Genomic DNA, 129,927 nt, shown 5'->3' with positions numbered 1-129,927 from the left:
ATTCACTACTATAAGTCGCTCTGGATAAGAGTGTCTGCTAAATGACTAAAATGTAAAACGGACAGGGAGTGTGGCTTGAACACTCAACCTTCTGTCCCGAAGCCCACCGGACCATCGACTGTGCCACAAAAGCATGCTGAAGTGGCAGAGTTGATATCTGCGCTTAAAACATAGGGACGCTACAGTACAGTGCACTCGGAAAGTATTCAGACACCTTAACTTTATCCACATTTTGTTACGTTACAGCCTTATTCTAAAATTGGTTAAATTGCTTTTTTTCCCTCCTCAATCAACTACACACAATACCCCATAAAAAATATGACATTTACTTAAGTATTTAGACCCTTCACTCAGTACTTTGAAGCGCCTTTGGCAACGATTACAGCGTTGAGTCTTCTTGGGTATTGCGCTACAAGCTTGGCACACCTTTATTTGGGGAGTTTCTCCCATTTTTCTCTGCAGATCCTCTCAAGCTCTGTCAGGTTGGATGAGGAGTGTTGCTGCACAGCTATTTTCAGCTCTCTCAAGAGATGTTTGATCAGGTTCAAGTCCGGGCTCTGGCTGGGCCACTCCAAGACAGTCAGAGACTTGTCCCAAAGCCACTCCTGCGTTGTCTTGGCTGTGTACTTAGGGTCGTTGTCATGTTGGAAAGTGAGCCTTCGCCCCCAGCCTGAGGCCCTAAGCGCTCTGGAGTCAGTTTTTACCAAGGATCTCTCTGTACTTTGCTCCGTTCATTTTCCCTCAATCCTGACTAGTCTCCCAGTCCCAGCATGATGCTGCCACCACCAGAGAAGGAGGGAGGTAGTATGGTAGTGGGAGGACATGGCATAGATGCCAATAGCTTAAAAGGGACTCCTTTCCTCTGCTTAAGGGCCAGTTATGAGTGAGATAACATATGGGATGTGCTAGGTTTGTCAGGTTTAGTAGTAGCTGGCAATGCACTCCAGATGCCTCAAGGAAGGACTTTAGGTAGCAGCACCACCCCCAAAACAACACGTTTTGTGTGACTGGGGGTAATTTGTGAACATCCTCCAATCATCTTTGTTCCCTTTCCCAATGAATGAGTAGTTGTAGCATCCACTGACACACTTCCACACTCAACCCCCTCCCACTCCTTCTCAAATGAATAACACTGGAACTTTACAGAGATTGTTTGGAGCAGGAGGATGGGTTGGGGTTGTCATAATAAGTATTCTGGGATTTAGCCAGCAGTGGTTTAATCAGAGACGATGCATGCTCATCATGGGAGGGTTGGGAAATAGTGGGCGTGGACAAAAGTTAATGATGTGTGTCTGCGAAGGAAATACCAAAAAGATGAGGTGTGTGTGTGATCTCTGGGATGAAGTCACGCAAGGAAAGACTTCACACCAAAAAAAGAACTGAACCAGGATAAATTTAATCTGGGCTGAATTTCTACTGCAGATGTTTGTCCAGAGGCATACTCGTTGAGTTGTAATAAAGGTTTGTGTTGTCTTTATGGAGGATCATGTTCTAACCCCTACAGTACTAATAAAATGTATATAGGTTTGCACATTCTTTGTAAAAATGCTGTAATTTGTTTCTGTGTGAGGTTTGTGTGTCTGTGGGTGTGCTTGTGCTTATACGTGGATGTGTGTGTTTGTGCAATTATTTAACGTTTGGTTAAGTTGAATGATCCAAAACAGTACAGTGCTGAAGAGGAACATGAAATTAGGAAGCTCAATTCAACTTTATTCTTCACCAGTAAACAATGCAGACAACAACAAACAACATGATAAAGGCACTTTCAACGGTTGAAATTTCAATGTAATATACCGAAACAAAACAACCTGTGCAAGATTTAGTATACATGGAGTAGGATTCTATTGCGTTGACAGGCACAACTCAGGCCCGTATGTGCACCATAACCAATCAGAGTTGCAGTAGGCCTATTTGCAATAACCATTGCCATATATGGATCAGTGCCATTCACTTCGAACTGGACTGTGTTTAGGCTACAGTATGAGGGGTAACAAGTAGATGTGCTTGTTTTGAGATCAAAGTGAGAGCTGCATGTAGCCACGTGTGCACATTTGTTCATATTCTTTGCTTGTTAGTGAGTTATTAGCCCAGTTATAGCTCATTTCTAGTCAACAATGGGGAGTGGTTGCCTCCAACAAGAATACCAAATGTGTGCATTTCTAGCCATCTTTGAAAAGCCAGTCAGGTAAAGAGCTTTTTTTAATGTCTTGAAGGGGAAGTGTATTTTGAGTCTTGAATTAACTAAGTAGCCAATAGGTAAAGCGTGGCATAATTTGTCTGATTTTCTGTAATAATGGTATGGGATTGAGTTTTATTTTGTGAAGTGGTTTCTTGCATCAAACACAACATTTTCAGTCACCCCCCCCCTTGTCTGAAAGGTTAATGTCAAGCCCTGCATGTTTTTTTTTTCAAAAGTTTAATGTATTGTAGGCATTGAACACCACACATTGGCTGCTACTGTGGGCAGAATGATATGTCCATGTTAAAATGTTGTCCACTGTTAAAACTGTGTGGTGTTCACAGTAAACGCCTGCCGGAAGTTGCACAACATTTTCACAATATTCAAGTTTGCACTCAGCAGACCTGAAATTGGCTCAGTGCCAGGAACATTTTGAGGGAACATTACTCACCCCAACTGTTGGGTAAGTACCACCCCCTGCGTCACCCATTGACTCATGCAATGTGAGAGTGTACACACAATGACTCCTGCTCTTCCGGTTTCGTAAGTAATCACAACTTGAAACAGAGGAAAATTGCCGGGTAGAAAAAGACAAAGACATCCCAAGAAGTTTTAGGTCAAAGATTTTATGGTTGAGTGAAATCAGTGTGAACCCAAACCCACACATCACTCTCTCTCTCTCTCTTTAAACATTCTCTGGTGTTGAGGTAGAACTGGAGAGACTGAAACATGTTTCTTTTCATGCCTTTTTTTTTTATTTTATACTTACCAGAGCATTGGAAACGACCTAAAGCTGCAAGCTACCCACCCTTATCTGTTTGTGTGTGAGCGAAAGAGAGAGAGAGAGAGAATAAATGATAAAAGCAAGTACCTAACCACACTGCAACTGAGGAAATGATTTAGCAAAGGGGAGATTATCCAACACATTGTACAACTAATACAGGGAAGATAATTCTTGGTCCTTTAAACAAATAAAACGACCTCGGCACAAGATAATGGGAACTGAGGACAATGAAGAGATTGTAAAACAGAAAACACATAGCTTATAAGATTTTAAGTAAGTCACTTTGGGTAACAGTTTCTGCTTTCACTTTTTAAAAATTGTCAGGAGGACACAGCTGGGTAAATAAATCTAACTTAAATTAACTGGCCACTAGTGACGTAGTGTCATCGCTACTATGTTACCAGAGCATGATGTACACACATGGGGCTGAGGGTTCTTGAGTGCAAAGATAGGATCACTTGTGTATCAGCGCACACTTAGTGGTTGTCAAACACACCTCATCACTGCCAAATGGTCATTAAGTCAGACTGCATTAATGGGCTCACCTCATAAGATCTCATCTTACCTGTCTTGATTCTAACACTTTATTCTCTGATCAAACCAGGCCAATGCTTCATAACATATAGTCATTTCATAATGAAGCCTAACAATGGCTATCCATGTTGCCTTGCTCTGGCTCTTATGTTAAGACTTGTGAAAGAGTGCATGCCTCTTTTCCATTGCAGTCAATAAGTTGATGCTATAGTTGTTGTGACAGCATTCACAGCTCAGACTAATCTTTTTTGGTTTAACAGAGATCGAACTCTTAGCAAGAAGAGAGAGAGAGGGATAGAGAAGGAAAGAAGGAAATGTGGGTCAGTTTGCTTTGTGACCCCGTATCAGCATGTGACACAAAGCCCACCTGTTTACGTCAGAGACTCACAGGAGATCTCCTTGTCATGGACAAACTCAACCCTAAAGATGCACGCAGAACTCAAGCCAGTGTAATTATTCAAAGCACAAGGCACAACAACTGTTTGTGCTTTAACTACTGATTTGGGTTTACTGTTCATGTGAGATGAAGATGAGGATGTATTTTGTGAAATTGGGCCAACATTCACAAGTTATTAAGTTAAACGGTCCACTGAAAATTGCACTTTTTAAAGCTCAATATTCTGTTATCTCATACCCAAATAATGTTGTTGACTCGTCTTATACTCATATTTGTGGCCAAAGCATAAACACTTAAAGAAACCAACTTCAAACTTGTATTTTTAAACAGACCGTTTAAAGAAATGCTTGATATTTCCTCAGAGAGAATGATGTCATGCTGCCTTATTGGCTGAGCTGGCCAATCAGCAGTCTACTTGCGTTAATAATTTTAATTGGGATACGCCCACACCATTCCAACACAGAAAAGCTGCTTTTTAACATACTCAATCACTATTTTTTGGAAGGAAAAGTATTTCACTCATATTGTAATTAATTATAGGTCATATTTCATAGAAATCTGGAAACACTGGACAACTACTTTAACATTCAAAGGCTAAATCCTCTTGAAATCTGTCCATGTAGCTGAGGCACAAACTAAGCATTACATATTGTGTAAGGCTTGTCCCATCATACCATGGCAATTCATACCATCATACCGCAAGAATCTGAAAGTATTTGGTGCAACAGTGTGTGTCTGTGTCCTGCTGTAAATGAGGTAACTATTCTGTGTCCTGTTCAAGATGTACAGAATCATACATACACACACAAACACCATGTGCCCTGACTGTACAGTTGTGTATCTTGTGGGCTGCCCTTGTGCTAAATCATCACTTTTGTGAAAGGCCTAGCTACAGGGTTGGGCCACGACAAACCACTGAAGCGATAACAGAGACTCCATATACCAGGAAGAGAGAGATAGACGGAAAGTAGGCTACATGAGGAAGGGGAAAACACAACGAGAGAGAACCAGAAGGAGAGAGAAAAACAAAGAGTGAGAAATGGAGTGAGGAAGATAAGACGAGGGGACATTCCTTTACCTAAACTCAGGGTCGCAACGGCTGCACACTCGGTATCCCATGACCCTGCCATTTTAAACAAGCAGATACATGTACAGTGCCTTCAAAAAGTATTCATACCCCTGTTTATTCCACATTTTGTTGTGTTACAGCCTGAATTAAAAATGGATAAAAAAAATGTTTTATCACCCATCCACACACAATATCCAATAATGGCAAAGTGAAAACATATTTTTAGACATTTTTGCAAATGTATTGAAAATGAAAAACAGAAATACCTAATTTACATAAGTGTTCACACCCCTGAGCCAATATTTTTTAGAAGCACCTTTGGCAGCAATTACAGCTGTGAGTCTTTCTGGGTAAGTCTCTAAGAGCTTTCCACACCTGGATTGTTGAACAGTTTTGTTCATTATTCTTTTCAAAATTCTTCAAGCTCTGTGAAATTGGTTGTGGATCATTGCTAGACAACCATTTTCAGGTATTGCCATAGATTTTCAAGTAGACTTAAGTCAAAACTATAAATCGGCCACTCAGGAACATTCACTGTCTTCTTGGTAAACAAATCCAGCGTAGATTTGGCATTGTGTTTTAGGTTATTATCCTGCTGAAAGGTGAATTAATCTCCCATTATCTGGTGGAAAGCAGACTGAACAAGTTCTAGGATTTTGCCTGTGCTTAGCTCCATTCCGTTTATTTTTTTATGCTGAAAAACTCCCAAGTCCTTAACGATTACAAGTATACCCATAGCATGATGCAGCCACCACTATGCTTGAAAATATGGAGAGTGGCACTCACTGTTGTGTTGTGTTGGATTTGCCCCAAACATAACGCTTTGTATTCAGGACATAAAGTGAATTGTTTTGCAGTATTACTTTGGTGCCTTGTTGCAAACAGGATGCATGTTTTGGAATATTTTTATTCTGTTCTTTTCATTCTGTTAATTAGGTTAGTATTGTGGAGCAACTACAATGTTGTTGATCCATCCTCAGTTTTCTCTTATCACAGCCATTCAACTCTGTAACTGTTTTAGTCACCATTGGCCTCATGGTGAAATTCCTCTCCAGTAACTGAGTTAGGAAGGACGTCTGTATCTTTGTAGTGACTGGGTGGATTGATACACCATCCAAAGTGTAATTAATAACTTCACCAAGCTCATAGGGATAGTCAATGGCTGCTTTTTTCTTTTACCTATCTACCAATAGGTGCCCTTCTTTGCGAGGCATTGGAAAACCTCCCTGGTCTTTGTGGTTGAATCTGTATTTGAAATTCGCTGCTCGACTGAGGGACCTTACAGATAATTGTATGTGTGGAGTAGAGATGAGTTAGTCATTCAAAAATCATGTTAAACACTAATTTGCTCGGACAATGAGTCCATGCAACTTATTATGTGACTTAAGCACATTTTTACTGCTGAACTTATTTAGGCTTCCCATAACAAAGGGGTTGAATACTTATTGACTCAAGACATTTCAGATTTACATTTTTTATTAATTTGTAAAAAAAAATACAATTCCACTTTTACAGTATGGGGAGATCAGTGACAAAAAAATCTAAATGTAATCAATTTTAAATTCAGGCTGTAGCATAACAAAATGTGGAAAAAGGGTGTGAATAGTTTCTGAAGGCACAGAATATGTGGTAAACAAATTAGCCCCCGAGCTGAGGCCTACTTCCTGCTCAGGAGCCATGTGTGCTTCGGGGTGGTGGGCGTCATCCGCCAGAGCAAAATGAAAAGCAAGGGTAGGGGTGGCAGCAGGGCTTCCTGCCAATGAAGGACGTAAAAAGAGCCGTAAAAAGAGCAGACATTCCCCCACCCCTTCCTCTTTTCCACTTTTTTATTCCATTGAGAAAAACAGTGAGGTTCTTGGGGTTTCAACGCTAGTTTAAAGAATGACTTCATATGCTAGACAGGCGGTAAATCTGAATGTCTGAATGGAAACCAACTCATGGTCATGAAAAGAGAAGATGCCAATTTGATTGTGGCCCATTTTGATCTGGAGAACCCATTTCACAAAACCGCAGATATGTAGTCTTCATGATGCTTGAAGTTTCCCATGAGAGGCTTTGAACCGACACCAGCCTCTTAAAAGTGGAATGCCAATGTTTCCAGAAATGCTATTGGGTCAATAATGACCAAATTCTTAATTTCCCCAAGAATGATGTCTACTCCCAACCCCAAAGTCTCTGAAAGCTAAAATTGGGCTGGTGGCAGCATGGAAAAGTGGTTAATCTGTTCTTTTCAGGAATCTCTAGGACTTTGAAGACAGATCGGGGACAAACAATCAGTCTCTTACTGAAGTTTTTACAGTGTTATTCATACAATTCCCTTGGTGAATTTAGTTTCTGTTCAAGGAAAAGTTACTAGTACAAATCTACAACATAATGTGATCCTTCTAAGCTGAAATAGCAACTAAATCAGTTTTGAACATGTTACACTAAGCTCACTAAGTCAGCATCTTGTGGAAAAAATTACAATGATAAGATAAGTACTTTTGATCCTGATTGGTCACACTGACCCCTAACACTAAGTGACACAGTGACAAAACCAGTGCAGTAAAGGGGTATTTTCAGGGAGAGGGAGAATGGAGAGTTGACGACTCAGTTATTGGGTTAAATGGCCAACTGTCCTCCTGTCCTGACTAGACCTGGTCAGGAAAAGAAGGAGGTAAGTGAGGTTTACTACGGTTTAACTGCGGTTTGCTAGGCTTAATCTCCTGCTGCTTGTGTAGTTTTAGGGGGACCTGCTATCACTGCGGGCAGGATACGGTTGCAGATCACCAACAGGCCAGACTACTAAGTATCAAGGTCACTGTCTACACGTGACTCTGTAGCCTACTCTATCAGCACGTCTGTAGGAATTATTCCGAGAGGCTATCTGCATTTTGCAATTACCGCACTTCCTTACAAAATACATTCGTAGATTAGTCCACCTATTTTGAGTGTGGATTTCCACTCTCCCCTTATTGCTCAACAACAGTGCCTGGGTTAGGCCAGGTTGGTCTTAGTGACCCCTAGACATACTTCCAGAGAGGCCTATCTGGCACAGCACAGAGGCATACTGTCAGCAGATAAAGTTCTACAGCAGACAGCTGATGCATTAGTCTGCAGGGCTGCTTTTACATGTCATGTATAACAATACCACGTCAGTCACTAAATAATGAGATGGATCAATACCAGGGCATTCAAGACTGAGCCAGCATAAGATGCTGCTACTGGGCAAACTCACCAGGCTTCTATGTATAGTAAGCTCAGCTTCAGTGAATTTGCTTTGGAAATGTTTTTCTCTTGGAAAAATCCTGAATTGTTCTTATAGTACGTTGACCAGTATCAGAAACCAGCCCATGTGTCACTTTGACTTTGGATGCTGTCCAGATATGCCAAATCTGACCCACTTTCAAATGAAAGTGTGCAATGACCATCAGGGGTGTGAGGACAAATAGAGGTGATGTCAGAAAATAAGGAATTCCAGAGGCATCAGAAAAAATATGTCACCCCTGAATCATGAAAGGTTGGCCAAATTAGCCATTACACTGCCCTAAAAGCGAATGTAAAAAATAAACAAATAAAAAAAGTTATTCTCACACATCTTCAGAACAAGCATAGGGAAGCTCAGCTATGGAACTGATGCTGACTGGATCATGGCAAGCATTCTTGTTTGCCTGGTGGCTCTCTAGCTCAAGGCACAATAGCAGCCAATTAAATCATCTTCAGAATCTGTTTAAAGTTGTACAATTGAAATACTAAAAACAGCTGTGTTTCAATTTTGTTAGTCTGCAAAGTAGGTAACAATTTGGTTTAGGCTATACATTTCAAAGGCATTGAGTCAGTAAATGAAGAGATTGCTTTATCTGGCCATGGTTAGAAGGGATAAATCTTTTGTTAAATTTACGACAAAAGTTTTTTTTAATGCATTTTAGCAAACCCTAACTGTTTTCCTAACCTTAACCTAATTCTCATAACCTGCTACGAAAAGTCAAATCACAAAAGCTATAGCCTGAGTAGCAGTCTTTTTAGCTAACATTCCACTCCTTGTTATTGCCATGAAGGAGTGGCAGGGAGTGGAATGTTAGCTAAAGAGACTGGTACTCAGGCTACAAAAGCAGTATCCCATCTAGTAAAAACTGGCTTTATCTGCCTCCTCCTACTTCCTCTACGAGCACATGTAGCCGGTGACAAGACTAAACCAGTTCCATCCGACGTCGATGGAGGGCCAGTTCCAGCTGGCGTGTTGTCTTGGAGACGGAAACTCTATAAATACAGTCAGTATCGAAACACAGACTTACACTTGTTCAGACCGAGAGAGTTATTCAGTTCTTTGACAGATTCGTCTGACAAGGGAAAACCAAGTAATTTTTCCAGGATTCGGGTCTAATGGACACACTCTTTGTAAATGCTTTTTAAGGTAAACCTTCATTAATTTATTCTACGTTTTCAAAATAACTTCCAAATTTATTTTAAACTGGTAAGTTAGGTACCGGTATTCATTCATTATGCGCTATCCAATTTGGCGTATTCAAATCGTGTCAATATTTTTTAGCTAGTAAGTTAACGTTAGAGTAATGTTATGGTTATGCAATATTGTACAAGTAGTAACGTTAGCTAGCTTTTACGTAGCGCTATCTTCTAACGTTAATATATGTTGGTGTTTTTGCTTGGTGGAAGTGATGGGTTTGGAGTATGATTTGGACCTCGGGAATGTCATTAGCTAGCTACAGTAACGTTCGCTTGGTAAATGTATTTTATGCTGAAATTCATACTGCCAGTAACTACTGATGGTAGTAGGCTACTTCGCCAAAGATCGTGTCATTTTCCTTTTCCACTCGTTGTTACAACAGTATACAAGTGTGTGTGTGTCGTAAATTCGTGAACATTTGCTTTTTGGTCTTAATTTAAGGTTATGGTTAGTCATAAGGTTAACAGTATGGTTAGGTTTACAATAACGTTTTTAGAAGATACATTGAATGAATAGGCGGGGTTTATGACTTTGTGGCTGTGGTAACTGACCCAGGGTTTCTATCCCGAGGCTGAACATTGCGAGACTTCAAGGGAATGCTTGCGAAACAGGCCAGGGTTTGGAATTTGAGAAATTCTTACATAGTTGTTCATTTTGTCAATCTAAAGGCACAACCTAGATTCGAGCCAATTTCTTAAGTAGTTGAATGTTATTACTCCAACCTCGAAAGTCACACATTGACACGTTTTCATTCAAAGGAGTGCCTTCGACTTGACGGCTTGCGCACGCGCAGTTCGGCTTGAGACGACCGTTGTGCCCTATGACGTGTTTTTGCACACGAGTTAAAAGTAAAAGGCGTCCACATTAAAACAGTTTGGAAGAGTTTGTACATATTATGATTACGTTTTTGTTCGTTTTGGACTTCAGTAATGTTATATTTTTTTTCGGTTGTTGGGCACAGGACATTCTTTTTCTTGAGGCAAGCTGAAGTCTTATGCCCCTTCGTCGTCATACTCCCTTAAAAGCCCTTCGCTTGGAAAATCTGAAAAAAGCGGCAATAGTACTGTTTGTCGATTTGAGACGCTGTAGCCAGTGTATACTTCCTCAAAATAGTCAGTATTAATCTAAGAACGCAATAAATATATCGTGCAATTTTACATCTAACTAAAATGTTTGGTGTAGTATTTTGCGATAAACATTTGTATGACAACGAGTGGTTTCTAATTAAATTACAATCAAGTCATTCTAATCCCTACTGTTGACCAATTACCGACCTCGGCTTGCCTCAACAAAAAATGTGCCTGAACAACCGAAAAAAAAAAACCTAACGAAGTCCAAAACGAACACAAATGTCATCATAATATAGGCACGAACTGTTTCGGCTGGGAAGCATTGGGCGCCTTTAGCTAGCCAACTTCACCATGCCATCGCCTACAAGTGTGATCGGGGATTTTTTTATTGGAGAAGCAGTTTCTGCCTGTCTTCATACTGTACTGTCTTTGTTTTATCGCTTTGAGAGGGCCATGGCTAGAAGGGATCCAGCTTTTGTCAAATTTCAAACTCAATTCTCCTAACCTGCTATGGATGCCGTATAGCACTATCCAAGGGTGTGCTTGTTCAACATAAAGATCCTTCATAGTGACCAATAATGCATTAAAGCAACGTTAAACAAGTATATTGCCTATTAATCTGGATAAGACTGCTGCTAACAGTAACTGCTCCTCCTATAGTATGATCTAAAATGATAATAGGTCTGGTTGACACTGAATGGTTTAATGGCAGGGAATGGCCATTAAACTCAACACAGCAAATTATGCTATGTCCTCTTTATGCTACAAATTGTATTTTACTGTTTGCAGAATAATCGCTTTAGGAAAGTGCAGACTGGCAACTCTGCAGGCCCCGGCCTAGAGTGTTATGTGAAAGGTTTCAACTTCACTGGTGAACCGCCTTGGCTGCTCTGCACCTGATTAAACTACTTTGCCAAATTCCAACTCTTTCTTGTCCAGGTAAGTGTTGCTTTCCAATCCACTGTCATTTCCAACATGCATGTCATAATATTCTAGAATGGGTGTTAACAGCACATGCCTATGAGATACTGGGGTTGGTTGTAATTGGTGTACTGTAGCTCGGAGTAATTATGCTAGTAATTTAGGCACATTCCAGATAATGAGCAGTCTTGTACAAGCATTTGAATGCTACTTTTATGGAATTGTCCTTGTAAATAGTCGTTGAGCCAACAGTGGTAAGGCTATTCCTTGTAGCTGTGCTACCATTTTAACTCAGATCTACCTTTCCCACAGTTTTCTTTTGTGACCAATCTAAAAGTTATTCTGCGACCATGAACACTTTCGCTCCTGCCGATTTTTCCTTCCTGGAGGAGGGATTCTGTGCCCGTGACATTGTTGAGCAGAAGATCAATGAGATGTCCATGTCGGTAAGAAGAACTTCCTGCTGTCCCTGATTTTGCTGCATTTGGTGTGAGAAGTGTGATTTGTTGATGAGGCATTTGTCACTGTAAGATGTATTTCTTATTCGCTTGCATCCGTGTCTTTGCCCCTCCAGGATGATAAGGATGCCTTCTACGTGTGCGACTTGAGTGACGTGCTGAAGAAGCACATGCGATGGGCGCGTGCCATGCCTCGTGTAACGCCCTTCTATGCTGTCAAATGCAACGACAGCCGGACTGTTGTCACGACCTTGGCCTCCTTGGGCGCTGGCTTTGACTGTGCAAGCAAGGTATGTTTCTTTCTAAACATCTCCTGGTTTATTGAAATGGCCTTGACCCCAACCCTGCTGCCCTGTGATTGTGTTTCCTGTTCTGATCCAGTCTGTTTTTGTCCCATCAGACTGAGATCCAGATTGTTCAGTCTCTGGGTGTGGATGCTAGCAGGATCATCTACGCCAACCCTTGCAAGCAGGTATCCCAGATCAAGTATGCCTCTGCCCACGGAGTGCAGATGATGACCTTCGACAGCGACGTGGAGCTCATGAAGGTGGCTCGGTGCCACGACAATGCCAAGTAAGGAACATTTCCACCGCCATTCTTTAGCCACACTGAAAACACTTGGTTTTGTAAGTAACTTATCTGGCTACTCTAGAAAAGTGCACCTCCAACTTTTCTTTCTCCTTGTCCAGACTAGTCCTGCGCATTGCCACAGATGATTCCAAGGCTGTGTGCCAGCTCAGTGTTAAGTTTGGTGCCACCATGAAGGCATGCCGAGGTCTCCTGGAGAGGGCTAAGGAACTGGGCCTGAATGTTATCGGGGTCAGCTTCCACGTGGGGAGCGGCTGCACTGACCCAGACACCTACAGCCAGGCCATCTCCGACGCTCGCTGTGTCTTTGACATGGGGGTGAGTGTCTTTCTGCTTGGAACTTATCACCGAAATTTTTATAAATGGACCCTTAACCTGCAGTTGGCCCTGAAGTCCTCAAGTAGGTCTAACTCATCTTTGTTTGTTTCTCTTTTCTGCAGGCCGAAGTAGGTTTCAACATGACCCTCCTGGACATTGGTGGTGGTTTCCCTGGGTCTGAGGATACCAAGCTCAAGTTTGAGGAGATCACAGCAGTTATCAACCCAGCACTGGACAAGTATTTCCCTGCCGACTCTGGGATCCGGATCATTGCTGAGCCAGGCCGCTACTACGTGGCCTCTGCCTACACCCTAGCTGTTAACGTCATCGCAAAGAAGGTCATCATGAACGAGCAGTCTGCCTCTGACGGTATGAGGAAATTGACTCACTCTGCAAACTTTTGGTTAATGCCTGACATGCCAAATAAAATTGCATTACTCAATCCAAAGTAATAGCGAGCCAAGTTTCATTATAATTTACACAACTCTGCCCCTACAGAGGATGACGATTGGACCAGTGACCGGACTCTGATGTACTATGTGAACGATGGCGTCTATGGCTCCTTCAACTGTATTCTATATGACCATGCTCACCCCTTGCCTACCCTGCACAAGGTAAGTTGATTAACACACTTCATTTCAATCAACCAAACTAACTCAAATTTAGTCCATAAAACCAATAAAATAAGTCTGACAATTGTTTAATCCCTGTTCTCATTATCCATCTACAGAAGCCAAAGCCAGATGAGCGTATGTACCCCTGCAGCATCTGGGGACCAACCTGTGACGGCCTGGATCGCATCGCTGAGGTGTGCACTCTGCCGGACATGCAAGTGGGAGAGTGGCTGCTGTTTGAGAATATGGGGGCCTACACCGTGGCTGCGTCCTCTACCTTCAACGGCTTCCAGAAGCCAGACATCTACTACATCATGTCCCGCACAGCTTGGTAAGTTGTTGGGAATGTAGAGACAAATAGAATGTGATTGTGGCAGCATCTCTCCATACAGTGATGTATCATCAATTCTCAACCTTCTTTCTGATTCTAAATCCGTCTTGGTTTTCTCTTGTCCTGTGTAGGCAGTGCATACAGCAGATCTGTGCCCAGGGGATGCCCACTCCTGTTGAGGATGCATCCTGTGTGACAGCCAGCTGTGGCCATGAGAGCAGCCTGGAGCTGCCCGCCAAGTCTAGCCAGACCTGTGTGCTCTAAACACAACACCAACATAATCTCATACATACCCACTGCCATTCTACCGGCCCAGTAGCTTGTGTTTTTATTAATTTCCTATTTAATGTATTTTATTTTATTTTTTACTCATACCGTTGAAAGGCCAGTTACTTGACGGGAGAATGAGAGGGGCATGTTAGCGCACATTTCTCATTTATCTGTATGAAAGACTGAGATCTAATCCTGAGCTGAGGCTGAATCTCTCTTAACATCACTAAAGGTACATCTCGAAGGGTTGGAGTCATATTGTTACATGGTTCTGATTGGCTAATGCCTACAAAGGTTGTATGTTCAATTCCAGTAGGGGCCACAAAACACCTTAATTTGCATTGACCATAAATCACTTTAGGTGAGAGCATTTACAAAATGACAATGTAAATGTTACATGGCAGTGTTGTAGGGATTTTCTCTTGTAAACTCCAATTCCCAGAAGGCTCCCTGTTTCAATTGAATCCACAACCCAATCTCATGACTCTAAAGGGGCTGTTTGAGGGCGGATTACTTCTCCAGGAAATGGCTGCTACAGATATTTAATTTTCCCTGATCTCCTCTTTCATACAGAACCCTTTGTTCAATGTAGGGATTCAACATGCAGACTGTCCCTCTTCTCCTTTTCTGTATTTTTTGTAATTTTCTTTTGTTGCTAGGTAGTATGTCAGTTAATGATACAAATAATAATTGTTACTATTGACGATGCATTTGAAAAAGGATACGAAGGAGATGGGATTGCACATTTGTATCACTTTCCTATGGAAACTTTTTTTTAATTTTGTATTTTTTTTTTAAAATAAAATGTGTAGGTGCAGAGCTGAATGTTGTGTGGTACTTTCTGGGGTAAGGTCCGTATCCTTTTGGTAGAGATGGGTGGACACTGGATAACACACCGTGAGGATATTACTACTGTAGTTAAGTGATTCACGCTTAATAATATACAGTACCAGTCAAGTTGGGACATACCTACTCATTCAAGTTTTTATTTTTTTTTATTACTATTTTCTACATTGTAGAATAATGGTGAGACATCAAAACTATGAAATAACACATGGAATCATGTATTAACCATCGTAGGATACTGCCGAAGACTAGGGTACGGAGTGTGTCTATCTTGCATCCTGGTCCATGAAGCTTGTTAGAGTTGATCATTTGGAAGACATGAGGGAGCTGCACCGGAACCTGTTTTTGGCATATTCTTTGTGGCAACCTGGAATAAGAATGTTAACATGACTTCATAATACTCAATTAACAATGCTTCTAATGTCATGGGGTATAACTCATTAGTTGAAATCGTACAGACGGTGGGTTGAAGAGCCCTATGGCTAAGTGCACACTGACATGGCCGCGGTAGTTGAAGTGCTTGGATGGAGCTGAACAACAGTGTTTGGCGATAGTACTTGGCCCAGTTGTTCAGGTTCCACATGTGCACACACGCTGGAGAAGTCCACCCCATGGGGGTCCAGGGGCTGCAGGTTCAGATGCTTCATCACATACTTAAAGAAAGCACAGCAGGGATTGTGGTTAAAGCAACACTAAGAAAAGTTCAATGGAGTAGAAGGAAGATAACCCACTAAAGGACAAAGGGCAGCCTGTATAATGCAAAAATTATACTTCCCTGACCTTTACAAAATTATTTACAGAAGCAGATATTTTTGGCTTGATTTAACACTGTCCTTATAACAGAACTTGATGAAATATGAAGGTGACTTAATCTAGGCTACTGTTTATCAATCCAGCCTAATCATGCCAGTAGATAACCCTACCAGTAGATGCTCCCAGTTCTGCATGAGGAAGACGTTGGCCTGGTCCACCACCAGCATCTCAATGGAGGACAGGAAGTCAAAGCCTCGCCCTCCACCTCTGTACGCAGGCAAAGCGGAGACACTATAGTGATGTCAGAGGAGTAGAAGGGTGCGTAGAGCCTAAAAATGCTTCTCAAGATGGACACACCTGGTTTGGAGAATGGGGGGGGGGGGTCAAAGGTTAATAATGGTCAGAGGTAGAGCTGGGCGATATGGACAAAATTCCATATTGCAATAAATGTACATATTTTTTTGCGATAACAAATCAGTGATAAATCATTTTGGGGGGAGGAGCTAGAGCTGGGCAATGTGGACAGAAAGTCAGATTGCGATAATTGTAACTATTTTGCTCAATATCAATACAACAATATTTCTATATATTTTTTTATGAATAGTTACTTTACATTAGCGGCAGGGATACATTACCATCTTTTTTACCCTAGAGAATCAGACAAAAATGTAGGCTACACTCTACCTATTGGCTTCTTTACATATTCAAGCCTGTCTCAAAATACAACACTGCTCCTGGAGGATGGTTGGCCACCCTTGGTAGCCTATAAAATATTGCAACATTACAATTACAAACAAATACTTTTTATGTCTTTTTAATATAATTCCCCCCACGGCTCGAAATAAAAATAAAAAAACGATAAAAAATGAATCTACAGTTCAAAACAGACTCTGGAACGACAGATCCAAAATACATACAACCACTGCACATTCAACAATTAAGCAATGAGACTGATGCAACAGATCAGACATTTAGCTTAAAATGTTGATTAAGATTTATTTCTTACTTTTTTCCCTGCTTGTCTCAGACAAGAGGACAAACGTTAATGTCGAGCCCTGTAATGCATAGGCTATTGCTGTCGACCAGAATTTGGTCACCAAATAATGGTTTTAGAACAATCTACAGAAGCATTGCGTACCAAAACCATCTAAAATTAGATTTAAGCAAAATTCTCTGGTAAGAGGAAGGCAAAGTCGGTCATTTTCGGTTTATCGTCCCAACTCTAGTCAGAGGGAGAAGCGAAAATGGAGTGCAATCTATCTGATGTGTTGGGGGAAGGTGGTGGTGGAGGTGGACATGAGAGGAGGTTAAACAATGTTGGCCTTAAAACTTTAAATAAGCACACATAAAAATGTTATTCATCTCAGATGAATGATGTGGGCTTCCCTTGACCTGAGTCTTGGCATTAGTGCCAGCTGTGATCCTTTTCACAACCTCCTTGCTAATCTCTGTATCAAGGCACAGCTTAAAAGGGTCTAGAAAACACAGGAAGCTCTTTTAAAAATTGAAAACACATTGAAGCATTGTCTTTTCACTTAAAACTCTGCTTCAAGAGTCGGTTGCTGCACTAAGCTATGAAGAATTCCAGGGCTGGATAGTGGATACAAAACCAGAATGAAGGGGGACAATTGAAATCTTTCTCAATGTTTGCTTACCTTCCTTCTCCTCTTGTTCAGCAGTGCTCTCTGCACCCTCCTGTTCTCCCTCTCCAGAGTAGTTGTTTTCCAGACAGAACTGAGACTCATGTTCCTTGTCCTCGAACTCCTCTCCTCCTACTGTTTCATCCTGCATATCATCTTCACCCCTAGCGGACTAAACTCCAATTCATGGTGAAGGAAGTTTATGATGAACTTCTGTTGGTGAAGTTCATCATAAACTTCCTTCACCATGGAGTGAAGTTTAGTCTTCTACCTCACCCCCTTTATTTGATCCTGCTTCCTCCTCATCTGCCTCTTCTGGTGTCGCAGTCAAACCATTTCCTGCTTCTTGATGTTCCTCATCTTCCTCACCATCACTGCCTAATAAAATAAAGCAGAATAGAGAATTCTAATTTTAAATTCTGATTTGATTTGCACACCATTACTGTTCTAAAGTCAAACGACAATCATGACATAACCAATATTCAATATATCTGCAAGCAAAACTATGGTAAAATCAGTGTGCACTTTCACTTGCCTTCACTGAGATGCTCTTCCACCTCTTTATCCTCTACACTCTTCTCATCTTCGCTTTCGTGGTCTGCAGGGCAGCTGAGAGTTGACAACAACTTCTGATATGTCGACTTTTCTCTGGTTCGTCATTCTCGTCACTTTCAGCTCTGGACTGTACCAGGCTGTCTGGCTGTAGCAAAGAGAAAACATTATAAAACACAAGGTTGCTTGGTAGTGTTAGGGTTGAACTGGCTATTTGTATGCATAACTTATATAATATACCGGGGAAGCTATGCTACAAAATTAAGTATATAAACTACGAGTAAATCAACTGTTGAAGACAAGAAGAACTACAACCGGCAACAGGAAGTGCGTCACGACGCTGGGATCAGCCTGCACGCCGACGACAGGAGGAGCAAGTTTAAACCACGCTCCTCCTCCCTCTGACAGGCCAGCATTGAGCAGGAACTATCTCTGTCAGAGTATAAAAGAGAGAACAATAGAATGTGACGCCCTCTTCTCTGTTTTGCCCTGCGAGGTAAAACAGCGAGACCGTATATATGAACAACCCATTTACCACACACGTGTTTGCATTAATTAAAGTACAGCTAAATCAGAAGTTACTATGTGCTGACTATTTTGTTCTGATACCAGAAACGAACTGTCGCAACATTAACAGTAGCTAGGAAACTAGCTAGCTAACTAATTGCAAGTCAGATAAGTAGCTAGCTGACAAGACAGTAGACTTACCAGATCCAATATTTGTGTTTTCTCTGCCTTTTCTGTGACTCTACAATAAATAATTTAAAACATTTGATTTATATTATATGCAGTGTCAAGGGAGTAACATGATTTATATCCAGCCAGCTAGCTATAGAGCCACACGGTGGAGGTGTCATAATATCCTTAAAACCTAGCGGTCAAACAGGGAAAAGGGCCCATCGCTTGAGGCATCACTACAGACCCAGATTCCATGCTATGTCATTGCCGGCCTTGGCCAGGAGACCCATGAGGTGGCGCACACTTGGCCCAGCGGCGTCCGGGTTAGGGGAGGGTTTGGCCGGCCAGGATATCATTGTCCCATCGTGCTCTAGCGTCTCTTTGTGGCGGGCCCGGGCGCCTGCAAGCTGACTTCGGTCGCCAGCTGGACTGTGTTTCGTCCGACATATTGGTGCGACTGGCTTCCGGGTTAAGTGAGCAGTGTGTCAAGAAGGAATGCGGCTTGGCAGGGTCATGTTTCGGAGGACGCATTGGCTCTCGACCTTCGCCTCTCTCGAGTTTGTAGGGGAGTTGCAGCTATTAGACAAGACTGTAACTACCAATTGGATATCATGAAAAAGGGGTAAAAGTACAAAAACAACAACAGGGAAATGGTTCCAATTGTTTTTCCACCATTAATTTCCCATAGGGGATTTTATAAACACTTAATATAAGGGCTGTGTTTTGTGTAGGCTTACCCTGGTGAGTCGGTTTGATAACCATGTAAATCTCAATTGGACAAGGTGACTTTTATCAATATATTCGGCTCTATTTACTCTCAGATTCGAAAATGCTAATTAGCATCAAAGTAGGGGTACTAAGCTAACATATGTAATTGTTTTCAGATGGTCATACCATGGATCATTTAGCTATTTGATTTTGAATTTTAGGACCCCTTTAGGTATTATTTTTTGAATAAACATATTGTTTGTAGAACGAGCAGCGATGCTCCTCTGGGTGTAAACTCTGTGGATTTGAAAAGTAGAAGTGATCAGAGTAGAATGGACCCCCCTTTTACTACGACTTACTGCGACACAACATACAGAATTAAATGGTGTATGGTGCAATATGTATGTCCAATATGAAAAACATACTGAACATCATGCAATACGAATGGGCTAATTAACAATGGGATTTAAAAGTGTTTTCTAAAGTTGATTATTATAATTATATTATTAATATTGTTATTACTATTATTATTAGCAGTAGATAAATAATGTTTTGTTATTTGTATTACTGCTGTTACCATGATAACTATCTAGTAATCTTTACTTTTATTGCTGTTAACAATAATGTCAATGCTATAATATTATTTGTAAAGGCGATTAACTGTTTTCTTTTTTCCATATTGTTAAACAAAATTAATTAGCAAAATACATTTGCTCATAAAATGTTTTATTTATTTATTTTGACTTTTATTTTGAAGTGAAATCGCCGTGTTGACGACCTTATTCCTTCTAGGTCTTGCTTATTCTTGCTGGTAGAATGTAGGCGGGAGACAATGGTAGACACGTGTGTTTGAGTTTTTCAGCAGGACAATAGGGTCACTTCCGTATTCAAATTAAAGGGATAATCTACAATAAATATTCCACAAAAAAGTATATTACTCTACATTCTATTACCAAACTCTGTGCTCTTACTTTGGCTGTAATTGATTCACCCAGACAGACTGTGTGATTTTATGTCAATGACAGCAAAGTTTTAGTTGGGAAATATTTGATCATGGCCTTGAGGAAGGATTCCGCTCTTCCCTTTTTAACGGAACCTGCTCTTGCTACAATAAAGGGATGCTCCTATACAACAGGTGCATGCTTGATAACATTATAATAGGTCCTCAAAGTTGCTGAAGCTTTCATCTGATGAGAGGCTGTGGAGGCATGCCACTGGGCACAAGAACTGGTGGGTTGTTGATCTGCAGTGACCTCTCAACTACGGTTGCCTATTTGGTCATATTTGACCAATCAATTAATTAATTATGCATCATGGGGATATCAGTTTACTGTTTGCCTGTTTTAACTGTTACCATGGCAGAACTTCATTCATTATTAACCATTTTGGTGTCTAGTTTTTTTACTCAGACCATTTTGGACTTAGATTTGACATGTCATTGAGGAAAATGAACAATAGCATAAGGGTATGGCTTAATCTTACAAGAATGCATCTTACTTCACTGAAAGAGAGATGTTGACCATGTAAAACATGTAAAACACCCTCTTGCGTTGCAATGGAGGGCACAACCTCAAGACAAGACAAAGAAAAGGCTCAGAGAACCGTAAGGTTTCGGGTGGCATCTGCAAATAGTGGTCGCATTTTAACTGAGGTTTTCAAGGATGACACATTGACATTGTGTGGCTCAGTGACAGACTCAGTTGACTCGGACTGCACCAGCAACTCGGAGAGCGAGCAGGCGAGCTCCCCACCAACCAGAGAGGCAAATGGGCATCTGTGTGGGTTGGTGGGCACAGCGCCGGATGATTGCGGGAGTGATCCGGATGATCTGCTTATGTACGCTAGCACCAAAAAGGAGCTGCTCTTTAGCAACAAGCGCATTAATATCTGCAGCAAGAATGGGACTGTACGTGGTGTGAAGAATAAAGTCAGTGCAGGTCAAGCGCTGTTCAACAACCTTTCCAACCTCTCCAACGTGTATACAGTGAGTAATTTAACAATGTTATATTCCTCATAGCAATCCTAGCAGGCTTGTGTTTACTTTAGGGAAAAGTCACACAGTGTCAAAACACATCATCATGAGACTTTTGGATCATGCTTGATTTTGGGCATCAGGAGACTTGAAAGCAGTATAAAACTTCAATGTATCAAAAGCGGACTAATGAATAATATATGAGAAAAAGAAAATCTGTAAAATTCCCCTTTAATAACAATTCACCTTTCTAGTCACACTTTACAGTGTGTCCCTAATACCTATGCAATTACAGGGTAACTACAGTGAAGGTACACATTGTTACAGTACTTACAACAGCATTTATCTGTTTCTTTCTCTACCTGCCGTCTTGAAGGGTAACCTGCGTGGCAGCCGACCTCATCTGAAAAAAATACCATGGGAAAAAGATGATGGGAACTGAGACTGGGTCTACTGACTCTGCTGGCTATTATAACACACAACCTTTGGTCTTCAAGATTTGTGTTTATGTATTTACTTCAGGGACAGTCACAATAGGCCCAGTGTCTCAATTACTCCCCCTGGTCCCTTATGGTTTATGACCTGAATGGTTGAGATAATAGGGAATAATCAAGCAATCCTAAATCCAATACAGTAGAGATCCAAACCCTACAGTTATGAACAGACTAATCCTCTAAATACAGAATTATTCTAGAGGCTGTGTAAATCAGCTATGCCAAACCCTGTATTGGACATGTGCTATTGAATGGATGAATTCAAAATAAAAATCTTCATGTCCTACAAATCTGTTTTTGATCAGTAAAAGAAAAACACTTTAACTCAAAGTTACAGTCCTATGACTGTAAGACAACATGTACTTCACCAAGGAAAAGTTATCAGAATGGAGCATCATATTTCTTTGCTGATGTTTAAAAATACTTTCTAAGGTTAAATGTTTTGTAAGTGGGCTGCTTTGTGAGTGTAAATTGGATGAAATCATTTAAGACTGTATTCTTGGAAGAACAATGCATTCTTTATATAGTAAAACCATGCTTAACCATGCTCTTGCACTATTGTATTTTGAAGACTAAGAACCATGTAGGTTTGTAAGTTTATACACTGGTAATAATTCTAGCTTTTTCTTTCATTTCCCAGATGAAATATATATATATTTTTACCTTTATTTAACTAGGCAAGTCAGTTAAGAACAAATTCTTATTTTCAATGACGGCCTAGGAACAGTGGGTTAACTGCCTTGTTCAGGGGAAGAACGACAGATTTGTACCTTGTCAGCTTGGGGATTCAATCTTGTAACCTTTTGGTTACTTGTCCAACGCTCTAACCACCTGCCGCCCCAAATATGTTATACTCAATGTATGTTTTTTCATATCCTGAATGTATGTTTTTTTAAGACAAGATACAGTGAATTATACTGTTAAAATCAATCTTAAATAAAGTTTTATAGCTTTTCAACATGGTGTTCGTTAGTTCCATAATTTCAATTGAAGTCAGTGTTGCCTTTTGACACAATGTAACATTTCAAATTCCATTTATTGGCACATTCCAATGCACAAATGTCAACCAATTACACACCCAGATGACATTTTTCACAATGTAAAGTAACTCCTATGGAAAAACTGTTCCTCATTTTTTTTAAATCTAGGAATTTAACAAACAAAACGCCATATATAACTATAACTCAATACCATACCAGACATGTATTGCCCAATGTAGGGCTTCAGAAATTAGATCTCTGTTGACAGTCAATGACAGTAGTGGCCTTCAGAACACTGTTAGCAAGGCAAAGACTCCATAGAGTCCATAGGGCAGGGCACAGGGGTACACTACCAACAGCTGCTGGCCCTCCATAGCCAGGGTGGAGATGAAGATCTTGGAAGCTGAGAGACTGCACCAGCCAATCACCAGCAAGGCCAGGATCGTTCCGATGATCCCTCTGGGCGTAAATCAAAAGTCAAATTTGACAGAACAAAGGACATGACAGAACAGAAATCAAGATGAGCAAACTGTGTTTTTCTACATAATATTATTTAGGCAACCTTTTAATTGTTTTTGGACTGGAAAGGCCTACTCGCTGTAGGGGAAAGACGACTGCAAATGCAGATAGTGCCACAATTGGGAGGAGGCGGTAGCCCAGCACGCTGGCTACACAGCCATAGGACACAGTCAGGGAACTAATCAGGGTCAACAGGGTGTAGATCGCCATACAGCCGATGGTACTGATCCCATAGACATAGCCAAAGTGGGATTTGCCTGCCTATATAAAGAGTAAATACATTTCGTTACAGTACACTTTCAGTACAGTACATGCACAATTACATACAGCAAAGCTACAAATATGTTTTATCTGAATAGTAAATCATGATGAATTGGGCTGTGAAAACATGCAACACACACACACACACACACACACACACACACACACACACACACACACACACACACACACACACACACACACACACACACACACGAGCTGCTGGGGAGGTTCTTCACCATGAGTAAAGTGACACCCAGAGCAATACAGAACAGAATAGGGTCAGGTCGGTCTCATTCATGATGCTGCCATCTGCTGGGATCATAGGGTTCAGCACTGTCAACGTCTTCTGCCATATGTGCTCAAAATTCATGCCAATCTCTGCACAAATACACAACAGATGAATAAAAACAGATGTGAAGATGAGAAGACCTACAGTTGAAGTCGGAAGTTTACATACACTTAGGTTGGAGTCATTAAAACTCGTTTTTCAACCACTCCACAAATTTCTTGTTAACAAACTATAGTTTTGGCAAGTCGGTTAGGACATCTACTTTCTGCATGACACAAGTAATTTTTCCAAAAATTGTTTACAAATATATTGTATTTCACTGTATCACAATTCCAGTGGGTCAGAAGTTTACATATACTAAGTTGACTGTGCCTTTAAACAGCTTGGAAAATTCCAGAAAATGATGTCATGGCTTTAGAAGCTTCTGATAGGCTAATTGACATAATTTGAGTCAATTGGAGGTGTACCTGTGGATGTAATTCAAGGCCTACCTTCAAACTCAGTGCCTCTTTGCTTGACATCATGGGAAAATCAAAAGAATTCAGCCAAGACCTCAGAAACAAAATTGTAGACCTCCACAAGTCTGGTTCATCCTTGGGAGCAATTTCCAAATGTCTGAAGGTACTGCATTCATCTGTACTAACAATAGTACGCAAGTATAAACACCTTGGGACCACGCAGCCATCATACCGCTCAGGAAGGAGATGCGTTCTGTCTCCTAGAGATGAACGTACTTTGGTGCGAAAAGTGCAAATCAATCCCAGAACAACAGCAAAGGACATTGTGAAGATGCTGGAGGAAACAGGTACAAAAGTATCTATATCCACAGTCAAACGAGTCCTATAGACATAACCTGAAAGGCCACTCAGCAAAGGAGAAATGGAGAAATGTCCTCTGGTCTGATGAAACAAAAATATTACTGTTTGGCCATAATGACCATCGTTAACTGTACTTTAACTGTACTTACTCATCCTCATACTCTGGGTTAAGGTTATAGCCATTGTAGTCATAGGCCACCTGTCCCTGATCATCGATGTAATACCCTGACTGGTAGAAGTCCTGTTCACATTTCTGAAAGTCCCCCATTGCTATGGAGTAGGTGGAAAAGATGAAGACAAAGATCATTACTGTAACAGTAGAGTGAAGTAAGGGGCCCTTTTGAGGAGGGCTGCTCAGTTCTCACACGTTATATCACGAAACAAGTTGCCAACCAAATCACAATTTTATAAGCTACAAATTAAAATACAAATAGACGACCTATTGCGCTTCATTCTTTGGTCAATATTATACTGACACTACAGCAGAAAAGGCATGCCAGATATTCAAACAGCAGGTTTCACTCAAACTGCTAAGGCCAGATCATAATTAGTTACTGGGATTGCCTTATTGTTCAGTTCAGATTTCAAACCTTGAGGTAAATTCTGAGCAAGACCTCCTGTTATGTTGTCAGGGGAGAGTTTTGAAAGAACATTTGAAGGCTGTGTGGGATGTACAAATGTATAAATAGTTTCCTCTATTTGAGCTGGGGGCATGATAACCCCAGAGAAGTAGACTAAGTAGTACCCCACTTTCTATCTAATCTATTTCTTAATTTCCTATTCTCTTTTTTTCTCCTTTTTCTAGGTTTAGTAATATGTCTTATGCAAATTAAGAAAATTGCAGAAATGCAATGGTTTTGGATACTGTGTGCTACTGAACAGAATTAACAATTTCCACTGTTTACATGGCTCTTATTTTGAAGGATTTTCGAACAGCTTAAATCGGATGTTGCTGGCTCAACATGGGTTAAGCCAGTCATATGATTTCCCTGTGGGCAAAACTGCTTACTTAAATAAAAAAATATATAATAATTTAAAATAGGGGTAACAGTGGATTAGCATTCATACATTTACAAGGTAGTAATACATTAAAATTTTGTTCTCCATATGAAAAACAACCAAGTCCAGCTAACTAGCTAGCTACCTTGCTAAACCCAGTATCAGCTGGAGCTAAATTAGCTGTCAACGAAATAGCAAGGAAAGCTAGGAAGAGCACAAAAAACACCTGCTGATATTCTCAACATTTACAGACATTCTTACCATAATTCAGTTCTCTTCTAGCAATTGACGGTGGAATAAAAGACATAACATTTCTATCATGGCTGATGTAAGTATAAATTATTTGAACACAATCATTGATTACATTCATCTCTAGCTAGCTGAAGTCATAGCCAGTTGCTACACCAGTGTAGTATCTACCAGGGATACAACTCACTGGGGGCCCAACTTTACCCCCCACATTCTGAAGTTGCATTTTTGTTTTATCATTGGAATGTGATACAAAATGAGGCAACGGTGTGCTTTAGCACGGCTCCGAGTGGTAGGGTAGGCTTTTTGGAGTGTTTATGTGACAAATAAAAATAATAACTATGCCTCCCCCCACTTCTAAAACCATAGTTGCACCCCTGGTAGCTACCTATCTTGTCTCTATCTTGACACATTTTGTTGCAGGACTTGAAGAGATACTTGTACAAGCTGTTACCAAGGTATGTTTTTTTGTTGTATGATTGTGTTCATTGTGATTCTTCTGTTGCTGAAACCTAATATTGAACTTGTGAATCCCTAATGTGAAAAGTGAAGTTCAGTAGTTTGAATTATAACTAAGGAGTTATGTCATGTGCTGCTCTTTTTCTCCTTATCCACCAGTATTGAGGGTCTTCATGCAATCATAGTGACAGATAGGGATGGTGTCCCAGTTATTAAAGGTAGGTCTCCCTCACAACTGTGTTTTGTTCTAAAAGCTAGGTAATTTAGTTGACCTTTTCTTGTCCTTGTCCAATGTGTTGTGCTCATTGTACCTGATGCATTCTCCTTCAGTGGCGAAAGATAATGCACCAGAATATGCTCTACGGCCAGGCTTCCTCTCCACCTTTGCATTGGCCACCGACCAGGGCAGTAAGCTAAGGCTCTCTAAAAACAAGAGTATCATCTGCTACTATAACACATACCAGGAAAATTCAATCTGGACCTAACATATAAAAGGATGTAGGCCTGGGATGGCTTGATGATTAGTTGAGTCAGGTGTGATAGTGCTGGTCTAGAACAAAAAAAATGTGCATTCCCTGGTGCTCCCCAAGAACAGATGGAAAAACACTGACCCATGTGCCTTGTTATGCTGACAATCTCACCTTTTTCCAGATTGTGCAGTTTAACCGGTTACCATTGGTGATAAGTTTCATCGCAAGCAGTAGTGCCAACACAGGTAAGATGAAGATCTCTACTTATATATCCTCTGCATGAATGAAGACGACAAGTACAGCATTCTGAAGTGTTATCCAAACTGTTGTTATTTGTAGGTTTGATTATCCGTCTGGAGAAGGAGCTTGTACCACTAATCGAAGAGCTACGGCAGGTAGTGGAGGTTGCTTAGGAGTGTATCACCTTGACAGCAATGGGACTATTCTGTGACAGAGTCAGTCATGAAAAAGGATCTATCTGAAACTACATATTTTTAATATCTATATCATGCACATACATACATACAGAGAGCTCTGTTGCTGAAAGACATAGATACAGGACATGTTGTTAGTGTCATGATGCTGTGTTTGTTGCCTTAATTTTCTAATACTTGAATGTAACCCCTTCCTTTCTCGTGTTTGTAATTAATAAACTGACTCTGTTGCTAATTTCTCTATTAAAATAAATATTTATTCACAGTATGAGGGTTACATCTTGTTAAGTAAAATTAAGATCAAGTAAATGTCAACCAGTGAAAGATATGAATCTAGAGAAAATACAATTCCTGGAGGAACTCAAGTCTATCGCAAAAAAATACGATTAGATCCAAAACATTGTCATTGTGCATGTCCTGAAAATTACATGGTCATTTTTCGATGGTCAGAGAGCCTCATTGTCTTTTGTCTTGGGTTGCCAGCCAGTCAGCTGTGGAGCAGAAATGATCTCTGAGGATAACAGGAGTGACAAGCTACCAGACTTAAGATAATTTAGTTCACTGTGAGAATATGCCTCTTTTGGCTCCTCCTCTTCATGTTGTCATCTTCCTTTTCTTATTTGTGACTGAAAACAAACATTCATTTGTTAGGCTATTTTGCTCTGGCACTACTCCCATTAGTTAAGCATTTGGATTAAGGTAGCCAGTTCAAGCTTTGTTTCTGTTTTATACATTTGAATAGTAATAGTGGATTATGGGCTCACCAGTTTCCATCGTATTATCTTGATCCACTCATCTGCCTCCACACCACTCTTGGCACACAGATAAAATGTCCTCTCAGGGAACACCAAACTAAATAAGAGACCGAATGAGTATTAATGCCAGGTTTAATATCAACAGCTACAGAAAGAGACCCAGCAACAAAATAAAGTAGCTGAGTGGAGGTTAGAACTTCTCCTGTCATCACTCTGGTTGCACTTCCTCTTATCTGCCACTGCCATCGGCCACCATGATCCATATTTTATATTCCTCTGTAAGCGGAAGTGAAACCAACAGATATGTTTAAAAATGCCCACTGAGGTTTACCAAATTCAAGACTGAACAATGAAACTAGCACCAGTGGCAAAAAAAACCTGAAGGGAAAGCTGACCTTTAACAGCAGTGTATTGTAGTCAAAACAGTATTATTAATTGTTAGTCAATAGTCTGTAAAGGCCTTAATCACGAGAGTTGGTAGGCCCACTCCTGGCTCAATGGATTGGAGTCTCACCAGAAGCAGTTGACTCTGTCCTTGGAGTAGTCAAACTGGACTGCAGAGCATGCTGTCAGATCCAGGGTGCGAATAGGCTCATCAAACTAAGACAGGAGAGCAAATGAGAGATGGCAACACCATCCTGTCACAAACACAGACAAATAAAATCTAGCCATTCATGATATTACATCTGCATCATAAACCATGATTGCCATCAGAGACATGGTTTCTACTCACCATTTTGTCCTTAAAGTATTTGAGCTCATTTCTGTTTAATGTGAACCACCTCTGCTTCCAGTTCTGAAAATAAATACCATAAATTGAAAGTCTTTCAACCAGAACAACAGTCCACTAAACCTGGTCTGTACAGTTGCCTCTTTCTCTCACCTTTACGACTGCTCCTAACTTTACCAGATAGCCCTCTTTTGTTCCAAACTGTGAACAAAATCATTAGAAAAACAATATCTCATGAGGTTTGTGATACTTGACCTAAGTAATTATGTTGTTATGATTAACCCATGTGTTTGTGGCTCAGTTGGTAGAGCATGGTGTTTGCAACGCCAGGGTTGTGGGTTCGATTCCCACGGGGGACCAGTACGAGGGGAAAAAAAAGGAAAAAAAAGAAATGTATGAACTGTATGCATTCACTACTGTAAGTCGCTCTGGATAAGAGCGTCTGCTAAATGACAAAAAAATGGTTAAAAAAAATGTAATAAATGAGCTTGTGGTCATACCGATGGAGCGTTAGCCACCAGGTCACTCTCTGTTCGTCCTGTCTGCATGGCAGTGTGAACCCGCACAGACTCATAGATGGACGGCTCTTCTACACGCCATGGATATGGGCATTTAAGGACAATGAGGGTACCTGGTTGAGTGAAAGGTAAAAGTTCAGGTTAGGAGTCTTGAGGGTATACCAAGGGATATATTTCAGTCATTGAAAATACACTGCTCAAAAAAATAAAGGGAACACTTAAACAACACAATGTAACTCCAAGTCAATCACACTTCTGTGAAATCAAACTGTCCACTTAGGAAGCAACACTGATTGAGAATAAATTTCACATGCTGTTGTGCAAATGGAATAGACAACAGGTGGAAATTATAGGCAAGTAGCAAGACACCCCCAATAAAGGAGTGGTTCTGCAGGTGGGGACCACAGACCACTTCTCAGTTCCTATGCTTCCTGGCTGATGTTTTGGTCACTTTTGAATGCTGGCGGTGCTTTCACTCTAGTGGTAGCATGAGACAGAGTCCACAACCCACACAAGTGGCTCAGGTAGTGCAGCTCATCCAGGATGGCACATCAATGCGAGCTGTGGCAAGAAGGTTTGCTGTGTCTGTCAGCGTAGTGTCCAGAGCATGGAGGCGCCACCAGGAGACAGGCCAGTACATCAGGAGACGTGGAGGAGGCCGTAGGAGGGCAACAACCCAGCAGCAGGACCGCTACCTCCGCCTTTGTGCAAGGAGGAGCAGGAGGAGCACTGCCAGAGCCCTGCAAAATGACCTCCAGCAGGCCACAAATGTGCATGTGTCTGCTCAAACGGTCAGAAACAGACTCCATGAGGGTGGTATGAGGGCCCGACGTCCACAGGTGGGGGTTGTGCTTACAGCCCAACACCGTGCAGGACGTTTGGCATTTACCAGAGAACACCAAGATTGGCAAATTCGCCACTGGCGCCCTGTGCTCTTCACAGATGAAAGCAGGTTCACACTGAGCACATGTGACAGACGTGACAGTCTGGAGATGCCGTGGAGAATGTTCTGCTGCCTGCAACATCCTCCAGCATGACCGGTTTGGCGGTGGGTCAGTCATGGTGTGGGGTGGCATTTCTTTGGGGGGCCGCACAGCCCTCCATGTGCTCGCCAGAGGTAGCCTGACTGCCATTATGTACCGAGATGAGATCCTCAGACCCCTTGTGAGACCATATGCTGGTGCGGTTGGCCCTGGGTTCCTCCTAATGCAAGACAATGCTAGACCTCATGTGGCTGGAGTGTGTCAGCAGTTCCTGCAAGAGGAAGGCATTGATGCTATGGACTGGCCCGCCCGTTCCCCAGACCTGATTCCAATTGAGCACATCTGGGACATCATGTCTCGCTCCATCCACCAACCCCACGTTGCACCACAGACTGTCCAGGAGTTGGCGGATGCTTTAGTCCAGGTCTGGGAGGAGATCCCTCAGGAGACCATCTGCCACCTCATCAGGAGCATGTCCAGGCGTTGTAGGGAGGTCATACAGGCACGTGGAGGCCACACACACTACTGAGCCTCATTTTGACTTGTTTTAAGGACATTACATCAAAGTTGGATCAGCCTGTAGTGTGGTTTTCCACTTTAATTTTGAGTGTGACTCCAAATCCAGACCGCCATGGGTTGATAAATTGGATTTCCATTGATTATTTTTGTGTGATTTTGTTGTCAGCACATTCAACTATGTAAAGAAAAAAGTATTTAATAAGATTATTTCATTCATTCAGATCTAGGATGTGTTATTTTAGTGTTCCCTTTATTTATTTGAGCAGTGTATAAATAAACAGCATGGAAATGGTTAGGTTTTGACTTTGGATTCAGTAAGGTCTGAATAACTGGTCTCAAGCCAACCTGTCTCACTGCCCAGCAGAGGCTGGTTGGCAAAATGGCTGACAAAGTCCTGGAGGGACGCAAACTCATTGAAGCCAAAAGCGTAGCCACTGCTTTTCCGTGTCACATGGAAATGTTTAACTGAATCCTTGGCTCTGTATAAGGAAAGAAAAAAGCATGTGGTGAATGGGAATCCATCTGAAATGGGGCATGGAAGAGGGAGGGAGACGTTTTACTTTTTAAGAGGGACGGGATAGGTAGGCCCACCTGACAGAGAGGGCAAAGCTGCCAGGACCCTCATGACTGTTTCGGAGGAGATAGCTGCCATCTTTCCCATTGGATAGGAGGATAGCTTCAGCGGCATGGCGGGACAGGTCAAAGTGGTACCATCTGGGAGAGGTGGAAGACAGACAAAGCCAATCACAGTATAGCATCTAACAGACATGCATCACTAATGTGAGTGGTGAGCAGACTCATGAAATCTTTAGGTTACAACCGTAACCCCGGTTCTCTGATAGTATGAGTGAGGTATTTCACTTATGGGATACGCCCCCAGCGTATTCGTCAGAAGCCTTTATTACACTACGCCAGCCATGATTGGCTGGATGTCGAGACATGTGCGTCGGGGAAGATTGTCCCTCCTACCCAATAAAAAAGGCCCAATGCAGCATCTCTGAGTCATTCAAAAATAAGGAACACTTATTCCTCGCTCATGCAAGGAGGGTGGTCTGGTGAAATGCCTCACTCATACAATCAGAGAACCAAGGTTATGGTCGTGACCTAAAGTTCTCTTTCAAGTATTTGTTTTGGTATTATGGAATATACTGACTCCTGTATTGCCAGACAAGCTTATCCTGACGACTAACTGCCCTGTGTGATATTTCACACAAATGGGCTTTGCCCCCAGAAGATCCTACACGTAAAACAGTATGTGCGCTAGGGTCGGTGCAGTGACATCGAGCATATAAAACTTCGCAAATGTATTAGGTGAAGCCCAACTCGCTGCTGAGCAAATATCCTGGCTCGATATGCTCTTAAATAAAGCCCAGGATGTAGCCATTCCTCTAGTAGAATGAGCCCGTAGGCCAGCAGGAGACTGAAGACCCTTACTTCTGTAGGCTAAAGGGATAGCCCCCACAATGCAGTGGGAGAGGGGTTGTTAAGTGAGCGCTTTACCTGTGTGTAAATCCCTTAGTCCTGTCCATGTAGATGTGCAGAGTGCGTACTGGGCACAACATATGCAACTGTTGATATTCCGGAGAGGAAAACGGTGGGGGATAAAAAGCTACCAGCTCAAGGGGAAGACACATCAAAGATGGGTTAATAATCTTAGGGATAAAGGCGGGGTTAGGCCGCAATGATACCCTATTGTTACCAGGTGAAAACTGTGCACATGACGAGTGAGTGAATGTCACTTACACGCTTCGCGGAGGCCAATGCTAGTAATAGCGCGGTCTTAAATGAAAGCCTCTTCAGTTCCACCTGATCCAAGGGCTCAAAAGGTTGTTGGCATAGAGCATCCAAAACAATTGATAAATCCCATGACGGGGCAAGCTGTTTGGATACTGGACGCAAACAACGTGCACCCTTGAGAAAACGGGTGACAAGGGGGTGCTGCTCCACTGTCGTGCTCCCAAAACCCACATGACAAGCCAAAATAGCTGCTAGATATACCTTAATAGTAGAAAAAGCATTTCCTTTTTCTAATAATTCCTGTAGAAACCTCAGGATTACCGGGACAGAGCACTGGAATGGCACTGTCTGTGATTTAGTGCACCATTCCTCAAACATGAGCCATTTACAATTATAAAAGGGACCTGGTAGATGAGGCTCTAGCACTCTGAATAGTTGAAATTACATTTTGGGGAAGCCCGGCAGTGTTCCAAGTTGAACCATTCACAGGCCAGGCCCAGAGTGCCAAACGTTCTGGGTGAGGATGGAAAATCCCCACATACCTGTTGACTGTTCTGCCCTCGTGGGTCGCACCCCAACCCGAGAGAAATGCGTCTGTCGTGACTACTTTTCTGGATAAAACGGTGCCATCTGGACACCCTGTGACAGAAATGTCCGGTGTCTCCAGGAGTGCAGTGCTACCATGCAGTCTATGGAGATCTGTACACGGTGATGGTTGTGACGTATTGGGCTGAGACCTAGAGAAGAGACCCAGTGTTGAAACACTCATATTCAAACGTCCTAATGGGATGACTACTAAAGCTGATGCCATCAAACCTAGTAGCCTCAGGCATGTTTTAAAAGAGACCAGGTTCCCTCTGCGAAACAGTGCTAGGCAATCTTGGAATGTTCTTATATGTTCCACTGAAAGGCGAGCTTTGAATGAATCCGAAACTAGGAAAGAGATTGGAAAGAGGAAAGAGCCTAGGAAACCTAGGAAAGAGATTGTCTGCATGGGAATCAGAACGCTCTTTACTGTGTTCATTCTGAAACCTAGAAATGTCAGGTGTTCCAATAGTAGCTGACTGTGTTCTAAGACCTGGTCTCGGTTGCGTGCACAGCAGCCAGTCGTCTATGTATGTCATCAGCCGAATGCCCCTCTCTCTGGGGCTATGGCTGCCTCCGTACACTTCGTAAAACACGAGGTGACAGTGAGAGGCCAAAAGAGAGTACCAGAAATGTGTAGATTACGCCTTGAAAACCGAATCTGAGAAATTTCCTGTGAAGAGGGTATATTGAGATGTGAAAGTAAACGTCCTTCAGGTCGACGGATACGAACCAATCGCCTGGGCGCACAGAACAGTGTGTGTCAACATTCTGAACGTGTACTTTCTCATGTGCCTGTTCAGAGGACGTAGATCTAGGATCGGACGTATGCCGCCCCCCCCCTTTTTGGAACCAGGAAATATCTTGAGTAAAAAAAAAATGCAGTGGCTTTGCTCTGGAGGAACAATTCTTATTGCCCTTTTCTCTATTAGTGATGTGATTTCCTCCCAGAGTACACACGCTGATTCCCCCTGAGCCTGAGTGTATATAATTCCCTTGAATCGAAGCGGAGTGACAGCGAATTGTAGTCTGTATCCCCTGTCTATCGTGCCCTAATCCAGATTTACATGGCGCATGCCCACCAGTTCTCTCCCTCTCCTGGGATATCATGAGCCAAATCTCTCTTCCTGACGCCTGGACAGTGGCTTTAAGCAGACGCAGGTTGAGGTCTGTGGCAATACAGATCTCATCCCACAGACCAGGCTGCAGTGTGACCGCTAGCTCATCCTGTAGCTCAGCTTGATATGCCGAGAGCATGGATGCGGCGCTGAGAGCCCTCACCGCTGTGATGCCCGACCTGTAGACCTTCTCTGTCACAGAGGACTGGAACGTACTTGGTTGGTAAGGTGGGGCCAGTCGAGGTCATGGAGGACTTCTGGCTGGGGTGTAGATGGGAAGCCACCAGGGGTTCGATGGGGGGTGTGTGGGCAAGCCCAATCCCTGCCATGTCAACACAGTCCAATCCCACCACCTTGGACAGGGTTCTTGAAGGAGAAAGGTGTACTCCAGGTACAGGTAACCTCCTCCAGGCATTCTGGGAAGACTGATAGGAATTGCCTGACTGCCCGTTTGGCTATGGGTAGCCTCTTACCGGGACGTGGTGGTCTCTGCTACTGCATTGGGCCAGGGAATCACCAGTTTATTCGCAGTGTGTTTGCACATGTCCTGCAGGTCCACGCCGAGAACTGCTGGGGATGGCGCCCCGCCTGCGTGTCTAGTTTCGGATCCCCCGGCAGGAGGCTTGGTTTCCTGGCCTGAGGGGTTGAAGGAGTCTTCGTCTCCATTCGATGATTCCGAAAGGAGGCTGTCGGAAAACCCTGTGGAGTCATTATCGTCTCCAATCAGGAAGCCCGGCAGTGAGGCCGTAAGGTCGTTGCTGGAGTCCTCCAACAGTGGGGCAATGGCATTGAGCTGGTCGCCCCAGCTAGCGCTAGCCGTCGCTTTACGATTCCCTGTTTGGATATCCATCACCTCTGGTGAGCAATCGGGGACGCCGGCCCCCCATGTTAGGGTCCTGTTGACTCAGGCTAGCTTGGCGTGCCAGCCTGCGACAGAGGCTCTTCACAGTGAAGAGGCCACAGTGTGGACAGAAGCCAGGGAAGGCTTCCTGGGCATGTGGCAACCTAAGGCAAGCGGAGCACATAGAGTGGGTGTCTTTAGCCGATATCTTGTTTCCACAGGAGCAGATTCGTGCCGGGAGCTTCTCCTTGTTTGGGGTGGGAGATGCTTTTGTCGCCATAGCTTGGATGCTATGTTTTTAGCTGTCAGAAAAAAACTAGCGTGGTAGGCTAGTCCGATAACCCACTAATCGCTAGCTATCTCCATGGCACTTGTTGTGATGGCCGGATACCATTTCCGAAACAGGTTAGAAAAGATAGCTTGGTGTGGCTAGTAAAACTTTTCTTGTCGAAGTAAAACCACAAACGCTAGCTAGCGTGGTGGCTAGCTTGCTAACGACTAGTGACTGTTTGGATACAGCTAACTTGGTCGTGAACGAGTTAGCCTTGTCACAGCTGTACCTATTCCTCCCTCAAAAGGAAAAGGAAAATTGTCACCACCGCACAGTCCCGAGAATAGCACCCAGTGAGCGAGTTGTAAGCTCACGTCTGTGGACAGTTTAGCTAGTTCTGGAAAATGTAGTCGTGTCGAGGTAAGCTTTCTGATGAAAAGCGAGAAGAGGTGTTTGAATAACTCAGAGATGCTGCATTGGACCTTAATAGGATAGGAGGGACATCCTTCCCCGGCGCACGTCTCGAAGTCCAGCCAATCATGGCTGGCGTAGTGTAATAAAGGCTTCTGATGAATATGCTGGGGGCGTATCCCATAAGTGAAATATCAAAACGAATACTTGAGACATGTCACTGGGTGTGAAGAGATATACCGCTAAGGTGCAACAGACTAGCAGGAAGTGCATGTTAAACCCAAATAATTATTGGCAAGAGAAACATGCACACTGTAAGATCTGAAAAGTAAAGTGCCACCATGTAATGAACAGCTGCAGTGTGTGTGTAAGAAACACTGACCAATTGTTCTCAAGTGACTTCACCATGCAAAGGCACTTTAGAGGTCACTTCATGGTTTGACCCAGTTCTGACATTGAGACAAAGCTGTTGATCCTCAAACAAACAAGACAGCTGCAGAAAAAAAATCACTGTAACTAATGTGGATGTGAAAGTTGGTTATTTGCGTTGCAGATGGCAGGGTCTACTTATTTCACACTTCAATAAACTCAACGCCAACGCCTGCACCAGAATAGGTACAACAGAATGTCATGCAGTGAGAACTTGAATATTTATTTGTTCCTTTATTCAAAAGGAGCAGTTTGGAATTCATACAACAATAAAGCGATCACCCCCACTACATTTTGGGTAAAGGATGGGGCTAAAGTTAGAGAAATGTAACCGCTCAAATTCATCTACAAACAATGGAGTAAAACAAGCTCATATATTGGGTTCTGGTTGGGTAGGGTACAGTTGAAGTAGTTTATATTAGGCATTTAAATTATATTATTCAAGATTCAATGGCTTTATATTATGCATTTTTAAATTGAGGTTGAAAACAATACTATGCCTAAAGGGATTTCCTTCTCTAGAACGCCTTTCAGATATTGACCAAGCGTTCCTTCCTGAACAATGCTAAAACGCACTGCCCATGAAGAATACTTTAATTTCCTTTTGATCAGGTAGGCTCTGAAATAAGATTTACGAATAGGCAAAATTATAATTAAGACATTCTTACCCTAACGACTCCAACTCATCGTCGACACTTGGCGTATCACTGTAGTAGCTCATCGTGTAAACAATGGCAGTTCACCTGTGCGCTTCTCAGTCTCCACCTGTCAGGTTACCGAGTCGACTCAACATTCTAAAAGCACAGACCGAAATCGACACACTGACTGACCAAAATAAAACTACCATACGAGGAAGTTGTCTCGGCTGCTGGCTGGGAAGATTAAATTAGACATGCTACGTCATTCCACAACAAAACAGAACATACTGTAAGCCTACGGTATGGCTGTGCCATAGTGATGTGCCCACTGCATCTCAAAGTCCACAGCTTGCTTGTAGGATTACACTGTTCTTTACATTTCAAAATAAATAAAGAGGTAGGGGGAAGGAGCTGGAGGGGTTGACTGAGACCCCTTAACCCTTGTTTAGAATACTAGGCAAATTAAGTCGTTTGCTGGCATATAATAAACCTCATTATTGTACACAAATGAACATGACATTTAACAACACTAAGTTAAAAAAAATGTACATGACACAGAACATGTGATTTGCTCATGTTTTTACAGCAGTACACACATTTGGAAGTAAGTTGATATAAAATAATGAATTTATTATAAACAAGTTCACAACTAATTTATAATCATTGCTTTGACAATTTCACAATAGGTCAAATCAGCTGCCTTTTCCATGTTGCGTAGGATTTGACAAGCAGGATTTTACTGTAAAAACAATTTTAAAAATATGAGTCTAATTTAACCACATAAAATACTGAGGATTAATCGATCAAAAGAAGACTTGCATGTGGTAGAGGCTGTTGCATAGAGGTCACTTCTCAGAAGCAGATATAACTGGCAATGGCATTGTCCAGGCAAACTCAAGAGAACATTTGTAAAGCCTACTTCACATACAGGAGGGCCATATCTGAACCCTCTTCCTGTACTTAAGCCTATTAAGTTGCACTTTTGGTTGTCTTGCTTTTGAAGCCCCAGGATCTCTATCATCTTCCCACATTACATTTTCAATTTCCAGTGTGAAAATGTACATTGCATTTTGGTCCTTGTCTTCTAACTAAACATGTGCTGCCCTTTGGCCAGGTCTCTCTTGAAAAAGAGATTGTACCTCAATGAGAAAATAAAGGTTAAATAAATCAATACATGCCATGTTTAAATGGACTTCAAGGCTCCTTTACCGAACATGACTACAGCTAAGTGCGGGTTGGTAGGTAATAGTGGTGGGAAATGTCAGGTCCATGCCAAATCCATGTAAACTCCTGTCAAAATAGGTTCAAGTGTGATTTATACATTTACATACTGTTATCACCTACCCAAGTCACAGAGATCAGTGGTTAGGAGGGTAAGGCCACTGTACAGCATTCGGATTTTGCCCAACTATAGAGCCCTGCATTGGGGTGTCATAATACCCATAAATCCTAGCGGTGATTTTTTTTTCCACCATTCATTTTTCCCATAGGGAATTTTAGAAACTCTTAAAATAAGGATTGTGTTTGTTTAAGCTTACCTTGGTGTGACGTTTTGATAACCATGTAAATCTCTCCGAAAAGGTGACTTTTATCAATATATTAATCTCTATTTACTCTCAGATTCGAAAATGCTAATTAGCATCAAAGTAGACATTATGCAAAACTACAAATCCCTGCAAGCTCCTGCACGTCATCTCTCGCTGACACCTTTGCTAACAGGTGTTGTGTCAATTTAAAATTTGCACATGACAGTTCACAGAATTGTAAATTTAAAGAAATGTAACCAATTTATTCAATACTAAATTTAGCTAACAGATAGTTAATCCAGATCATCATGGCATTTGTAGTTCTTTATGATAGCCACATTAGCAACTAATTAGCATTTCATTTTTGGGGAGTAAATACATGCAAATATATTGATAAGTCACTTGTTGTCCTAGAGAGATTTACACGGTTATCAAAACGTCACACCAGGGTAGGCCAACACGAAACACAGCTCTTATTTTAAGTGTTCCTATGGGAAAAATGAAGGGCGGAAAAACGATTGGAACCATTTTATGGGTATTATGACTTTGGTACTCTATGTGACCTCCCCGTCTCCACGGTTCATATGCAATAATATGCGTTGTTCACAATTTCATTTTTGGTGTGTTTGTTTAAGAAACACCAACAACAAAGAGATGTGCGTAAACACAAAACGAGTCATAGCTTGATGCTAACTTTACAAAGAAGTGTACGCAGCTCAAGGATTGTAAACACATTACAAACATTGCACGCACTCAAGCATATCATTTCCCCATTGTTCAACCAAGCAGTGTAAATGACAGAAAAAAGAACATTCAAAAATTATTTCACGTTACCTGGGATTGCATAACATGATTCAGTAGAGGAATGTAACCAGTGTAGTACAGTACACATTGTTTTCATGGAACAAACAAAACAATAACATTTTTTAAAAAGCTTGTCAACCTTCTGATATCACGTCACATAACGATCGTTTCACAGCTCCCATTCATAACTTGGTGACAGGATGAGGAGTTAAACATTCGCTAAATCAACCTATAAGCATTCATCTGAGAGTAGCTAGCTACTGGGGACTAGCCTATGATAACTACTAGCATTCTGTGCCCTACATGCTCAGTGCACTCTGAAGAGGGCCAGAGTGGACCACGCCTAGCGGGTGTAGTGCACTATGCCTCACACCTGATTGTGTCAAAGTACTAGCGTACCACAGAGACACATTTATGAATGTCTAATGTGTCTTTACCCTCGACGCACTTGTGTGGATTCAGTATATTCACCTGTAGGCCATCATTGTGAATAAGAATTTGTTCTTAACTGACTTGCCTAGTTAAATAAAGGTTACATAAGAAAAAATACAAAAAGTCCACATCACCAATCTTGTCTCAAGTACCAGGAGAGGCTATACATCCATGACTCCATGTTAATGCAACTCTAGGCACACATGAGAAACATATCCATCTCTTTCCCATGGATAGACAGCATGGTGTTCTTAACCATCATCATCAGTGAGCAACCCATGCAAGACAGCTAGTTTTGAAGGGTGTTAGGGTTGAACCCTGCAGCCTCCCCCTGTAGCCACGACAGGTGGCCGGTGGTACCTTAATTGGGTAAGACAGGCTCATAGTAATGGCTGTAACTTAATTAATGCATGGTATCGAACATATCAAACATGTTTTCCATGTGGTTGATCCCATTCCATTCACTCCATTCCAGCCATTATTATGAGCCGTCCTCCCCTCAGCAGCCCCCTGTAGCCTCTGTGAGGTCAGGAGAGCAAAGAGCATTCCTTCAGCTCTGAAGGGAGTCTGAAGTCAGGGTCAGGGACCTTGATGTCTGAGTCTTCCACGTTGATGACGAGACTCCTGGTTTTACTCTGGGCCTGGGTCTGGTTCCAGCGCTGCATCCTTCTACAGTAGTCATCTGGATTGAGCTGGTCCATCAGAGCAGCCTTCACTGTGTCAGAGGGGCAGATGCTGTTGTGCAGGGCCTGGAACAGGAATCTGAAAGAGTGGCAGTGAGAAAGGGCAGATATAAAACTTGTACTTTAAAAAAAAAAGATTTAAATATGGTTTTATGATGTGGGTCTCAAATCGAGCAGCAATTCTCTCTGAAAAAGGTTGGCACCACTGTGTTTGTGAGTGTATACCTTGGTAGCAGTGCCAGCACGGTGGTGAGGGCACACACTCCGTAGAAGAGTGGTTTGGACATCTGTAGCTTGTCCACACCAAGGGGATTGGTGGGGGGGCTACACGTCACACACACCACACTGAAGACCAGGGTGAAAGAGAAGTAGAAGAGAGCACTACCCATCACCAGTAATGCATGTAGCCATGTCTGTAACACAGGAACATAGCACAGATCAACATAGGAATATATGTATATAAATAGAGTACATAACATGGAATAACAGGAGCCCAGGTGCACTTATAGCTAAATGCCTCACACTAGTGTAGTCCACTAGTTGCCCCCTTCAAAATGCAGTATCATTATCAGCCTATGTTTGGGTCAGGTCAGGTGTGAGTCTCACCAGTGTGCGGCTCTCGATGACCTGGTGCAGTAGGATAATGAGGAGGGACGAGGCATTGATGGGAGAACCAAAGGAGAGCATGTCTGCATCCGACCCTGCGTATGCCTGACCAAAAATAAAGACCAAAACAAAGTTCATTATGAATGAGGAAATCCTTTGATGTCTTTATAGGCAGGGAATGGCATGATGCCCTATTAAATCGAAACTACTCCCAGATTACAGAGAACAACACCACCTCACTGACCCATTCTCAGGGTATAGGATTACACAACGTAGACACAGGACACAAAACACAATACATCAATGGGAATACAACTACTAGTGCAAATCTAGTGTAAACCTACTCACAAAGTAAGGAACAAAGAAACAGACAAGGCTTTGGTAAATAGCGTCCAGCATTGTCAGCCAGAAGGTAGAAGTGAGGTAGGCCTGGAGAGATATATAAACAAAAGATATGAATTAGTGTGTGTGTTAGTGCTGGACTAGAACAGAAATGTACCCAAGGACCGGAGTTGGAAAACTTTGTCCTAATACGACCAGATTCCACCTTCACATACCTTGGAATTCTGTCCAGATTTGTAGAGCTCCGGTAACTTAATGAGGGTGTCTGCAGACACGTCTTTGTCCAGGATCCCGTAGAGAAGGGGAGGGGCGGAGGTGAAGAGGAGGTTGAAGAAGATGAGCACCCAGGAGTTGGTCATAACACTCCCCGAGAATCCACAGAAGAACTGGTACCAGAACAGCAGGTTTACATACATCTACACACACAGGAAGAGAGTGGGAGGGAGGAAGAGAAAATAAAGAGATAGTGAGTGTGTCTGTGTCTTTATGTGTGTGTCTGTGTGTGGGTGAGTGAGATATATTCTTACCACATTCTTGTAGAAGAAGTAGAGAATCATGTTTGCCAGGCGTGTGTAGCACCAGTGTCCATGGACCAACAGCAGCTTGCGGAGGTGTTTAAACCTGGAGATGGCAAAGTCACTGGACATCACAGCCTGCATGCCCTCCTGGCCAGATATCCCAATGCCAACATCTGCTACCTGGATCATACTGACATCATTGGCTCCATCACCTAGACAAAAAGGATGCCCCAGACTTAAGAAATCTACATTTGAAACACTAAGACAGGGCTTTTCCTACCTATAATGCCTACTAAATGTGTATAAATATGTATACAGTAGATCCTGTACTACTCATTTATTAAAGCGTTACCGACTCTTTCACTGACCTATGGCGAGGGTCATGACTCGGAGCTGGTCCTGTACCAGCCGTACCACCTGGCTCTTCTGCAGGGGGGTGGAGCGGCAGCAGATCACGGCCCTGCAGCACCGGCTCAGCTCCAGGAAGTCCCCTTTCAGGTCCTCCTGCAGGGCAAACTCCAGCGTGCGCCCGTCTACAACCAGGGTGAAGCCCGACGTGCCCTCAGCTGCCTCTCCGCACTCCATCTCCGCCCGCAGCGCCAACAACAAAGCCTTGCACGCCTCCTGAAGAGACACACACCAGGATAAGGAAGATACACAGCAGGATGACAGGAAAGCAATTTGAAAGAGTACAAATAATTCAGGCTATCAAGATAACATTCACCTTGCTACCACAATTAGCAGTCAGCAGTTGGTCTGTGGACCTGAGAAGTTTGCAGGCACAGGCAATGTTTATGGCAGTCTCTTGTTTGTCCCCAGTGAGGACCCATACTTTGACCCCTGCTCTCTGTAGTGCCTCAATGGTCTCTGGGACCTCTTCCTGGAGTCTATCCACTATCCCTGTTGCCCCTGGAGACAGAAACAGTAACACTACAATCAGCCATTGCAGTTGGTTGATGCTAGCCCCTAACCAAGTTGCTGCTTGAATTCACCCCCTTCGGGTTATAAACAAGTGTAGGAGCAGCACTTTTGACTATGAAAGTTACAGGCTGTACTTTTAATTGATTGGGACCCTATGACTAGTACATTAGGAATACATTTAATAAATCACCCTTATTCTCCTAATGGTGCAAATAAAGCATGTTTGTGGAGTGGCGGTTTACCCAGTAGAGTCAGGTTGGTCTCCAGTCTTTGTGCGGACTCCAGTAGAAGCTCCTCTCTGTTCTCTATGCTGGTCTCTGCAAACGCATGACGCTTCAACCAAACCTCATACTCCTCCTCCTCCAAAACCTGTTAGCACAATAGAATAAACCCTACAAATAGCACTGTTGGGAGATTTTCAAAGCCATAATCAATCAATCAACAACAATACTTTTAGCAAAAATATTCAACTTTATCTTACAATCTGTGGATACTATGCGAATAGAAAAGTTCAGAATCTTTGTAAAACATCACAGCACAGTTGAAAAATATATGGCACAAGGAAATCAAGCAATGCTGGTCTACGGTGGGATGGACTTAGAGTAGCTGAGGGGTGGGATTAAAAGCTCATGATCTATATGAGTTATCAATGAAAATACTATATAATGTGTCCTGGATCTGTCTGAGTACTATGTATCCAAATGTAATATACATTTAAAAAACTATATTTCTGTTATATAATATTGTGTGTAAAAGCTCTATGTATGTGTTAAAATGTGTAAAATGTGTTAAAAATGTACAGTACCAGTCAAAAGTTTGGACACACCTACTCATTCAAGGGTTTTTCTTAATTTTTTACTATTTTCTACATTGTAGAATAATAGTGAAGACATCAAAAATATTAAATAACACATATGGAATCATGTAGTAACCAAAAAATGTAAAAAAAAAAAATCAAAATATATTTTTGATTTTAGATTCTTCAAAGTAGCCACCCTTTGCCTTGAAGACAGCTTTGCACACTCTTGGCATTCTCTCAATCAGCTTAATGAGGAATGCTTTTCCAACAGTCTTGAGGGACTTCCCACATATGCTGAGCACTTGTTGGCTGCTTTTCCTTCACTCTGCAGTCCAACTCATCCCAAACCATCTTAATAATTGGGTTGAGGTCAGTTGATTGTGGAGGCCAGGTCATCTGATGCAGCACTCCATCTCCTTCTTGGTCAAATACCCCTTACACAGCCTGAAGGTGTGTTTTGGGTCATTGTCCTGTTGAAAAAGAGATGGTAGTCCCCCTAAGCGCATACCAGATGGGGTGGCGTATCGCTGCAGAATACTGTGGTAGCCATGCAGTTTAAGTGTGCCTTGAATTCTAAATAAATCCCTGACAGTGTCACCAGGAAAGCACCCCCACACCATCACATTTCCTCCTCCATGCTTCACGGTGGTAACCACACATGCAGAGATCATCCGTTCACCTACTCTGTGTCTCACAAAGACACGGCGGTTGGAACCAAAAATCTCAAATTAGGACTCTTCAGACTAAAGGACAGATTTCCACCGGTCTCATGTCCATTGCTCGTGTTTCTTGGCCCAAGAAAGTCTCTTCTTCTTATTGGTGTCCTTTAGTAGTGGTTCCTTGCAGCAATTCGACCATGAAGGCCTGATTCACGCAGTCTCCTCTGAACAGTTGATGTTGAGATGTGTCTGTTACTTGAACTCTGTGAAGCATTTATTTGGGCTGCAATCCAAGGTGTAGTTAACTCTAACAAACTTATCATCTGCAGCAGCGGTAACTTTGGGTCTTCCTTTCCTGTGGCGGTCCTCAAAAGAGCCAGTTTCATCATAGCACTTGATGGTTTTTGTGACTGCACTTGAAGAAACATTCAAAGTTCTTGAAGTTTTACGGATTGACTGACCTTCATGTCTTGATGAAACTGTTATTGCCATAATATGGACTTGGTCTTATAGGGCTATCTTCTGTATACCACCCCTACCTTGTCACAGCACAACTGATTGGCTTAAACGCATTAAGAAGGAAATAGATTCCACAAATTAACAAGGCACACCTGTTAATTGAAATTCATTCCCGGTTGACTACCTCATGAAGCTGGTTGAGAGAATGCCAAGAGTGTGCAAATCTGTCATCAAGGCAAAGGGTGGCTATTTTGAAGAATCTCTTATATAAAATATATTTTGATTTGTTTAACACTTTTTTGGTTACCACATGATTCCATATGTGTTATTTCATAGTTATGATATCTTCACTATTATTATACAATGTAGAAATTAGTCAAATTAAAGAAAAACTCTGGAATGAGTAGGTGTGTCCAAATGTTTGACTGGTACTGTATATGTAATAAAACATATGTAACAAAAAAACGTGTATTTTTATTTTGTCCTCTGAAGATGGGTCAATAAAAATCTAATAAAAAATAAAAACACCTGTTTGCACAAGTCACCAGTCAATCACTGACATTTTTGGGTAATATATTCTTGGTTTGTTTGATAAGTTTGTGAAAATAATGTAATCTTCTGAGTACAATAAACTATTGTATTCTAAGCTGGTACAGAAAGCAGAACCACTGTAGACGTCTGTACCCTTTTAGCGATGCAGAGGGTGCGAAGGCCTTCCCTGGCGTAGTTGTCTAGGTGTTTCTGGGTTTGTTCTCTGATGTGACCCTGCCTGCTCTCTGACAGCTCAGCACCTTTAGGTGACTCTGCCAGGTCCATGATGACTGAGTCGGCTCCCTTGGTGTAGACCACCACCTGCTTGGTGAGTGGGTGGCGGACCACCACAGACATCCTCTTGCGGGTGGAATCGAATGGGAGGATGTGGAGCAGGCGCACGGCCAGGCTGCCCATCCCCGGCAGCTCCACCAGAAGGCGCTCCAGCGAGTGTCCCCGCAGGGTGCAGTGGTAGGCCCTTGCCGCGTGGACCAGAGCCGCCTCGTCTGGGCTCTCCGCCTCATAGATCAGTTCGTCTGCCTCAAGTTCACCGGGAGGGTCTTGTGCTCCATTAGAGTTCTCCAGCCCGCTCCAGGCCCCTGGGTTGAGTTGTACAATCTTGTCCTCTTCGCCTTTCCAAGATCCATGTTCTCCCTCCTCATCCCCTTGGTCCCCATCCTCTCCAGGGGCTCCAGCCAGCCCTGGTTTGATAATCAGGATGGAGGCCTCAAAGTTTGGCTCCCTGTCTGGATCTGTACCCCTCTTGGTGGGGATAGAGGAAGGGCTGGGGGTGAAGGACGCTGGCTTGCCCCTGGCAAAGAGCCTGCTGGTGAAGCTGCGAGTACTGTCTGTAGTGTGTGGAGGAGAGAGTGTGGAGAAGCGGGGGAGGCTGAAACGCTGGAACAGCATCTTGATGTCCTCCAGGGATTTAAGGGGGGTACGGGAGACCTCAGGCACCTGGACCTGGGAATGCAATTGAAAAGATCCTTTTAAATGGAATTGGCACCAATCCTGTTCTAACATGTAAATTTTTTGTTATATTCAGTGTGTGCTTTCCCCCTTCGAGGACTACAAATGGACATTGTTTGGAGTTAAAACATTGCAAATATGTACCATTCTTTTTAAATGATTAGGATGAGGCTATGTTACGTACCACATGGCGGGGTTGGTTGGGTGAGGACACCACCACCGTGTTGCAGATGGCCAGAGCCATGAAGAAGTCCACGATGTAGGTGAGCTCCATACTGGCGTCCGTCAAAAGGAAGAGCGGGGAGGACAGACAGTTCAGCTTCTGCACCAGGAGAGGGTCCGGGACTACATCCTTCTCCTAGATGGGAGATAGGAATTAGACAACTCATACCATGCTGTCAGTTGTGTGTGATTCAACTAATCACCAAGTCTTTGATTAGCTGAATCAGGTGTCTTCGTGCTTGGCTAGAACAAAAAACGTTCATCTTCGGGTGGTCTCATTGCGAATGACTAAAGAAACACTGGGTGTATGAGTCTCACCATAGGGCTGCTGAAGGCGCTATGTCGGGGCAGGGTGGGGCTGGGGGTCTCCTCCCCCTCCTCTTCGGAGTGGCCTGTCAGTGTGTGCAGGGACACGGAGCTGCGGTTGCAGCTGAGCGACTTGCAGCTCAGGGACTTGGCGCTGGCACGTGACTTGAGCGTGTGGGAGCGGCCCATCGTCTCGTCCTCCTCCTGCTTGTACACTTCAAGCCTCCGCGCTGCCAGAAAGATAGACACAGAGGGACGAATGCAATGGTTAAATACATTGTACAAAATCCTTAGTTTCAGGGTATCAAACATTCACAATACCATCTCTCATTAGTGCCCCTGGTAGTGGTGTAGCAAAATTAAATTAGACTTCTCACCATTTTCCTCGTGGGGGTACTCCACCCCAGCAATGGTGCAACGCCGGAACACCATCTTGTTCTCCGTCAGTGTGCCAGTCTTGTCTGAGAACACATACTGGATCTGACCCAGGTCCTCTGTGATGTTCAGGGCTCGACACTGGATCCTGGAGTCCAGGTACTCATTGTAGAAGTCCACGTCGTTCTGGATGAAGAAGATTTGACCCAGTTTGACAATCTCGATGGACACGTACAGGGAGACAGGGATGAGCACCTGCCGAGGAGAGAATGGAATATAATTTAGAGCCAGGAAGTTTTCACATTGACTCACGGTGTTATGACATTTAGTGCGCTACCTACCTGTAGTACTATGATCATGGTCCAGAACAGGTAGAAGCCAGACAGGGCAGGAGATGTGGTGTCAGGGATCAAAAAGGAAGCTCCTTCCAGGTTCCTGAGCCAGAGACCATGGCCTGAGGGGCACAAAGAATTATATAGACGTGGTCAAAAGACTTGTTTACAGAAACTATATAGCTATGGTAAAACAGCAAAGACCAATAACTGTGTGGTAGGACACGATAAGCATTGTGTTCATATAGATTTGGTTAGCAACCAAATACAGCTGTACAGACACGTGTTCATATAGATGTGATAAGTTATACTGATCAGTACGGACCTATAGCTGAGGTCAGACACATGATGACCAGCAGGACAACGCTCCACAGTATGTCCATGTTCATCCTGCGCTCCAATTTACTGCGTTTATACCGCGGCCCACTGTTGTTCTTCATGGCTTTGGTCTCGTGACCTGTGTTCAAGATCACACAGCACAAGCATGGCTGTATACATGTATATGTGGTTTTATAGTAGACCTGGGTGAAAATACCCTGTGTTAGTGGATGTCGAATAAACATGAAGAGGTGATAGTACCCTTACAACAGCAGAGAAATTCGTTACAATGAAATTGCATAGGCACTGAAATGCAGCACATAAGATGTCAGAGGTTGATTCTCCACTGTATCACAATAGCCAATGCAGGAAGATGAGATGAATGGCGTGCATAGAAAGCCCTTGCTGTTACCAGAGCTGGTGTAACTGTATACTTGCATGGATTTTGTAGTATAATAATGGAAGCAGAAACCTTATCTGACTGAGCAGAGACAGGTTTAGAAGGCATAAAAGGAGCTGGGGCAGGCTACACTCCTAGCAGCCAACACTAATATAGACTATGGGGGCAGGACAATGTGGTAGTTCTCTTAAATGTAAAGCCCCCATATTTGGGGACCCTATTTGATTTGTTTCATTCAAATCAGTCTGAAATGAGAACGATAGCCCCTATCTGCAAAAGTAGAGTGTCTGTGGAAAGCTGAGTATCTTGGCTATTGATCTGTGCCTTGAAAACCTTGGTGTGACTTACTACCATACATGGGCAGGCCGAGCCGATTACCTAACTTCAATATGTCTGCTACCTACATTCAGCGTTGTGAAGCATAAACGCAATAAACATGGAATACGTTGATTCACACCGAAAGCCAGGACTCCACAGATCATGTGGATATCTTATTTGTCTGCCTGTGACTTACCGTTAATGATCACCAGCCCAGAGTCAAACATTTTATTTTACACAACATTTTCACCAAACATCTTACAAGGTAAACTTCGATTTGTGTTTGAGCTATAGCTACATGGGGGGTATGAAATTAATCCCTAGGTTGGTAGGAACAGATCTAGCCTATTATCAATGTTATCTGATGATGCATGACTTAATGGCAACATCGAATGTCCACCGAGTGACTATCTTTGCGCATGACATGTGTCCTGCTTACGCGCCGTATGCATCTATTACACAGGCGATTCATCTACAGTCTTGTAGCCGATGAGATATGCTTTCCAGGGCTATGTAGTTGACCTGGGTGGGACAAAACAAGGCCTAGAACCTTTTATGCGTAATGCGAACTGTTGCTACCTGCCTCAGAGACGAGCACTCTACATGACATTATATTGCAGCACCGAGCATGCTACATTATATTGTAAACAAATTTTCATTGATTTAAATTTGATCACTTTAGCATAAAATATAGCATAAAAGGCTTCTCAAAAGTCAATAGGTAAAAACTAAAAATATACATCGAACAGGAAACTAAAAAGAAGGAAGCTATAAATAAGTATACCGACATAGAAGCTTTGAATAAAATACTGGAGCCGGACTCGGATTAGGGGAGCGATTTGCTCGTCTCGGCCGACGAAGATTGCTTTCTAGAAGGATTGGATCCACTTTTGACTAGGTATTTCATATTTATACGTTGTCTGCTTTTTGTGCAATACTATATAATTCCAAAGTAGTTGTCTGTTTCTTATTAGTTCACTGTTTGCTGTTCTAAATTTCATCATTGTAATAGTTTGGAGAGACCACTAAGGCGTAGCCTAGTGGTTAGAGTGTTGGACTAGTAACCGAAAGGTTGCAAGATCGAATCCCCGAGCTGACAAGGTACAAATCTGTCGTTCTGCCCCTGAACAAGTTCCACTGTTCCTAGACCGGCATTGAAAATAAGAATTAAGGTATAAAATAAATAAACTCTCATGGCCATTGTTTGTGGTTCTCACACCTGCCTTTGTCTCCAAAGTGTTACTGTTTACATTGTGTCTTTGCTTCACACCCTCTATGTGAATCACTGTACAGATAAAGTTCAGGCTTGGTGTTTTTACTTCCCCGTAATGTTTTGTTAATTTTGTCAACTGTAATTCTGTGTGTCTTACAACAATATATCCCTTTATTTTATTCATCACAGAGTGAAGGATGCAGATTATTTGGATGATGACGTTTGGGAGCCACCCCTCCCCAGCTAGCGCCCCCGCTGGTCAAGGTCTTCACCCCCCACTGCTGTGTCAATCACCCCGTCTGATGGTTCTACATCCCCCACTGCTGTGTCAATCACCCCGTCTGATGGTTCTACATCCCCCACTGCTGTGTCAATCACCCCGTCTGATGGTTCTACATCCCCCACTGCTGTGTCAATCACCCCCGTCTGATGGTTCTACATCCCCCACTGCTGTGTCAATCACCCCGTCTGATGGTTCTACATCCCCCACTGCTGTGTCAATCACCCCGTCTGATGGTTCTACATCCCCCACTGCTGTGTCAATCACCCCGTCTGATGGTTCTACATCCCCCACTGCTGTGTCAATCACCCCGTCTGATGGTTCTACATCCCCCACTGCTGTGTCAATCACCCCGTCTGATGGTTCTACATCCCCCACTGCTGTGTCAATCACCCCGTCTGATGGTTCTACATCCCCCACTGCTGTGTCAATCACCCCGTCTGGTGGTTCTACATCCCCCACTGCTGTGTCAATCACCCCGTCTGGTGGTTCTACATCCCCCACTGCTGTGTCAATCACCCCGTCTGGTGGTTCTACATCCCCCACTGCTGTGTCAATCACCCCGTCTGGTGGTTCTACATCCCCCACTGCTGTGTCAATCACCCCGTCTGGTGGTTCTACATCCCCCACTGCTGTGTCAATCACCCCGTCTGGTGGTTCTACATCCCCCACTGCTGTGTCAATCACCCCGTCTGATGGTTCTACATCAACTTTTCATAGACCTCTTGAAAAATAAAATAGGGACTTGTGGCACCATTCGACCAAGGTAAATGACATGACAAAGACAGCGGAGAGGGGGACCATACGTTCTATCAGGACTAACAAGCTGCTTTTTGTGAAACGGAAGGACACTAGGGAAGTAACCATGCTCACACAGCATAAGGCATTCAATAACAACCATGTCTCAAGGAGGGTGAAAAAGGAAGAATGTCTCTATTCCTGTTTCTATGAAGGACTACAATGCCAGCATGGGGGGTGTCGACCTATCTGATGCTCTGATAGGCTACTTCCAGGTCTTCCATAAGACAAGGAAGTGGTATAATACATTTTTTTTTACCACTTTGTGGACATTGCTACAGTAAATTATTTCATTCTCCACAAGCAGATGGCCAAAGCAAAAGGTCAAACCCCTCTCTCCCAGTTGGCCTTCCGAGAGCAGCTGGTGTTAGAAACGGCTGAATTGGGGGCCCAAAGCAACCTCACAACCATCACAAGACCCCCCCCTCCACTCAAGATGAGCGACACAATCCAACACACATGCCAAAAAGAAGAACAGCAAGCATTGCACAAAACACGGAGGGAATGCCAGATCTTCTGTTCGAAATGGCAGTTCACTTGATTCCTGGCGGAGAGGGACTGCTTCAAAGACTATCACGGCATGTACAAGCTATGGTGAAAGTGAAATCCAATCATCTATACCTGGATTGTAAAACGAATGCCATTTGTAAATAGTTCAGCTTATTTCTATTTTAGTGAAGGACACGTGTGTAACCAAGTTTGTTTGATAAGACATTTGTATATATTTTTGAAAGTATATCGGTTGCTTTTATAAACAGTTAATTTGTATGTGGGACCAATACATTGGATATGCCTAGGCTAAAAGTTCAGGCACTTTGGAGAGGTTGAAAAAAACACTTGGATATACCCTGTATGTCCCCCGACACCACCACAATGTTAGAGGTTGGTGTTGTAGAAACTTTTACTTTTAGGCACATCCAGTGTGCAAAAACAGTGCAATTGCCACATTTGGACACTTTGGAGAGGTTGAAAGGACACTTGAATGTACCCTGGATACCCCTTAACACCACCACAATGTTTGAGTGAGGTTGATATAGTAGAAATTGTGTTTTTATACTGAACAAATAGCATTTAGGGATTGCAAATATGTAATAGCACTGGAATTATCTAATTTACAGACATGCCACTCTGGAGAGGTTTAGGGACACTTGGAAACGTCCCATGACCGCACCTGACACCACCTACTAAAATTTCTGCCCATTTCTAGTTGTTAGGTCTATCAATCCCATTGTTCACATGTTGTGGAAGCCATCTGATGCGTTTCCAGCTCTGGGCATCAATAATTCACTTATAGCTTGTCAATTAAAGATTACTTTCAAAATAAAAAAACTATTTTGTGTGTGCTTGATCGTGTGCATTCTGAACTATGTAACTCCTTCTGATCATTTCCTCAATCTCCCAGATGTCTTTCCAAATATACCAGAATCATGTAATTGCACATGCATAGCAGTTACTTTTGGGTATGTCTATTTAGGCGGCAATCTACATTTTGCCATTACATCTAAGAGGTTAACAGCCATTATCCATAAAGGCAGCATTATATAGGCTTTATGACAGAAGGTTCAAGTACAGGGTTGAGTACACTAGAGGCAGATTATACTCTCACCAGCATAGCCTGTTACATCAGGGCTGCACCACAACTCCAGTGCTCAATGGCCGAAAGTCCTGCTAGTTGCCCAGGTATAACTTGAAATATGTGGACACCTGGGTTGGATAATGGGACACTCCAAACCCTAGCGTGGGGTAGACCTGGGGATAGAGGAGTGTTTCACCCTCTTACCTGCATAGACCACGATGCCTATGATGGTCTCTGTGTTGCGGATGGTGCAGCTTCGCAGGAGGAGGTTGTCGTGGTGTAAGCCCACACGAGTATTACTGGGGTGCTCCCTGTAAAAAACATGAAAGTTACCTTGCCTTTCAAAAGTTTATAAAGTTAAGTCTGTTTCCATACAGTATCTGTAGTCAATTAAACCAGACTAAAATGAGACTCACATGTAACCTCGGAACCGGCTGAGGTCGTTGTTGGGGTTCTCGCATTCAATGCGGCTGTGGAAGTTCTCTGGAGTCAACTCGGAACCCTGAAACAGATGACACACACGCTGTAAATATTTCAAAATTCTACTAGGCATTCTGGTTAGAACTTTTATAGAGTACCTTGTGAAATTCTGCAGTTATTTTCCTGCTAGACCCAAGGACAATATTTTTGTCTCAAATGTTTAGCTTTCTTCTTCTTCATTACACCATACCTTGACAGGAAGTGTACAGCTTTTTACACAGATATACAGTACAGTTGTGTAACGCAGGTATATCACAGCTTCTTGCATCATGTTTTATCAAACGTTTTATTATTGTACCACTCCACCTTCAGCTGTACAATAAACGGCAGTGTTTTGTTTAGGCAGGTGCGAGGCACCCCGTCTCTTGCAAGCATGCTTTAACCTCAATTGTTGAAAAAACTGAAATGCAATCATGACAATGATAACAGCATGTTCAAACCAATGAGAGCGATGTGAGCCACATACTTGTGGCAGGTCTCTGACCACCTGTCTCTGTTTGAGGTTGGTCTCCCCGTCCAGGTTGGCCGTCTCGATGTAGCAGACGCCGTGGAGGTCAGAGGAGTACAGCAGCAGCATGTCTGCAGGGATGATCTCGTTACAGGACAGACGGACAAAGTCCCCCACGCGGACGTCCTGCCAACGCTGGTCCACATACGTCTGCTGTTTCCTATCGTAAAACATACCACAAGATAACCTGTTAACTGCTTGAGGGCACAGAGTGGGACCATGTGGGTACTATCAAATATGACGAAGGCCTGAAGACCCTATGTGGTTGAAACGTTGCTAACAATACCACAGGAGCAGAATTACAACAAAATAAAAGATTTCATACATATGAACAGTATTCACACAAGCAAGGGAGCATGGCTTTAATTAACCAACCATTTAAGCACCTAAACACAGACATGGTTACCTATTTTACACATTTAAAAAAAACTCCAGAAGACAACAATAACCCTGCACTTTTTTTTGGTCGACATTTCAGTCGGTGACCTCACTCAAGACAAGACCGTGAGGTAATCGTGTGTGTTGGAATAATCCTTTACAAATTAACTGAACTATGGGGCTCAGCGCCACAAGAGAGACTTTAAAACAAACATTTATTTCAGACAACCATGAAGTACATGTGCTGCATTTAACCTGCTCATTGTGTGTTATGGTCTGGGTCAAGATTCAATTGTGTGTACAGTCAGTGTGTGTACTCCTTTGAAGCAGGGAGTGTGGTGTGTGTTTGGGTACACAGTAACATGCACATGATGGAACCACACCAACTGGAATGCTACTTGTAGCTGGTAGGGTGGGTGTAACAAACAAGTCTTCAAATCAATCACAGGGCGTGAGTGTAAGGCTTCTCAAACGCACAATGTTCCACTAGGCCAGTGTGTGAATATACTTTAAGGTTAATCATTTATCTCATTGTCCACCACTATCACCTTTTCCTGGCAGGAACTGGGAGTTTTCTGGTTAGAGACAATTACTGTAATAATGTGGTTTGCTTACATTCACCCAACATGAAAGAGTATGTTGAATAAAGTATGTTGGTGTGGATAGGCTATAGGGATTTTCTGGCCTCACTATACCTGAGGCTGTGAGCTATTGCATGGTGGGACATGTAGACCTGGGAGGAAGAACCAACAGGCTACCTCTACCAGTCACTCCTAGACTCTGGAAAAGGGGATAGGTTTCAACAAGTGAGAACTCAGCCATTGAACATTGAATTGTCAAGGCCTTATGTGCAGAGAGCCATCAGAGGAATTGAGTGAGTGATGTGTGTGTCCATCTCTCACATGGCACAATAATTATGTTTTACAATCACAGATCATATGATTTACCTTTTGTAGAGCGGTAGAGATGATGTCAATTTGTCCTACTTTCAGTTCAGCATATACCTGCTCTAGGTTGCATGCTAGTCAGTTTGATGGTAACATATACAGCCCTAGTAAGTATAAAAAAGAAGCTGCAGATCTATAGAGCTGTAGGTTTAGTTTACATGTTAAAGAAGTTGTCACATAACTACCAGTCAGTTTGTTAACCTGTTGTCTCACACTTATCCATGCTTTGCAATATTCCCAGACCACTACGCTTATATAGCTATCAGAATGTTTACCTGTTCCAGAAACATACAGTATCAGTATGTTTACCTGTCATAACAGAGCAGTTTACCTAATAAAAGCACACGTACAGTATGGTGTTTGTTTTCCTAATAACTACAGTATAAACAGATCTTGTGCAATTCAAAACGTTTTCAGTCAGTTAAACCAGTTTCTGAGCAGTAGAAATTCCATTTGCTCCAACTCAGAGATAATGAACAGCACTTTGCTCTATGCAGATCTACCATGAATGTACACCGAGTGTCGAAAAAACATTATGAACACCTGCTCTTCCATGACATAGTTTTACCTGGATTCACCTGGTCAATCTATGATCCCTTATTGATGTCACCTGTTAAATCCACTTGAATCAGTGTAGATGAAGGGAAAGAGACAGGTTAAATCATTTTTAAGCCTTGAGACATGGATTGTGTACGTGTGCCATTCAGAGGGCAAGACAAAAGATTTAAGTGCCTTTGAACCGGGTATGGTAGTAAGTGCCAGGCTCACCAGTTTCAGTGTGTCAAGAACTGCAAAGCTGCTGGGGTTTTCACGCTCAACAGTTTCCAGTGTGTATCAAGAATGGTCCACCATCCGAATTGAAGCTGTTCTGAGAGCAAAAGGGGGTGCAACTAATGTTTTGTACCTGCTGTAAACCTCACAGATGCGTCCATTGACGATCTTGTCTGATTTGTCTCTTCTATAGTCTTCCCAGAGATCCTTCACGGCCGTCACTGACAGCACCAGGAGAATGGGAATAATGCTGGATGAAAGGCATTGACCACTGGGATAAAGTTCAGAGCTGCCAGGAAGAAGAAATAGACATTTACGAAGCGGTGGAGTTGTTCAAACAGGTTCTTGGGGATAAATGACAGGAAGGAGTACTTGGTGGTGTTCACCTTGTTGCTGCTGTATGACTTGAGGACTTCTGTCAGCTCTTCATCCTCTGTGAGGGAGGACACCACCGTCCTTCTCTTCCTCCCCAGTTGGTCATTCGGACTGGAACTTTGTCCTTGGACTGGCCACACCAAGCTGTACATGATTTCTAAGACCAGTGAAAATCTCCACCAGTTCAAATCCAGAGGGTTTACTTACTGGTAAACTTGACTTAAATCCAAGCCGACCTTTGTATCTCTCCAGCATTCCCAGCCACTCACAATTGACCGAGCTCTGCCTCTTGATACCCATGCCCATTCTGTTTTACTGTCGTTGTCTATCCTGATCCAGGATGCGGAGTCTCCAGGGTGAGGTTTAGATAGAGAAAAGATATCTACTTTGCAGGGGAGAGCTTAACTTCTTGAGCTTAACTCCTTGATCACTAACACTACACCTCGCTGCCTTAAGAGACCAAAAGAGCCACTCTTCTACACTCCATCACATCATAAACAACTCAAAGTTGAACTTTTATGACTTCCTAGATGGTCTGTGAAACTCTGGACAGCACAAAGGAATGGATGAATGAGTAACCCCATAGATTATCTGTGCTGTATGTATGGTGCTCCTTAATACCACATACAGTAACACAGACAACTGAATCTACAATAATCAACATCAGATCCAGGATCACCGGTCCTCAGCTTTAGGCTCTGTGAGAAAGGTGTTCATGTTTGGTATGCTAATGTAAATTGCTACTTCACCTTTGATCCTACTGTTACAGGAAGTCCCAGTATGCAACTCACGGTGCTTTGGTGCTGATTAACACAGCGCACTATGGGATATGAAGTTTGTGTTCAAGACGTTTTAAGACCTTCAATTTGAATGCTAGCATCATAAAATCAATAAACCTGTCGTAATGCTGTAATTTCTCTGGTAACTAAGAACATTTTATTAACACAGTAATAATTACTGTTATGTAACACTATTAATTTTTCCGCATGTGTATTGTGTAATAACTAAAAAGGCTCAACTCCATAACTATATATGTAGTAGTATGTAACAACACAGTGACTGTTCCCCTTAAAAAAGATAAACACAGGCCACTATTGTCCAGCCGGCCCACTCACCCGCTGTATACTGTGGCGACGTTGTTGTTGACCTTCTGGTCAAAACGGTAGCGGCGGTAGTCCTCCAGGGCATCCTTGATGGCGATGACGATGAGCACCACTACCAGGGGAATCATAGTGATCTCCTTCTGAAAGGCCTCCACCACCGGGACCCAGTTCAGCATCACCAGGAACAGGAAATATAGGTTGGCCACCCTGATGAGAAGAGGCAAGAGGGGTTTGATAAATTCCACATCGACCCTTTAAGGCAGGGTTTCCCAAAGTAAGGGTTGCGACCACTGTGCTATAATAACAACTGGAGACTGCGTTTAAGATGTCAGACCGTTGTTTTTAAGGTAATCTACCCATGTTCGCATTAGCCAATTCATGGACCGTCTATATCCAGGTTGCGTCGGGTTTATATGGACCGACATCACATGTGCACTCTGTGCGTACAGGGAGCAGCGCGAGCAGTGACGATGAAATCACGTCACCCAAAAACATGGCAGACATTGGTTGAATATAAAATGTTAATATCTTCGGCTGTGAGTGATGGAGAGAAAAAAAACGGCCTCAGCAACAATTATTTGAATAATTCAATGGATGTTTTGTGCACAAAGGTGATGACTAAAGTATTTTATTCTGAATTTTCTAATCTAACTTCTCTATGTGGCAGTCTATGGAAATTTTCTTTCTGGGCCAGGCATCAGTAAAACTGCAGTACCCGAAGCAAAACTGAAGGAGCAGTCGAAACAGTGCTTCTAGACCGGAACACTGGCCCCTTGGTTGGGACCCCATGTCGGGTCACCTGATATAAAAATTGGGTCATGAGGAAAAATGTGCACTTGGTTCATAGAACCAGGGTTACGTCAGTAACCTTCGGTAGCCGCTAGATGCAGTTATAATAAGAAGAGAGGTTTCTGTTTTCTTCCTAGGAATGTGGCTCTTTCTTTTGAATGGTTTAAGCTGCAAAATATAATGACCCCATCACTGAAAGATAAGACTCTCCGGAAAACGTAAATACGTAAGTACTGTTTTCCTCTGCTATGCCCACAAGCCGTTAGAACTGAGTGGACAAGACCAGGCACTAAAACAGACTGGGGGAAAAACAACATAAATGATTTATCAATGACTTTTCTACACAGAAGATCATACAACATTACTGCCTGATGATCTTCTGAATTTCCCAATACATTTCAGTCACATCAAACCATTCTGTCTTCTGATTGAAATACTGTCAAAAATACTGTCAGACTAATTTGCAAAATACATAGCCCAAATAACACAAATAAACATCTCACTGGGCTAGGATGTAATTTCAACGTCTAATTTTGATTTACATTTGGTTGTTATGTCAACTAACGTGAATTCAATGTGAAATCAAGAAAACATTTCACCATGTCATTGGATTTGGGTTAAAAGTTGGGTGAAAAAAATACTAAATTGCCTTACGTTGATGACTTTTTGCAAATCCAATCAGTTTTCTACATCGATTCAATGTCATAAGATTTATATATTTATATTTTGTTGAAATTACGTGGAAACAATGTTAATGCAACCAGTTTTTGCCCAGTGGGATTGTTAGTTGATTATATTGAATTTTTTTACATAGTGGGGTCGCGAAAATGTTTTGATATCAAAATGGGTTCGCGGACCCAAAAAGTTTGGGAACCCCTGCCCTAAGGTTACCTGTACCCTTATGGGTGTACTACAGTCTCCATCTGGAATCTGCTCATTTTGAGTTAATTCACAACGTACATGATTACCAGATTATAATCAAGTGCCTCTAAGGCACTCCTGCTTAATGTGAGTTCATTCCCGACATCGACAAACATGATTGACCGATTATAATCAACTATGATCTACCCCATCCCCTGTGTAAGTCAGCATGTGGTTAGGGATCCCTCTCACCTGTGGAACTGCTGGAACAGGTTCATGGGAATGAAGCTCAGAAGGCTGTACTTGGTGGTGCGGATGCCGTTGCTCTGGCATCCCTTGGAGACGCTGTCGTACTCATGCTGGTGGGGTCCGTGGCGGGCGATGACCGTCCTCCGTTTGCCAGTGAGCCGCTGTGCGTTGTGGAGCTTCGGGGAACTCTTGGTGGGCACGGCGTCAGGGGCCGAGTACCTGCCTCGACCTGACTCTGCGGCCAGCAGCTGCTGCCAGCGGTGTCTCACCCAGTGGATCTGCTCCATAGGCCCAGTGGCCTGGGCACCCTACACCCAGGACCCTGCACCCTCCCTGGGCCTGGGCGGTCAGACCTGGTCCTCTGGTTCCTGAGGGCCGCTCACAGTGCAGTTCTACTAAAAGAGAAAATACAAAACAATCAGAAAGGTTTCAAAAGTAGTGACTTTGTGGGGAAAGAATTAGGACAGATAGTTGGTCAGCTTCTTAGCTATGTACAGGAATCTAGAATTTCGCCTGAAACCCCATCTAAACAGCAGTAAGGTGAAGAAAAAAAAAACTAATTTGAAAAATACACATAAGGAAAGATAAGATAACTTATGAAGAGGCACCCTACACCCTGCACCCTCCCTGGGCCTTGGTGGTCAGACCTGGAGAGATGTTTTTAGCTAATATTTCCAATACTTTTCACTAATCGCTAATTATAACCCAGTACTGTTAACAATGTTGTTGGGAAGATTAGGTTAGCTGTACTTATTAGTAGAGGCTGCTCAGTACATGTGGAAACCCCTAAGCAATTATTAGGGCCCCTTTCAAATACGTGTGCAATCATCACTGATGTACTGTATAGGTTAATATTGACTGTTTGTGTTTCACCAACTGACCTATTTAAGATAACATTTTGTTAACTTTTTCAAGTTTTTCTCTTGAAGTCTGGTCTGCTCCAAGACTGCCAGTGTGTCAATGCTTTGAAAGACTTCCTTTGTCTTAATCATGTTCTGGTCATCTGAATAGGTAAAACTCTATTGTTGCTCTATTTTAAGGCAAGCTAGCTAACACTAGCCTAGATATTCTAAACCAAATGCCTTAATATCAGTGAGAACTAGGGAATAGGATGTAAAGAGGCTTCTGAAATGAGATACCCATAACCCAATGTGACAAGCTGTCCCTTCCCCCACCATTGCAAATGTCTGATTTTATCAGGCTCGGTGAGTCATAAGCATATTCAAGAAAACATGGTGGATTAGGCTGAACTCTTAAAGTGTATGATTACTTATTCTCAGGAATGTGGATTTGCCACACACGAGACCTAAACCACTGAAGTTATATCAGTCTCTAATAATATAACTTAAGAGCACATGATAAAAACGGGTTATTTTAGTAACAGTAATTCTGTGAGTTTAGGCTTACTTGTTCATAATAACATAACAGTGAGACCCAGCCTTAGCATACAACTGGGAAAGCTGTTGAAATACAAAGACTGTCAATTCTGTCAAACTAAAGAAGTAAAACTGAAACAAAAAAGTCAAAAGGAACTGAGAGGAATGGATACACGATCCATATAGCCTAGTACTTCCCAGGCATAGACTACTAAAGCCTTGACTTATTCCACATTTTGTTGTGTTACAGCCTGAATTCAATAGATTTTTTTTCTCACCCACACAATACCCCATAATGACAAAGTGAAAATATGTTTATTTTCTTATTTGAGCAAATGTATTAAAATCAAGTACAGAAATGTCAAATTTTTCATAAGTATTCACACCCGAGTCAATACTTTGTAGAACCACCTTTGGCAGCGATTAGAGCTGTTGGTCTTTCTGGGTAAGTCTGTAAGAGTTTTCCACACCTGGATTATGCAACATTTGCTCATTGTTCTTTTCAAAATGTTTCAAGCTCTGTCACATTGGTTGTTGATCATTGCTAGACAACCATTTTCAGGTCTTGCCATAGATTTTCAAGCAGATTTAAGTCAAAACTGTACCTTGGCCACTCAGGAACATTCACTGTCTTTTTGATAAGCAACTCCAGTGTAGATTTGACCTTGTGTTTTAGGTTTATTGTCCTGCTGAAAGATTAATTAATCTCTCATTGTCTGCTAGAAAGCAGACTGAACCAGGTTTTCCTATAGGATTTTGCCTGTGCTTAGCTCTATTGCGTTTCTTTTTTATCCTGAAAAACTCCCCTGTCCTTGCTGATTACAAGGATACCCATAACCTGGAGCCGCTTCTATGCTTGAAAATATGGAGAGTGGTACTCAGTAATGTGGTGTAGTGGTTAGAGCGTTGGGTCAGTAACCAAAAGGTTGCTGGATCGAATCCCCAAGCTGACAAGGTAAAAATCTGTTGTCCTGCCCCTGAGCAAGGCAGTTAACCCACTATTCCCCGGGCGCCGAAGACGTGGATGTCGATTATGGCAGCCCCTGCACCGCTCTGTTTCAGAGGGGTTGAGTTAAATCCGAAAGACACATTTCAGTTGAATGCATTCAGTTGTACAACTGACTAGGTATCCCCCTTTCCCTTATTGGACTTGTCCCAAACATAACACTTTGTATTCAGGACAAAAAGTAAATTGTTTTGCCACATTTTTTTAGTATTACTTTAGTGCCTTGTTGCAAACAGGATTCATGTTTTTTTTGAATATTTGTTTTTATTCTGTACAAGTTTCTGTCTTTTCACTCTGTCATTTAAGTTAGTATTGTGGAGTAACTACAATGTTATTGAGCCATCCTCAGTTCTATCACAGCCATTAAACTCTGTAACAGTTAACAATTGGCCTCATGGGGAAATCCTTGAGTGGTTTACTTCCTCTCCGGCAACGGAGTTAGGAAGGATGCCTGCATCTTTGTAGTAACTGAGTGTATTGATACACCATCCAAAGTGTAATTAATAACTTTACCATTCTCAAAGAGATATTCAATGTCTGCTTTTTTTTATTTTTACTCATCTACCAATAGGTTCCCTTCATTGCAAGGAATTGGAAAACCTCCCTGGTCTTTGTGGTTGAATCTGTGTTTGAAATTCACTGCTCGACTGAGGGACCTTACAGATAATTGTATGTTTGGAGTACAGAGATGAGGTAGTCATTCAAAAATCATGTTAAACACTATTATTACACGAGTGAGTCAATGCAACTTATGCGACTTGTTAAGCAATCTTTTACTCCTGAACTTGTTTAAGCTTGCCATAACAAAAGGTGTTGTATACTTATTGACTCAAGACATTTCAGCTTTGTATTTTAATAAATTTGTTTACATTTTTTTTAACATAATTCCACTTTGACATTATGCGGTTATTGTGTGTAGGCCATTGAAAAAATCTCTAAATAATCTATTTCAAATTCAGGCTGTAATACAAGAAAATGTGGAAAAGTCAAGGGGTGTGAATACTTTCTGAAGGCCCTGTATATAAACTCAGCAAAAAATAAATGTCCTCTCACTGTCAACTGCGTTTATTTTCAGCAAAAATAACGTGTAAATATTTATATCAACATAACAAGATTCAACAACTGAGACATAAACTGAACAAGTTCCACAGACATGTGACTAACAGAAATGGAATAATGTGTCCCTGAACAAAGGGGGGGAGGGTCAAGATCAAAAGTAACAGTCAGTATCTGGTGTGGCCACCAGCTGCATTAAGTACTGCAGTGCATCTCCTCCAGATTTGCCAGTTCTTGCTGTGAGATGTTACCCCACTCTTCCACCAAGGCACCTGCAAGTTCCCGGACATTTCTAGGGGGAATGGCCCTAGCCCTCCCCCTCCGATCCAACAGGTCCCAGACCCGCTCAATGGGATTGAGATCCGGGCTCTTCGCTGGTTATGGCAGAGCACTGACATTCCTGTCTTGCAGGAAATCACGCACAGAACGAGCACTATGGCTGATGGCATTGTCATGCTGGAGGGTCCTGTCAGGATGAACCTGCAGGAAGGGTACCACATGAGGGAGGAGGATGTCTTCCCTGTAACGCACAGCATTGAGATTGCCTGCAATGACAACAAGCTCAGTCTGATGATGCTGTGACACACCGCCCCAGACCATGACGGAATCTCCACCTCCAAATCAATCCCGCTCCAGAGTACAGGCCTCAGTGTAACGCTCATACATTCGATGATAAATCTGAATCCGACCATCACCCCTGGTGAGACAAAACCGCAACTCGTCAGTGAGGAGCACTTTTTGCCAGTCCTGTCTGGTCCAGCGACGGTGGGTTTGTGCCCATAGGCGACGTTGTTGCTGATAATGTCTGGTTAGGACCTGCCTTACAACTGGCCTACAAGCCCTCAGTCCAGCCTCTCTCAGCCTATTGCGGACAGTCTGAGCACTGATAGAGGGATTGTGCGTTCCTGGTGTAACTTGGGCAGTTGCTGTTGCCATCCTGTACCTGTCCCGCAGGTGTGATGTTTGGATGTACCGATCCTGTGCAGGTGTTGTTACACGTGGTCTGCCATTGCAAGGACGATCAGCTGTCCGTCCAGTCTCCCTGTAGCGCTGTCTTAGGCGTCTCACAGTACGGACATTGCAATTTATTGCCCTGGCCACAACTGCAGTCCTCATGTCTCCTTGCAGCATGCCTAAGGCATGTTCACGCAGATGAGCAGGGACCCTGGGCATCTTTCTTTTGGTGTTTTTCAGAGTCAGTAGAAAGGCCTCTTTAGTGTCCTTAGTTTTCAGAACTGTGACCTTAATTGCCTACCGTCTGTAAGCTGTTAGTGTCTTAACGACCGTTCCACAGGTTCATTGAACAAGCATGGGAAACAGTGTTTAAACCCTTTACAATGAAGATCTGTGAAGTTATTTGGATTTTTACGAATTATCTTTGAAAGACAGGGTCCTGAAAAAGGGACATTTCTTTTTTTGCTGAGTTTAGTTATCCACTAGCAGCCTTGAAACATCACTTATTAACAGTTCAGCACATCAGCATTTCTCATACTGTTACACAAAACCAATTCAGTTCAGGTTTGGTCTTTTCCATTTTGTAGCTTTATTGCAGCAAAATATATTTTAATTAAACTTAGGTTAACTAATCTGGTAACGTTATCTTTCGTTACCATGAGCTCGCTAGCTTGTAGTCCTAAAAATCGGAAATAAATTGCTTCTGGTTTGTCCAGCCAAAAACAATACAGCATGAAGATAGGCAGAAACTGCTTCTCCAATAGAAATCCCGATCACACTTGTTAGCGATGTCACGTAGACGTTGGCTAGCTAAACTCATGCGCAGAAACACGTCATCTGGTCAAATGGTCGTCTCGCGCCAAACTGCGCATGTGCACGGAGTAAAATCAAAGGCACTCTGATATAAAGTTGTTTTTGACAAAAATGAATATGTGTCAGTTTGTCACTTCCACAAGGTTGGAGTAATAACTTGTTCAACAACTGAAAACATTGGTTCGAATCTAGGTTGTGCCTTTAGATTTCGAGAAAATGAACAACTAAGGAATATTTTTTAACTTCTCTCATTGCCTTCTCAAACCCCAAACCACGGCCTCATCTGTTTGAGTATTTCGCAAGCGTTTCCGGAAGTTTCGTGATGTTGAGCCTCTGGATTTGGAAACTCTGTGGTTCAGCCATTCCTCGTGTGAAATTAATTGGGAAAGAATGCGGTTTTGGAATAAACGCCGAAAATAAAGGTCTGAGGATAACACACGTTTAGGAGATATATGTTTTGTTCTAGATAAGGGCAGTTCACTTTAATAATTATGACGTATTTGTGCTTGTTTTGATTACATACATGCTTCAAAGTTATGAAGCTCACACGAAAATAATACTACAGTTTACAATAAAATACTACAATACTTTGTAGTAATTCTGTAGCATATTTTACTACACACTGTAGTATCCCTCGATCATGTGTATCACTTATATAATGTTGTAGTAGAAGTATACTGTAGGCTTTGACCAAAGAGCCATGGCGGAGTTAAGCCATACAAAAAGACGCTAGCATTACTATTGCTCTTTATATCAATTACTCTAGTGCCCCGCGTTACACCCAGTTGCAAAGAAAACAACAGATGCGAAAATGTTTCAGGAACTTACCCAGTAGTATGCATTGTTCCCTGTGCAACAGTAGGCATTTGTGGTTCTTAAAAACAAAACAAAAATCCGTAGTGATTACATTACCGATCTTAAGAATGTAAAGTAGGTCATATTCATACGTGCGCAGATCTTGTTAAAAAATAAACAACTTGCGCAGCAGCACTAACCAGGGTGTGGGTGAAGAATATTGGGTTTCCACAGCCACATAGTCAAACTGGTCTATCTCGTAAAAGTGTATACAAAAAAATGCGCTTTGAAAGCGCCACTCAGCAGTTGAAACAATGACAAAGATAATTCTACATTTGTTGTTAGCCCAGCTAGCATGGGCACTGACAGTTGTGAATCTGATGCAGCCGAAGAGCTACTGCCCCCTTACCCGGGGGAACACCGAACAACATACGTTGGACCATCGAAGAGGCACAAATATGATGAGAACTATATTGATTTGGGGTTCACTTATATTGGGAGTAGTGCCTTTCCTCAGCCACAGTGTGTTATATGTGCAAAAGAACTATCTCACAACTCGATGAAACCTTGACTCTTGAGCAGACATTTAGGAACAAAACATGCCAATTTGTAAAATAAGCCACAGTAGTTTTTTGAGCGAGAATGAAGACGACTTCTGAGTAGTAAGACATGTATAAAAGCAACATATACCATTAATAAGAAGGGGCTACAAGCATCTTATATGGTGAGCTACCGAGTGGCTAGGACAGGCAAGCCCCATACTATTGTGGAGGACGTAATTATTCCAGCTGCTGCGGATATGGCTGGGACAATGCTGGGGGAAAAGGCCAAAAAACTATACAGACAATGTCTTCATCAAACAACACTGTTTCACGACGCATCAGTGACATGGCAGGAGATGTTTTGAAACAATTACTGCTTCGCATACAAGCCAGTGAATTATTTGTGTTACAGCTAGATGAGTCAACAGACGGATGGACTTTGGTGGTCAAGATGTGTTGGTATCTGTACTGATGGTGCAAAAGCCATGACAGGGAGACATAGTGGAGTGGTAACGCGCGTGCACGTAGTTGCTCCCGACGCCACTTGGGTACCTTGCAGCATCCACCGAAAGGCTCTTGCTGCCAAGGGAATGCCTGACAGCTTGAAAGACGTTTTGGACACTACAGTGAAAATGGTTAACTTTGTTAAAGTAAGGCCACTGAACTCATACATTTTCTGCCCTATGCAATGATATGGACAGCGACAATGTAACACTTTTACAGCATAGAGAAGTGTGCTGGTTATCAATGGGCAAAGTATTGACAAAAAAGGTTTAATAGAGATACGAGCTTAAAGTTTTCTTTACTGACCAACTTTACTGACTAATTTTTACTTGTCTGACCGCTTGCATGATAACGAGTTTCTCACACGACTGGCCTATCTGGGTGATGTTTTTTCTCGCCTGAATGATCTGAATCTAGGATTACAGGGACTCCGCAACTATATTCAATGTGCGGGACAAAATTGAGGCTATGATTAAGAACTTGGAGCTCTTCTCTGTCTGCATTAACAAGGACAACACACAGGTCTTTCCATCATTGTATGATTTTTTTGTGTGCAAATGAACTCAAGCTTACGGACAATGTCAAATGTGATATAGCGAAGCACCTGAGTGAGTTGGGTGTGCAATTACGCAGGTACTTTCCTGAAACGGATGACACAAACAACTGGATTCGTTATCCCTTTCATGCCCTGCCTCCAGTCCACTTACCGATATCTGAACAAGAGAGCCTCACCGGAATTGCAACAAGCGGTTCTGTGAAAATAGAATTTAATCAGAAGTCACTGCCAGATTTATGGATTGGGCTGCGCTCAAAGTATCCTGCCTTGGCAAAACGTGCTGTTAAAACACTAATGCCCTTTGCAACCAAGTACCTATGTACTCATGAGGCATTTCTAAGTTATATTCTTCAATAATCAATGTTTACATATAATTCATTTATATGTCAAAAAAATCGATGTAGCAACTACTGCCCCTTTAAGGTTAGGGGTTAGGCATTGGTCGTGTTCGAGAGCATCAAAATGGTTGCAGGCAACTGCCGACTGACTGATTTACAAATCATCTGTCATCGTAAATAAAATAATGACCCATTATTATTTGTAGATCATTCAGTCATTTATGAATCAAACATTCAAGGAAATTACACTAACGATTGCATTTTACTTTGTTTATAAACATTGGAGGATGGCGCACAATTTATTTATATTTTTTATTTAACTAGGCAAGTAAGTTAAAAACAAATTCTTATTTAAAATGACGGCCTACCCCGGAATACTTTTTTTAAAATAAAATGTTTTCCATAGGCTGATAGCTAACAAATACCTTTACCGGTATAAACCTCATTGCAGAGTCCAATGTAGACTACGCCCCACACGTGACCACTATCAGCTGATTCGTGACGTTAAACACGGAAGGCGGAACTTGACAGCAAAACATGGTACATTTACTTGGCAAATTACCTTCTGAAGAATGTCCAAAAGTAAGAATAATTGAAACATGCAATCGTTACTGTAATTTCCTTGAATGTTTGATTCATAAATGTGCTGGATTTTGTCAGCACAGTCCTGGAGCTAGTCAATGCAATATCAGGAGAACCCGTGCATGCGTTCACTTTTTACATAGTAACGGCGATATTTTTATTTTATATAACTCGGCAAGTCGGTTAAGAACAAATTCTTATTTACAATGACGGCCTACCAAAAGGCCTCATGCGGGAACGGGGGCTTGGGATATTTAAAAAAATAAAAATACAATATAAATATAGGACAAAACACAACACTACATAAAGAGAGACCTAAGACAACATAGCAAGGCAGCAACACATGGTAGCGTCACAAAACATGGTACAAACATTTTTGGGCACAGTCAATAGCACAACGGTCAAGAAGGTAGAGACAACAATACATCACACAAAGCAGCCACAACTATCAGTAAGAGTGTCCACGATTGAGTCTTTGAATGAAGAGATTGAGATAAAACTGTCCAGTTTGAGCGTTAGTTGCAGCTCGTTCCAGTCGCTAGCTACAGCAAACTGAAAAGAGTAGCGATATGTGAACGCTTCCGTAGTACAGCTGTTACACCTTAGCCACTAAAGTGTAGCAAGGACTTTTTTAAACTAACCTCTTCTTTAGGATACACTTTCCCACGTCAATAACGAAGACAGTACCATAAATGCCAACAGTGTCCAGTTGCAGGTGGTTTTACAGAAAACATACGTTCATTAAGGTATTAAATACATGTTTTGTACCTAGTGACAAATGCCACTTGCATGTGTGTAGATCAGTGGCGGTCGGTGCCGTTTAAGATGGAGGACGATATATTTTTTAATGAGTATGGCCTTATTTCTATTACCTCATATTGGATGACTGTCATTCATATTCCATTCACTCAGCTCAATATAATATTTTTTTTTGATTTAGGCTACATACTACATGATAATACAATTTTCCCTATACCCATGAACGTTTACAACGTAGGTGCACAGGTCGAGAGAAATTTGAGTAATTAAGGTGACAGACATTGACACATTCAGTACCACCTTGCACACACTTTCCTGCATCTAGCAGATATAGTCAGCAAGCAGTTTAGCAGTTACGGCGGCCCCAGGGGCAATACATTAATAAAACCAAGTTCTAGTGTTGGATAGCCAGCTAGCTAACATAGCATCTTTCTCTGTTTGAGTAAGCCAAACTAGCTTCCAACATTCCCTAGCTAAGCAAGTGAAGAAAATATGAAATATAGCTATCTCTTGCTTCTTCATTTTTTAACAAATTAATTTGTTCAACTATTGTCTTTCTCTTGCTGAATCAACCTCTTATCACATTTTATGCACTACAATGCAAGCTAGCTGTAACTTGTGCTTTCAGTACTACATTCATTCTCCGATCTTTTGATTGGGTGAACAACCTTTCAGTTCATGCTGCAAGAACTGATAGGTTGGAGGACATCCTCTGGAAGTTGTCATAATTACTGTTTAAGTCTATGGAAGGGGATGAGAACCACGAGCCTACTAGAGTTTTGTATCGATGTCAATGTACCCAGAGGAGGATGGAATTTAGCTCCTCCGGCTACACCATAGTGCTACCCTACTGAGTGCTGTTGAGGCTACTGTAGACCTTCATTGCAAAACAGTGTGTTTTAATCAATTATTTGGTGACGTGAAAATATTTAGTATAGTTTTATCTAAAAAGAATAGCTTTTTTAATGTTTCACTATTTTATTTTTGCCATTCACTGAGGAGGATAGTCCTCCGCTGAGGATCCTCCACTGGTGTAGCTCTTTGTTTTGGTCGCACTGTGTGACATGCTGTCATCTACTTCTACATGTGGCCACGTAGCATAGATGCTGGGAAATGATCATAATAAGAAGAATGTGTCCTACTTATATAGCGCTTTTCAAAGAACCTCAAAGCACACAGAAAGACAACTAATTTAGAAAAACAACATGAGATGGACAGTCATTAGCAGTGGTGTAAAATACTTAAGCAAAAATTCTTTAAAGTACTTAAGTAGTTTTGGGGGGGGGGATCTGTAGGCCTACTTTACTATTTGTATTTTTTACAACTTTTACTTTTACTCTAGTACATTCCTAAAGAAAATCATATACTTTTTACTCCATACATTTGTCCTGACACCCAAAGGTACTTGTTACATTTTGAATGCTTAGTATGAAAGGAAAATGGTCCAATTCATGCACTTATCAAGAGAACATCCCTGGTAATCCCTACTGCCTCTGATCTGGCAGACTCAATTAACACAAATTCTTATTTTGTAAAGAAGAGTGTTGGAGTGTGCCCCAAGAAAATTGTGCTGTTTGTTTAGCTTAATATAAGGAATTTGACATTATTTGTTCTTTTACTTTTGATACTTAAGTATATTTAAAACCAAATACTTTTAGACTTTTACTAGAGTTTAATTTTACTGGATGACTTTCACTTTGACTTGTCATTTTTTGTATCTTTACTTTTACTCAAGTATGATAATTGTGTACTTTTTCCACCACAGGTCATTAGAAAGTTCATGGCTTGAGTGATCATCTGAGGGAGGTAAATACTAGATGTGTGGCAGCTAACATGGCGAGGAACCTCTTCGTGTGGTACAGAACATGGATTTTTCTGAATGTGTTCTCTGATTTTTGTAGAACCACATGCAACGAGGCACAGACAATTATATGATACTTTGTACGTTCTCAATTCAGGAAAGAAGTATCACCAAGAACAGGTTAATTGAAATCTTTCATGCTACACTTTACAGTAGCTAAGGTGTAACGGCTGTATGGAACCATTCGCATATCACCTTTACAATGTGTAGCTACATAGCAACAGGCCATTGTAGGGGTAAAATTTTATTAATAAAATACATTTTCCATTAGCTGGCACGCAAGTGTTAGGGGTCGATTTGGCAAAGTGTTTCATTGTTATAAGCACATGCTGAACCAACAATTGAACAGCAGAGGGAGCATGATGCTTGATTGTAAATCCAAAGCCTACAGATAAGTCGGTTACTCAAAAACACTATGACCACCACACAAACATGGGCATGGCATTGTTTACTGACTTGTTTTGGGTAGATAGATTAAATCCCAGCATAGGCTACAAAAGGACCGCGATACATTTTTTCACGAAGATGATGATGATACACACTTTCTCTCCTCCAGCTATTACACTGGGTGGTAGACGGTGTGTGTGGGCGGGAGCCCCCTCGGATGGCAGACTACGGTAATACGTGGACCCTTGTAGAATGGATGGAGCTCCTCGACTCTCTCTCCTCTCTGTTCCGGCTCGCCGTGGGTAAGAAGACCCCAGACGAAGAGGTGAGACCATAGTCAGTGAGTTTGGAGCTGTCTTTTGAGTTTTATCACGAATGTTTGACTTTGAGTCATGTTCCATGCATGACTGGCCCTTGACTTAGATGTGAGGGGAGTTGGGTTTCTAAGATGTGCAATGCAGTGGCTCACTGGTTTGTGAGGGTTCTTTTGACAGTTATATTGTGTTGGGCTCTTCGGTGTGTATTAGGTTTGTGTTGCACCTCTTGACGGCTGCAATGTATTGTGTATACCGGCAGTGTATTGGATTTGTAAGGAGTGTGAAGAGTATTTGGTTTGGTCAATGTTTCTCAATCCATTCCTGAGGGATGCTCAGGGGGTGTACATTTTGATTGAACCATGTGTTTTATTGCTGGGCAATGGGCACCCCCTTTGTGAGGGCTGCAGTGTGTGGTAAGTTGTGTTTTGTTATGCCTGCAGAGTAGACAGTGGATTTGGTGTGTCAGGTGTATACACTGTGTTGGTCTCAGGTTTCAGTGTGTTTGCCACTCCGGTGGAAGGCAGGCGTCAGGTTTCAGACTCTGCTGGGATATCTACTATCTGTTTTCTGACTCTTGACAGGAGGGGCCTTTGAAAGTTCAACCAGGCATCAGACTACTGTGTTCCCCTAGAATGTATCTTTGGCACGGCTTAGTAACATTCAATGCTAACACCCAGGCCTACATTTTCAATTGATAAACGTTACATACAGTGCCAGATCTACACAACCTACTCCACACTTTCAAAGCAGTTTTATTTTTTATATTTTTTACATTTTCAATATTTAAGGGGAGAAAAATAAGATATCTTGATTGCAAAGGTCTACACACCCCTTTGTGGCACATCTAAATAAGTTTTAAAAAATAGCATTTTCAGAAAAAAATCACGCAATTACGCTGAACAAAATAACATATAAAAATGTCAACGATTTTACCGAGTTACAGTTAGGGTTGCACATTTTGGGGAATATTCATAGGTGGAAACTTTCCGTGGGAATTAACTGGAATATATGGGAATTAACGGGAATATATGCAAATTAATATCATTTAAATGTTGATTTTTTTTTGTATTGGATCTATTTACCATATCATATGGAGGCAGAAACATAAACCTTTTACCTTATCATAAGTAGACATAATTGCAAATGATTAAATCCTTCCAATAGAAATGTTAAAAACTATATAGTTATGAATTGAACTTTAATTAAATGAGTTGACTCTTCACATGGGATGATTTCGCTGAATAACCAAAGAAAGGGAATATTGAGTGATCCCCAATGATCCATCGCATCTCCCAAAAACGACATCTCCTCAATGTCCAACTCTTGAACATCAGACTCTGAGGCCTCATCTTCACTGTCACTTTCCAACCTTGTTGAGGATGGCTCTTTGTCAGGCTCAAAAAGCCTCAAAATGGCCCGGGTGGCCACCAATTTTTCAACCCTTGTATTGGTCAGCCTGTTGCGTGCTTTGGTGTGTGTGTTCCCAAACAAGGATGAAGGATGATGGAGGCAACAGGGGAAAGAGCCTCAGATCCACAAAGTCCCTTCCACCAGGTGGCTGATGATATATGTTGGCACGACCGTCATATTTCATCTCAATCCCAAAGCCCTTGCTTGGAAGTGTACTTTGCCAGACTGCCAAGAACCTTGCCCTCATCCAGGCCAAGGTGGCGAGACACAATAATGATGCCACCATAGGCTTTGTTGATCTCTGTACCAGACAGGATGCTCTTGCCAGCATACTTGGGGTCCAACATGTATGCTGCAGCGTGAATGGGCTTCAGGCAGAAGTCTTCATGCTTTTTGATGTATTTCAGAACTGCAATTTTCTCTGCTTGGAGCAACAGTGAAGTGGGCAGGGCAGTACAGATTTCTTCTCAAGCAGAGTCTGAACATCAGACAGGATGGCATTGTCTCCCTCAATCTGTGAAATGGCTACTGTTATAGGTTTCAAGAGTTTCAGGCTGCTTACCACTCTCCCAAAATACATCATCCAGGAGGATCCTCTTGATGGGGCTGTCCATATCAGCAGACTGTGATTTGGCCATTTCTTGGAGAGACTCCTTCCCCTCCAGGAGACTGTCAAACATGACAACACTACCCCAACATGTGTTGCTGGGCAGCTTCAATGTGGTGCTCTTATTCTTCTCACTTTGCTTGGTGAGGTAGATTGCTGCTATAACTTGATGACCCTTCACATACCTAACCATTTCCTTAGCTCTCTTGTAGAGTGTATCCATTGTTTTCAGTGCCATGATGTCCTTGAGGAGCAGATTCAAGGCATGAACAGCACAGCCAATGGGTGTGATGTGAGGGTAGGACTCCTCCACTTTAGACCAAGCAGCCTTCATGTTCGCAGCATTGTCTGTCACCAGTGCAAATACCTTCTGTGGCCCAAGATCATTGACTGCCTTCAGCTTATCTGCAATGTAGAGACCGGTGTGTCTGTTGTCCCTTGTGTCTGTGCTCTTGTAGAATACTGGTTGAGGGGTGGAGATGATGTAGTTAATTATTCCTTGCCCACGAACATTCGACCACCCATCAGAGATGATTGCAATACAGTCTGCTTTCTCTATGATTTGCTTGACCTTCACTTGAACTCTGTTGAACTCTGCATCCAGCAAATGAATAGATAAAGCATGCCTGGTTGGAGGGGTGTATGCTGGGCGAAGAACATTCAGAAATCTCTTCCAATACACATTGCCTGTGAGCATCAGAGGTGAACCAGTTGCATACACAGCTCAAGCATCAGCATTTCTCTGACTACGTTCCTCCATTGACTCAAAAAAACGTTGGATTCCAGGAGGACTATGAGCTGTTGCTATCGATAAGGTGTCTGATTAATAATTTTCACCTCGAATAGAAGTAGAGGGACTTTTGTCAGAGGTTGACTGTTGTGAGCGCTGAGGGAACTTTATGCACTTGGCCAGATGATTCTGTATCTTTGTTGTATTCTTCACATATGATTTGGCACAGTATTTGCAAATGTACACAGCTTTTCCTTCTACATTAGCCACAGTGAAATGTCTCCACACATCAGACAGTGCCCATAGGCATTTTCCTGTAAAGAATAGAAAAGGTATAGCAAAACAAAAATACAATTCCATGTACAGATAGATTAAACAACTCCTTTGTAAGATAAATGTTTTAAAATGAAACATGTATGGAAACAGGTGAATTAACACCCTCAGTTAGCAGGCTCAAGCAAGCTAAAACCCACATGGTAGCAAGAACTAACTAGCAGAAATTGTTAACAAGTTAGAAATGATTTAAACAGAGTTTTCTGTAGGCGACTATTTACTAGTTAACAAAAAAGCATGTATATCATATAAAATATATTCACCCAACCCAGTATTGTAATCAAAACTTACCAGAAAGCATGTAGTCCTTGGCTCAGACAGTGTAGTAGTGTGGGCTCAATAGCTTCTCATTCGTGTGCAAGAATCAGCTGTACATGTGATGGAAGAATGCAATGTGCATGCAGAGGGTTGCAATTCCATTGCATTGGGGATAGTTTAACCAAAATATGCCACAAGACCTAGAATTGCCTTATGTGTATCCCACAAAAAAGGTTCACTGTTATAAGCTAACTTTTTTGATGAATTTAAGCAAAATTCACCAAATTCCCGGGCTTAACTTCCCATGGAAAATTTCCTGAAAAAAATTCTGGAAATTTACCGGAAAGTTTCCGACCCTTTGCAACCATAGTTACAATTCATATAAGGAAATTTGTGAATTGAAATATATTCATTAGGTCCTAATCTATGGATTTCACATGACTGGGAATACAGATATGCATTTTTTGGTCACAGATACCTTTTTTTTATTTTTTTAAGTAGGCCTGTGGATCAGAATCAGTCAGTGTCTGGTGTGACCACCATTTTCCTCAAGCAGCGCGACACATCTCCTTCGCATAGAGTTGATCAGGCTTCTTCACCTGAAGGATCGTCTGAGACCAGCTTCCCGGACAGCTGTCAATTGCACGCTCCCTCAAAACTTGAGACATCTGTGGCTTTCTGTTTTGTGACAACTTCACATTTTAGAGTGGCCTTTTATTGTTTCCAGCACAAGGTGCACCTGTGTAATGATTATGCGGTTTAATCAGCTTTTTGATTAGCCACACCTGTCAGGTGGATGGACCAACACTTTGTGTTGCATTTTATATTTTTGTTCGGTGTAGTTTCGTTTGTGCAAAAGTAATAGTGGGAAAAATAGATGGGATCATTTTTGAATAACTTCCTCTTTCTCAGTAAAATTCAAACAGATTTAACCTCAAAGCCAACAAAGTGCTTTAAAAATGTGTATATAGTTACAGATCAGGTGAAGGTGATGAAACAATTCCAAAATTCCTTAATAACTCTTTGAATATGGACAAGTATGGCAATTAAGCTGTTGATGGTGTTACATATCAACTGGGTACTGAGAGGATCTGTCAGTCCTTCCTAACAGAGCTATGGGAGAGAATGAGAACTGCTCAGAGATATCACTATAAGGCCAATGGTGATTTTAAAACAGACACTGAGTTCATTTCCTGAGCTGTGAGAACTGTGGATGAATTAGCAACATTGCGTTCATTTCCCATTACTGACAGTGGAAAGAAGAAAGCATGTGCTGAAAAAAAACATTCCAAATCATCCTTCCTGTTTGCAAAATGGTCATTTATGAAATAATAACAGAACATAGCAAATAAATTAACTTTTTTGCAAAAACTTTCGGTTTAGGGCAAATCCAACACGACACATCACAGAGTGAACCTTCCATATTTTCAAGAATTGTGGCGGCATCATCATGTTATGTTATTATTGTCACCGGCAGGGACTGGGGAGTTTTGTCAGGACCAAAATAAATATGAAAAAACATAGTATTCTGAAGACCTCACACTAGGATATAGATTTATGTTTGAGGGCAATAAATGATAAGGCCATAGACACACAAGTGGTCTTCCATGAGGTGTTCAGTGATTCTGAGTCGTCTAGTCTCATCCCTGACTTAAATCTGTGTGAAAATCAGCGACAATACTTGAATATTGCTGTCCATCAATGATCTACAACCAAATTGAATGAGCTTGATCAATTTTGACAAGAACAATGGATAGATGTTGCCCTAAGGGCTGTGCAAAGTTGGTGGTGCCCTAAGGGCTGTGCAAAGTTGGTGGTGTGAAGGGGTGTGAAGACCTACTAAATCAATAAATCTTCATTTTTTTAAATAGTTTTCTTTCACTTTGAAAGTGTGAAGTAGACTGTCAATCAGTGGGGTAAAATCCTAATTTAATCTATTTTTTAAACATTTTAATGTAAGGGAGCAAAATGTGACAACTGTGCAAAGGTTGTGTAGACGTTCTCTAGGCACTATATTAATTAATTTAGTAGCAAAGTTATTTCAGTAGCGAGTTATTGACAATACTAATGAAATATTACAGGGACACAGACTCATCTGTTTCAGTTGCGAAACTAAATGTTTTATGTGTAAATAGAATTACAGGCAGACTGAAACAAGACCAGCCATTTGATATTCATTGCACAATCACCAGCTGTGGCACAAGATGGGAAAGACGAGCTGCGGAACATATTTACAAAAGTCATGTTGTATTAATAAATATTGTATGTCCAGTGTTGAGTTTGTGTATCATGTGTGTTGTTTAATGTAGGCCAATGTGCAGGTAACTGCCAAAATAAAGGAAACACCAACATAAAGTGTCTTAACCTGTTTGGGATAGGGGGCAGTATTTTCACGGCCGGATAAAAAAACATACCCGATTTTAATCTGGTTACTACTCCTGCCCAGAAACTAGAATATGCATATAATTAGTAGATTTGGATAGAAAACACTTTATAGTTTCCAATTACTGTTTGAATGGTGTCTGTGAGTATAACAGAACTCATATGGCAGGCCAAAACCTGAGAAGATTCCATACAGGAAGTGCCCTGTCTGACAATTTGTTGTCCTTCTGTAGCATCTCTATCGAAAATACAGCATCTGTGCTGTAACGTAACATTTTCTAAGGCTTCCATTGGCTCTCAGAAGGTGCCAGAAAGTGTAATGGGGTGTCTGCTGTCTCTGGGCGAAGAACAGCAGGATACATTTTTAGTGGTCAGCCTGGGAACAGTGACACTGGAGATGCGCGTCCACGAGACTACTCAATTTTTTTCTTTCAGCCTTTGAATGAATACAAAGTCGCCTGGTTGGAATATTATCGCTATTTTACGAGAAAAATAGCATACAAATTGATTTTAAACAGCGTTTGACATGCTTCGAAGTACGGTAATGGAATATTTTGAATTTTTTTGTCACGAAATGCGCTCGTGCGTCACCCTTCGGATAGTGACCTCAACGCACGAACAAAACGGAGCTATTTGAATATAACTATGGATTATTTGGAACCAAAACAACATTTGTTGTTGAAGTAGAAGTCCTGGGAGTGCATTTTGACGAAGAACAGCAAAGGTAATCCAATTTTTCTTATCGTAATTCTGAGTTTAGTGAGCACCAAACTTGGTGGGTGTCAAATTAGCTAGCCTGTGATGGCCGAGCTATCTACTCAGAATATTGCAAAATGTGCTTTCGCCGAAAAGCTATTTTAAAATCTGACACCGCGATTGCATAAAGGAGTTCTGTATCTATAGTTCTTAAAATAATTTATGTTTTTTGTGAACGTTTATCATGAGTAATTTAGTAAATTCACCGGAAGTTTGCAGTGGGTATGCTAGTTCTGAACATCACATGCTAATGTAAAAAGCTGGTTTTTGATATAAATATGAACTTGATTGAACAAAACATGCATGTATTGTATAACATAATGTCCTAGGAGTGTCATCTGATGAAGATCATCAAAGGTTAGTGCTGCATTTAGCTGTGGTTTTGGTTTTTGTGACATATATGCTTGCTTTGAAAATGGCTGTGTGATTATTTTTGGCAGGGTACTCTCCTGACATAATCTAATGTTTTGCTTTCGCTGTAAAGCCTTTTTGAAATCGGACAATGTGGTTAGATTAACGAGAGTCTTGTCTTTAAAATGGCGTAAAATAGTCATATGTTTGAGAAATTGAAGTTATAGCATTTTTGAGGTATTTGTATTTCGCGTCACGCTCTACCATTGGATATTGGTGAGCGGAACATCTGTCCCTAAAAATTAATAGGGCACTGGGCTACCACGAGCCGCCAGAACATTTTTTACATTTACATTTGAGTCATTTAGCAGACGCTCTTATCCAGAGCGACTTACAGTAGTGAATGCATACATGAATTGCATCCCCCCCGTGGGAATCGAACCCACAACCCTGGCGTTGCAAACACCATGCGTTGCAAACACCATGCTCTACCAACTGAGCTACAGAACAGCTTCAATGCTCCTTGGCATAGATTTGACAAGTGTCTGGAAATCTATTGGAGGGATATGACACCATTCTTTAATGAGAAATTCTATAATTTGGTGTTTTGTTGAGGGTGGTGGAAAACGCTGTCTTAGGCGCCGCTCCAGAATCTCCCATAAGTGTTCAATTGGGTAGAGGTCTGGTGACTTACACACATTCTTTAAACCACCTATGCTCCTTTACAAATTCACTGAGATGTCTTAAATATGACCCTAAGCATTATGGGATATTAATTGCTCCACACCTGTGTGGAAGCACCTGCCTTCAATATATTTGGTATCCCTCATTTACTGAAGTGTTTCCTTTATTTTGGCAGTTACCTGTACCATCCCACACAAGTTATTTAGAATTTGAACTGTGTAGTTTGCCAATAATATTGAATATACAGTATGAGTGATTTATTGATTACTGCAACTGCCAACCTCTTCTGCTTTGGGCAGGTGCTGGCATCGTTGGCAGACGTGGGCAGTGGGTATGGGGAGGCTGTGCTGACTGTCCTGAGGGCCAGACGAGAGGAGATCCGTCAGGCGCTGGTGGAGAGGACCAATAATGTGTCCAGCTCTACCCTCCAGGATTTTGACTGGCAGATAAAGGTGAATTCCCTGCACTATAGTGAGGAGACAACAATCTCCGTTTGATTGGGAAACTGATTGGTCAGGACTCCTTTGAATTTTTTTATTTATTTTTTCTATCTCAAAGGAATATCTTGGTTAAATACAGGTCAAATGAAAAAAGTGTTTTTACTTGGTAGGCAGAAATTACGTGAGAAATTACGCTTTATCAGTCATTGATTTGGGGTGAAATACTGAGGTGTATGGTTCACTACCTATGCTACTACTGCTACCACAATGATTTCTATACATTTGAATCCTAAGCCTTTCTCTCGCTCTCTGTTTCTCTGTTCAGCTGGCATTGTCCAGCGATAAGATCTCATCTCTCCATACCCCTTTACTCAACCTCCGTTTGGATGTGAAGGAGAATGGTGCCCTGAAGCCTCTGTCTGTCGAGATGAACAGAGAGGAATTACAAACACTCATCAGCTCATTGGAGGCTGCCAATAAGGTACAACCTCCGGGGGGACACGTGCATACACTTATACACAAATTATTAGGGTATTGGCTTGTGTGGGTCATTGCCGATCGAATGCGTTTGTGTCTGTGTCAGTGTGTTTGTCCAATGTTTCAGTGGTGCATAGTTATGCAAAGCATGTGTGTGAGTGCTTGCATGTATGCGTGTTTGAGTTTGGCCAGCATCAGTGGAGGGTATGATTTGGATAGCTTGAGAACAGTTTATGGCAGTTCCACCAATAGTCTAATATCATTACACCTACTGATGTCAGAGGCGCAATAGCCGGTGATTTCTGCCAGCCTTTGTGCCTTCATTCACTTAATGTTTTTTTTCCCCCAGTCTCTCCATATTCCCTGTCGTAGAAGACATTTGTGTGTATATTACAGGAGTGCTTTTATACAGAAATATATTCGTATCCTAACTGCAGTTCATAGTCTGACTGTACACTTCCCCTCGTTAGCACTCCTCCCACAAGTCTCCAGAAAACTTGTGTTTTGGGACCGAGAGTTAGCTTTTCATTAAAACGTTAGATGACAAAAGGTCCTAGCGTGTGAGGAACATGTTTGCTGTCCTCAAATGCTAGTCAGCTAGCTAATATTTAGAAGAAAATGTTAAATCGTTTGGCTAGAGTCATGCTAACCCGTTTGCAATCCGTTTAGCATTGATTGCTAGCTACAGAGGTTAGCTGGCTAGTTAGCTACAATAGTTAGCTACAGCCATCAGTTGTTGTGTTATCGTATTTTGCCTATTCCACCGTTTGTAAAATGCATACTGGCATTTGAATATAGCGCAGGAATAGGGAATCTAGACACACTGTGGACACGGTAGACACATTTAAATGTACACCATCGTTCAAAAGTTTTGAGTAACTTAGAAATGTCCTTGTTTTTGAAAGAAAAGTAAAAAATGTTGTACATTTAAAATAACATCAAATTGATCAGAATTAGTGTAGACATTGTTAATATTTGTAAATGACTATTGGAGCTGGAAACGGCAGATTGTTTTATACAGAATATAGGCGTACAGAGGCCCATTATCAGCAACCATCACGCCTGTGTTCCAGTGGCACGTTGTGTTAGCTAATCCTAGTTTATCATTTTAAAAGGCTAATTGATTATTAGAAAACCCTTTTTCAATTATGTTAGCACAGCTGAAAACTGTTGTGCTGATTTAAAGAAGCAATACAACTGGCCTCCTTTAGACTAGTTTAGTATCTGGAGCATCAGCATTTGTGGGTTCGATTACAGGCTCAAAATGGCCAGAAACAAAAAACTTTCTTCTGAAACTCGTCAGTCTATTCTTGTTCTGAGAAATGAAGGCTATTCCAGGCGAGAAATTGCCAAGAAGGCATCTCCTCTTCACTGTTGACGTTGAGACTGGTGTTTTGCGGGTACTATTTAGTGACGCTGCCAGTTGAGGACTTATGTTTCTCAAACTAGACACTCTAATGTACTTGTCCTCTTGCTCAGTTGTGCACTGGGGCCTCCCACTCCTCTTTCTATTCTGGTTAGAGCCAGTTTGCACTGTTCTGTGAAGGGAGTAGTAGTACACAGCGTTGTATGAGATCTTCAGTTTCTTGGCAATTTCTCACATGGAATAGACTGAATAGTTTCAGAAGAAAGTTCTGTGTTTCTGGCCATTTTGAGCCTGTAATTGAACCCACAATTGCTGATGCTCCAGATACTCAACTAGTCTAAAGAAGGCCAGTTTTATTGCTTCTTTAATCAGCACAACAGGTTTCAGCTGTGCTAACATAATTGCAAAAGGGTTTTCTAATGATCAATTAGCCTTTTAAAATGATGAACTTGGATTAGCTAACACAACGTGCCATTGGAACACAGGAGTGATGGTTGCTGATAATGGACCTCTGTACGCCTATGTAGATATTCTGTAAAAAATCTGCCGTTTCCAGCTACAATAGTCATTTACAACATCAACAATGTCTACACTATTTCTGATCAATTTGATGTTATTTTAATGGAAAAAAAAGTTGCTTTTGTTTCAAAAACAAGGACATTTCTAAGTGACCCCAAATTTTTGAACGGTAGTGTAGGTATAGATTCATGACTCATTCGGAATTCCATAAACAGAACTCTTATGATCAGAATACTAAAGCTGCGTGAACTGTCAAGTCTAGACACGGCCCTAGAGAGCCCTTCTCCTATATACACACTGATATTTTCTTTGACAGCATAGGTCTCAAAGGTACTGCCTATCTCCAGTTTAAAGATGTCAATTTATTATTCTACTTTTGAGTTTATTGGCAGTTTGTAAATAAACAAAAAATGGTCATACCAACAGCTACCGTGCTGGAGTGTGTATAGTCTGAACAGGTATAAAGCCAATGTTGGTGATATACTGCAACCTGCAGTTATGAAATGTTTGCCTAGGAATGTAATTAATTGGCTGACCCCCTCCTGCTGACCTGGGTTCTTTCTAGAGCCCGACCGATATATCGGTTCACCGATATTAGCCTTTTAACACTATATCGGCTGATAACTCCACTGATAACCGCTATTCAATAAATAGGATGAAAAAAGGGAATCTCATGCTTATCTGAACACTTGCTGCCATTCTCATGTATGATATCAATATTGGAAGCATAGTTATTGGACAATTGCTCTTCTGGATGGCAATTTGAGAACAGTGTGGAAAAATGACACTTTTCAGTTCCCTGCTGTTAAACAGTATGTCGGCAGATATATTGGTAAGTTTTGCCCCCTCAAAAAATCAGAATCGGTATCGGACCCCAAAAATCATATCATTCGGGCTCTAATCCTTTCTTAACCCATAGTAAGTCCCACCAAGTTAACGACTTTAAAATGGTGGAAGCCCTCAATGGTGCTGTCTATGCTAAAGCACGATTTGTGGCACAGGAGCTCTCTAGCCATCTCTATGTGCACACTTTACCTCTGTGTTTGTATCCTGACAGTGTGTGTGTTTGTGACCTTACAGGTGGTACTACAGCTGAAGTGATGGCGTCGATGGACATTTCACTGTGCCCTTTTATTTATGGCTCTTATTAAGGGGATGTGTTATGTCATCATAGAGGGACACTGAGCTATGATGCAGGGAAATAACTCTTAGCCTTCAACCCACTAGGCACTGATTCCTTACACCTCGATCACACCTACAGCGTCATTGCACAAAATAGTACACAGCATCATCTGGATATGTGTACAACAAAAGTTCAACATTCACCTTCTACACATATAATTTGATGCATACGTTCGATAAATCTAACGCATGCACCACACAGAACGCACTGCAACTGCCTCTGCAACACAATGCTGCAAGGCACATGCAGTGTTCCATTGGAAATGAATGTACTTCTGGTGTACCAAAACGCAATGATGCTGTCTGTGTGATCGAGGCGTTACACTTCACCTCTAATGGGTACTCGATCACTCCCCTAATGAATTCAAAAGCATTGAATTTGTGTAAGCATGGGATAGTGGGTGTTGCACCATATTCCTTTTATTCCATTTCTTTTAAATCCATGAGGGGGAGTGAATGAGTGCACATTTTGGGGAGAAGGTTAGAGAATCTTACTGCAGCCTGAGATATATTCCCAAGACTGCAGCAGTCTTTTTTTTGTACTTGTTGTTTTGCTGTTTTTTGTTGTTGGTTGTAATCCATTCCATTACTGTATAAAAAAATATGAATGTTTAACCTTTATTTGACCTTTTCTTCAATGGAATGTATTTTTGAGCTCTAGGCTGTCTCCATACTCTGAAATGGCTTCATCTCTTTGTCTCTCGTCCTTCCTGATCTCTGTTGATTGGCTAGGTTAAAATATTGGCAAGGTCATCCATCTCCAGAGGCAATGTTATATATCAGACCAAATAATACCCCTTCCATGAGGGTTGCACTAACGTTATATATCAGACCAAATAATACCCCTTCCATGAAGGTTGAAAAGGCCCTTTTCATCTGTCTATTGAATATTTAATACAGATCACACTGTGCAAAATCTTCCTTTGCGTATGCCTGTGTACTAGTCAGCATGCCTATGATGTTATGCATGAAAACAGCAGCGGGGGGTAGTGAGTCATGGAGGGCCTAACTTTCCCTGTTTTCCTAAATTCATCACATCTGGACCACAATATGGCAATGCTATAATGCATTCAAGTTTTGATGAGATATAAAAAAGAAAGACCACGTTGCATGAGAACCCAGTGCGTGTTCTAGTTGGCCAAATACAGGATATGCAGTTACTGTAGTCTTTTCTAATAGAAGTAACCTGGCCTTGCAAGATTGGCTAGATATTTAGAGGCAGTGAGACCACAGCGGTTCATCTTGCCTGAAGAAATACACACAGAGTGCAAATGATACCGTGGCATTCTATTGGGTGCACGGAAATGTTTTACATAATGACCAAACTGGCTCCTCGCCTGCATGTTGAGTTGGTCTATCCCCACCAGACAGATCAGGACACGCAGGTTGAAATATCAAACATTTATTTGGGGACAGGTCAAAACACATATGAAATATTCATGGATATTTAACTAGCTAGCTTGCTGTTGCTAGGTAATTTGTTCTGGGATATAAACATTGGGTTGTTATTTTAGCTGAAAGGTTCTTTTTGTTGCTGGATCTTTGTAGAATTTGGACAAATTGAGTCACAAAATTGTGTGTTCTCTACTCCCAACAATTAATCCACAGATAAAAGGGGAAACCTAGTTAGTTTCTAGTAATCTCTCCTCGTTCAGTCTTCTGTGGATTTTATATGGCGGTTGGAAACCAACTTCAAGGTGCATTACCGCAATCAACTGGACTGGAGTGTGGAGCTCATTCATCTTACAATCGCCCACATGGGTATATGCTCTTAAAAACAAATGAGGAGATGGGAGAGGCAGGACTTGCAGCGCAGACGTTCGCGAGCAGTTTGGATGAAATTATTGAATAACATGTATGTACAATTTATTTTGAAAAGCTCACGCACACAAGGCGGGCGGTGTGGTCAGCATGTTATGGGCCTAATAGTAAAGATGTAATTTAACTGTAAATATGTGTTACATTTTAATGTGGCATGATGTTTATCTGATTGTCAAGAAATCACTTAAAAGGTAGTCTACCTGCGCACGTTTGTCCACTAATTCCAGCATCCAAACAGTGCCCTATGCACTCGCCATTTGATGAATGGAAAGAGACATCTGTTACAAATACCACATTCGGCGCTTGTCATTAGGCCTACACAGTGGTGTGTATTCATGGATGCCAAAGGAAGCCATGCTTCCCCCAAAATGTTAACAATAAAACGTATAAATAATTTCTTCTCTCTGTGTTTTTAACCATTTTCCTTCAATTCGCAAGTGGCTGAATGTATCTGATGCTGCCTGGCCAAAAAGACATGGCATACTCCTTTTGGCCAGACAGCATCAAATACATTGGCTACACATACTGAGACAGAGGGGCGCTGTTTCGCTCACTCTGACGCTTTCTGGGGCGAGACATGCATCTTGCTGTCGGCGCGCGTCTCTTCAAATTATCGATATTTTTTATAAAAAGCCCCCGAAGTTGGACTTTTTGGTGCCTTTAGGGGAACTCATGTCTCATTCTGTAATACACACACACAACCAGAAGCATAATGCCCTAAAGCTTGTTTAAGAGAAGACGCAAGTGTGCTAACGTCCTGCCAAATGTTGCTTATGATTTGATCATGTCTCAGCTTATCCTGCTCGTCATTGTCCTCATGAGGCTGTCCTAAAAGTGTCATGGTAACCATGTAAACTGAACTTTACTAATGTTACACAGGCCATAAAATCAAACAAACATTTTTTCAATGCAATAATACTTAGGTCATTCTAATGACAGTGTTACATAGCCTATATGTCCAAAGGCTTAATTTGAAGACCCCACAATTGTCACATGGTTTCACTCGCTTGCACACACACTGCCCACTGTGTGGAATAAAGGCAATTACATCTAAATGAAGCTCCATAACTCATCTACACGGATTCCCTCTAGCTGTGGACCGTTATCACATGGTGACGTTTGTGTCATAGCCATGCCCCTACAGTAGATGGCAGCCTGTCTGATTATTAATAAGAGTGGCACTACAGCGCATGGCCCTACTAACTGGTCTAATGGCATTACTCTTTGCTTAGTTTTATCTTCCACCTTAGATCTCGAGGAGAATGTAGATTGACTTCTAAAGATGCCAGTACAGAATGGGTGTATACTATTAAGTTTAAGTTATTTCTCCCATGCATCATGTTTCCACAAACAGCACTATATTGGAGACAAACTAAGACACTGAGTTAGTATTGTTAAATGAGAATGAAGATTTTATTGGGTTGGTGAGATGTCAGTTATTTTATTTGAATTTCTTACCATCTCAAACAAAGGATTTGTATGATTGTGTTCTCTCTTACACGCACACACAAACACTCACACACACATTCCCGGTCGCACATGCTTGCTTGTACACATGTTACCAAGCAGAAAAACACACATGCTTGCTGACAAACACGCCAGGACACTCAAACACACACTCTCTCTCACACACACATACACTCCTTTATACATGAGAGCACATATAGAGCACGAGAGAAAATTGTACAGTAATTTCACACAATAGAGTTCAGTACATTTCATTATCCCTTGGAAGCTTGAGGGAAGCCAGTTGTTAAGGCTTCCATTTCACCATGGCCGTCCAAAGAAAACATGTGTCCCATCTGTTTCTGTATATGAGAGTCTGCTGAGTGGAAAGACAATTTTATTTTTCACCAGTCCATAGAATTCCATTCCGCCTGAAAACAACGACAGTAACAGCAACAAAACCAAACTTGCAGGACATTTTCTGCATTGAATTCACAGATTGTCATCATAAATGCTGGAATGTCTGACTACTACCTACTTTGAATATGTATTTAGAGCGTCATAAAAATCAGTCTGTGTTGTTGACCGCAGTTTCATTTCTTAATCTTCTCTAAAAAAAAAAGTACAAGTTAATTCGTTTTAAATTCTACACACTAGTTATAAGTTAAGTTAAACCCTGTGAAAATATTGAGATTCTTGTTAAAGGCACAATATTCAGCCATGAGGAGAGAGCACACTGCTACTTATTGTGTCATGTAGAAGCCTATCTGGTTTAGCTTTTTTTGGTAAGCCCTGATAACACAAGCAGTTCAGATTTCTACTTGGAATCCACCCGCTATTATAATAATAAAGTAGTTACATCAAAGTAGTCATTGGCCATTTTGATAGCTAAGCAAAGCAATAGTCATGGGCAAAACCATTTTAGCCATGGAAAAGTACTCTTGATATATTTTAGAGGGAAACGCTACTATTGTTTATTCAGAAAAAAAACCCGGTTATTTTAGTTCCAAATGTGAGAAAATGTTCATCATCTGAGGACTGTAGAAATGGACTAGCCAGATTTGGATGTGGCGTGGCCAGCCAAACAGAGAACACTGCAGGATGTTATCAGTGTGTAAATAAAAGTGAGGATCACATAGAATGCTGCGTTGCCAGTTTAGCTTTTTTTCCCATCATCCAAATTGTGAGGTTACAAATTATGTAATGAGTCCAACCTACGCTAATTTAATTTAAACCACACAACCTACTTATATAAGCTTACTAAATGCACCTATTATGGCACTAATTGCTGCCCTTTAATGCTACGAAATTACACCTTTACAACTAGGCTATAGCTACTTATCCTATTTGTTTTGTTGAACTAATATAGTAGCCATTCTAGCATAGCTTTTTCTACAATAGCAATGAAACCAGCAATGAAACGAGTGGGAATAACAGGGAATTGTTCAGGTTCATACAATTGATCATCAGCCTTGAGTACTATAACAGTGGAGTCAAGAAATCCATTGAAATCCAAATAACCCTAGACCATCCCTCCTGTTTTTTTATGCACCAAAGCAATGAGGTCAATAGATTTCCATGCCAAATCTTATAGGTGTAGAAAACCTATTGTTATTCTATGCCAGTTTTTTTTAATGCTTGAACAGTTTTCACAGAGGTCAAAGTGTTTAAGTGGAATTTAGTATAATGCTAATGTTAACGTTAGTATATCTACTTCAAGTGTTTGCCATTTAACAAATAACTTTTTGAATAGCTGAGCTGCACTTTAGAATACTATACTTTGTGCAAATATGCTATACAGTACTGTGTATTTGAAAAGATGTTGTCTTGGCTGCACTTGGCTCAACCATCTACAGCATGTATTATCAGGGCTTGCATGTTTTGATGTGGTTTCGAAAGCGTGGTGACATCATAAGTCATTCTTTACCTGATTTCTTTTAAAGAAAATTACATTTTACATGCTCACAGACGCTGTGAGAATAGATACAAATTTCGTTTTTTGAGATTAGTCTATTTCCAATTCACTTCTGTCCTGTACTTACGCTAAATGCAATGCTTGTTGTTCAAAAGCACACAGTAGAATGATTATAATACAGGTAGGCTCAACTATGGAGGCTTTGCTAAGCTTTTTATACAAATGAAAGAAAACAGGCTTTGTTTTACAGTGCAAAAAGCTGGTAAGTGCACATGCACCTAGCATAAACCAACAAAATCATGTCACACATTAAGAACATGCAAGGTAGCATGTTCTTCAACTCGCTGAATACCGCCTTAGTCACAAGGTGGGGGACTCAACACAATGAGAACTGCCTTAATCATGGTATGGAGAGTTAATACTTCATTGAGGATGAACTTAGTCATAGCATGTTGTTAAACCAAATGAGGACTACCTTATTCACAGAGATGGAGTTCAACCAAACAAGGACTTCCTAAACCACAGGATGAAGTTTAAATAAGCAAGGATTTACTTCAATCACAAGATAGGGTTTAACCAAGAGAAAATTGTCTTTGTTATTACCCACAGTTTTTGCACTGGGCTTTTTTTCTCTTTAGAAGCAAATAAAAGTTGTGTTACAGTCCGCATGCAGAGGATGAGAGGAAATAAGTTGAGAAGGATTTCCAATAAATAAAATTCAGTTGCAGCCTAAGAGTAACAATGAAGTCACCAAAGTCTATTTTTGGCACAAAGTTCAGACTTACAAATGCAGGCTTCACCGAGTCTTTAATTCTGTACTAATTTTCACTATTTCTATTTTTTACGGATGAATACAGCAAAAAGGTGAGAGAATTTATTAAATAAAATTTCTATTTTTTATATATATATATATATTTATATAATATATTAAAATGTATTTACATTGAAAAGACATCCGCTTCGCATCGCATTCCTCAAACAGAAGTCATATAAATGGGGCTGAATTTAACGCCCCTCTCTTTTACCCTCGCTGTACAAGAACCTAGCTAGCTAAACAAACCTCTAGTGAGAATAGCCACGTCCCTTAGTGGACGTAGTACATCCAGTAGACCAGGTTGAAGAAGGTAAAGGCGATGGGGAAGATGACGCGGGACCACTTGTCTATGGCGTTGACATCCGTCAGGTCTGGGATCTTGACTTTGAGCTGCGACGCCCTCCTCCTCAAACGACTCTTCTTGTGGCCGACAGGCCGGTCGAGGGCCGGTCGACCATACAGGTCTCGGCTGGCCATGGGCTTGCGGTACTGTATGCTGGCGCTGTCGTAGGAGAACATGGTGGCCCGCGGGTCGTTGAGAGCCCCTATCATCTCGGCCCCGGTCATCCCGGCCATGCCACCCATCCCACCCATCTCGTTACGGATCTCCAGATTTGTCAGGAGGATGTTGCCGTGGGCGTCCACCTGGGGAGGGAGATGGGAACAGGAAGAGAGGTCACAATATATTACAGAACACAACAGACCATGCGCTTTGAGCATTTGAAGTTTGGAAAACATTTAAGCTCATAATGCCAATTCTAATCTCTTTCGTCGATTTTAATATGCCAGAGACGCGGGATTACTCCCAACCCCTACCTGCACTTTGTTACTCTCCAGACGGCTCTTGTTTTCGTTATTGGTTTTAGCTGCTTTCTCCGCCACCTTTTTCTGCAAGTGAGGCCCCCGACCGAAGAAGATGTAGTTAACGAACGCGTACTCCAGCAGGGCCAGGAAGACAAACACGAAGCAGCCCATCAGGTAGATGTCTATAGCCTTGACATAGGGGATTTTGGGTAAAGTCTCTCTCAAGTGTGTGTTGATGGTGGTCATGGTCAGCACAGTGGTTATACCTGGTGGAGGAAGGGAAATGAAGGAAAGGCTCAGGGTCAGGGTTAGTTTAGGGTTCAGATGAGGGCACTTCAACTCCTATACAGGGTGTGGAGGCTTTTGTCTTTCAAGACACATGCCCTAAGTAATGGGAGACTTCTGAGTACCACCATTTACAGTGCATTCGGAAATTATTCAGACCCCTTGACTTTTCCCACATTTTGTTACATTACAGCCTTATTCTAAAATGGATTCAATTGTTTTTTCCCCCCTCATCCATCTACACACAATACCCCATAATGACAAAGTAAAAATAGCTTTTTGCAAATTTGTGCAAATTTATTAAAAATAAAAATGGAAATATAACATTTACGTAAGTATTCAGACAGGCCCTTTACTCAGTACTTTGAAGCACCTTTGGCAGTGATTACAGCTTTGACTCTTCTTGGGTATTATGCTACAAGCTTGGAACACCTGTATTTGGGGATTTTTTTTCCCATTTTTCTCTGCGATTTTAAAAATATTAAAATAAAATGTAACATTTTTAACTAGGCAAGTCAGTTAAGGACAAATTCTTATTTACAATGGATGGCCTACCGGGAACAGTGGGTTAACTGCCTTGTTCAGGGGCAGAACGACAGATTTAAGAACGGCAGATCTTCTCAAGCTCTGTCAGGTTGAATTGCTGCACAGCCATTTTTAGGTCTCTCTAGAAATGTTCGATCAGGTTCAAGTGCGAGCTCTGGCTGGGCCACTCAAGGACATTCAGAGACTTGTCCTGAAGCCACTCCTGCGTTGTCTTGGCTATGTGCTTAGGGTCATTGTCCTGTTGGAAGGTGAACATTCACCCCAGTCTGAGGTCCTGAATGCTCTGGAGAAGGTCTTCATCAAGGATCTCTCTGTACTTTGCTTCGTTCATCTTTCCTTCATTCCTGACTAGTCTCCCAGTCCCTGCCGCTTAAAAACATCCCCACAGCATGATGCTGCCACCACCTTGCTTCACCGTAGGGATGGTGCCAGGTTTCCTCCAGATGTGATGCTTGGCATTCAGGCCAAAGAGTACAATCTGATTTCATCAGACCAGAGAACCTTGTTTCTCATGGTCTGAGAGTCGAGGTGCTTTTTGGCAAACTCCAAGCGGGCTGTCATGTGCCTTTTACTGAGGAGTGGCTTCCGTCTGGCCACTCTACCATAAATGCCTGATTGGCGGAGTGCTGCAGAGATGGTTGACCTTCTGGAAGGTTCACCCAGCTCCACAAAGGAACTCTGGAGCTCTGTCAGAGTGACCATTGGGTTCTTAGTCACCTCCCTGACCAAGGCCATTCTCCCCCTATTGCTCAGTTTGGCGGGGCGGTCAGCTCTTGGAAGAGTCTCGGTGGTTCCAAACTTCTTCCATTTATGAATGATGGAGGCCACTTGGCTTGGTTTTTGCTCAGACATGCACTGTCAACTGTGGGACCTTATATAGACAGATGTGTGCCTTTCTAAATCATGTCCAATCCATTGAATTTACCACAGGTGGACTCCAGTCAAGTTGTAGGAACATCTCAAGGATAATCAATGGAAAGAGAATGCACCCGAGCTCATTTTCAACTATCATAGCAAAGGGTCTGAATATGTATGTAAATAAGGTATCTGTCTAATAACCTGTTTTTGCTTTGTCATTATGGGGTATTGGGTGTATATTGATGAGGAAAAAAACTATTGTATCAATTTTTGAATAAGGCTGTAATGTAACAACATGTGGAAAAAGTCAAGGGGTTGGAATACTTTCTGAATGTACTGGGGGAAAGGATGTGGAAATGCCCCCTGCATGACTTGAAGATTCCTTCACCCCAATAACGCAACCCAGTCCAAAGCTGCATTTTAAATGCATTGACTTCTGGATGGGGTACAAGGTCAGAATGATAATAAACCACTCATATTATTGGCTCAGTATTAAACCAAATTGTGGGAACAAGGGAAAAATGATGAATTGTTTGGATCTGAAGGTGGTCCATACCATTATGTTACCTACGTTGACCTGATACATACCTTATTAAATTTACCTGTGAAAATGTCAGATGACTGTGGCCATCAGTGCCCGTCACATGCATGACACCTCTGAGGTCCAGGTGAAAACACTGGACAAGCATAGATCCAGAACATCAGAACAGTGATATTCTATTCTAGTGTGACAGTCCTCTGAAGAGCAATACACAGATAGATAGTGCCTTGGTGTGAAGTTGTCACTCAGCCACAACGTTACATTCACTGTGACACAGAGACTCTTGAGAGCCTGAGTTGACAAGAACAAGCTGACCTAACTCAACATGGCTCAGTACACAGGCATTCCAGTCTCTCATGCACTTCACCTCATATCACTCAACTGCTCACTTCATACAAACAGATGGATGCAAAATAGTGCCCTGCATTAGCTAATTGTACTGGGATCACAAGATTCAAGATCACACTTCGCTTGGGATTTGTTTGTTGTTGTCTATACATACAATGGTCTACACGAAATTGTTTCATTAAAATAACATGAGTTTCATGTCATTATCAGTATATAAGACTCAGGTTTGTAAGACTTTAGTATACAAAACGATGTACACCAATGTAGGCTACATGTATGAAATGTATAAAATGATGCACGGTATATTACTCACTTAGGTGTGAGACTCATAAAGGAAGAGACATGCTCCTATAATACTCAGCCATGCATAATCAGTTCCACATTAGATACAGCGCCGTGAAAAAGTATTTGTCCCCTTTCTGATTTTCTCTACTTTTGCATATTTTTGATTCTGAATGTTATGAGATCTCCAACCAAAACCTAATATTAGATAAAGGGATCCTGAGTTTACAAAAAAATATATAGATATATACTTATGTAATTAAAAAAGTTATGCAACATCCAATTCCCTTGTGTGAAAAAGTAACTGTCCCCTAACAATAACTGGTTGTGCCACCTTTAGCTGCAATGACTGCAACCAAATGCTTTCTGTAGTGGTTGATCAGTCTCTCACAATGCTGCAGAGGAATTTTGGCCCACTCTAGCATATAAAATTGCTTTAACTCAGCGACATTTGTGGGTTTTCATGCATGAACTGCTCATTTCAAGCATCTTAATTGGGATTAGGTCTGGACTTTGAATAGGCCATTCCAAAACTTTGTTTTGTAGCTTTTTAACCATTTTCATGTAGACTTTTGTGTGTTTTGGATCATTGTCTTGCTGCATGACCCAGCTGCGCTTCAGTTTCAGCTCACAGACGGATGGCCTGACATTCTCCTGTAGAATTCTCTGATACAGAGCAGAATTCATGGTTCCTTCTATTAAGGCATGTCGTCCAGGTCCTGAGGCAGCAAAGTATCCCCAAACCATCACACTACCACCACCATGCTTGACCGTTGGTATGAGGCTCTTACTGTGGAATGCAGTTTTGGCTTTTGCCAGACATAATGGGACCCATCTCGCCCAAAAAGTTGACTGAAGTTAGCCAAAAAGCACCTGGAAGCACCTGAATGATCATCAAGACTCTTGGAAAAAATGTATATGGACAGATGAGTTAAAAGTATAACTTTTTGGACGACATGGGTCCCATTATGCCTGGCGAAAACCAAACACTGCATTCCACAGTAAGAACCATATACCAACGGTCAAGCGTGGTGGCGATATTGTGATAGTTTTAGTTCATGCTTGAAAACCCACTGAGTTAAAATAGTTATACATGGAAGTGGGACAAAACTCCTCCCCAGCGATGTGAGAGACTGATCAACAACTACACGAAGTGTTTGGTTGGAGTCATTGCAGCTAAAGGTGACAAAGCCAGTTATTGAGTGTAAGGGGGCAATTACTTTTACATTAGGTGTTGTATAACTTTTGTTTATGATACAAATTAAATAAGAATGTAATTGTTGTGTTATTTGTTCACTCAGGTTACCTTTATCTAATATTAGGTTTTGGTTGAAGATCTAATAACATTCAGTATCAAAAATATGCAAAAGTAGAGAAAATGAAATACTTTTTCACAGCACTCTAGTTCGTAGACAAGATTCAATATTTTTGCACGTACAGTACCAGTCAAAAGTTTGGACACACCTACTCATTCAAGGGTTTTTCTTTCAAAGCTGTAATCAAGACAAAGGGTGGCTACTTTGAAGAATCTCAAATATAAAATATATTTCGATATGTTTAACACTTTTTTGGTTACTACATGATTTCATATGTGTTATTTCATAGTTTTGATGTCTTTGCTATTATTCTACAATGTAGAAAATAGTAAAAATAAAGAAACCCTTGTAAAGCACACGCCCAAGTGTGCCATCATCTTGATAACAGTAAGCCTGCCAGACTGCACACTATAAACAGCAGGCATTAAAGGTGACCGAAGAGTGTGAAATACTTGGAAAATGCGACCACATTTCAGGCATTTGACCATTCATTTGACCATTAAAAGCACATGCAGTATCTGTATATGCCGTATGTGTTTTCTTTAAACCCAGTAGCCTGTGTTAGTGGATACGTCCCAATCAGAAAAAAATGTAACAAAACTGGAGCCACAATTTTTGTAACCAGGAACAAGGACCGGAAGCAGCGTTATGGTATTTAGCCAAAGAGTACAGGAGCAGTAGTAGCTCTAGCTAGCTCAATAACTGTGGTGTTAAATATTTACACTTTTACAGTTAGTTAGTTAGCAACTGTTTCTTCACTAGCTACAGTAACGCTCCCTCATAATGCCTCCCAAAATGTTGTCTACTGATTCTCTAGTTCTCTGCTTGTTCCAGAGAAGGTCTGATGAGTTTGCTTTTGTACATTTCAGCTCTCACCTTAAACTCAGGTCATATCCCTGATGCACACCAATGAGTCAGTAGCTAGTCAGGGGTGTTGTTTGTAAGGGTACAAACTGCCTCAGGGGTAGGACAACCATGAATGTGAGGACACAAGGACACACTCTGCTGAGGGGTGTGTCTGTGTTTGTGTGCACACTCAGGGATGACTGTGAGAATTTCAGGATTAATCTCTGACCTCCATGTTGTGGGTGTAAGGAAACTCATATTCCCATGGGTCGGTGGATGGGGTAAAATAATCACTGTGTTTTAGAGGATGAATAGGTAGCCCCAACTGTACCTTTGGGGCTGTGTGTGTCATTCAGACTGTGATACATCTTCAGACTGTGATGCATACCGCCTAGCGGGCAGTGTGTAAGTAGAAGTTCTGCCTAGGGGGTAGTGTGTTAGTGTACACTCTGCCTAAGGGGGCTGTGTGTGTGTAAGTATACACTCTACGCTACCTTAGGTGGCTTTGTGCAAAGGTACACTCTGCCGAGAGGGATGTGTGCAGTATGCCTAAGGGAGCAGTGTGCAAGTATACATTGCCGTGGGGACTGTGCGTTGAGAGACACTCTATGCTCTGCTGTGTGTAGGGGTGCCTTCAGCCTGCCTGGGAGGCAGTACAACACATGCCTACACCTGGTAACCCAAAGCCACTATAGACATATTCAGCCGTGACTCTTTACTGAACCCCCGCCATGGACAACCCATAGAATAACCCAAAGACACCGACCTAAACCCCCCACATGGACAACCCATAGAATAACCCAAAGACACCGATCTAAACCCCCCACATGGACAACCCATAGAATAACCCAAAGACACCGACCTAAACCCCTCACATGGACAACCCATAGAATAACCCAAAGACACCGACCTAAACCCCCCACATGGACAACCCATAGAATAACCCAAAGACACCGACCTAAAGCCCCCCACATGGACAACCTATAGAATAACCCAAAGACACCGACCTAAAGCCCCCCACATGGACAACCCATAGAATAACCCAAAGACAACGACCCAAACCCCTCACATGGACAACCCATAGAATAACCCAAAGACAACGACCTAAACCCCCCACATGGACAACCCATAGAATAACAAAGACACCGACCTAAAGCACCCCACATGGACAACCCATAGAATAACCCAAAGACACCGACCTAAAGCCCCCCACATGGACAACCCATAGAATAACCCAAAGACAACGACCCAAACCCCTCACATGGACAACCCATAGAATAACCCAAAGACAACGACCTAAACCCCCCACATGGACAACCCATAGAATAACAAAGACACCGACCCAAACCCCTCACATGGACAACCCATAGAATAACCCAAAGACACCGACCTAAACCCCCCACATGGACAACCCATAGAATAACAAAGACACCGACCTAAAGCACCCCACATGGACAACCCATAGAATAACCCAAAGACACCGACCTAAACCCCCCACATGGACAACCCATAGAATAACAAAGACACCGACCTAAACCCCCCACATGGACAACCCATAGAATAACCCAAAGACACCGACCTAAACCCCTCACATGGACAACCCATAGAATAACCCAAAGACACCGACCTAAAGCCCCCCACATGGACAACCCATAGAATAACCCAAAGACACCGACCTAAAGCGACTCTGGCCGCAGACGCGTCATAGTTGATCCAGAAGGAGACCCAGGATAGGATGGTGATCAGGGTGGAGGGCATGTAGGTCTGTAGGATGAAGTAGCCAATGTTCCTCTTCAGCTTAAAACTCAGAGAGAGCCTCGGGTAGGAGCCTGGGAGACCAAACACAGTTTTCACGTCGGAGTAGGATAAAGTTTCCCCCTAGACGCTGAACTAAGGTCAGTTTAGCATTTAGGGGTAAGATTATCCTATCTTTGTGCCTGAGAGAACTTCTACCCGGTGCTTATGTGGCAGTTACATTCTGCCACATTCTCTAATGTTAGACACTCTTAAGTGGAACATCAGAAACTTTAATTAATAATAGACTATTGTAAGGGTTAGTAATCAGATTGTTACCTGTAGCAAACACTGCTTTTGTGGATTGGATGTGGTAGTCTATAATAGAGAATTGGGGAAGTTCGATGTTCTCCACCCCAGTCACTGAATTATCACCTTTCCAGTAGAACTCGATGTCATCAGTGGTGTACCCATCTGTGAGAGGGAGAGACTGTTACATCATCTAAAATGGACAGACAGAAGGCTACCTACCGTATGTCACGGGCGGTGTACCCACCTGAGAATCTGACAGAATGGAACGCCATTCAACATAGACAGGCAGAAAGCTGCTGTGTCATTGAGAGTGTACTTGTCTGAAGCGCTGGGTCAAGTCTTTTTCTAACACTTCTCTTTGCCTGGTATTAGATGGAACAGGAATGAAACAGTCAGTTATTGGCCTTTCAGTAATTAGGCAAACTTAATTGGACTGGGTTGGCTTTTTCTCCCCTCAGACTCCTCCGCTTATCTAAAGGGAACCGCAGGATTTCAGGGAATTAGCTGCTTCTCCTTACTGTCTGTACTCAGTGGTTTTGTCTTTCTTTCCCATTCCCCATTTAATGTATGTGTGAGAGGGTCTTGGGTTATCAGATCACCCCTGAAGCCATAAGGGTATAGGAGAATGGCGTGTAAAGAAATGTGTAGACCAATATGGAGATTTTTTTAATGAGACAGAAGAATAAAACAGCAGAACTGGATGTTTTCCCATGTATCAGTGTCCACAGCTAGAAACTGGACCAGATTGTCCACAGCTAGAAACTGGACCAGATTGTCCACAGCTAGAAACTGGACCAGATTGTCCACAGCTAGAAACTGGACCAGATTGTCCACAGCTAGAAACTGGACCAGATTGTCCAAAGCTAGAAACTGGACCAGATTGCCAACAGCTAGAAACTGCAAAGTGCAAAGGTTGGACCCGATATTTCCCATTAGGGTATAAAATGAAATAAATGACAAAAATGTAAATTAAGATAATAACTTTAAGGCCACATCAGTGCTAGCAGTGTTGGTGCATCGAAGAGTAATAAACGTTTGTCTTTATTGTTGCTTAAAAATTATTATTACGCTAGGTAAATTCTATGTCATAATTAAGACAGATGACATGATAGAGGGTTTGAGTAAGGTGTTGCCAAAAGTATTAAATACATCAACCCGGTCAATTCATTAATCCAGCAGCTCCACAAGATCTAATAGTGATTTCCAGAACCTTGTCATAATACCCAAAGCCAAGCGTCCACGTCTGTGCAGATTGATTTAACTATGCATGCAGGTACCATCTATTATTTAAATGGCACTCTGGCCAAGTTTGATTTAACAAGAAACGCCAGTTTGCATTAGTTGGCGTAAAGTGCTGTATTTTTTTTCCTGCTTAATGTACGTTATGTCCTCGTTGGGAGAGATATTTTGCTACGCTTTGGAATAGATGAATCCCTTACCTGAGGCACATAGACCTGTGTAACAGAATAATGTGTGAAAATGAATGGACTGAGAGAAAGTCGTCATGAGATGTGTAGATTAAGTAAAACAGAAAGAATGTTAGAATTGTAAAATGTAGCTTGGGCCAGTTTCAGTAACCTAGATTATGCCTATTCCTGGACTAAAAAGCATGCTCAATAGGAAATCTCCATTGAAAGTGTGTTTTACTACATTAATAGCCTCAATCTGGGTCTGGAAACTGTCCCTTAGGGTTTATTCAATAGCACCCATACAGTCACATAGACCTCAGATCTGTGTGTAGGGACAAGCTTTCGTAAACATTCCCAGTATTGATAAACGGCACAAGTGAAGCTGAGATAAGCCTCTACAGTGATGTCACACACACACACACACACACACACACACACACACACACACTGGCACTCACAGCTCTCGATCTCCAGGGTGCAGTTCTGCTCGTCCAGAGGGTATCTACGCAAATCCATCATGCAAGCTGCCGTAGTGGTGATCCTGAGGGGGGGGGGGGGGGATAAAGAGAGTGATAACGAGAGAGAGGGGGAGTAGGAATGTAGAGAGAGAGAAGTAGAGGAAGGTAGACATTCTATAATTTTCTTGTATCTAGCACAGAAATGTTAAATATACCCCCACATCCCATAGGACTAATGTCTCACAAACCCTTACCATGATGTATGTCCTTACAATTGCAGAGCATACAGTATAAAATCTGTGTGAACACACATACTGTATATCATATACAAGGAGTACAGAGAAACAACAGAAAATACGAAACCTACTTAATATGTCGGTTTTTTGGGGTGTGTGTTACATTTCATAACATTTTATATAAACACTTTCAGGTGCACAGTGAAAAAGGTTGACCTAATAACGGAGAGAAATGAAAAACGCATCCTTCTCGCACACAATGACTCAGGAAGCACACACAGTACATACTCAGCATTCTATTGCACAAATCCTTCCATGGTTTCACTGGAAATTGAACTCTCTGTTTCTCACCCATAATTGCCTTCATACTGCTTAAGTCATGACTGTGCCCTCCCTCTTTGAAATGCTCCATGTTCCATCTTAATTAGCACTATGATTAATTAAGAATTAACACAAAAAAAATCCAGGCAATCGGTGGACTTTAAAATCCGTGACTTCTTCGCTTTGAGGTCTCATTTGAAGGAGCACACTTCAATTTGACTATTTTGGATTGAATTTGTGCTACACTGCTTTCATTCTTTTAGTATTGATTCAACCCAAAATGTTCCCAAACAGTGAGATTGCTGTGCTTATGTACTCATTGCGTTCATTCGGTCTCTGACAGAAAAGGGTCAAGGTTGTGGCCACATGCAGCCATGTTATTACAGGCTGCTTGCCGAGGGGTTGGCTGGTCCTTGGAAGGGAAAGGGTCAGAGTTACATCTGTTGTTGTGTTCTCACTGCTCAGAAACCACATACGATAAGAATAGGATGTCGATTTAATATTGATTTTAATGTAAACAGCTTATGCTGAGTAAAGAATTAAACTTAAAGCATAGTGTGGAGGAGTCACTGTTCATAACTAATCAAAATCATTGCGCTCTCCCAGAAGCTTGGCTGGTATGTAAAACCCGCAAATTCAGACAAACAAAAAGGTGTAATGGGTCCTCACTCAAAAAGATGTCGCATAAATTACATAAGATGTTCAGAGAATAAGTGCTTCTAACATGTTTGCACATTGGTTTATCATTGTGAACAGGGAACCATTACTGTAAAGTGTCTGTGTCCCTTTTCCACTGCATAATCCGTGTAAAATGAGAGGAGAAGAGACGTGACACACACACACACACACACACACACACACACACACACACACACACACACACACACACACACACACACACACACACACACACACACACACACACACACAGTGAGATTGCCAGGATGTGAGTCATAGCCAGCAATGCATTCACCTAACCCAACCTGAGCCCTCTAGCTGTTTGAGACATTTCCAGGGATCCTCTGCAGTTTCCCCATTTATTCTCCAGCTTCTCCTGCCGCAAAATATCATGCATCGCTGAGTACCTAAAACTCACTCAAGATGCCACTCGTTTGTTTTGGGTGACGAAACCATCGCCAAAACATAAAAAGCATAGTAGTACAGGCTAAATTTGAAATCCATCCCAATGCCCATATAGTGAGGGAAAAAAGTATTTGATTCCCTGCTGATTTTGTACATTTGCCCACTGACAAAGACAGGATCAGTCTATAATTTTAATGGTAGGTTTATTTGAACAGTGAGAGACAGAATAACAACAAAAAATCCAGAAAAACGCATGTCAAAAATGTTATAAATTGATTTGCATTTTAATGAGGGAAATAAGTATTTGATCCCCTCTCAATCAGAAAGATTTCTGGCTCCCAGGTGTCTTTTATACAGGTAACAAGCTGAGATTAGGAGCACACTCTTAAAGGGAGTGCTCCTAATCCCAGCTTGTTACCTGTATAAAAGACACCTGTCCACAGAAGCAATCAATCAATCAGATTCCAAACTCTCCACCATGGCCAAGACCAAAGAGCTCTCCAAGGATGTCAGGGACAAGATTGTATACCTACACAAGGCTGGAATGGGCTACAAGACCATTGCCAAGCAGCTTGGTGAGAAGGTGACAACAGTTGGTGCGATTATTCGCAAATGGAAGAAACACAAAAGAACTGTCAATCTCCCTCGGCCTGGGGCTCCATGCAAGATCTCACCTCGTGGAGTTGCAATGATCATGAGAACGGTGAGGAATCAGCCCAGAACTACACGGGAGGATCTTGTCAATGATCTCAAGGCAGCTGGGAACATAGTCACCAAGAAAACAATTGGTAACACACTACGCCGTGAAGGACTGAAATCCTGCAGCGCCCGCAAGGTCCCCCTGCTCAAGAAAGCACATATACATGCCCGTCTGAAGTTTGCCAATGAACATCTGAATGATTCAGAGGACAACTGGGTGAAAGTGTTGTGGTCAGATGAGACCAAAATGGAGCTCTTTGGCATCAACTCAACTCGCCGTGTTTGGAGGAGGAGGAATGCTGCCTAGGACCCCAAGAACGCCATCCCCACCGTCAAACATGGAGGTGGAAACATTATGCTTTGGGGGTGTTTTTCTGCTAAGGGGACAGGACAACTTCACCGCATCAAAGGGACGATGGACAGGGCCATGTACCGTCAAATCTTGGGTGAGAACCTCCTTCCCTCATCCAGGGCATTGAAAATGGGTCGTGGATGGGTATTCCAGCATGACAATGACCCAAAACACACGGCCAAGGCAACAAAGGAGTGGCTCAAGAAGAAGCACATTAAGGTCCTGGAGTGGCCTAGCCAGTCTCCAGACCTTAATCCCATAGAAAATCTGTGGAGGGAGCTGAAGGTTCGAGTTGCCAAACGTCAGCCTCGAAACCTTAAGAAGATCTGCAAAGAGGAGTGGGACAAAATCCCTCCTGAGATGTGTGCAAACCTGGTGGCCAACTACAAGAAACGTCTGACCTCTGTGATTGCCAACCAGGGTTTTGCCACCAAGTACTAAGTCATGTTTTGCAGAGGGGTCAAATACTTATTTCCCTCATTAAAATGCAAATCATTGTTTTTCTGGATTTTTTGTTGTTATTCTGTCTCTCACTGTTCAAATAAACCTACCATTAAAATTATAGACTGATCATTTCTTTGTCAGTGGGCAAACGTAAAAAAATCAACAGGGGATCAAATACTTTTTCCCCCTCACTGTACCTATCCACCTATAGTACGTTGATCTGAAAGCATTGGATAGTTATCTCCAATATTGCCTATCAGAAGTGAAGGCTGATCTATAACAATACTGTTTAGTATACCAATCCAATCCTTTCAGATCTAGATGTAGTCCCAAGTGGCAAGGGATGGATTTGGAATGTAGCAATACAACCATCCATGTAAAGGGCATTCTAAAAGTCCAGTGGTGGTCTGCTGTGCATTAGTCCTGGTCGTCGTCCAATCCAAGAGCCCTGCCTTGTAAAAATGAATCTCACTGGCCCATAGCCATTCTCCTCACTGAGTGATAGCGAGTGTCCAGTGAGACCAATATCTGTCAATTTCAGCCGCAACGATGTTGAGAACTGAAAAGCCCTGGGCATGAATATTCAGCATTTCATCAAACATTTCTGCAGCTGAATATTCTTTGGCTGTCGACCATGTCTCAAACCCACCAAATGCATTAGGGTGGTCTGGATGAATTATAAAGCAGCTGCAGAGATGGGGTAAAAATAGAGCATCAGCTCCTCCATACCGTAGGGGTGTCAGTAAGGGTTTACCCTACTTTCCAGCAGGGAGCTCGGACCACTATGCCCACTCCCAATCTATTACCCCAGTGTGTAACATCCCCTCCCCATCAGATCAATGCAGATCAAACACATATCAGGAAAAGGGGTGGGCTTTGCATCCGTGATGGTAATAAGTGTCATGTTACGTGATAGATGTTACGGGTGTGACTGACTGCAGCATTAGTATTGGTTTGTGTTTTCTGAGATGGCTGATGCAGTTGGTGAGAGTATTGCATTGTTAATGTGAGAGGAATCTTATCTACTGGGATGACTGATATTGGAGAAATGATGCTCTGAAAATGTCTGCAGTTATAGTGGTTATAAGATTGTAATTTCATTTAGCCAGGATAGTCCACTCAGTAACGATTGATATTGTTTTCCAGGGGAAGACGAAGGTAAAACATCCTCAACTCTATTGTCTTGCTTTAAAAATACAACAAACTGGAAAAGGGTGCTAGCTAGAGAGATGTTGTTCTGTTAAATAATCTAACATTTTACTGCGATTAAAGCTTTTTGTTTTGACTGCTATACTTCATAAAATGTTAATCACACAGACACTCTCTTTTCCTTCACATGCTGAAGCACCGGGAGTAGAGGTGGCAGTGCTGCCTAAAAATTAGTAATTACAGCAATGAATGTTATGCTGGATTTGATTAAAGGTTGAATTAAAAACATGTTGCCATATTCAATCAATCTTCATTGAGCATAACGAATAGGCCTACTGTTTGATAGCGTGTGCAGTGACCATTCAGACTGGCCATATGCGTATTGATGGATACATTAAAAACGTGAAGGTAGCGAAGCAGCAGACGTGTACACTACAGTAAGTGGTGAGGTCATTCCAGGCAGCCTAAATATAGCCGGCTCACTGTAGGCAGCAGGCAGAAGCACACTGGCTGAATAATTGTGTGGTCTGCGGGGAATAATAATTCTGCAGCATTCGAGTGTGAAGACGTCTCCCTGCTCAACGTGAAACTGGTAGAATTGTGTGTGAGGAGCGAAGCAGATGAAAGTCAAAAGTTGTCACAATGACATGCAAGTTATTTCGGGGTGATCTCGTGAGGGAGACAGGGAGAGAAGACGAGAGGAAGACTGAACGACAGAGTAGTATTCAGATTATACACAGACAGGCACTCACTCACAATGGGCCCAGACATCAGAGAGAGACATCAGAGCAGGGGAGACACTGACACTGACAGATAGCCACATGAATGACATGCTTATGGTGCGTAGTAACTGTCTGTTAGTGCAATGTAGAACGACAGGGCTGTGCTTAAGACATAACCATGGTTCAGGATGTTAGTCAATTAGTAATGCTCGACTGAGTATCATAACAATTACGTAGTCATGGTTCATAATACCCTAGCATTACATGACTACGTGTCAAAGAAAATTACAATCTGGCATAGGATATTTACGTATAAAGTGCCTTAGGAAATGACAGAGCCATACCAAAGATATATTGTTTATTGTTAACAAACAAAAGTATTGCAGCAGTGGTCAGGGATATTTGGAGAACTGAAACATCATCAGTTCCTGTAACTATAAACTGGTCCCAACAAGGGATGTACACTACAGTACAGTACCACTGGGTAACTGGATGCACTGGGCATCATTTACCTTTAAAGAGACGAGATGGGGACTGGAGATGAGAGGCGAGCGGAGCAGGTTTTCCTGGTAGTCCTCCTGGGGAGAGCAGCGTATGGTTGGGGCAGACAGGAGCTGCCAGCGCCAGCAGGGTGACTCACCTGATCCTCCTGAGAGGCATGGCTATTGCTAATGAATCTCTCCACAGGCCCGTGCCAGCCAGCACCCAGGCCACTGCTGCTCACCCAACAGGCTGACAGCTCAACTCAAACCAAGCTAATAATAATATTTTAATATATTAATGTTGTTTTCTACAGTAGGCTAGCTTTAAATGTCAATTAAAAGGATTTGTTAAAGGTACACTAAGCAATAAGACGTCATCATACACAGCGGGGCTACTTCCTGCTTACAGACGTCAACAACAACAGAATCCAAATCGGCCAAACTACTAGTATGTGGGCATGCCCACACTGGCAAGAGCCATGGCAATCTGTCCTGCTGTGTATGATGATGTCATGTTGCTGAGTCTACCTTTAAATATGCCCTTCAAAGGACTAAGGAAGAGGCTGAAGGTGAGTTGAGTGTTGGCCTATAGGCAGTTGGTGTGTGTATTGAATTTCAATTCAGTCAATTCGTGGGGTGAATTCGATTTCAATGTGTAAACAAAAGCGGTTGCATAAACATTGCTACGGCAGGTATAAATCCGGCCCTAAATGTTACCGTGATAATCATGTATTTATTGGCACACATGTTCATGCCAATAAGGAGCATGCTGTTCAGCCACCTGGTACACAAAACCAAATCCTTTGGCGTCAACCAAAACAACAAAATGGTGATACATTTGCCTTCCCACTGGGCAAATCTTATTGAATCAACGTTGTATCCACGCAATAAAAAATAAAACATGTAATGTGATGAACTTAAATCAACGTGGAAAACTGATTGGAGAATTGTGTATTCACCCAACTTTTAACCTAAATCCAATAACATGGTGACATTTTTTGTTGATTTCACGTTGAAATCATGTTAGTTGACAACTCAACCAAATGTAAATCAAAACTAGAAATTGACATTACGTCTGTGCCCAGTGGGTTTTCACCAAATGATACTACAGTCACTATTTCTATGCACCAAAAATAACCCCTCAGATTTATAATGGGCACAGACAATATGATTTTTTATATAACTAGGCAAGTCAGTTAAGAACAAATTCTTATTTACAATGACAGCCAAGGAACAGTGGGTTAACTGCCTTGTTTAGGGGCAGAACGACAGATTTTTACCTTGTCAGCTCGGGGATTCGATCTAGCAACCTTTTGGTTACTGGCCCAACACTCTAACCACTAGGCTACCTGCTGGCCCATTTATGTAGCCATAAACCAATACTTAATCAAATCACACATCGAAGACTTTCCACTCCAGCACCACACCAGGTTAGCCACATGCTCGACTCCCTCTTAGCCCTAATTAACCTAACAAGCAACATAGATGTGTACAAAACACTGCAGCGTCTTCACAAAGATATGAACCACACAAACTGCCTTTTAATCTAGACATTAAGCTCAATCACAACAACTCATGCAAATGTAGCTAATGGGATTGATTGCCTGGTTGTCGTTAGCTTCCGCTATGATGTAACCTAGCCCGAGACCTGAAGACAGATGTTAGTGCCAGATGTTAGCTTTCAGAGGTAACGACTAGATCAGAGACTTAACACTGTCCTCTTTGTGATGGGTGTGTCTCGCTGTCAACACACGTTTGATTCCAGTCAACGGTCACATTGGTTCCGTGACTCAGATCACACGCCAAGTCTCTTGTCAGCAGCTGAGGTCACTGATGAGCTGATGAGGTTAAAGGGAGATGTATCTGAGTCAGATTACTGGGTTTAACTGTGGTGACGTCATCTTGCCTGAATCTTAGAGACAGATGTTATCTCCCAGAACTACCAGCTAGCTTTTAACTCAGCCAGTTAATGAGCTACAGCATGGGGTGACTAACTCTTGCCCTTGAGGTCCTCAGTTTCCACTGGGTTTCCTTTGCTCTCTCACACTTAATTGATAAATTAATGTCTGTGATTGGCTAAAGGAGGATTACTTTAATCTGACCCTGGTAGTCCCGGCAACTGCTGGTTAATGAAAACAAAACACAAATAATGCCTTCCCAGACAAACTATACTTTTTGGCTAGAACAAACATTCAAAAGAGCACTAATGACAAAATCCACATCCACTGTCATGATTACAAGATATGCCACCCGACTAAAGTAATAAACATGTATTGGATCTTCCCTACAAACCCTAGAGATCTGCCTTGTAGCTCAAAAAAAGGATATCTAACTAGAAAAACTGTCAAGTCATCATTCTCCCCCACCAAAGCGCTGAATCCCTCTGATCTCCACTGCATTATTGACAGTGGCTGCCCTTCAGTTCCCTTCGTTAGCTCGGTGCGGCTCAGCACTGCAGAGGCAAGGAGGGTAGCATGTTTGCCTGACGACTCAAACTGAATTCCTCTGATGCCATCATTGAAGTCGTTTGTGGTGACGTCAAAATGAGGGGTGTTGTACAAAATAAGTAATCAGCGATTGGATCATCTCTAACCAATCAGAGTATCGAAGCCAATAAACAACGCTTTACCCACATGTGTTCTGGTTCTGGCCCCAACCCATCTGTTTCTGGGACCAATCAGATGGTCTAGAATGTACTTCCATTCTAGAAATCGTCGGGGAGGTGCTCAGATCCAGACTCATTGTGGAGAAGAAATTAACATGCGTGGGTGTGACGTAGCGTTTGGCGGGTGCAAGGAGTTTGGGTAGCCAGACAAGGAGCATGTAGCCTACGAGTCTACACTGTTCCCGCGCTCCGGACTGCAGGGGAGTACGGCTCCATAAATGATCTTCCTCACACACTCCAGAGGCAGAGGAGAAAGAGCAATGGCAGTTGTTTGATAAGGCTTTGAGGAATGGATGGTCTCCTTGCCTATGTGCAGTTTTTTCCAGTACAGTTGCAGCACACACACACCAAGAGATGATGTGCAGGAGCTTTGGTTGCATGCTCTTAAAACCAACCCCCAGTCTGCAAAAAAATGAAGGGCGGCTCTCATTATCACTCATAAGCTCACACAAATGCACACACAGACACTAATACATAGACACGCATGCACGCACACACGCACAAACACAGATGTTAAATTGGACCGGATCCCGCCGGGTCCGAGACCTGGCACCTACAGTATGATCCAAATGAGAACCAGGCGGAGCTGTAACCCAGTACCTTTGGTTATTGGAATCATCTAATGAAAAATTGTTATCCACATTTAACTTTCCACAGCCAACAACATGAGTAAGCAACAGCAAAATCAGACAAACCCATAGTACAATAGTTGACCTATTCAATTGTTCAGCCTGTCACATCCTATGAGAGAAAATTATATTCCTCTCGAGGCACATTCAAATTGCGAGAGCCACACAGAGAGAGAAATATGCATGTCCAGTCACTGTACAACATTCTTAATGCAGTTGTGGGAAAACACACCTTTGAAAGCAGTTCTGATGCCCACTGTTAAAAGAGAAGGATCACAGAGCTTTCTAGTGTTACTAGGCTACACTTATTTCTCAAGTCCAAGAAATTAGTCAAATTCACCATTTGAGACCCTGAGTTTTTAGCAGCGGCATGGTTTATGCGCATTAGTCCTCGCCAATGGCGTTGAATTCATAGGGAAGACGGAGGCTAAATGTAACAGGGGTCAAGTATAACAGGTAGACACACATTCACAGTACATGATCCTTAGTGCCAGTGGAATGTTTTTATGACATTCCAAGTCATCGATACATCAGTTGCTAACTAGAGTTTGTGTTCTGGCTAATATTTGGGCCCAATTGGGTAAATGCAGATGGAAAACCCCCAGCCTATTTATAGACACTATGCTGCATCAGGTGGAGTACATCAGGTGATACATAGCACACCTGCCTGATCTTATGGACCAATATGTTACTGAGCTCATTTCTGGAAGGGAAAATTATATTTAAGATGTCAGCAAGTTTCTATTTTGGAGTAGAATGTCCTTTTTACATAGTCACCAGAACTGACCTTCTCACACCCTCCGCGGTCTGTGCTTTTGTCAGTATATATTGTTTAGGTAGGTAAATGAACCCCCTTGAACAAGGGACCACCCAACTCCCAAAAATATAAGCAGACACTTACGGTCATGCGTATAAACATTTTTTTTATTGTATGGGAGGTCCTGGGAATCGAACCCACTACCCTGGCATTGCAGGAGCCATGCTCTACCAACTGAGCTACAGAGGGGCCCAAGAACACATAACGCTGATACGCACACACTCACCTGAGGCCGTAGAGCACAGTTCCGTCTGGATGCAGTCGGATCATTCTGTTCTTCACTGTGACCCCGTGCACAAAGGACTTCTTATCGTTGATGAAGTAGGTGTCAGGGACCCAGAGCGAGTCTGCCACCCTGTTGTCCAGCGTCAGGTTGAGGGGAATCCCTGTGTAGGACAAGCGCTTGTCCCTCCAGGACTGCTGGAAGTACATGGTGATGGTGTAATCCTAGGGGGTGGAAGAGGAAGAAGGGTTGGGATGGTTAAGCAATAGGAAAGTACATGGTGTATTTTGTTTGTGGGAGGGATTGGCTCTCTGTTCTTGGATGGTTCACTGTGTGCCTATTTGTGTGTGGCACTGTGTGTGGGCCAGGGCCAGAACACACGTGGGTAAATGTCCTTTGTCTGTGTGTTTGAGTGGGTGTCTGGTCGGGTTGTCTGTGTGTGTAGCTAAGTGTGTGACTGACTACCTGCATGAGTGTATGAATTAGATCAGTGGTTGCTAACCAGGGGTACTAAGATTGGTGGTACAGGGAGTACTTGAGAAGACTCATGAGACCATAGGCATACTGGTAAAATACACATGAGGGGGTACTTCAGGGGTACTCCGGGAAGAGCAAAATTCAGTTGGTTGTACAGTAACAGAAAACGATTGGGAACCACTGACTTACAGTATGAGTATGTGTGAGTGTTTTACCAATTATTCAGACGGAGTCTCTGCCGTCAGTCTGTGTTGCACTGCAGTCTCCCACACAGTTTGCACCTTCTTTTTAAAAATAACTTGGCACAACCACAGACTCTGCAATAAGGCCACGTACTGCTGAGGTGAATGAAGTTGTGTAACGTCAGTTCTTATTAAGCGCAGCATTCAGGCAACTCTCATGCCCGCTCCATTTGGCCCCTATGCTCCTTGGAGGGGCTGAGCATCTACAGTACTCTACCTCCATCACCTGCCCCATGGTCACTCCTGTCACGCCATCCGTCCGGTCCTCAAACTCTCCCCTTTCTCTATACCCCTGCGTCAGCACCCCAAACATCAATCTAACTTCACTTTGAACTTTCACCTGTTTACTCTGTTGTTCTCTCGGTTTACACTTACAGTGCCTATCATAAGTACTCACGCCTCTTGGATTTCTTCACATTTTAATTGTCACAAGTGGGATTAAAATGTATTTAATTGCAATTTTTTGTCAAATGATCCACACAAAATACTCCGTGGAAGAAAAATTCTAAAACATTTTTTTTTTTATTAATAATAAATACAACACTAATATATCTTGATTAGATACTGTAACTATGGACCCCCTGAGTCAATACATGTTAAAAACATATTTGGGGTAAATCTCTAAGAGCTTTGCACACCTGGATTGTGCTATATTTGCCCATTATTAGCTTCAAAATTCTTCAAGCTTGGTCAAGTTGGTTGTTGACAGCCATTTTCAAGTTGGTTGAATCTGTGCATCAAATTCAGTACTCGACTGAGAGACCTTATAGATAATTGTGTGTGGGGGGTTCAGAGATGGGGTATTAATTTGAAAATCATGTTAATCTCTATTATTGCACACAGAGTGAGTCCATGAAACTTATTATGTCTTATTATTTATAGAATTTTCTTTTCACTTGGTTTCTCAAATGATTGCCTCGCTTTGTTCACCAACTACTTCTCCGATAGAGTTCAGTATGTCAAATCGGAGGGCCTGTTGTCCGGACCTCTGGCAGTCTCTATGGGGGTGCCACAGGGTTCAATTCTCGGGCCGACTCTATTCTCTGGTTGCATCAATGATGTCGCTCTCGCTACTGGTGATTCTTTGATCCACCTCTACGCAGACTACACCATTCTGTATACCTCTGGCCCTTCGTTGGACACTGTGTTAACTAACCTCCAGATGAACTTCAATGCCATAGAACTCTCCTTCCGTGGCCTCCAACTGCTCTTAAATGCAAGTAAAACTAAATGCATGCTCTTCAACCGATCGCTGCCCGCACCTGCCCGCCCGTCCAGCATCACTACACTGGACGGTTCTCACTTAGAATATGTGGACAACTACAAATACCTAGGTGTCTGGCTAGAAGGTAAACTCTCCTTCCAGACTCACATTAAACATCTCCAATCCAAAATTAAATCTAGAATCAGCTTCCTCTTTCGCAACAAAGCATCCTTCACTCATGCTGCCAAAAATACCCTGGTAAAACTGACCATCCTACCGATCCTCGACTTCGATATCATTTACAAAATAGCCTCCAACACTCTACTCGACAAATTGGATGCAGTCTATCACAGTGCCATCCGTTTCGTCACCAAAGCCCCATATACTACCCACCACTGCGACCTGTATGATCTCGTTGGCTGGCCCTCACTTCATACTCGTCGCCAAACTCACTGGCTCCAGGTCATCTACAAGTCTCTGCTAGATAAAGCCCCGCCTTATCTCAGCTCACTGGTCACCATATCAGCACCCACCCGTAGCACGCGCTCCAGCAGGTATATCTCCACTGGTCACCCCCAAAGCCAATTCTTCCTTTGGCCGCCTCTCCTTCCAGTTCTCCGCTGCCAATGACTGGAACGAACTGCAAAAATCTCTGAAGCTGGAGACTCTTACCTCCCTCACTAGCTTTAAGCACCAGCTGTCAGAGCAGCTCACAGATCACTGCACCTGTACATAGCTCATCTGTAAATAGCCCATCCAATCTACCTCATCCCCATACTGTATTTATTTATCTTGCTCCTTTGCACCCCAGTATCTCTACTTGCACATTCATCTTCTGCACATCCTACCATTCCAGTGTTTAATTGCAATATTGTAATTACTTTGCCACCATGGCCTATTTATTGCCTTACATCTCTTATCCTACCTCATTTGCACATGCTGTATATAGATTTTTCTACTGTATTATTGAATGGGTTTATTCCATGTTTAACTATGTGTTGTTGTATGTGTCGAACTGCTTGGCTTTATCTTGGCCAGGTCGCAGTTGCAAATGAGAGCTTGTTCTCAACTAGCCTACCTGGTTTAAATAAAAGGTGAAATAAAAAAACATTATGGAAAATTCTGTGTAGATCAGGGACCCCCCCCCCCCCCAAACAAAACCCGACCTTTTACTGCAGCGGGTTAAATCAGGGTCACACAGAGTGTTTATTGGTAGTCTTAAACAAATCTACTTTGAAACAAAAGTATATACTTCACACATTTTTTTATTTCACCTTTATTTAACCAGGTAGGCTAGTTGAGAACAAGTTCTCATTTACAACTGCGACCTGGCCAAGATAAAGCAAATCAGTTCGACACATACAACACAGAGTTACACATGGAATAAACAAACATACAATCAATAATACAGTAGAAAAAAAGTATATATACAGTGTGTGCAAATGAGGTAAAATAAGGGAGGTAAGGCAATAAAATAGGCCACAGTGGCGAGGTAATTACGATATACCAATTAAAACACTGGAATGATAGATGTGCAGAAGATGAATGTGCATGTGGAAATACTAGGGTACAAAGGAGCAAAATAAATAAATAAATAAATAAAATACAGTATGGGGATGAGGTAGATGGATGGGCTATTTACAGATGGGCTATGTACAGGTGTAATGATCTGTGAGCTGCTCTGACAGCTGGTGCTTGAAGTTAGTGAGGGAGATATGAGTCTCCAGCTTCAGTGATTTTTGCAGTTCGTTCCAGTCATTGGCAGCAGAGAACTGGAAGGAAAGGCGGCCAAAGTAGGAATTGGCTTTGGGGGTGACCAGTGAAATATACCTGCTGGAGCGCGGTGCTGCGGATGGGTGCTTCTATGGTGACCAGGGTAACACATAACACATAGGGTTATACGCATAAAGAAATAAGACATCTGTACCGTGTCAGATACATGTATGACATTTTGAGTTTGCATCCCAATATTACACTTTTTATACATCACAGAAGACAGAAATATAACAAAACCATTTGACATAGAAACAGATTTTCTGCGAAAAAAAGAAAGAAACGTATTAATATTAATAACATTCCACCCATGAGGCCTCTAGAGGGCGCTTTGGTCATTTGACTGCATCTATTTCAATCCCACATTGTAACTCAACAAAATGTGAAAAAATCCAAGCGGGTGAATACTTATGATAGGCACTGTATACTTGAGGGATGCATAAAGGCTTTATAAAAAGCTACATGCAGTCATGATAAGCTTGATGCCGACATGAGCTATTGTTGTGTCTATCAATGGCTAAGCCGGAAGGTTAAGTCGGTTTTCGAGATAGTTTAGATAAGTAAATGAGAGAGAAGAAGGATGATGTGTCAATAAACCTGAGGTGTAATGCAAAGAGCTAATATTTTGTCTCTGCCATAAACACACTGTCCGATATCAGAGGGTAACTTTCCTCGCATATCAATTGGTGTGCATCACAGTGTGTGAGAGAGAGGGGAGGGTATGGAATGATAATAACAGAGCTGATCATTAGGTGACAGAGACGGTTGCCAAGGTGCATAAGGTCTTCAAGATCACTCAAGGTCTTTGAGAAAAAGACGTGCCGGCAACAGCAAAACATCTGTATGAGAAAGATCTCAACTGTGTTTGTTGTAATTTGGTACTGTGTTGATATTGAAAATGGTGTGCCAGATTTATCTAGTGTTTGCAGCAGTGTGAAATTACAGAGAGAATTACGTATAAATAGAAGAGCAAAAAGTAAAACATGCTGTGGGAAAGAGATGAGAACTAACATGACACTACATTTAATCACCATGTCTCATTTTAATGTTCTTTGTTATATACGGTATACATTAAATGCCATTGCCTTTGAAGATACTAATTGTAACGGTTGAATACTTTATCTATATGTTCAATTAGCCCTCTCTTTAGATGTGTTATCGAAGGTCAAGTGAGGTGTTCTCCAGGGCTCAGTTCTGGGGCCGTCTTAAAATCTGCTATTTTTGATCCACTGCTGTGGTTTGATCCAAGTGACAGCACTGCGGCATCTTTTCCCAATCTGAAGACTTGCGGTTAAGGGGACAGCAGAAAACAGGACAAACAAAACCAAATGATTAAAAATGAATGGAGATCATTTATATCAGCCATCCAAAAAGCCTTGCAGGCATTTTGATGAAACGCACTTCAAAATGCTTCACTTAACTGCTGGTAACCTTTTCTGAGGGCTGGCAGGGGAGAGTTGCATCACTCCGGTTTCTATCAGTCTAATCTGGGTTGCAAAGCTGCAGTTAAGATTCCACTCACAGCGTTCAAGCTTTCCAGCATTAGTTGCAGTTTGCAAAGATGCTTATGCAGGCATTTCAGAACATGCTTCAGGGAAATAAACTTTCATGAAAAAAAAGCTTTTTGGAGTTACATTTCCACATTTTTCTTTCTTATTCACAGATGAAGGAACAATAAGCTGGTTATCCAAGGACAAACGTAATGTTTTAAACTGCGAACACACTCAATTATTTGTCGGTTTTAAAGCATGTCTACTGCTTTTGCTTAGACCGCGCTGGTAATTAAAAAAAGTTGCTTCAGAACATTGATACTTGATAAATGCCAATACGAGATTGATGTGTATGATCAAGGCCAAGAGATCTGTACCTGTCAACCCTCCGCCATGTGTAAGTGATAACTGCTTCTAGAATGCAGATGTAACAGTATTTACTTCCACTATTACACAAAAGATGGAACCCTCCTGTAATTGAGTTGGTCCTCTCAGTCCATATAAGCATATAATCAATTAAATACAGGCTGTCATACTCAAATTTGCACAAATAAGATATTATTTACAGATTAATGACTATATTGGAGAACTTGCGAATTGTATGAAAAAAGCATGATAGATTTAGAAGGCTAATCAGTAAAGTACAGATACAAGCCAATTACCGTACATGTAAAACAATAAATAACAGATAGGGGAATTACAAATCCACAGAAACTGTTAATGAGCAGCATAAACCTGGGATGACATAGCTTTAAGTGAGAGCTGCTGCCTCATAAGGCTGGGAACAGAGAAAAGGAGGAGAGAGGAGGAGAGAAAGGGGGACGTTGCAGCTCTGTCCCTCATTGGGGATGAACATTTTCCTTGGATTCTATTATTAGAAACAGCTGTTCCCCTAGACGCCCGCTTTTCCATCATCACTCGAGCACCTCAGTGTTTCCACAGCAGAAAGTCTTAAACGTGAGCGGAATACCGTTATGCATATGAGAGAGCTAAAGCAGAGTGCCCGCTGCTGCACTGCACACACACACACACACACACACACACACACACACACACACACTCACACACACACACTCACACAGGAAGGGAAACAGGGGCAGGCGTTGCCCTTGGCATGTTTCCTCTCCCTCCCATTTCCTTTGTTGATGTATGATAGGCACTCTTTAAGTGAGCGCGCCCCTACTCCTCTCCATCTTTCACCGCACCGCGGACGACAACATGGGCTCTCTCCTACGCACGTCGGCACCGCGCTATCCCCTCTGCAGTGTGCTTCTTCGTGACCTAATTCCTCCCAATCCATGCCCATCTACGGGTTGCAGACTGTAATACATCACAGGATAGAGGGAGAGAGGGTGGGAGGAGAGGGGTAGAGATGGCGGTGCAGTCTTCCCTTCCAGCCTAGTTACTGTAAAAACTTCTGCAGCATTTGGCAATAATAATGAAAACAGTTGCTGGCAACTGGGTCTGCAGATATTCATTGGATGAATGGTGCTCATTGCATGAGAGCAACCTTGTTTCAGATTTTTCTGGGCATCATTGCAGTATTCCCTCATGCATGGACGCACACATGCAAGTAAGCAAACACACACACAAAATAACAAATGTTACTATGGCGTACAGCTCCCTCAAAAGACTACAAAACGTCTGCATCTATTCCTCTGTTCTTCTGTAGTACAATCTTCTGATCGTTTCCTATGCTTGTGTCTTGTGTGGAAATGTTGCATAGAACTTGTCCTGCTGTTACACTTTCCAAACATGGTTGGATCCCCGACAAAAACAGACATGATACACCATTCAGTCCCACTGAGGAAAGTTTTTGACAAAGGTCTCTGCAGCTTCTTCTGCTGTCGTACGTGCCAATGAAGAAAAGTCAAGCACACAACCCAAGACTCTCACCCGTCAATCAAATTTAAAGATCCCACCAAGTGGTTCTCACAAGTCAGAGGAATTACCAGCCTGCTTAGTGAAAAATGTTAGCTCCGCTTTCATTTAAAAACCTGTATAATGTTGTGTTGTATTTCAAGGTCGTCCAAGACTTCTCTTCATTCATTTACTGTCAATGAGTTATTGACCAAGATTCGATTCGTCAAGTCAATGTGCTTTCGAGACATGAGTGCAACTTGGGTGCACAGCATAACTAAGAACTCATCAGATTTTGTAACTATGTGTTACTGCAGGTGACTGACTATATTGCGATTTCAGTGGACTGAAGCTTGTGTTATATGTCCTTGGATAGGAGGAGGGTTGTGATTGGTTTAATGGTCAGGATGTACATTCAATGACAGGTCTTGCATAAAATGTATATGTATGCATACCAGAGATGGGGTCAAATTAATCTAAATTCCAATCAATTGACTAAATGAATTAGACATGGAGTTGGCTGGAATTCAAATGAATTTAACCCGAACTCAGGGGTCTATACATCTATTGCACACCTCCATATCCACCACTCCCCGCCACCCACCCACCCATGATCACGCCTTCCTGTCCCTTAAACCAATCACCACCCTCTCCCTTGTTTCCATGCCAACACCTCCACATAAAGTCATACAAATGTAAGAAAGTGACAATTCAATAAACTTATTGAGATACTCTTGGTGGTGAGGAGAGCAGAAAAAGCCTTTCTCAGACTTTCTTTCCCTCGTGACTTTCTATCTTTCAGATTTCCAGAGAGGTTTAGGTCAGTGGAGAATGATTACATTAAGCATTAAACCCGAGTGCCCTCTGTCGCTCCACACTGTCGGCAGCCTCATGTTTTATCCCACGCTCCCACTGGCTGGGCAGTACCCATGATGTTCCTTATAGGAAATGCTGCTCGACATCTAATCAGATGGGGAACCATTAACTTCCAGTTTAATGGGTCTGGAATTCTGACAGAGTCTATGAAGTTACACTAGAACGGTGGTCGGTCTAGCTGTTAAAATGCTCGGCATACTCTCTGTGTGATGAAATCTTAGCTCTCAATCTTATTTACAAAATGGATCCATGAAATGCTAGATCTCTCGTTTTCTCACTTGCTATCAAACACAAGTGCTTTCTAATATGCATTGTTGAACGCTGTTTGATTTCACATTGGTTTACTAAAAAGGCCTGGGAATGCTGTTTGATTTCACATTGGTTTACTAAAAAGGCTTACAAATAAGCAGCAAGACACCCCCAAAGTTTCTTCACACTAACATTTTGTGAATTCATAGGCTACTTCTGCAGAACAAGATGGTAAACAGTATGCACTCTGACTGCTTCATAAAAAGGACCAGTGTACTGTACTACAGATAGGCAGCACTGTATGGTACCTTACCAGTACATTGCAGTACAGACAGTGCAGTATAGTACAGTACAGACAGAGCCAGTGAGATTAGATTAAATGGAAAATTCACCCATCTGTTCTGGATCAGGTTCACCAAGGGGTTAAAGAAAATGAAGTAACTCGCTTTAAATTCATCTCACAGAGCTCTTAGCGCAAGAATGTCTCCACTCATCTCCTCATCTGCATTATTTCCAGGCCTGAATGGCGAGAGAGCACAAAGAAAGAGAGCAGTTCCACTGCAGCAGTCTGCCTCGTATGGGGGAAATGTCACCCATTACTCCGCATACATATCACTGAGCAACCCAACTTTAATATGGCACATGACAAAAAGATGGAGAAACAGACACTCTGACATCGTCTTTGAGTCATCATCTCAGTTTAAAGTGCCACTGACTCCCTACTCCCTCACTGTTTTCAGAGATGAAATCTTTAGATGGGGTGTCTGGACGCAACCAGACACCCCATGACTCTCTCATACTGTAGTTACTGCAGTAATATAAATGTTGTACCAGAGACTATAGGAAAATCGCCATAGGATTTATTGAAGTGAATTTGGGAGGGGCACTGGGACTCAAAACTCTGCACCGACACTGTCCTCTCTAGGTTTCTTCCTAGGTTCCTGTCATTCTAGGGAGTTTTTCCTAGCCACCGTGCTTCTACATCTGCATTGCTTGCTGTTTGGGGTTTTAGACTGGGTTTCTGTACAGCACTTTGAGACATCTTCTGGTATACATAGGGCTTTATAAATACATTTGATTGATTGATTGATTGTGCAGTGCCTTGGTTGTTCTTTTCCAGGGGTAAATAAAATAAAACTGTCAATCAAACCCAGGTGGGCTCCTGCATCCTCAGTGCTTGGACTCCTGATCATGGCATAGCATACAGTAGCATGGGCAACAGATTTTGAGCTGAGATGAAGTTGTTTGAACAGAGAACCCAGCCCTGACACCTTGATATTTCCCACTGGTGAGATGAAGTGCTATCGGTAGAGCATCACATAAATCCTCATCCTTAGAAGGCGGCGGACACATCAATCTCCCAAACAGATCAATAACTTCTGACCACAAGCCACTATGAGGGCTTCATAAGGTGCTCAATACAGTAGATGCAGCGGAGATACGTAAGGTGCAACGACAGGAGGAGTAGTGGGGGTTCGTAAGCTTCCTCATACTAACAACTGGGCCTACCATGGGGAGTTCTCATTCAGCATAATCACATTTCTTGGCTAACCAGCGCAACATAGCACACATGTCGACAAGAGCGAGGGCGTTACCTATATTTTCATTAACAACCCAATAAAGCGATTATTGCCCGCCTGCCTGTGCTGTTGATTGATTTTGGCACAAGTGGGCTTCCATGGGGCCTGGGAGAGAGTTCTACAGTATATTGAGTGTGGCTGTCACTTTATGAGAGTCATGGCTGTTCTAACCGTGCGCGTGCGGCAGCACTCCTACCGCTCTAACCTTGAGAAACAGAGATGCTACTTTCAAATCTTCCCAAAAATCTGAAAAGAAATGGACTGTGACACAGAGTCAAAGCAATTCCACGGCGGTTGCCATGATAACAAAACAGCTTTTGTGCATCGCTAACAAACAACTTTTACTTGTCGTCACTCAAGCTTGTAAAAAGTGAGGCCCTCACATGTCAAACAAACAAACAAACCACTAAAATCTAGGTACAGTCCGCAATATGAGTAATAGTTAAAGGAAGAAATCCCAAAGAGAAAGGAAAGGGAGTGTGGGTCGGAGAGAGGAGTAGAGAGAGACAAAGATAAAGAGACAGCCCAGCACCAATTCATTACAGTATCTTACACCAGCCACAAGAGGAGAATGACCTGCTATTTCGTAAAGTCTTAAAGTCTTAAGTAGAGCAAAGAGTGCTCAAATCTCTCTGATGCTACAATCCTGCAGAAATCAGACCATTAAATAATCTGAAAACAAGATATCCATTATATCAAGTCTCAAACACATTCTAACTTAATCAAATACTCCTTTAATCTCTAGAAATACTTATTCTTGACTGAGCAGAAATCCTGCAGCCTTTACTACCTCTGTAGTACACTGCCCCATTGGGAAGCACTACTTTCATGTAGGCAGTGTGGCATCCTGGCGACAAGCAACAACGTAGGTTATCCAATACCTGAACACATGCAGCAGCCCTTTTCCAATGAATGTTCGAGGTCGCTCAGGCAGAAATGTTGCCACAGCCAATCACTCAACTCAGGAAGAGGAAGAATACGAGTCTGACCCTTGTGACCTCACAGCAAACCTCCTACAGCTCATGTGGCATCAGTGTCGTCTCGTTACTAGCCGGTTGCCTTTGACAGCACAGCATGTCTGATGACTAAGGTCGGTAAGAGTGAGACAATGACCTGAAATATCCTTGTATAATCCTTTTGGTACTGCCACGTTTTGCCGCTAAATCAGTATACAGCCCGGCCCGCCTCAGACGAATTTCAATGCCACTGCAAGGTTGTATTATTTGTTGAAGAAGTAAGGGCCAAGTGGATTACCCTCCTGTGATTTGGTAAAAACACAAATAAAGCCTTTATACAATGCTTTTGCCTGAAATAGTCATGCTTAGGATAGCATTACATCTCTATGATGAATCTCTCTGTAGCAAATGAACAGTACTAGCATTATATGCAAATAATACAGTACCACTGTTAGCATTATCTGAACTCAAAGCTAACATAAGTTGTTTGCACTTATCTACTCTATGTAGCCTAGGCTGGGTGCTTTTAAGATGGATGTTCAAGAAATATATATTCTATTTTAATTTGTATTCGTAATTGTGATGCATTTTGGCCCATTTTCTCACATACTAGAGTACACATGCCGAGCCGCATTCTAGGGGTACATAGTAATTATGGGGATCGACCTTGAATAATAAAATCAACACATTTACTGTCTCATAACGATGTCCCAATAACCCAATTCAACATGTATAATATATTGAATGTGTAAACTGCTCTTCCAACCCATGATTAGCTCACATACTATATAATTGGCTGTTAATTGCCTACTAAGCAAGCTATAGCCTCTCTTGCCTTCTTAGCTAAATCTGTGAGTCGCTTGCATTTGCGCATCACATTTTCTAAAGAATGTAATTTCTAGTTCAAAATGTTGTCTGTTGATTTTCTATTTGAATAAAATCCTCTTCTTAGTCAGCTGTGTCTTGCACCTCTTCCTGTTTGCTCCTCTATATTTTTCCTTTGCTAATCTATCACAAATGTATTTCACTTTGGGTTAGACCAAAGAAGTACGTTGGCATCCGTCAGGGATAGTCAAGCGGCTTTAGCTGAGGAGGTTTAACAAAAAGCTAATGGGGTGTGAAGTCGGCAGAGAATTTGACAAAAGTGGGAGAAAAGGAGTTTCATTAAGTGGGACATCCTCTATGACTGAGCGACGTTCATTTTCATAACAACAACAACAAAAACAGTTCTTACCCCTTCAAGCATCAAACGCTTAAAAGGTTACACCCGAACAGTACATTATATAAAGCTGGGACCTGTTCCTTAAAAAAATAAAGAAGCAAGAACAAAGAGTTTGATGATCAGATTCATGAATTCGATTGGACTGCAATGCAGTCGTTGCAGAAGGGAGGGAACCACAGAGCAGGGATAGCACATGAGGACCGTCTTGAAGAGAATGCAGAACCTCAGACACAATTCATAGCATTGAAACCCCTGAAGAAAGCTGTAGTCTATATGCACTGCTCTCGATAAAGACTACAGCTTGAAATGGAAGGTTAGCTGTGCTGAGTCTACCAATATACTTACTGGAATGTAATAAATACATAGTTTTAGAGGGACCAATAACCTTGACTGTCTGCAGTGCAAAGTATGCTGTCATTTATGCATAGAATAGTAGTAGTATGATGTGCATACCTGATGGTGGAACGGTGGTGCAAAGAACCTGTCGAGTGACAGTCAGGTATTACTCACAACCTTTATTTAACCAGGCAAGTTAGTAATGACCTGGCAGGGTAGGGGGGTTCTGGTGGGAGAAAGAGAGAGATCCTGCCAACAGATGAGAAAAGGTAAATCCTTTTTTTAATTTTTTTTAATGATCACACATCTCTTAGTTTAACCCAGAAGAGAGGTAATTCGAAGCCACAATCAGAAGTGCTGCCCCTGCATTTGTTTGTAAACTTTGCAACTGGTTCTTGTGAAAATGTAACTGCCACTCAGTTATTCCGTAATAAGCACCCACCAAATCAAAAACGAGGGTGGTGGTTTTGTGATATGTGATTTAGAAAACACACGGTTGTACAATGCACATTGAGAAACCTTTCTAGATGCAAACATCCAGTGTAGTCCAAACCTCAAGTAGCTTGTCAGAAGAAATGCAGTGCTTGTCCCCCAAAAGTATACTGGGTGACAGTGATGTTGCAGGGTGTAAAGTACATGCAATGAAATAGCAATAGACGTACTATAGAATATAATGAATTTATATTTATATCGTGACCAGTATGACTAATGTTTCGGTGTGGCCTTTCTCAAGGAGAGCCGGTGCCAAATGTCTCCATCAGACAGAGCATAAAACCCCCTCCAGCCTCCCAGTCTCATTCACATTAAAATGCAAAACCGGGGAGAGGCCACAGAGGCACAATCAATGACCCATCCAGGCTGTTAGGCTATCCAATCAGAAGTCCGCTGGACCCGGCTCAGAGAAAACAGCACCTTCCATTTTTGTGAGGAGATTTTGTCAGTAGGAATCCAACCTAATAAACAATTCATAACCTTGGCTCAAGATGACAGCTCATCATTGACTCTGCAAACTCTGTCTACATTTACTTGGCAAATTCAGTATCTCATGTGGAAATGACTTATGTATGAATGCTATGAATGTAAATAATGGAAAAGGCTTTGTTCAAGTGCAAGCCTGTGACTTACACTTTATAATTCAATGTAGCCTTTTAACAATAAAGGCCATTTCAGAAGGGAAGCTCACCTGTGTAAAGCTCCTACATGCACTCTACTATCAGATGTCACAAATAACTCAATAGTAGGCTACTCAGTAAAGGGATCCATTTCTTTGGATTAATGTGTTTCAGACAATCCCCCAAATATATGTATTAGAAAAAATATACAAATGTGAAATGTATGGAGGCATTGTTATTGATACTCAATGGCCAGTTGAATGAACGGAAACACAGATACTAAAGGGTCTATTCAATCAGATCCACTTTAGCCGACATCCTAAAGAGGACATTGCCATTGGCTGCACGGAGTTTCATTAAAAGAAATCCCATGCAGGCTTGTTTACAAGTTTAAACACTGGAATGTGAGACGTAATCTACAGCTCAATTAGGCTGATAGAAATCCTCATTATTTTGTTAAATAGTTGAACAATTCTCAATTTGAGCGTCATTATTATTATTATTCTTTATATATTGTTTTTAATTTTTTCCCCCCTTTTCGTGATATCCAACTGTGATCCAATTACGATCTCGTCTCATCGCTGCAACTCCCCAAAGGGCTCGGGAGAGGCGAAGATCGAGTCATGTGTCTTCTGAAACATGACCCACCTAGCCGTGCTTCTTAACCCAGAAGCCAGCCGCACCAATGTATCGGAGGAAAAACACTGTCCAACTGACAACCTGAAGTTAGCTTGCAAGAGCCCAGCCCACCACATTTAACGTGAGTGGGAAGGGTGTGGCTTCGTGACAATGATCAAGAGCAGCTGCTCACCGATTTGACAGCTCCAATGCAGTTACACCTCTGACATTGGCAAAACAACAGCTATGTGGGGGTCAGATACCGCTGGTTAATGCATAATCTGATTGAATCTAAGCCTAAATTATAATAATTTTGTGCAAATAGTCTGTTCTTCATAAATGATCAATTGTGTTAAAACGAGATATAATGATCCATTATAGATATATTAATATGTTATTATAGCTATTACTTTGGTATTATCATTATTGAACTGAAAAGGTTCACCAATCAAAAACAAAATGGGTATTTGAGAGGCAATTTTGAATATAATTTGTGTGTTTGAAAGAACTATAGAGTTGAGAATCTTCAGGACCTTACCAATGATAAACATTGGACAAATGTTTAACCTTTTCACATGAGTTACTGTAATGCTATTGGCTAACCAGATTTTCCTACAGGCATGATTTGCAGACTGTTTGTGTATACTGAAGGTTATGACTCAGTCCTGCTGGTAGAATACTGCTAGGCAGTGTCATGTCCACAGTACTGCCAAGTCTGACCAGGAGGAGGCTTTGCTGATCAGCCACAGTGACTGACTGACTAGCATGGCAATCCCCCCCTGTTACTATCACAAAACACCACATGATTTCCAGTGTGTATATCATACAACAGTACCTGCATGTACTGTATGTAACAAGCGCAGGCAACACACACATACGTCATATTGAGAGCTACAGTAAAGCCATACCGTGACAAGATTTGCAGTATATTCATCCCCTGTGATAAAAAAACAAAAACATTATGGGCATTCGGAAAGTATTCAGACCTCCACATTTTGTTACGTTACAGGCTTATTCTAAAATGGAATAAATCGTTTTTTCTCCTCATCAATTTACACACAATACCCCATAATGACAAAAAAAAATACTGTTTTTTAGAAATGTTTGCTAATTTTTAAAACATTAAAATAAAGTATCACATTTACATAAGTTTTGAGACCCTGTAGTCAGTACTTTGTTGAAGCACCATTGGCAGCGATTACAGCCTCAAGTCTTCCTGGGTATGACGCTACAAGCTTGGCACACCTGTATTTGGGGAGTTTCTGCCATTCTTCTCTGCAGATCCTCTCAAGCTCTGTCAGGTTGGATGGGTAGCGTCACTGCACAGCTATTTTCAGGTCTCTCCAGAGATGTTCAAAACGGGTTCAAGTCCGGGCTCTGGCTGGGTCACCTCCCTGACCAAGGCCCTTCTCCCCCGATTGTTCAGTTTGCTCTAGGAAGGGTCTTGGTGCTTCCAAACGTCTTCCATTTAAGAATGATGGAGGCCACTGTGTTCTTGGGGACCTTCAATGCTGCAGAAATGTTTTAGTACCCTTCCCCAGATCTGTGCCTTAACACAATCCTGTCTCTGAACTCTACAGACAATTCCTTCAACCTCAGTTTCTGCTCTGACATGCACTACTAATTGTGGGACCTTATATAGACAGGTGTGTGCCTTTCCAGATCATGTCCAATCAATTGAATTTACCACAAGTGGGCTCCAATCAAGTTGTAAAAACATCTCAAGGATGATCAATAGAAGCATGATTCATCTGAGCTCAATTTCAAGTATCATAGCAAAGGGTCTGAATACTTATGTAAATAAGGTATTTGATTTATTAAAAAAAAAAACAATGTGGCAAAAAAAATCTAAAAAACGGTTTTTGCTTTGTCATTATGGGGTATTGTGTATTATGGGGTATGGGGTATTGAGGAGCAAAACATTTAATTTAATCAATTTTAGAATAAGGCTGAAACTGTGGAAAAAGTCAAGGGGTCTGAATACTTTCCGAATACACTGTATATATGCATGCATGACACCAGTGGCGACCCGTCATTCAGGACAGATGCAGACACCCACCTGTTTTGAGCCGCATATTTTTTGCAACAAAAAAATAGATTATTATTATTATTATAATTATTAAAAATACATATATTTTTTTGGGGGGGGGGGGTTGCCTGTTTTGCTTGATATTTTGGCATTAATACGTGTCACATATCAGCTTGCAAACAATGTAAAAAATAAAAATATATAATTGAGTAAATAAATAAAGCCTCCATACAAACATTGTCTCTTTTTTGCTTTCTTGAGTAAGGCAGCGCCAAAATCCAGGTGCTTCAGCCTAGCTCAGTGCTTTCTGTGGTGGTGGGGCAGCTAGCGGAAAATACAGAGCATAGGGGTTGGTAATGTTCTCTAGTTGCGCAGTGATTGGCTCAGTGTTCTGTCACTCACGGGGAGAGCTGGAAAATTCAAGCCCCTTGGATGCTGCCATAGAATTACATTAGAAGTGCCAATCCAAAAAGGCTCAAGGTCATTGGCCACAGATAAAACTACGTCAAATCACATTATACCAACAGTAGCGTTGATTGGACTGATCATGTCAATATCATACAATCTTAGCTAGCAGTCATCATCATGAATCAAGTCGACAATCTACTGGCACATCCTTTTTGATCCTTGTCATTAAAGACAAATAATGAAGAGAAATTATAGATAAAACGTATCGGTGCTCATCGGCCGTTTGACATTAACATTACACAACAAGTTGGAAATCGCAAATTCAACAATGAGTGGTTTGGAAGGGATCAGTGGCTAACTGCAAGCATTGCAAAACAATCACTAGCCTGCTATTCAGTGGAGTGGGTGTGTGGTCCCAATTCTAGGTTTAAGGTTCTCTTTTCCAAGCTTAAAATGATAAACATTCAACATTGGCCATGCTGTCAATCCAGCATCTTTTCTGCCGCGCTCAAAACAACTGTTGACTCAGAACTGGAAAATCTGACTTCCGTGAGTTTATGACAACTGGGAAAAACGAGCTCCAACTGGGAAAATACATTTTGAACTGTCATCCAACTTGGTATTGTAAGTCGGGAACTCTGGCCTCTTTCTAGAGTTACGACCTGAAGATCCCTGAGGTCATCATGATTCAACCTTGTTTTTTTCTGAGTTCCCAGTTGTCTGGAAAGCACCATAACTCTAGAGAATGCCAGACTTTAATGACAAAGTTTGATGACAAAATTTGCCCACGAAGGACCGTCGTGCCACCTTCCTGTTCAAGTGAGGACAACACAACAAGGTGAGTGCAAAAATGTATTGTATGCTGCTGCATAAATTATGTAATATGCCAGGGAGATATGTATACTGTAGCTAAGGAAGTAATACTAAGTGTATGTTGTGTAGTAATCTGTTAGTAGCCCATGTGCCTCACCCTAATAATTTGGTCTATTTTTCCCTCTTAATTTCACCTACTGTTCTGATTTGGTGGTGCACATGTAGCCTATAACCTGTTTTAGAGAAATGTTATCATCGAATATTGTAAGAGATTTCATTGTCTGCATATATGCCCCCTTTATTTATCCTACGGTTCTGACTTGGTGTATAGGGAGAACACTGTAAGAACAGTCCATGTTCTGAATTCTGTCGGTGTACATTTCAAAAGTGCTGAACAAATAGTTATATTGACCATGTCCGTCCTAGCTAGCTCATTATTGTCTTAATCGAAATTACAGATTGCCTCTTATCTGCTTGTTGTCCCCTTATGCCACAGTTTGTATACTCAATTGTCAGTAGAAACCACATTTGTTAGAAACCACATTTGCAAGTCAACCATATCGCAATTTTTTTTTTTTAAAGGCAGTAAATGAGGCTGAATGAACTGTTTCGCTGCCAGACAAGGCTCCGCTGATAGCCAGGTGTAGCAGTGGTAATGTGTTGGGACTGCTGTTGAGATTCTGCTGTTGGGACAGCTTTATGTAGTTCCTAACAGCTTGTGGGCACTGTTGTGCAAAGCTGTCATCAAGGCAAAGGGTGGCTACTTACAAGAATCTAAAATAGAAAATACATATTGATTTGTTTAACACTTTTTTGGTTACTACATGATTCCATATGTGTTATTTCATAGTTTTGATGTCTTCACTATTATTCTACAATGTAAAAAATAGTTAAAATAAAGAAAAACCCTGGAATTAACTTTTGGCTGGTACTGTATATAGACTGCGTGTACAAAACATTAAGGACACCTGCTCTTTCCATGACATAAACTGACCAGCTGAATCTAGGTGAAAGCTATGATCCCTTATTGATGTCACTTGTTAAATCCACGTCAATCAGTGTAGATGAAGGGGAGGAGACAGGTTAAAGCAGGACTTTTAAGCCTTGAGACAATCGAGACATGGATTGTGTAACTGTGTCCTTCAGAAGGTGAATTGGCAAGACAAAATATTTAAGTGCCTTTGAACAGGGTATGGTAGTAGGTGCCGTGGGGCAGCATACACAAAGTTTTCAATACTCCTTATTCTTGTAACATTCCTATTTGTTGTAAATATATATTTTATATCTTCTATACCTTAGCTGTGGCTGCCTTACACTGAGACACAGGTTGGTTTTGTGAGCATGCCTGCTCATTTGTACATTTATAACAAAACACTCAGCCAGACACCTTCCAACATTTAAAAAATGTTTGCAACATTTTCTTAGAACATCACTCTATCCAGTTGTCATGCAATTTTCCGGCAGTTTTAAGGCACTCGGAGCCATTTTAAGAATATTCCCATGACATTCCCAGAACATTATTGTAGACATATCTTTGCAGACCACATTTCGACCATCAAAATGGGAATGCCAAAGCTCCCAGAGCAATACGATTGTAAAGACTGCAGTTTTCTGTAGCATCATGAAAACCTTGAACTTTACCCGACATTCCATAAACACTGCTGAGCAGAAAAAGGTATTTTCTTCCTTTCCATGCAAGCATACACACACACTTTACACTCATGCCTGCTGTTACTATTTTTTTTTACATATGGAAGACTAGTTGAACCAAGCATGAATTCATTTGTATCCATCACTGGCACCCTGACAATGCTGCTGCATTCATATGCACACACTAAGTGCCCAAATTCAGCATCACAATTTGTCTCTACTGGGCCTCCTTGTTGAGTCACTGACAACGTTATGTAATTACTGCATTGAGGCCAAACCAGCAAACATGCACAATATTTCAGTCTCCTCCTAGTCACTTTATCCTCTGTCAGAGTGTGTACTGTATAGAAGACACCTCAAAATGATGTAGGTACACACGTGTGTAGAATAGCTAAATTGGAAAAATCGATGTGCAGCACCAATTCTCTCTCTCTTTATATATATCGGTAATTATCTGTCTTTACTTGTTCTGACACCACAGGGAAGTTAATGCATATGGATGGATTTGACACATTGCGGTAGCTCTCCTTGCTGCTGAAATGCAGTGAACCATTTTGGTCAACGTGAAAACGTTAGGCCTATACTAGTGGCCAAACAAGGGCAAATACAGAAATACAAAGATGTATCATTACATCTAGAAGACAGTGGCATGGAAGACGCACATCTGCAGACATTAGAAAATGACCCAAGCGGTTATCATGTGTTCTGTGTTATCATATTACTAGGCCTATCTAACATGTGTTGCACGAGGCACATCTCTCCTTGCAAAAAAAAAACATTAGGTAGGCTACTTACCATGTTGACTTCAGAAACCATGTCGATACTTGCGATATCTATGCTCATTCCAACGTCCACAGGGGCACCTTTAAATCGCACGTAAAACACAGGTATCAGTGGCATTTTAATCAGACAGCTCGCCGACACGACAAATGAATCTGCATGCGACTTGTTATTAGTCATTAGCCAACATTGGGTAGACTTCACCCGAAAAAAGGAGTTTACCTCCAAAATCAGGCCTCAGACGAATGTCATACCCCTTAAGCAGTTTGTCCACGGTCGCTTTCACAAATGACATGTTGCTAGGCTCGTTGGCGCTAAAGGGAAAATATATGGTATTGATTTAGAATCTTTATCAAAAACTGCAGAGTAAGGGACTGGCAAGACAGGCAGAAACAAGACATCACACCCGTGGGATCTCACCTTTGAGCGCCGCAGACCATGGCGACCATTAGGAAAAGACAAAAAATCTCCCAGCGTCCGCGGTCCAAAGCCGTCCACATCACTAACTTTGATCAGAGAGATAGATGACTTTGAGCGAAGATTTCAGAAATGCAACTTTGTCACAGGCTGCCCAATTATTCCAAGACAACGCATGCGCGTCGTTTTACCAACATTCAAATTGTATTTGCACAAAAACACGCTATTTCGTAAAAAAATTCGGCGACTTCGATAGAAAAACGGTATTCGCGTTTCACCTGAGCTGTCGATGCTGGCACAAGAAGAGGTCGCCGGGATGCATGCAGTAGCTGAACCGTATCAATATGCTAGGCAGATCCCATCACCTCCGGCTAATTCGAGCATTTCAGCAGACACAGCAGTGTCCGGAGCAGATTTGCATCAAGCAGGTATCCCTGTGTTGGTCGGTTGAAGATCTTAAAATAATAAGCATTGAACGCGTCTCTCCATTCACCTTTAGTCAGCCCTATGTGGGGCATCGTGCAAAACAAGCACGTCTGAGGAGCTGCGCAATTTCTGAGGTGTACCTGTACGCCCGAGCTCACTCGTAGCGCATTCCATTCGCCACTCGTCACGGGCTAAAGCCCAAGTTATTTTTATTTTTTTAAGCCCAGAAAACGCATTACAAATCGCAACGCACCAATAATTATTTAATGAGAGAAGGATGAGCTATTGGAGCTGCATTACGTGCTATAGGACTATGCTACAGAATGTATAAGAAGAAATGTGCTGCTATTTCTAGTGATGATATTGACAGACTTCTGACTAATTTGCCAAATTAAACTAATTAGCATTTTACTGGTCACCTTGTGCTAGGCCACATGATTATCTCAAGTTAAATCATGGGGGGGAGAGAGAGAGAGAGAGAGAGAGAGAGAGAGAGAGAGAGAGAGAGAGAGAGAGAACCTGCAAATACCATGTGCCAGAAGTATCAGTTCTGTGAATCAATTGGTGGAAAAAATGCATTTGACTTATCCTTGGTCTTCATACTGGTTTAGCTCTCAGGTTGTCTCCAAGGACCAATACGTGGCCGTGCAGTATGGGTTTGGTGATGCATCACAGGACAGAACTGTTTAAAGATTCATGACTTCTGTTGGGTAAAATGGTTCAGCATCAGTTGAAGCCTACTTGCTAGGGAGTGAGAAGCAGTGGTGGATTGGCCATCTGGACCATTTTATAGGTGAAAGCAGGCTGAAAGAAAAAAATACATATACAGTATCAGTCAAAAGTGTGGACACACCTACTCATTCAAGGGTTTTTCTTTATTTTTACTATTTTCTACATTGTAGAATAATAGTGAAGACATCAAAACTATTAAATAACACATATGGAATCATGTAGTAACCAAAAAAAGTGTTAAAAAAATCGAAATATATTTTAAATTTTAGATTCTTCAAAGTAGCCACTTTTTGCGTTGACGACAGCTTTGCACACACTTGGCATTCTCTCAATCAGCTTCACCTGGAATGCTTTTCTAACACACTTGAAGGAGTTCCCACATATGCTGACCACTTGTTGCCTGCTTTTCCTTCACTCTGCGGTCCAATTCATCCCAAACCATCTCAACTAGGTTGAGGTCGGGTGATTGTGGAGGCCAGGTCATCTGATGCAGCACTCCTTCACTCTCCTTGGTCAAATAGCCCTTACACAGCCTGGAGGTGTGTTGGGTCGTTGTTCTGTTGAACAACAAATGATAGTCCCACTAAGCGCAAACGAGATGGGATGGTGTATCGCTGCAAAATGCTGTTGCAGCCATGCTGGTTAAGTGTGCCTTGAATTCTAAATAAATCACTGACAGTGTAACCAGCAAAGCACCATAAGACCTCCACGCTTCACGGTGGGAACCAAACATGTGGAGATCATCCGTTCACCTACTCTGCATCTCACAAAGACACGGCGGTCGGAACCAAAAATCTCAAATTTGAACTCAACAGGCCAAAGGACAGATTTCAAACGGTCTAATGTCCATTGCTCGTGTTTCTTGGCCCAAGCAAGTCTGTTCTTCTTATTGGTGTCCTTTAGTAGTGGTTTATTTGCAGCGATTTGACTATGAAGGCCTGATTCACTCAGTCTCCTCTGAACAGTTGATGTTGAGATGTGTCTGTTACTTGAACTCTGTGAAGCATTTATTTAGGCTGCAATTTCTGAGGCTGGTAACTCTATTGAACTTATCCTCTGCTGCAGAGGTAACTCTGGGTCTTCCTTTCCTGTAGTGGTTCTCATGAGAGCCAGTTTCATCATAGTGCTTGATAGTTTTTGCGACTGCACTTGAAGAAACTTTCAAAGTTCTTGAAATTTTCCAGATTGTCTGACCTTCATGTCTTAAAGTAATGATTGATTGTCGTTTCTCTTTGCTTATTTGAGCTGTTCTTGCCATAATATGGACTTGGTATTTTACCAAATAGGGCTATCTT

General features: G+C 42.0%; 7 protein-coding genes and 1 long non-coding RNA gene across 12 annotated transcripts; 4 read left to right on the top strand and 4 right to left on the bottom strand.

Moving 5' to 3' along the window:
- Positions 1-9,107: 9,107 nt before the first annotated feature.
- Positions 9,108-14,794, top strand: LOC106600595 (ornithine decarboxylase 1). The gene is made up of 10 exons (XM_014192087.2): positions 9,108-9,356; positions 11,267-11,416; positions 11,711-11,844; positions 11,973-12,146; positions 12,257-12,429; positions 12,546-12,762; positions 12,885-13,131; positions 13,261-13,376; positions 13,493-13,707; positions 13,839-14,794. The coding sequence occupies exons 3-10, from the start codon at positions 11,749-11,751 to the stop codon at positions 13,969-13,971; spliced, it is 1,371 nt and encodes a 456-aa protein (XP_014047562.1). The 5' UTR covers positions 9,108-9,356; positions 11,267-11,416; positions 11,711-11,748; the 3' UTR covers positions 13,972-14,794.
- Positions 14,795-19,270: 4,476 nt separating this feature from the next.
- Positions 19,271-22,548, top strand: grxcr1b (glutaredoxin and cysteine rich domain containing 1 b). The gene has a single exon (XM_045716953.1). The coding sequence runs from the start codon at positions 20,710-20,712 to the stop codon at positions 21,169-21,171; it is 462 nt and encodes a 153-aa protein (XP_045572909.1). The 5' UTR covers positions 19,271-20,709; the 3' UTR covers positions 21,172-22,548.
- A 339-nt stretch (positions 22,549-22,887) lies between these two features.
- On the bottom strand, positions 22,888-24,643 carry LOC106600306 (protein YIPF7-like). Its single transcript, XM_014191619.1, is given in 5 exon segments — positions 22,888-23,059; positions 23,199-23,380; positions 23,620-23,663; positions 23,666-23,761; positions 24,640-24,643. Coding segments are annotated over 5 exon segments (498 nt in total).
- Positions 24,644-25,448: 805 nt separating this feature from the next.
- Positions 25,449-27,369, top strand: LOC106600581 (uncharacterized). The gene is made up of 5 exons (XR_001327846.2): positions 25,449-25,817; positions 26,162-26,196; positions 26,357-26,415; positions 26,849-26,912; positions 27,007-27,369. It is a non-coding gene; the product is annotated as an uncharacterized lncRNA (long non-coding RNA).
- On the bottom strand, positions 27,334-36,993 carry dapp1 (dual adaptor of phosphotyrosine and 3-phosphoinositides). 3 transcript variants are annotated; one of them, NM_001141571.1, is given in 9 exon segments: positions 27,342-27,727; positions 27,866-27,953; positions 28,371-28,456; positions 28,590-28,652; positions 28,740-28,787; positions 29,087-29,217; positions 30,952-31,085; positions 31,198-31,320; positions 36,667-36,845. In NM_001141571.1, coding segments are annotated over 9 exon segments (750 nt in total). In that variant the 5' UTR covers positions 36,720-36,845; the 3' UTR covers positions 27,342-27,703.
- A 252-nt stretch (positions 36,994-37,245) lies between these two features.
- Positions 37,246-56,142, bottom strand: atp10d (ATPase phospholipid transporting 10D). Its single transcript, XM_045716952.1, is given in 20 exon segments — positions 37,246-40,160; positions 40,307-40,494; positions 40,688-40,792; positions 41,036-41,116; positions 41,245-41,445; positions 41,557-41,759; positions 41,916-42,171; positions 42,272-42,456; positions 42,711-42,837; positions 45,070-45,879; positions 46,070-46,243; positions 46,426-46,643; positions 46,791-47,043; positions 47,130-47,242; positions 47,446-47,577; positions 52,228-52,334; positions 52,440-52,525; positions 52,970-53,171; positions 55,241-55,358; positions 55,361-56,142. Coding segments are annotated over 20 exon segments (4,068 nt in total). The 5' UTR covers positions 55,635-56,142; the 3' UTR covers positions 37,246-39,925.
- A 10,735-nt stretch (positions 56,143-66,877) lies between these two features.
- On the top strand, positions 66,878-82,444 carry LOC106600549 (COMM domain-containing protein 8). Of its 3 annotated transcripts, XM_014192004.2 has the most exons (6): positions 66,913-67,006; positions 69,531-69,571; positions 70,183-70,338; positions 78,141-78,293; positions 78,607-78,762; positions 81,724-82,444. In XM_014192004.2, exons 3-6 carry the CDS (start codon positions 70,231-70,233, stop codon positions 81,742-81,744), a joined length of 438 nt encoding a protein of 145 aa, XP_014047479.1. In that variant the 5' UTR covers positions 66,913-67,006; positions 69,531-69,571; positions 70,183-70,230; the 3' UTR covers positions 81,745-82,444. The 3 variants fall into 3 exon arrangements, with proteins under 3 accessions (XP_014047462.1, XP_014047470.1, XP_014047479.1); XM_014191987.2 differs by lacking the exon at positions 69,531-69,571 and having other exon boundaries at positions 66,878-67,006; XM_014191995.2 differs by lacking the exon at positions 69,531-69,571 and having other exon boundaries at positions 66,884-66,964.
- A 2,587-nt stretch (positions 82,445-85,031) lies between these two features.
- LOC106600539 (gamma-aminobutyric acid receptor subunit beta-1) lies at positions 85,032-128,106 on the bottom strand. Its single transcript, XM_014191965.2, has 9 exons — positions 127,478-128,106; positions 127,280-127,371; positions 127,073-127,140; positions 107,386-107,606; positions 97,561-97,643; positions 95,721-95,855; positions 95,324-95,476; positions 88,638-88,891; positions 85,032-88,466 (listed from the first exon to the last, which is right to left on the bottom strand). Exons 1-9 carry the CDS (start codon positions 127,555-127,557, stop codon positions 88,092-88,094), a joined length of 1,461 nt encoding a protein of 486 aa, XP_014047440.1. The 5' UTR covers positions 127,558-128,106; the 3' UTR covers positions 85,032-88,091.
- Between the last annotated feature and the right edge of the window lie 1,821 nt (positions 128,107-129,927).

Source organism: Salmo salar, chromosome ssa01 (genome assembly GCF_905237065.1).
Source record: "Salmo salar chromosome ssa01, Ssal_v3.1, whole genome shotgun sequence".
Classification (NCBI taxonomy): domain Eukaryota; kingdom Metazoa; phylum Chordata; class Actinopteri; order Salmoniformes; family Salmonidae; genus Salmo; species Salmo salar.
This window is presented reverse-complemented; position numbering and strand designations above follow the sequence as displayed.

Bases quoted from the DNA above. Each gene is read 5' to 3' on its own strand.
- LOC106600595 (XM_014192087.2), top strand. From the start codon at position 11,749: ATGAACACTTTCGCTCCTGCCGATTTTTCCTTCCTGGAGGAGGGATTC. The intron at 12,430-12,545 runs GTAAGGAACATT...CTCCTTGTCCAG, and splicing joins CGGTGCCACGACAATGCCAA to ACTAGTCCTGCGCATTGCCA. The intron at 13,377-13,492 runs GTAAGTTGATTA...ATCCATCTACAG, and splicing joins CCTTGCCTACCCTGCACAAG to AAGCCAAAGCCAGATGAGCG.
- grxcr1b (XM_045716953.1), top strand. From the start codon at position 20,710: ATGGAGGGCACAACCTCAAGACAAGACAAAGAAAAGGCTCAGAGAACC.
- dapp1 (XM_045719463.1), bottom strand. From the start codon at position 36,719: ATGAGCTACTACAGTGATACGCCAAGTGTCGACGATGAGTTGGAGTCG. The intron at 29,218-30,951 runs GTTGGCTTGAGA...TCACTCAACCAG, and splicing joins TCTGCTGGGCAGTGAGACAG to GTACCCTCATTGTCCTTAAA. The intron at 28,653-29,086 runs GTATGACCACAA...ATTTATTTTCAG, and splicing joins TGGTGGCTAACGCTCCATCG to AACTGGAAGCAGAGGTGGTT.
- LOC106600549 (XM_014191987.2), top strand. From the start codon at position 66,962: ATGGTACATTTACTTGGCAAATTACCTTCTGAAGAATGTCCAAAA. The intron at 70,339-78,140 runs GTGAGACCATAG...TGCTTTGGGCAG, and splicing joins AGAAGACCCCAGACGAAGAG to GTGCTGGCATCGTTGGCAGA. The intron at 78,763-81,723 runs GTACAACCTCCG...GTGACCTTACAG, and splicing joins CATTGGAGGCTGCCAATAAG to GTGGTACTACAGCTGAAGTG.
- LOC106600539 (XM_014191965.2), bottom strand. From the start codon at position 127,557: ATGTGGACGGCTTTGGACCGCGGACGCTGGGAGATTTTTTGTCTTTTC. The intron at 107,607-127,072 runs GTAAGTAGCCTA...TCCACCCCCTAG, and splicing joins TGGTTTCTGAAGTCAACATG to GATTACACCATCACCATGTA. The intron at 88,467-88,637 runs GTAGGGGTTGGG...CTCCCTCCCCAG, and splicing joins TGGAGAGTAACAAAGTGCAG to GTGGACGCCCACGGCAACAT.